This window comes from Gouania willdenowi, chromosome 17, assembly GCF_900634775.1.
Source record: "Gouania willdenowi chromosome 17, fGouWil2.1, whole genome shotgun sequence".
NCBI lineage: Eukaryota > Metazoa > Chordata > Actinopteri > Blenniiformes > Gobiesocidae > Gouania > Gouania willdenowi.
In genome coordinates, this window is record NC_041060.1 from 4,349,269 (window position 1) to 4,470,886 (window position 121,618).

The window sequence follows — 121,618 nt, forward strand, 5'->3', positions numbered from 1 at the left end:
CTGCAGGAGGAATCCTAGCAAGCAACGTGAGATAACTTAAATTATGGGGGCTTGTAAGGGACCAACAAAATTTGTGAAAAGATATTTTTGCATTGCATTTTGAAAACAAAACCACTTTAATGGAAACATACTGCAAGCTGAGCCCTAGCAAGCAGTGTGAGATAACTTAAAGTACGGGGGCTTGTATGGGACCAACAAAATATGGGAAAAGCACATCTTGCCCAAAAGATGCTGCAACTGTATTCATTTTATAACTCCGTGGAGTCCTTCTACTTTAAATAGCCCTCATATGTCTTTTAATCCAATTTAAATAAAGTAATTAAAAACATACAACAGTTTTCCTTCCTCTTCGTCACTGCTATCGCTGACAGATGGTTGGAGCACAGAGAGAAAAACTACAGCTCTGCTCACTACGACTGTTTGTGCCACATGTGAGTCCTCATTTAGCTTAATTGAAAGCCTGAGAATCTTCCTGTCTGCTCGTGTCAGACCTTAATGATTGTGTGAATCCTGAATATTCATCCACTGACGCTGTGGCTCACACATCGACGACTCCACCGCGCGCATGAGTCTCTACGCTAATTCACTTTCACCTGTCACATTGGCCCCAGTGACTGACAATTACATGCTAACGGATGTGCGTGATGCAACACGCACACAAACACACACACACACACACACACACACACACACACACACACACACACACACACACACACACACACACACACACACACACACACACACACACACACACACACACACACACACACACACACTAAAGCACAGCTTGCAGAGAAGAAAAAAACATGTTCTTGAATCCTACTTCCTTTTCATCACAGGTTGACGTATTTAAAGAGGCTACTTGTCAGCTGCAGGTTTAGAAAGTTAACCATATGAGCCAGATTTTATAAATGTGACATGATAAATAGCTGCTGTCACTTCTTACCATGAGGATGATTAGTTGAAAAAAGTCGAGGCATTGAGAACATTTTCTAACCAACCCCTTGCATGTTATTTACTTCAAATATACAGTATACATATATATTTATATATATATAGTGTGTTTTGTCGTTATACATATTTTTGTCATTTTATATGTATACATTTGTCATTATTTTGCAATTTTTACTGTCATTTTGTGTATTTTTGTTCTATTTCTATAGGCATTTTGAGCATGTTTTTTCTATCATTTTATATTTTTGTTGTCATTTTGAGCATTTTATTTTTTGTTTTTATCATTATTTCATCATTTTATATATTTTTAAATAATTTTTGGGAGCCATTTTGTGTATTTTTATCTTAATTCTTTAAACATATTTTAGGGTCGTATTGTTGTTTTCGGTCATTTTATGCATCTTTCTGTCAATGTGTGTGTGTGTGTGTGTGTGTGTGTGTGTTGAGCTGAATTTCAAACAGCCTTTTTCCCATTTAATTACAACCCCACAGTGACACCTATCACTGACCCCATGCTAACCGCTAACCGCTAACAGCAGCAGACAGTGAAACTCTGCAGCTCATCTTTCACTGAACTGTAACATGTTAGATAGTTCCATCACAACCACACACACACACACACACACACACACACACACACACACACACACACACACACACACACACACACACACACACACACGCACACGCACACGCACACGCACACGCACACACGCACACACACAGATCATTTGCACATTTTCAAAGTTAGAACCAAAGCCTGGGATCAACTTTGGTTTTCTTTTCTTTTCTTTGCCTATTTGGGGACATCTGCTCTAAGACCACTGCATCACACCCCTAGCTCCCCTCCATCCCTCCCTCTACGTTTGCTCAAAGGCCTAAAGTGTTTCTCTTTCTGCTCCATCTCTATGGCAGGGATTTGTGCTTCAAACTACGGTCTGTGGAACCTAAAGCTAAAGCCGTTCATCTCATCAGCAAACAAACCCATAATCTCTCCTTTCTTTGCTTCCTATTCACATGTATGCTAATGATCGCAGCTTATTTTTATTTGCTGTCATTTTTTCAGTTTTTATTTGAGCATGTTTTTGTCATCATATATACGTTTGAGTCATTAGATATATGTTTGAGTCATCATATATACGTTTGAGTCATTTGGTGCGTTTTTAGAAAAAATAATTTTATACATTTTTCTCTCATTATCTATATTTGTTGTTGTTTTGTGTATTTTTGAGGTTTTTCTCACATGTTTTGCAAGTCATTTCTGTGTGTATATATATATATATATATATATTTTTTTTTTTTTTTTTGTGGTTATTATTATTAGTTGTATATATATTTTTTTCTGTCATTTTGTGAATTTTATGTATTATTTTTGTCTTATGCTTTTATATTTTGTTATTTTGTATGTAAATGACATTTTGTTGTCATTTTGAGCATGTTCTTTGCCATTTTATATATTTCACTGTCATTTTATATATTTGTTGCTGTTTTTTGTTTTTTTGTATTTTTTTATTTGTTTTGCAAGTCATTTTGTGTGTTTTGTGAGTCATTTGTGTGTGTTTATGTCATTTTATATAGTTTTGTGTCATATATATTAGCTGTCGTTTTGTGTCATTTTGAGAATTTTATGTATTATTTTTGTCTTACTTTTTAATGTTATTTTGTGTTTTTTATTGTTTAATATAACATTCTGTCATTATATATATAGATTTTCTCATTTTGCATATTTTTTGTTGTCATTGTGAGCATTTTGTTGTTATTTTGTTGTTATTTTGTGTACTTTTAACTTATTTTTATCTGCCAGTGAGATGCTCTCCTTTGTTGGGAATCTTCAGGAAACAAAGCAACGTGTTTTTGTGTTTTTTTTCCCCACTCGTGACACCATGACGGCTCACACACGTCCAAACACACGATGAAATGTCGCCGCGTGTTCCACAACAATAACCGTTAGCGTATAATTAGCAGCGTGACATTTCAGGAAACTTGCCTCTTTGCTCTCTCGCTCCAAATGAGACGAGCAGCTTATTGATAACACACAAACAACACACTCATCAGCAACAGCATTTAAAAGGCATCTAAAAGGCTCCAGTTCACAAGTCATCATCCAGAATTTGCATTTATTAACATCTCTCAACTGTGCACGGAGAAAAACATCATCTATTACCTGCTTAGGCGCTAAAAATGAAGAAAAATACATAATCTTTCATCTTCTATTGAATAAATGTTCCCTCATCTGAGGGCCACATGCGGCCCTTGGTCTAATTTTGTAGTAAATGCACAAAATTACTCAAAAAACACACAAAAGCACAATAAGAATGTACAAAAATAGATTAAGAAATACAAAACCACAACAAACATTTTTACAAAATGACTCCAATAGCACGAAAAAAGAAAACATAAACAAGCAAAACATCAAAATGACCATAAAATACACACAGTGACAAAATACACTATAGAAATGTTTCCAAAAACACACAAAGTTATTTATTTATCATTAATTAGTTTGTCATTTTTATGCTAATTTGATGATTAATGCACAAATAGGAAGGCATTTTAATTTTATTGTTAATTTTTAACAATGACAATAAAGATACGCACAAAACGACAACAAAAATGGCTGTACAATACACAAAACGACTTCTAAAACACACATAAATACGTAAAATTGCCTATAGAAATGCACAAAACGATAAAAAACACACACAAAACAATTGTAAATGTATTGTCAGTAAAGATATTTTTTTTCTACACACAAAACACAACTAAAATACACAAAAATGTCAGAAAAATAAGCAAAAAAAACCTGAAAAATATATAGAATAACAATAAATACACAAAAGTTATTCTAAAACATACATCAAGGCACAAAAATGGCTCCTGAAAGAGACAACGCAACAACAACAACAACACTAAAAAAGAGAGAAAAATACAAAAAAATGCACAAAGTGACAAAAAGACACACAAAAATGACAGTACAATAGACAAAATAACTTCTAAAGCACAAAATATGCACAAAATGACACAAAATATGCACAAAATTACACCAAAACCACACAAAATGACACAAATATGACTCATAACACAGACGAAAATAGCAAAAACACACAGAATGACTCCAATAAGACACACAACGGCAACAATACACATAATAAATCCAAAAAAAGCATACAAAAATACACACAAACCCTTTGTTCTTCCCTGTATTAATGCTCTGATTGATCATTATGTGATCATGTGACCCTCAGATCAGAAATAATTACATTATTTTTGTACCACCTGCTGTGATAAAAGTCATTCCTACACTGAACTATTTCCCCTTGTGTCTAAAAGTCTAAATCCAGGACATAATAATGACCTGCTGCAGAATGTTTGTTTGTGGCTCTAAAAAGGAAACGTGTAAATATTTGTGTGTGTGGAAACGACCAAATGTTATTTTCTTACAGTGGAAATGTGGAGTGGATCTAAAGATGGACTTTCCTTTCATTTCATTCTCCTCTGATCACAGTTTATTCCAGTTTATTTGTTGTGCACTGATTGCCTTCAGGTGCACTTTTTCCCACTGTTCCTACGTGCACTTCCTGCTGTGCACTTCCTGCTGCTTTCTGTTACTTCCTGTAACTTCCTGCTAGTGTGAACGTGTCGCGGACATGAGCGAGTGCCTCAGAGCAGAGGATCACGGCCTCTGAGCTTTAGAGTGAGAGATAATTTAATGGCTGATCAATGTAACTCAACCTCAAACTCAAAAATCCATTAAATCTCACTTTCACATTTAATTATCGTCCATGTTAATCAGCAGAAAAAGTCAATGTGAATGAACAGGTCAGCACTTTTAGGGGCTGGTGCCAGATTACACACACAGGACCTCCTTTAAGCATCTAATATTTGTCATTAAGGAGGAGCATTAGCTTTAGCAGCAACACAGCAGCACATGCGCACGTCTGAAACACAAGTCAATACTGGTAGAGGTGGTGTATTTTTCTATATTGTTTTAGTCATTTTGTGTGTGTTTTTGTTGTCATATACAGTATATATATATATTTCTGTCTTTGATGTTCCATATTTGTTGTTTTGTTGTTTTTGTATATTGTTCTTGAGTCATTTTATGTGTTTTTTTTTGTCATTTTCCATATTCTTCAGTGATTTTCTGCATTTGTTGTTGTTCAGTGTTATTTTTACATGTTACATGTTCATTTTGTGCGTTTTATGTTGTTTTCAAATGTTTTTTGATTCCTCTTGTGTGTGTTTTTGTCATTTTATGTATTTTATTGTCATTTCATTTATTTGTGGTTGTTTTTTGTATTTTTGTGATTTTTTTGTGTGCTTTTGTCGTTTTATATAGTTTGTCATTTTATTTATTTGTTTTCATTTTGTAGATTTTTCTGTCATTTTGTGTTTTTAAATGTTTTTAGAATCATTTTCTGTGTGTGTGTTTTTTTGTGCCTTCTTTAGGTTTTTTTCTCCTTTTGTGCATGTTTTTGTCATTTTATATATTTGTCTGTCATTATATTTATTTATTTTTTGACATTTTGTGTATTTTCTTGTAATTTTATTTATTTTTTGATCATTTTGCATATTTTTGTTGTCATTTTGAGCATTTTGCTGTTATTTTATATTTAACATTGTTATATTTAATGTTATTTTGTTCTATTATTTTTTGTATTTTTGTCATTTTATTTATTTTTCTTTAACTTTATATATTAGTTGCCATGATGTGTATTTTTGTAGAGGTTTTTGGAGTTATTTTGATCATTTAATGAAGCATTAAGACTGTACACAGTAAATGAAACGTGAATATTTACTATATTTTGATGTAAAACTGAAAGATAAAATGCTGCAGACTGTGAATCAAAGCAGACAGAAGAGCAATTTGAGTCTCTGTGAAGCAGATTAAACGTGTTTGTGTCCTGAACGTTTCTAAACTACACATTGTGCTGCTAGAACAGGAATCACTGCTTTTCTCCTCTGACCTCATTCTCCTCTCTGTCCATGTTCATTTTCCTCAAACCATGACAACAACAACAACAAGGTGCACCACATCAAGGTGAGAATTAAGGCTTTGGAACGCAGGTGGACAACTGAAAGAAATGGGATCGTATCTGATCTAAAGGGTCACATGATCAAAATGAATGTCAACATGAGAATAACGACCAATCAGAGGCTGAGCATTAACACAGGGAAACTACAAAGAGTTTTTTTGTTGCTGTTTTGCGTATTATTGTTGCGGTTTCATATATTTTTGGTCATTCTGTGTTAAGTTGTGGTCATTTTGTGTATTGTTCTCATGCAGTTTTTTTGTTGTTTTTTGTGTTTTTGAAGTCCTGTTGTGTATTGTATTGTTGCTTATTTTGTGCTTGATTGTGATTTTTATAGTTTTGCAGTTGTTTTTTGAAATTCCTCTTGTACATTTTGTATATTTTTCTCTCTCATTGTGTATTTTTTTATTTTGTGGGTTTTTTTGTTGTTGTCTTGTGTGGTAAGGAAGTCATTTTGTGTAATGTTGTTGTAATTTTGTGATTTTGGAGTCATATTTATGTTATTGTGCGTATTTATGTTGTCATTTTGTGTATTTGTCACACATTCTTTGCAGATTCTTTGTTGTCTTGTGTATTTTTGTTGTTTTGTGGGGGGTTTTTTGTTGGTGGTTTGTGTGTTTCATTCTGTTTGTTTTTGTTTTCATTTTTTAAATTTTGTTTTTTCATTTAAATTCATTTACAAGTTTTTCCAAAATTCTCTTAGATTTTTGTATATTTTTCTCTCACGATTTTTGATATTTTGTGCATTTTTTTTTTTTTTGTCGTTTTGTGTAATGTTGCAATTTTGTGATTTGTTGTAATTTTGTTTATTTTTCTCACTTTTGGCAGTTTCTATGTTGTCTTGTTTATTTTTTGTTGTTTTGTGGTGTTTTTTTTTTGTTTGTGTGTTAAATTTCTGTCATTTTGTTTGATTGTTATTTTGTGCATTTCTGTTGTCGTGTGTGTTTTGAGTTATTTTTGCTGTCGGTTCATAAAGTTCTCTTTCATTTAGTAAATATTTTTTCTCCCACATTGTGTATTCTGTGATTTTCTAAAGTTAAGGGTTGGTGGATCATTAGCCGAGTGACGCTAAAAGTGCACAGTCATGCTAAATGCTAACGTGAAGACACCCAGATGTTGTTTCTCTAATGAACCACTCGTGTGAAAGGAAAACAGACTCACTCAGTAATTAGACGTCGTCGGTTCCTCGTCGTCGTTGGATGGATTCCGTCGGATGTGAAGCAGCTGCACAGATTACAACTGCAGAATAAGAGACGGATTATCTTTAACAAGATTACACCAATCTGGTTACAAGAAGGACTAATCCTTTCATTTGGATTAAAATAATGTCAAACATCTTTAAACTCAAATAAAGATTTAATTAATTTTATTCTGAAGGGGTTTTTTCTGCTTATAAAATGTGGGATTGTGGTGATTGTATTAATGACTACACACAATATGAAATGGTTTCACAAAACTGTGATAATATCTAATTTGAAGGTCACATGATCAAAGCATTAGAATAATGACCAATCAGAGCATTAACACGGGAAACAACAAAGGCTTTGTGTGTCTTTGTTGAATTTGGACTTTTGTTTTGTGTTTTTTTTTCTTTTATTACTTTAAACTTTAAGTTTGTGAAGTCGATTTGTGTATACTCTATTTTTTTTTTGTATTTTTGTTGTTGTTTTGTGTGTTTTTGTATGATTTTGTGTATTTTTCTCTAATTTTACAACCATTTTTATATTTTTGTTGTTGTTTTTGTATTTTTGGAGCACTTTTGTGTATTTTACTCTTATTTTGTGTATTGTTGTTTTGTGTGTTTTGTTGTCATTTTGTTTATTTTTCCTTCATTTTTTTGTGTATTTTTGGAGTAATTTTGTGAATATTTCTCTCGTTTTATTGTTTTGTGCAACATGAGTTGCTTTGTGTATTTTTGATTTCATTTTGTATTTTTGGAGTCATTTTGTGTATTCTTGTGTATTTTGATTGTTTTGTGTGTTTTTGTTGCTGTTTTTGGAGTAATGTTGTCTATGTTTTATGTATTCTTGTGTATTTTTTTCACTGTGTTTGGTCATTTTGTGTATGTTTACTGTTATTCTGTGTATTTTTCTGTAATTTAATGTGTTTTTGGAGTCATTTTGTGCATTTACTTAAGGGGCCACACAAAACTGGTGAGGTCTCCCATCCTATTACTAACAAGAAGACATTGTCATGAACATCCCCAACCAGATTGGTTGTCATTATAACTCACAACCTTTTCCTAAATGTCCTAAATCTAAGAACTTAGATGTATACATACGAAAATATTATCACATTAAAATATAAAAATTACTAACTATCTTAAGCAGTTTCTAAGAGAAGATACCTCAAACACAGTAAAAAAATGGAAAAAGGGCAATAATTCTGGAAAAAATAATTGCGCGCTTCTCATTTTCGAACTCCATCAAGGTATTGATACCCCGAAGCCACCAACAAATTTGGTTATCGTATCTTAAACAGTTTCAGGGAAAAGCTGTCCCCTTTAACTCAGACGGACGGATGGATGGAGCTCAAACCTATATCCCTCTTCACACCAGGGCGGGGGATAGTAAGACAAAAACTGTTATACACACTAAGAATCAGGCAATGAGTTAAAGCTAAATCAGAGCTGAATCAAAGCTGAGAGATAAATGCAAACTTTAGTTCCAGATGTCATTAATAATGAACACAACTTTTCTGTTTCTGAAGTGCTCGGACTTTCTCTTCAGTTCTGCTCGGTTTCCCTCGTGTTGCTCCCTTCACGCCCTGCTCACACACCATCACAGAACCTTCAAATAAAGAAATACGCTCCATTTTTATGTGAGGATTATTGCTGAGAGGCTGCAGAGATGCAAAGATTCCTCAGAGGCAGCAGCAGCAATATAAGCTTTCTTTTCCCTTTCTCTCTCTCTCTCTCTCTGCGTGTGCTTCACCATAAAGACGGTGGTTTTCCATTGATGAGCCATCACCGGGGGCTCTAGCACCAGCGGCTGTAGATCATCAGTGTGTTAAAAGGCCCTGATGCGTAGCAAACTATATCTGCTACAGGCTGACCTGCTGCTGCTGCACAGCTTCAGTGATTGGACGCATTAAACCTGCTCTAGACTGGAGGGAAAATGGCTGCTTTCAGCTTAAACAGGAAGTGACTGGTGCAAAGAGAAGGAGAACATGGTTAGATCTGTGTGTGTGTGTGTGTGTTCATCCTTCCTGTGGGCTCTTTTCTGGCCTATATTTGCATGTGTGTGTGTGTGTGTGTGATTATGCAGATCCTACATATGAGCCGAGCTGCTGATAATCTCCCACTAATCGCAGCAGCGTCGATGTCAGGATTTAAAGCTAAAATGTGGACTAAATGTCACCACGACCTCCTCCAACCTCTGTGAGGATGACCCAACAACGATTTACCATCACATTAATATAAAGGTTACCTGGAGGCTCGAGGGCCACATGTGGCCCTGGGTCTAATTATGTGCAGCACCCAAAGTAAACGTTACAAAAAAAAGAAGAAAAAAAACAGCAAAATATGTAAAATTAACTATAATACACAGATGTGCAAAAAAAAAAAAAAATATACAAAACAACAACATAAATACACAAAATTATTCTTAACACACAAAACAACACTAAAAATACGAAAAAATACTAACAATAAACACAAAAATAACAGTATGATATACAAAATGTCGACAGAAATATATTAAAAAAAAAAATATTACAAAAACACAATATGACAACAAAATACACAAAATGGCCAACAACAATACACAAAAGTAACAGAGAAATATACGAAACGACAACGGAAACACACAAATATGTATCAACACGCAAAACAACTATAAAAATACAAAAAATGCCAAGAAAAATACACAAAAATTATTACAAAAACACAAAATACACACACAATGGTGAACAACAATACACAAAAATATGTGAAACTAAATAAATGCTGTAGGTCGTGAGATCATAAGCATAGTCTGTAAGTGAGTCGTTAGCGTTAGCTTTAGACTGCAGAGCTAAAAGCAGCCAATGTTTCACTCCTCTGACTTTGTGTCTGCTCCCAGAGGTAAAGTCACATCAGAAGAACGCATGAAGGAACAATCGGCCTGAGGCCAAACTATTAAAAAATATATAATGCTGATTATCAGAGAATGAATTCACCTCTGCTAGGTCACACAGAAGAAGAAGAGGTAGTAGTAGAAAAAGTAGAAGAAGAAGAAGAAGATGTACTAGTAGTAGGAAAAGCTGTTAAAGTAGAAGTATTAGAAGAAGAATAGTAGAAGAACAAGAAATAAACGTAGAAGTATCAGAAGAAGAAGTAGTAGTAATGGAAGAAATAGAAGTAGAAGTAATAAGTAATAGTAGTAGTAGAAGAAGTATCAGAACAAGAATAGTAGAAGAAAAGAAGCAATAGTAGTGGAAGAAATAGAAGTAGTAGAAGAAGAAAAAGAAATCAAACAGAACAGCAGAGTTTCTCGGTTTAATAATTTATTTGCATATGGTTATTGTAAAAATACTGAAAGAGAAATGCGTATTTTTGTTCTAGTTTTCTCACATTGTTTTCTTTTAATTTTTTTTTTTACAATCTAACACCTTTAATTGCACAGGAAAAGTCTGTCCTATACAGACACATCATGTTCTTGTTTCTTTGTGACATATTATAGCTTCATATATGCAATGACCCTCCCTCATGTGTTAGCTCCGCCCACAATAAAGAAAGGAGCATGTGACCAGAGTCATGGTCAGATAGCAAAGACAGTTTATATATACAGGCAGTCGGTTTAAATACGGTAGGAACTGCTCTGAACGCCGGCGTGCTGGAGAAATGAAGCTGATTGGCTATACGTTAGCTCAACGCTAACGTTAGCGCTGCTGGAGACCATCACTTTATAATCACATAAAGCAATAGATCAATTGATTAATCAAAGATCATTAGCTCAGAAAAAATGTAAAAGATTTTTGAAAGTTTGATCTCCACTGTAATCACTCGCAAAAAACTTTCCTGCATTGCATTGTGGGATGTGGAGTCCCGCAGATCAGTGGTTCTTATTTCTCAGTCCACCCTTGTTGTCTGACTACAACATTTCGCTTACAAAACTATTTAAAAACAACTACAGAAAAAAATCTCATTTTGTAAATATGACTTCATTTTGTTTCATCAAGAATTTCTGGACATTTTTTTTTCTAGAATTAGTTTTTGATCATTTTTGAGCTCATATATTTATTAAAAACTATTATTTACTGCATTTTAGTTTAACTGAATTGATTTATATTTCAGAAAGTTAAAGAATAGAAATATGAGATTGTGTGTTTTATTTTTATCAATAATAAAAGAATAATAAATAAAACATCTATATACATTTTTCAGAAATTTCAGGTGACCCCACATGGGGTCCCCACCCCAAGGTTGAAAAACCCTGATTTAATGGTGCCTGAAAAGATTTTTTTCTATAGTTTTTATCACTTATTTGTTAATTTTCCTCTCTCTCTCTCTTTAGTGCCATTGTGTACCCCCAGGAGTACACGTACCCCCATTTGAAAAACCCTGCTGTAGACGGACCTTATTGGGATTTCTTGTGTTTCTTCTCCAGAAAAGGAGGACAGTGATTGGTTGACTCCATTTTAGTTTTAGTTTGTTCCCAGTAGAGCCTAGTAATGCACGATATTATCGGCCCATTATTGGTAATGGCCGATATCGGCCTTAAAATTACGTATCAATATCGGCTTCTTTCCTTGATCATCCCATAGATGCTCATGTATGTACAGTAAATGCCTCATCGCCCGTTTAGAGGCGGGACTAAGCGTGGCCTTCTTGAGTTTGTAAATAAACAGAGTTATGAGCCAATCAACAATCACAGAAGAGAGTTATTCCGTGAATTTACCCATTTCCAAAAGATTTCCCCTTGACAAATATCAAAGATATTTATACACAATAAAGAGCCTGAAGAATAATTCTGGACGCTAATTCCACGACGGAAACTAGATAATCTCTGCAATTATGTGTGAGGGAAAAAATATAGTTTTTTGGCCAAATGAGCTGTAAAATATCAGTATCAGATTATGGCCAAAATTCCAAATGTCCAGAAAAACATGAAAAATTGTAAAAAAAAAAAAACATGAAAAAGTACCTCCAGCAACAAGTTCAAGCAAAGAACCACTGATCTACTGGACTCCACATCCCACAATGCAGTGCGCTAAACTTCTCCAACAATTTCAAAAGGAAAATCAAAGTTTACGTTTACCATCTTTTCATTTTTTGAACAAATGATCTTTGATTCATTGATTGACGAAGCCTCACTGTGTCTTTATCTGATAAAAATGATCGTATTGAGCAGCTTTAAGGTTGCAATGCCATCATCATCATCATCATCGAGACAATGACCTTTTAAACTCCCACTGATCTCCAACACGTTTGTAAGATACACAACACTGCACAACCACGAGAGCCTTCTGTTACAAATCTAACGTCAAATTAAGAAAGAAAGAAAGAAAAAAAAAGCGCTATCTCTGCGTCTCTAAAGGTCACACTCATTCACATCCGTCTGTAATAAAAACATTAATAAAAAAAACAGTGGAAACACTCCTTTTTGCCGCGTCGGATAATAACTTAGCATTCAAAACAATGCATATCAGAATCAAAGAACGTTAAGAAAAGGACGGACGTTAAAGTCCACACAGCAAAAAAAGCAACAGTTAATCCTTTTTTCTCATCAAAGCTTCAGCTTTGGCATGCAGCCAGCGTGTTGACGCGGCGCGACGTGTCCCGCACAGTGTCGACGACGGTGTGAAGACTCGGATGCTTTGTACACATTTATCAACACAGATTTCTCCCAGTACGAGTGGAAGACCAGCATTCAAGAGGAAGAGGAAGGTGTGCGTTTGTTCGTTTCCCAAAAAAGTGAATCAAAACAGAAGTGTTTTGGTTGGGTACAGGGGTGGACTGGCCATCTGGCATACCAGGCATCATCCCGGTGGGGCGTCGACCCGAAGGGGGCTAGTCCGGTCCGCTACGGTTTATTTTATTCTTTTATGAGCGAGTGGAGGCAGACGTGGTAACAAGTGGCCAAAAATAGTCCAAAAGTGGCAAAAACGTGGCAAGAAAAGAGTGAAAAGTGAGTAAAGTGGACAAAAAGCAGTGAAGAGTGGCCAAAAAATGGGCAAATAAAGAGGAACCAGGTGGTATGTCGCGGCAAAGGGTAGCTTAAATGAGCAAAATGTGGCAAATAATAGTGAAAAAGACAAAAATGTGGAACAAAAACAGGCAAAATGTAGGGAAAAAAAAGGAAAGAAGTGGCATTTATTAAGCAAAAGTTAAGTTATTTGGGTTAAAAAGTGGCCTAATTAAGAAAAGACAAAAATTTGATAACATTGTCAAAAAGACAAAAAATGGACAAAAAATTGAAAAAAAGCAATATTTATTAGCAAAAAGAGCTAAAGTCTGAAAAAGGTGTCAAAACTTACAAAGTTTCCCCTTTTTAAGGTTTTCTGGGGAAATAATCATTAAAATGAAGACAAAGAGCCACAGGTTGAGAATCACTGGCTTAATAATGGTTTCTACATGGTGTCTGATGATAATGTAAATAACAAGATGGTCTAGACAGAAAATGCCAGGGCACACATTTTGTCCCAGTCCACCCCTGGTTGGGTTTTAAAATAAAAAAGAAAAGAGGAAATCAATCATTGGATGGATAGATGGATGGATGGAATGATGGATGGATGGCGTGTGGAGGTCAAGCTCCTCCCTCTGAGTCGGTTGCTTGGTCTCAGACTTGATCTCCAACCAGCAGAAAAACATGCAGACATGCAAACACAACCTGAGAGGGCGCGATAAGAAAGTTTGGCTTTATGTCATTAGTCACGAATTATCCACGAGTAATGGACACACACGCACACACACGCACGCACACACACACACACACACACACACACTGTGAACGGGAAGTTCTCTGTGAGCGCCTCAAACAACGTCTCCTTTTTCCTCCGCCGAGGTTCCGGAGCTTCCCTCGTTTCTTTTCTTTGTGATATTTTACATCAGGTTCTTTCTCTGTGTCAGAGTTTAAAGGTAGGTTCTAAAGCTCTGGTTCGTAGCCCTTCACACTCTGATGGGGAGGGTTTGGCTCATCTGTTGGCGGATGATTTCCTGACTGTCGTCCGGACTTTTCCTGTTGTGTCCCGGCAGAGTCGCACCCAGCCTCAGAAGGTCCCTGAAACGAAACAAAAAAAACACACATAAGGGTCAGTGGAGGAGGACTAGATCTGAGGCCGAGACCTGAACGCACCGGGAACAGAACGCACCGAGACCTGAAACGCACCGAGATCTGAACGCACCGAGACCTGAACGCACCGGGAACAGAACGCACCGAAACCTGAACGCACCGGGAACAGAACGCACCGAGACCTGAACGCACCGAGACATGAAACGCACCGAGACCTGAACGCACCGAGACATGAAACGCACCGAGACCTGAACGCACCGAGACATGAAACGCACCAAGACTAAGACCATAAAAATCCATGTTGGTCATTCCATGTCATTTCAACAAATTCTCAGGACAACCCATGTACTTTACTCTAAAAAAATTCAGAATTTTCTTTTTACCAATTGTTATTTACTAATTCAATAGTACATTTTCAGCTTGATTGGATGAATACTTTTTGAGATTTGGACTATTTAGTGAGTGGGTTTGTGTTGATTTTCTGAAAGTAAAAAACTAATAAAACACAGATGATTATAAGACACAGAGCCAAGCTACTGTACAATGGCCTCATGTAAAGGATTATCAGTATTTGCGAGTGGTGAAATAACCCAAAGTTGGGGTCCAAAATGTAAATGAAGAAGTCTCATGAAGAAAAATCTGAAAAAAGATCAGATTTTTTTTCTTACATTCCCTCATGCAGTTATTGGCCAATGAAAATAGTAAAAAAAAAAAAAAAAAAAGTATTTTTGCTGATTTCCAGAGCGTGTCACCCAAGAACCAATGCATATATGTGACTAATCAATAGTGATGTGAACAGTCTATGTTCATAGCTCAAAGCTGATCAGATTACAGGGAGCTGAGGCATATGCTAAGTTGTTTACTGAAGGCCCAAACATGTTCCAGACCCAAACACATACTCACTCTTCCAACTTTGAGGAGCTGGCATGTCCACCAGATAGGATGTACAGCAGATGTTTTGTGTATTCTGAGAGAGTAGGTGGAGCTGTATTACTATACCATATTTCACTTTCCTATGTGATGTACTTCCTGAGATATTGGAAGCTGAAAATGGAAGAAAAATAAGGACACACCCCCCTCACATTAAACTGGCCATATCTCCAAAATTATTCCTCCAATCAAACTACAAATCTGCAGTGTAACAACTGAATAATCACGGAACAATTGATAAACCAACGTGTGTGGGTCATTTTAAAAACCATGACAAGGTGGAACAAAAATGATTGTTTTTAGTTTTATTTTAAACATCTGACCAACAAAAACAAGGAGAACTCCCACAAATCTCAAATTTTAAAAAATGTGTTTAACCAAATTTTTTTGTTTTGCAAAAAAATACATTTATACAACATTCAGTTCTGATCAAATAAGCTAACGCAAAATGTTAATACTAATGGTAAATGCTAATGGTAAATGTTAATGCTAATGCTAAATCTTAATGTTAACGCTAACGCAAAATGTTCATGCTAATGTTAAATGTTAAATGCCAATGCTAAATGCTAATATTAAAGTTAAATGCGAAATCAATTTGTTAATGCTAAATGCTAATGCTAAATGTTAATACAAAATGCTAATGCTAACGCTAATACTAACGCTAAATGCAAATGCTAATGCTAAATGGTAACACTAAATGCTAATGCTAAATTCTTAAATATAAATGATACAAAAACAAGGAGAACTCTTTCAACGCACAACATGCAAATATCTCAAATCTTAAAAAAATATGTTCAACTGTTTATATAACAGTTAGTTTTGATCAAGTAAGTTAACGCTAAATGTTAATGCTAATGGTAAATGCTAATGCTAAATAGTAATGTTAATGCAAAATATTAACGTTAACGCTAAATGTTAATACTAATGTTAAATGTCAATGCAAAATGCTACAGCTAAATGCTAATGTTAAAGCTAAATGCTAATACTAAATGTTAATTCTAATTGTTAAAGCTAAATCCTAATGCTAAATGTTAATACTAAATTCTAATGCTAATACTAGCGCTAAATGATAATGTTAATGCTCCCACTAAATGCTAATGCTAAATGCTTAAATGTAAATGATAAAAAAACAAGGAAAAATCTTCAACATGCATGCTGTGCTTTAATGAGAGATTAATATGGAGATATGAGTTTTGGTTCGTATTGGCCCAGCCCTACTACACAGTGATGTGATACTACGACATCACATCTGCAGCTTTAATGAAGGAGTTCCTATTGTCTCAGTGTCCATCGTCCTTGGTCCACTGTCCTTGTGTTTCAGACCCTGGTAGAAGAAGATGCTCCTCAGATAGAGCTTCATCTCATATCCTCTATCTCTCTTTCTTTCTGCTCTTGTCTGCTCTGACATCTCTGAGCAGCCAATAGCAGACGAGCAGCAGCAGCAGCAGCAGCAGCAGCAGCAGCAGCAGCAAGTGTCGGTGCAACGAGAACATGGAGCTGCTCTAAATTACCCTCTGACAATCCTCTCCCTCTCTCTCTCTCACTGCTGCATACAGATGAGGCCATAAATTCATCATCGCTGTGTCGTCTGCTCACAACAACAACATGGACACTCACACACACACACACACACACACACACACACACACACACACACACACCCACACACACACACAAACATGTATCGCTTTCCCATCCACCCAACGCAGCCCTGCCGATGCATTAAAAAGCTCATTAGCAGCCCTAATTAAACACATTCCTCTCTTTTAGCTTCTCCTCAATCTCCCTTATTATTACTCACACTCCATCACCTCCTGCTTTTCCACATCAGCAGCCCTCAATGCTGCTGCTGCTGCTGCTGTCCGTCCTATCGCAGACACTCCAGCGTACGCCGAGTACAGCGGGAATTAAAGCGAGGTCAGCCATTACATCTCCACACACAATTAGCTTCACTGAGCCTGAATCCTGGCATTGGACTCGCCCTTGGGGCTCAGCGTTAGACTTTAAAGCCAAGGAGCAGCAGCAGCAGCGGCAGCAGCAGTAAACGTGCACGCGTCGTGCACGAGCAGTTGCCCTGATTCATTATACATCAATAAACAGAGGAGGATCAGCCGTCTGAGCCGCTGCTGCTAATCGTGTCGTCGACTGAACGTCGGGCCAAGAAAACTCAGAAGTCGCGTGTCAGAGAGAAAAGATGAAGCAGATGATGGAGCTTTTGTGTATTTTTGTTGTCCTTTTTGTCCATATTTGTTGTCATATTGTGTGTTTGTGTTGTCGTTTTGTACATTTCTCTGTCATTTTATGATATTTTTCTCTCATTTTGTGTTTGTTGTCGTTGACATTTTGTCTGTTTTTGTATTTTTGTTCTCAAATTAGTCATTTTGTGTTGTTTTATTAAGTTCTCTGTCAATTTGTATATTTTTCTCTCATTGTGATTTTTTTGCTCATCATTTTGTGTATTTTACTGTCATTTTGTTTATTTACAGACGTTTATAGAAAAATAAAATGATGAAAGCCTGAAGTTAAACTGCAAACATGGAACAAATTCTCAGACTTAAGTCCTTTTTTTGTGTTCTTCTCAAAGTAAATTTAGGAACTTCCTCTGTGTATTTTTGTGGTCATTTTGTGGCTTTTTGTTGTTGTTCCATGTTTTCAGTGTAATTTTGTATATTGTTCTCTTATTTCAAGCATTTTTGTTGTTTTATCGTACCAGTTATTTGTTTTGTGTGTTTTTGTTGCCATGTCCATATTTGTTGTCATTTTGTGTCGTTTTGTACATTTCTCTGTCATTTAAGGATATTTTTCTCTCATTTTGTGTATTTTACTGTCATTTTGCTTATTTGCAGACATTGACAGAAAAATAAAATGATGAAAGCCTGAAGTGAAACTGCAAACGTGGACAAATTCTCCAACTAAAGTCCTTTTTTTTTTTTAACGGAGCCCATTTGTGTTCTTCTTACTGCAGCTTTTCATAAAGTAAATTCAGCAACTTCCTCTGAAACATGCTGAGCTACATCCACTTTGTTTTCCACCTTCTCTGAATTCACTTCAAGAAAACTTCAGTAAAAAAACAAAATAAAACTAAGACACATTTTGTGACATTGTTCCCCCCCCCCCCCCGCTGAAAATAAAAGGTGCGTTCTTGGATTAAACTGTCAATATGTTTCAAATAAAGTGCTCGTCACTTGGTTTCAGAGCCTTTAAAACAACGTCAATGGAATTCATTATTTTTGGTGAGTTTTTAAAAGCCTGCAGCGCGGCACACGCTCACGGTTCCCAAAGCTGCTGATGCTGCTGCTGATGCTAATGCTGCGAGTGACACATGGATTCTAACACGTGGTGAGAAGGAGGCGGAGCTCTGAGCCCTATAATTACTCACCCTGAGTAGCTGCTGGTCACCACCTTGAGGCTGGCGGCATTACGCAGCAGTTTGTCCAGGGTACTGACGATGCGGCAGAACTTGGGCCTCAGGTTCCTCTCCTTCATCCAACACTCCAGCATCAGCTGGTGCAGAACCATGGGACAGTCCATGGGGGGGGGCAGACGGTAGTCCTGCTCCACTGCAGTCATCACCTGAGATCATTAGGAAACAGTCACATCAGCACGAAGAGAAAGAAACAAACGCCATTCAGTGCCACCATTTTTCTTGTTGTTTTGTGTGTTTTTGTGGTCATTTTGAGTCTTTGGCATGTTTTCAGTGTCATTTTATGATCATTTTGTGAGATGTTCCCTTATTTTGTGCATTTTTGTTGTTTTTTTAATTGTTTTTGTGTAATTTTGAGTCTTTTTGTTGTCGTTTCATGTGTTTTCAGTGTCATTTTGTAATAATTTTGTGAATTGTTTCCTTCATTTGTGCATTTTTGTTGTTGTTTTGTGTGTTTTTGTGGTCATTTTTAATCTTTTTGTTGTCGTTCCATGTGTTTTCAGTGGTATTTTGTGTATTGTTCTCTTATTGTGTGCATTTTTATGGTTGTCTTTTGTGTCTTGTTGTTTTGTGTGTTTTTGTGGGAATTTTGTATATTTTTGTTTTCCTTTTGTGTGTTTGTATCGTAGTTTTGTAAATTTCTCTGTCATTTAGTGCCTGTACTATGAAGCCAGATAAGCAAAGCCTGGATTTGTCTCCGTTATTGGGCTTCACCCAACCAAACACTCTCCGTCAGAGAGATGCTGTACTACGAATCAGGATATGAACATGTTCACTTAAAGCAAGTTGATTTCAGCCTGACTAAATGAAGGCGCTTGTTGAGATTGCAGCGTCAGACCAATCACGATCACGTATAGACTGTAAAGCGACTTACATCACTATTGAGGAATAATTCTTTAAAAATATGAATAATTAAAATCCATAAATCAGCACAAAAAAGCAGGAAGAAAAGAACACAAGTAGGAAGCTGCCGACACCGTTAAAAACTCAAAATAACTCCAAAAACACATGAAAAATACAAAGAGAGAAACTTAGAAAACAACAAAAACACACCAAACAACAACGAATATACACAAAAATGACAAAAAAACAACAGAAATGCCCATAATTACACAATGTATTCACAAAAATACACAAAAATGATCCCAAAGACACACAAAGTGTGAACAAATGTACAAAAAAATCACTCTAAAATCACATAAAGCTGTGTTATGAGCTTATTCTGAGATGCATTTGGTGAGATTTTCTGTATGAGTGGACTTTGCTTCAGTTGGAGTCTTGTTTTTCTCGTCCATAGATCAAACTGGGAATGAGATGTAAAACATTTATGGAATCTTAACAGGAATCAGATGGAATTTGACCAACAAAGTCCCACAAGAACAACACAAACATCTGCCAAGCTCTCAAACTCCAATATTTACTGAACATCAGCAAAGAAACACGATCTTGACTCCTTTTCTACACCAGACGTAGGAAACTGGAGGCCCGGGGACCACACGCGGCCTTTGCTCTAATTTTGTGAGGCCCCCAAAAGTAAACGATCAAAATGACTTAAAATAGAACTTAAAAAAAATACACTAGACAATAAAATGACTTAAACAATACATTGAGTCATTTTGTGTATTTTAATGTAATCATTTTGTGTTTTTGTGTGTTATGAGTTTGTTTGTGTGTTGTTGTTCTCTACATTTCTCTATTATTTTGTGTTTCATGTTGTCATTTTTTGTGTTTAGTTTGGGCGCCGCACAAAATGAGACTTGAGCGTGTCCACATTGTGCAGCGCTTCTATTTGTTATTTATTCAGTACATTTCGTCCTTGGCAAAGTCAAAAAAGCCTCTGGGGTTCAGAATGAAACATTACATCTAATGTTTACTAAATCCTGAATCTGTTACAATTCAGCTCTGGGTCTTTGGTGTAGAGTTTAATCTGTCAGGGCTGCAGGAATAATCCACCCTTTGAGTTGTTGGAGTCATTTTTGTGTATGTTTTCTGTCATTTTGTTGATTTTTGTAGTTGTTATTGAAGTCATTTTGTGATTTTGGGGTAATTTCTGTCCATATTTGATGCCGGTTTCTAAATTTTTGTCTTATTTTGCATATTTGTTGCCTTTCAGAGTTTTTGGAGTCATTTTGGTGAATGTTTTATCTCATTTCGTGCATTTCTGTTGTGTGTCTTGTGATTGCGTTTTGTGTGTTCTTAAAGTATTCTACTTTAATTTTTTTTGTTCTGTGTATTATGAGTCACTTTGTGTGTGGTCGTTTTCAAAATTTCTCTCTTATTTTTGCATTTTATGTTGTCATTTTGCGTGTTTTTTGAGTCATTTTTGTGAATTTTTCAGGTCATTTTGTGTATTTCTGCTGTTATTTTGTGTGTTGTTTTTGCAATTTGTGGTGTGGGTTTCTAAATTTCTCTATTATTTTGCGTTTCAGCTCGTCATTTTGTATGTTTTTGGAGTCTTTTTTTGTGTATTTAGTTTGGGGGCTGCATGCACAAAATTAGTGTCCACATTGTGCAGCGCTTGTATTTGTTATTTATTCAGTACATTTTGTCCTTGGCAAAGTCAAAAAAGCCTCTGGGGTTCAGAATAAAACATTACATCTAATGTTTACTAAATCCTGAGTGTTGAGCCAAGGATTTACCCGCGTTTACGTTTAGAATCTGCTCCATTTCAGCTCTGAGTCTTTGGTGTTGTGTCATAATAATCCACCCTGGTTGTATTATGTCTACCTGTCTGTGTGAAAAAGCTGAGAAACACAATCACCCTGCGTTTCCACAAAGTGATGAAAAGTGTTGTGACCGACGGCGGAAAACAAAAAGGAGTGAAGGAGGAAGAAGAAGTCACAGGCTCAATGATTCGATACAGGTTTTTAAAACGTAAACAGACGGCGTTTGGGAACAATAAGGCGTTTTTCCTCCTCCTGCTGCTGCTGCTCGTTGTTCTTTGATTTTTCTGCCGTGCTTGAAGCCGTGAGTGCGAGTACCTTTTGTTTAGATGTGTGTTTGTTGACTCCACTGCTTATTGAGCTGAGACGGAGGCTCAAAGGCTGAGGGAAACAATCCACGGCTTCTGACTTTGATGCTTTTATTACCGAGCATGTGTGTGTGTGTGTGAAGTTCTACATACATTATATACAGTATACACTACATTGTTTTTCAAGCTACACCGTTTTCTCTCTCTCTCCTTTAGAACAGCTCGTCTTTAGAGAATAATAGTGCCGCGTACACAGGGCTTTGTGATTTTTCTTGTACAATTATGTATTCTTGAAGTCTTTTTAGAGTCATTTTTGTGTATTCGTTGTCCATTTCTGTATTTTTGTTGTCATTTTGGAGTAATTTTGTGTATTTGTGGAGTTTTTAGTCATTTTTGGGTATATTTGTTGTCAATTTCTGTATTTTTTGTTGACGTTTTGGATTTTTTGAGTCATTTTTGTATAAAATTTTATGTCATTTTGTGTATTTTTGATGTAATTTTAGTGTTTATTTGTTGTCCTTTTGTGTATTTTTGTTGTCATTTGAGTTTTTTGGAGTTATTTTTGTGTTTATTCGTTGTCGTTTTCAAAATTTCTCTCTTACCGTATTTTTCGGACTATAAGACGCACTTAAAATCCTTTATTTTTCTCAAAAATCGACAGTGCGCCTTATAATCAGGTGCGCCTTATGTATGAAATTAATATGTCAAAATGTTTTAGTACAACTTTGGTAAACTATGAAGCTGCACCTCTTGATGGATTTTTGGCGCTTCAGGGCTACCGTAGTCAGACACCTCGTGGAGTGATGTGTACCAGTACTGTGCTTCAACATACTGAACTGATAAAGTGAGTGTAATGTTCTATATTTTATGTGTTAAACCTGAACAATGTTGAGAATTATTGCTAATGAGTTGAATAAAGTTTGACTTATCAGACTATTTTGTTTCGCTTAATAATAATAATAATAATAATAATAATAACAACAACAAACCGGTGCGCCTTATGTATGAAAATAGACCCGGTCAGGCCCATTCATTGATAGTGCGCCTTATAATCAGGTGCGCCTTATAGTCCGAAAAATACGGTATTTTGTATTTTTTTGTTGTAATCTTGTGTGTTTTTGGAGTCATTTTTGTGTATATTTTATGAAATTTTGGGCATTTCTGTTGTTATCTTGTGATTTCTTGTGTCACTTTGTGTGTGTTTTTTTTGTCATTTTCTAAATTTCTCTCTTATTTTGAATTTTTGTTGTCTTGTGATTTTATTATTTCATTTAGTGTGTGGTTTTTGCAGGTTGTATGTTGTCGTTTTCTAAACCTTTACATTTTTTGTATTTCATGTTGTCATTTCCTGTGTTTCTACGACACATGGCTTTGGCTCTTTGCTGTGTGTGTGCGTGCGTGCGTGCGTGCGTGCGTGTGTGTGTGCGTGTGTGTGTGCGTGTGTGTGTGTGTGTGTGTGTGTAGCCCAGGTAACAATAATAAAAAAAGAAAGAAATGCTGCGATGTGTCTGTGCTGTTTGGATTTGTATGAAAAAGTGCAGCAGAGAATGTAAATAAGTCGTTTAAACTGCATCACGGTTACACACACACACACGCACACACGCACACACTGCTGCTGCAGCAGATAACCACAGCTGAGGAAATAAAAAAAGCTCTTTAGAGAACGTTTAGTTTCTGTCACTCACGTCCTGGTTGCTCATGTCCCAGTACGGCCGTTCTCCGTATGAAACCACCTCCCACATGACGATGCCGTAGCTCCACACGTCGCTGGCTGACGTGAACTTCCTGAACGCGATGGCCTCCGGCGCCGTCCACCGAATGGGAATCTTCCCTCCCTGTTTACACACGCACTAATTAACACACAGCTGAGGAATGTTACACACACACACACACACACACACACACGTGCAAAGGGAAAATATTGTCTTAAAGAAAAACTGAAAAGGATGACGTGATATAAACGTGCCACTGGTACTTTAGCGTAGGATCAGTGTTACTTTAGTCAGCAAATTTTCATTTAATTTAATTCAATTTAACTTTATTCCTATATCTCTAATTACAACAATAGTCATCTTGTCACGCCCCAACACAAAATATAAAATTGTTAAGAAAAGAAACAACAATTCAACAAGTAACAAGCATTTCGTTTTAGTCTAGTTTAAATTTAGTCATCAGAACTCAGTTATAGTCTAGTTTTACTCAATGAAATGACATTAAGATATTAGTCGACTAAAATCTATGGGAGAAGAGTGTTCAAGTCATTTTGTGTATTTTTTATTTTTGCTTGTGCTCGTTGTCATTTTGTGTGTTTTTGTTGTTGTTTTCTAAATTTATCTCTTTTTTTAATATTTTTTTGTTGTGATTTTGTGTTTTTGGACTCGTTTTTTGTACATTTGTTGTAGTTTTGTGTGTTTCTATGCATTTTTCTTTCTTTCATGACGAGTTCTGATTGGATTCCGCCACCATGTGATGAAATGATAGTTTAGACTTTATTAGTCGACAAAAATATCAAAATATTTTAATATAGGTTTTGTTAACGTGCTTTTTTTTTTTTTTTTTTTAAATGAGTCATAGTCTAGTTTTTGTAACTCCCGTGGGGAGTGGGGGTGGGGCATACAAATATTATTACTATAATATAATATATACACATATATAATGTAATATATATTATAAAATATATGATTATAATTATTTTATAAAATTAACACATTAGCCATAAAATGTGATATCGGTCATCGGTTTAATACAACATATTAAAAATAAAAACATGACATTTTTTCCGTTTCTACGTTGAATAAGTTTTCTTACGATGTTTTTTTGTGGAATAAATCACATTAAAAGTAGGCGTAACTTGTTATATCCATGCAGAGATATGTCATGTGACTTAAAATTAGGTTAAGGAGAAGCGGTCTGTGTATATAAGCTAACATCGCTAACTGTAATAGCAACGTTTCCACCCATAGAGGGCAGTCACTCGTACTTTATCTTGAAAAAATACTAAAACAAATCAATTAACACTTCTTCAAGCAGAATAAAGTGTTTTTGTGTCCAGTTACTGTACTTTCAAAATAAGAGCGTCCACGTACCAGAGAGCTGGTGTAGGTGGGGTCAGCTGACGTGTCGTCCAGAAAGCGCGACAGCCCGAAATCAGAAACCTTGCACACCAAGTTGCTGTTGACCAGAATGTTCCTGGCAGCGAGGTCTCGGTGTACGTAGTTCATGTCTGAGAGATACTTCATCCCCGCCGCGATGCCTCGGAGCATCCCCACCAGCTGGGTCATGGTGAAACGCCCGTCGTTCAGCTGGAGGGAAAAGCACAAAGGACAAACAGGAGGCGTCAATAACAAGCAACGGATGCAGTAAATAAAGACAAGGAGAAAAAGTGTAGGAGGCGTTTGTAAAATGTGAACAAACAGGGAACGTCAGAGAGGCTGAGAGATAAAGAGGAGGAAGAGGAGGAGGAGGAAGAGCATCACTCATCATCACTGCCACGTAAACACGACACCTGTCAGAACGCTGCAGACAGACGACCTTTTCATGCATGATGTCCAATTAGCTGATTAATGAGAGTCTTTATATCACTGTCTCACTAAAGCCAATACAGCTCCCCATTGACTCCATTTAATAACAACAACAAAAGGAACAAAACATTTTTAAAAATCATTCCACATCCAAACCAGCTTGGTCGTCTCTAACTGAGCAGTAATATAATGTCAAACACTAAACTCTGGGCTTCATTTAAAGGTCCCACATAATACAAATGTCACTTTTCAATGGGAACAGTAATATGTCTCCATAGCCTCATTATGAGGCTCAAAGGTCCAGTACTACATAGCTGGATTTCCTCTTATCGCGCTAACTTTTTCTATCCAGCACTTTACCCAGAATGAGACACGCTGATCATGCATTCATTCATACATACATCAATTGAGGAGGTCTTCTTAAATAGAAACACGTGTGTGCTGTAATAAAGTGAAATGATCAGAGCGATGTTCGTTCATCATCCCATGGATTTTTACGCATAAACAGTGTCAGCAGTTTCCTGCCTGTGTTCCTTCCTTCCTGCTTTTACTGTAGCTACAGTGTTGTTTTTGGTCTGAATTATGGATTCAAATTCTTCATATTATTAAAGAATTATTCCTCATTTGTGACGTAAGCTGCTCTAAACAGTTCCTCTGTGATTGTGATTGGTCTGACGCTGTAATCACCACCTCTGTCACTAGAGTACGTAGCCAGGCTTAACTTAGCATGAAGCTAACGTAGATAAATCCAGGATATACTGATCCAGCTTCGTAGTGCAGGCCCAGAAAGTGAAAATGTAGGATTCCTCCATGCCTCGTTTGCTCCACATTTTGTTAAAAGCAGAGGTGAAAGTAATGGATTACAAATACTCACGTTACTGTGTGGCGTTTATGGGTACTTGTACTTTTGAGTATATTTCTAAATCAGTAATTTTACTTGCACTCAGGTATGTTTTAAAAGAAGTAATTTGCTACATTACATTACACTACACCCAACCGTTACGGAGTAAATCATTATTTTTTGTTTTAAAATGATCAACAAACATTGTGAAACTAGAAAAAATGAAGGGCTCTATTTTCCCATGCGCGTAAGTCCAAAAAGCAGCACAGCAGCGCTATTTTTGGCTGCACGCTATTCTCCCCCGTACTTAAATCAGTTACTGCACGCCTTCATCCCAGTGACGCAGTGTGGGTGGAGCAGCATTGAAATGTGGGTGTTCCCATTCAAATCTGGCTTTACGCGTATTCTCCGGTGTGCGTTTTACGCGCTACCAACCCTGCAATAAGTGCAGCGCCCCGATAAGGTGAAACACTATATTAGAAGTCTGAACTTAGTTACATTTGAAGCCATACGGACTCATAATATTGCAGAAGAAAAGAATCGATCCAAAGCAAAGCGACACTGACGCTGTCACAGGGGTGGGAGGAGTCACACAAGCACGCCAAAGGATTGACCATCAGCGTTTTTTAATATGTTCACATTTACAAGTTCTAGACGGCACAAAATGTTACATTTCATTTTATTTTACCCGTGCGTTGAGGAGCCTATCAGCTGTGTGTGTGTGCGTGTGTGTGCGTGTGTGTGTGTGTGTGTGTTGCTGCTGCAGCTCGTTACAAACTCTGACAGATGTCAGGCTGATTAAACTATTTTAACACTGTGTACCATGTACAACATAAAGCCACAGTTTGCTCACACTACAAGAGTAAAAAACTAGTGAAACATTATTGACAGATGGTGGTGATGATGTAATGTGCATGGACGCTGATGATGATGATGATGATGATGAAGCGCTGATCAAAAAGAGAGATTTTAACTTTGACTCAGACAGAATGCCGCCGATCCTCACAGTGCAATAATCTGATCAATGATCTGATCAAATCAACTTGTTACATTGTTTATCAACGAAGGCGTTTCAAATTAAAAGTGAACTTTGTCATTTTCACGGTTTTCAATGACATTTACAAGCGTTGGCAAAATTCCATGTTCCGTGATTTCTAGACTGGCAAAAAAAAAAAGGACATCAGCGCCTCCTTTCCATCAACTCGCCTTCATTCACAGACAACGCGCTTTTTGGCTCCTTACGCGCAGTGAGCGTGTCAGGAACCTGGACCGGAGAATACGCGAAGGAAAGAAGCACTTACTTCCGGACGGGAGAATGGATCCCTAAATGACTAGACAACACTCAAATGCATCACATCAAAGACGATCAATCAGAATAAATGTAATGCACCACACCAAAACAACTTTCTTTGGTTCAGGTTCAGGTTTCTACTAGGGCTGGGATAAATGATTATTTTTCAAACGATTAGTCGAGCGATTTTTCCTTTGATTCATCAATTAATCTAATGATTCATTTTTTCAGTTCGATTCTCTTCGATTCGATTATCAATTATCTCCACATTACTTGACTAAAAGTAATTTATACATGTTGATTTACATATATATATATATCTAAAATGGAAAAAAAAACATGAATTCCTCAACATTGCAATATACTCTGTTTAATGCTCTTCAACTCAATCACAGTGATATGTAAATGTGTGCGGCTGCTGTTGCTGCTGCCGCTGATGTCACGGCGGGTGTTTCCTCCTTGTCCCGTTGACGCGCTGCCGTCCGGTCACACCCGTGAAAAAGGACGAGGGTTACGGGGCACAGATACCTTCAACAAAAGAGTGCGTGTCCTGCACTTTTGAAACTCGGAGGAGCCACTGGCGTTAGTTATTCTCCAGCACTGCCGTCGTTGTTTTGGTCAGACGACGCATCGGCGCGCACATTTTGCGTCGACATCATCGATTACGTCAAAGAATTGTCCCAGCCCTAGTTTCCACCTATTATGTTGTTACCCACATGGCACATTTGGCATGGCACTGTTCAGCACCTGAGATTTTTATTTTATTTCGAATTTAATTTTACATTTTGACAAATATTTTACTTTACAAAGATACCTTTGAGGAAAATAAATTAAATTCCAAATGTGCAAGATGTGGTCTCTTCCTTTTTAAGTTTCTACATGAGATGTTTACTGTATGCAAGGGAACCGCGGCAAAATTTATTACCAAAAATAAACGTGGGGGGTGAAAGTAACTAATAACTTTTGCTTTGAGTACTATTTCATTGAGCTACATTTTACTTGTACTTGAGTATTTTATGTATGACTTACTTGTACTTGAGCACAATATCAATCAAAGTAACAGTACTTCTACTGTGGTTAAATGTGTGCTCAGATGGGATAATTTGAATTTGCTGTGTTTGTGACATCATAAGAGGAATAACTCCTCCCCCTGCCTCTCCACAGGGAGGTGAGCTCCACCCTCACTAACACGTGGTTTGGTAAAGCTCAGTATTTTTTCACTTCCAAGGTCAGATTAAATGTTTTGATTAATGAAAGCACTGCTTTAAAACTTTTACTATGAAGGTTTTCAACATTACTTCAAATTAAACTTGAACCTTTAGAGAGAAAAAGGGAATCCTTTTTTAACCATGTCATGTAAGAGCATGTTCAGAGTTTACTAACAAGGTAAATGTCAATAGGCAATTTTAAAAATCAATATAAACTCCTGCAGGATTAAATGAAACTGTATGTGGGTGATGTATGTCACACTTTTTTCCATCTACAGCAGCGGAAAAATGGAACATTTCTCAAACATAATCAATTCCTTCTTTCACTCTGCGATGAGGAAGCAGAGAACACGAGACGGGACATAAACACGCACACGAATCAGTCGAGACGGATGGAAGCATAAACACGCAGCAGGCCTTCAAAGCTACAGTGTGTGTGTGTGTGTGTGTGTGTGCGTCTGGTTCCCATGTGGGTGACACACACACTTAGACAGTTTGTGCTAGCGTTGCGTGTAATGTTAGCTCCACAGCCTCCTCCGTGTGAGTTCCTCTGACTCACCCGCTGGGTGACACTGGTGGGTGAAGTCCAGGCTTCTTTCTGTTTGTTTGCAGGAAAGCTATTTTTAAAAATAATGTAAGATAGGAGGAAGAAATGCAGACCTATTATGTATGAGGTACATCACTTTCTCTTCCTGTTGCAGTGTTTGATTTTATTCCACAGCTTTCTTCGTATGAGAGAATGGTTCGGTTTAATTTGAATTACTTCCTTTTGTGAAATGTAAACCACTGATAATACTCCTTCTAATGTCCCACCCTAACTCTCTCTCCCTTGTTTCTTCCCCCTCACCATGGGGTAACGCTGCCCTCTCTTTTTATATCTTTCCTCTAATAACATTTTTCTTTACCCTTCCTTCGGGAGGGCTGGTGATGGTAAAACAATAAATAATACTAATTGTAATTTTGCAAAATGACAGAAATGCAGAAAGAAATACAAAGATGACTCCAAAAATACACGAAAGGACAACGAAAACACACCAATATGATAGAGAAAATACAAAACGGTAACCAAACACACAAAAAATAAACAAAAATATTACAGAATAACAAAAATGCCCCAAAATATAAAAAAAATGAAAACACCCAAAAATATACAAAATAACAAAAACATCATCAAAAACACAATAAAATATAAAATAAAATAAAATATACAAATTGACTCCAAAAACATACAAAATTACTGAGAAAATACACAAAAACATAGAAAATAACAAAACCACACAAAATAGCTCTTAAAAACTTACAAAATTGAAGAAAAATACACAAAAAGACTGCCACGTTAAGTAAAAATAACAGAATAATTTACAAAACATTAGCAAAAACCCGTAAAGTAAGAGAAAAACATACAAAATGACACACAATTACTCTCAAAAAAACATGAAAGGACGACAAAAACACAGAAAATAAAGGAGAAAAATACAAAACAATAACCAAAATGAACAAACATTACTCCGAAAACACCTCTAAAAAATTTACAAATGGAAAGAAAAATACACAGAAAGACTACCCAATTAAATGAAAATAACAATTTACAAAACATCATTAAAAACACATAAAATAAGAAAAAATATCCAAATTGACTCTATAAAAAACACATAAAACTACAGAAATGTGAACAAAGCTTTCTGTTCTTTTCTTTGTTAGTACTCAGATTAGTGATTATTACCTTCACCTTTATCTGATAAAAATGTTTAATCTCCTGCAGCTTTAAATAAAAATTGGTCTCAAAATCAAAGGAAATTGAAGTGAAGATCCTGCAGGGAAATATATCTGTCACTTAGTGTTTGAATATTACATCCTTTAAAGGTTTAAGTGCAAACAAAGGCACATTAATGATGAAATTGCTAAAGAGCAGCTCATTGTTAGCACTGAACGGTTGATGCTAGCAGCTCAGCATTGGTCGTTAGCGACCGGTTCACCAGGTAGACTCCTTCCCCGTGTAGCCATGTTATTAAATGTAAATATAAAAGCCCCCACACAGCTGGAAACGTAACCAGCGACCTCTCACTCCTCATCCAGCCTTTGTTCAGCACTGTGTGTGTGTGTGTGTGTGTGTGTGTGTGTGTGTGTGTGTGTGTGTGTGTGTGTGTGTGTGTAGGCGGTTAGAACTGAACCCAAAAGTCTGATCTTTGATGGATTCTTTGCCCCCATGAGGAGAGCGTAACATGATGGCCAAAGGTGTGTGTGTGACAGCTTTCAGCAGGAGTTTGTACATTGGAAATGTGTCAGCGTCAGTGTGTCAGCGTCAGTCAGTCAGTCAGTCAGTCACACAGACACCGCTCCTGTCTCTAGGCTGAATATTACACATTTAATCTCCATCGCTCAGCAAACAGAGCCTCAGGGTGTTTTACATAAGAGTCAAACGTTCTGATAACCAAGAGATGTGTGTGTGTGTGTGTGTGTGTGTGTGTGTGTGTGTGTGTGTGTGTGTGTGTGTGTGTGTGTGTGTGTGTGTGTGTGTGTGTGTGTGTGTGTGTGCGTGTGTGCGTGTGTGTGTGTGTGTGTGATACACAAGCTGACATACAGACTGACTTAAAAAAAAAAAGACGTACAAATACTCCAACAACACAAAAAAAATAACGAAAATACACCAATTGACAGCAAAAACACACAAAGCGACTCCAAAAACAGACAAAATGACTCCCAAAAAATAACGAAAATACACAACATGACTGTAAAAACACACATAAAAAAATGAAAATACACAAAAAGACTCCAATAACACACAAAATGACAGCAATTTACAAAATGAATCCAAAAAATACACAACATGGTAAAAAATGAAATAAAATGACTCCAAAAACACAGAGGAAACACCAAAACACACAAAATTATTCCATAAACACACAAAATGGCAAAAAAGAAAAGACAGAAAACAACAAAATACACAAAAGAACAAAAATACACCAAAAGAAAACAACAAAATACACCAACTGACACCAGAAATATGCAAAATGACAAGAAAAATACACAATATCACTGTAAAAACACAAAACAAAAATTAAAAGACACAAAATGATTCCAAAAACACAAAATAGCAAAAAAGATGTAAAAAAGCAGCTGCTGTCAATCTTCCCTTCACTCACCCTCAGAAATGAGTCCAAGGCTCCGTTCTCCATGAACTCAGTGATGATGAGGACGGGGCAGCTCCGGGTCAGAACCCCCTCCAGGCGGATCACGTTGGGGTGGTCAAACTGACCCATGATGGAGGCCTCGGCCAGGAAGTCCCGCCTCTGGCGCTCTGTGTAGCCGGCCTTCAGCGTCTTTATGGCCACCACCATCTCACGGCGGCCGGCCTGCTTCAGACGGCCACGGCACACCTCGCCAAATTCTCCTGGGGGAGGGGTGGGGGAGGGGGGGTGATTGGAGTGAGGGAAGGAGGGAAAGAGGAGGGAGGGAGGTCACGGGGGGGAGAGGGGGGGGGGTGTTACTGGTTGGTGAAGGAACTGATTTAAAAGAGTCGTGGGTTTGGCTTCAATAGGAGTGAACTACTGAGGTAGAGGAGGGAGGGGGCGGGGGGGGAGGGGTCAGGGGTCAAAGATGTCGGGCAGAGAGTGAATGGATCTACAGTGAAATCTGGGGATGGTGTGGGTGTGGGGCGACAGGAACTTAGGGTTGAATCTGGTGTCTGAGCACCGACGTTTGTAAAGAAAAACACAGAAAACCAGGACGGTTACACCTCATGCACAGGAAGTAGCACTGATGGACGTTTCTGCAGCATTGCATGTAATAGATGTTACAAAAAAGTAAATGTTATGGTTTTTCTGAAGCTGCATTACACTGGACTAACAGTTATTTAAGTGTTAGGAGGCAAGTTGTGTATTTAATGGGAGTTTTTCCAGATGTAAAGCTTGTGAAATACACAGATTAACTAAAAAAACTTGATTTGATTTGAAAAAAGACATAAAATGACTCCAAAAACACAGAAAACAAAAAAAATACACAGAATGACTCCAAAAAGCCACAAAATGGCAAAAAAAAAACAACACTAAAATGACTCCAACGACACAAAAAATGACAGAAATACACTAATTGACACCAAAATCACACAAAATGGCAAAAAAAAACCAAAAAAAGATTCCAAAAACACACAGAAAACCACAAAATCACACCAATTGACACCACAAACATGCAAAATGTCAAGAAAAACACACAACATAAGTGTAAAAATAGACATAACAAGAATGAAAATACATAAAATGACTCCAAAAAACACATATGATGGCATAAAAGACAACAATAACACACAAAATAGGAACAGAAATGCACAAAATGATTCCAAAAACACACGTTGGGGTGATTGCATTGACCCATGATGGAGGCAATATAAATGTTATTGTCACTGTGTAATTTGTGGAGCCCAGGAACAATAACTGATAAACAAACAAATAAACACTGACTCCTCCCACCGAGGGCACGCTACACATGCAACCACTTCTGATCTAATAAATCATTCATCACCATCACATATTCCTCTGTCCTCTCACACAAACAACAGCAGCGTTATTGTTGTTTACCTGCTCCGATTACTTCCTCTATCTTCACACAGGAAATGTCGATTTCCTTCGCAAACTCGTGGATGGCGTCGTTTGGATCCTCGTAGGTAAACGGGTCGATGTAAACTTTGACTCCTGGAGAAACTGAGAAAGAATGTTTAAAGAATGAGCATTAATAATGAATCACGTCCAAAGGTTAAATATAGGATGGAAGTTAATGTACTTTTTACATCTACAGCTAAAAATGTTGGCATTTAACCACTTGCTGTAAAAAACAAAACAAAAAAAAAAAAACGTAAATATTTAATTGCAAATATAAAGCAGTTGAAGTGGATGATGTTAATTTTCGATGCCTTTTGGCAAATGACTCAAAAAAAAAACCACCCAAAATTAGAAAAAAAACACTCAAATAATTCTAGTAACACACAAATATACATTAAAAACAAAGACAAAATGAAAGAAAACACACACAATGACCACATAACCACAATAAAAATACTCAGAATAAGTCCAATGCCACACACAAAAAAACTAAAAAAATACACAAAATGACTCTAAAACCACAAAAAAGAAAGAAAATACACCAAATGACCCCAATAACAAGAAAAAAGAAATAAAAACACATAAAATGATTCCAAAAACACACAACACAACAATAAAAATGCACAAAACAACTCCAGTAAGGCAAAAAAAAACTACATTAAAAAGTAGGCAAAATGACAGAAAACACACGACCAAAAAACACAAAACTACAGTGGAAATACACAAAATGAGTCCAATAACAGAAAAAAATTACAAAAATACACTGACACCAAAAATGCACAAGTTGACACCAAAAAAATGCGAAATGGCAAGAAAATCCCACAAAATGAATCCAAAATAACACAAAATACCAATAAAAATACAAAAAATGACAACTAAAAACACAAAATGACTCCAAAAGAACACAAAATGGCAAAAATATACATGAAATGATTCCAATTACACAAACAAAATAGCAACAAAAAACCCACTAAAATCACACACCAAAATTAACAAAACAAACAAACAAACCAAATGAAGCCAAAAATAAGCAAAATGGCAACAAAAACACTCCAAAGATATTAAATGACTCCACTAACGCAACAAAAATACAAAAAATGACTTTTAATGGCAAAAAACCCTAAATAACAACACTAAAATGACACACAAAACCAGAACAAGAACGTAGAAAAATGAAAGTAGAAAAAACTAAACAGAATCACACGTTTGTGTTCCCATCTGTGATAACGGCTCTAATATTGATTCACGTTGTTTGTGCTGCACATGTATCCACTTTATATTTTTCAGCTCTAAATTAGATTTCCTCTGAGCAAACGAGGAAATGTTTTTATTAGATGATTGATGGTATGAGTGACCTTAACTATGTTTAACTATGGAGGCATGACTTACTGTACTGCTGCAGCTTCTCTGTGTACTCCAGCTCTGAGCCGCTGCGCTGCTTCCTGTAAACAACAACCACAACGACGACAACAACAAAGTCACATTCCCAGCTCTAATAAACCAAACCATTAAAGCATCATCTATCCCACACAATCCAACCCTTACTTGAGGCAGACCACAGCCATAACCACCAGGGCCACGATGACCAGCAGACCTGCAGACGCTGAGCCGATGATCAGAGGAAGTTGGTCCTGGACCGACTTCTGAGGGTCACCTGGTACCAATCAATACCAGCAGATTATAGATTAAAGACAAGAAACGGCTCCCAGTTTAAAACCATTCAAGCTCAACCATCATTAGAAGAAGTGCAGCAGCACGGCATCAGTAACAGAGAGACACAAAAGAACTAGAAAAAGACACAATGACTCTGGAAACACACAAAACACAACAAATGAATCCCAAACACACAAAATGACAAAAAGATGCATCAAAAACACTCAAAATGACAAAAGAAAGGTTAAAATGGCTCCAAAAACACACAAAATTACAACAAAACAAACAAATGAATCCCAAACACACAAAACAACCACACACAAATATCACAAAAATGTGAGAAATAAGCACAAAATGACAAAAATAACACACACACAATGACGAGAAAAACATTCTAATAACTCGAAAAAAGCACAAAACACAAAAATGACAAAATGACAAGAAAAACATTCAAATAACTTAACAAAAAAAACATAAAATGGCAACAAAACCCAAAAATCACAAAAGAAAAATCATAAAAAACACAAAAAAAAAACACAAAATGGCTCCAATAACAAACAAAACCACAACAAATTAAAAAAACACAAAATGACAAAATAAAAACATTAAAATACTTCAATAACACAAAACAACAGCAAAAACACACAAAAAGAAAAGCACTAAAATCACTGATACCACACAGAACTACAATAGTCTGGTCGTACTGTGGAGGCTGGTGCTGAACTCCATGGGGTTGCTATAGCGACCGTATCCAGCGACGGTCCGAGCTCTGACCTGGACCACGTAGGGCGTGGCCCCCCGGAGCCCCTCCACCTTAGCTGAGCTGTGCTGGGAGGTGACGGTGTGGGACATGGGCTGGCCCTGTGCACACACACACACACACACAATAACAGCTCTAGTTAAACACACATAGTTTTGGAGTTTAACTTGTAAAAATGTATTTGGACTAAATGGTATGAAACATTGGTGACCATCTGTCTAACTTCATACAGGTCTATCCCAGTCACTGAGCTCACTGTTGGCTCAGAATCAACCACAACAACACACAGTCTGCCCTCTTCCCATCATGCATCTTGATGCCATGTGTTACCCAGGAAACCATGCCGACACCCAAGCTTCTTCCCGATTGGTCAATGTTCCTGTTTGGCTCAGTGCCAGATGATTGCTTTTTAAATCAGATTCACTTCAACTTTCATTAAAATTCTCCAGAAATGAGAATGTTTTTATCACAGCAGAGACACAAACATCTGATTTTATCGGAAGATCACGTTAATCAACATTTATGTCAGCATTTCACTAGGAAAGCAAGGAATCTCTGTTTGTGTTTGTGTGTGTGTTTGTGTGTGTGTGTGTGTGTGTGTGTGTGCGTGTGTGTGTGTGAGTGTGTGTGTGTGTGTGTGTGTCAGCTATGTCGGATTTGTTTGGACGCCCCGCCCCCACCTCCTGAGTCGATGATGTCATCAGTCCTACCTCTACAGTGATGATGTCATTAGTCCTACCTCTGCATTGATGATGTCATCAGTCCTACCTCTGCATTGATGATGTCATCAGTCCTACCTCTACAGTGATGATGTCATTAGTCCTACCTCTGCATTGATGATGTCATCAGTCCTACCTCTGCATTGATGATGTCATCAGTCCTACCTCTACAGTGATGATGTCATTAGTCCTACCTCTACAGTGATGATGTCATCAGTCCTACCTCTGCATTGATGATGTAATCAGTCCTACCTCTGCATTGATGATGTCATCAGTCCTACCTCTGCATTGATGATGTCATCAGTCCTACCTCTACAGTGATGACGTCCCACCTTCAGACACAACCTCATCTGGCCATCAATGAAAAAGCTACTGACCCTCCCACTTTTCTATAGTAATAAATACTTCCTACTAACACTGCACTAGTATAAATAATGACTAATCAGAGCATTAATACAAAGAGCTGTTGTTGTTTTGTTTGTTTTTGGAATCATTTTGTGTATGTTGATTGTTGTATTGTGTGTTTTGTGTATGTTGATTGTTGTATTGTGTGTTTTGTGTATGTTGATTGTTGTATTGTGTGTTTTGTATATGTTGATTGTTGTATTGTGTGTTTTGTGTATGTTGATTGTTGTATTGTGTGTTTTGTGTATGTTGATTGTTGTATTGTGTGTTTTGGAGTCATTTTGTATTTCGTCTTTTTTTATTTTGTGGGTTCATGTCATTGTTTCATGTGTTTTTGGAATAATTTTGTAAAATTCTTTCTAGTCATTTTGATGTGACTTTTCAAACTTGGTGTGTTTATGTCGTTTTGTGTGTTTTTTAGAGGAAGTTTGTAAAAAATAAATTCTAATTTTGTGTAGTTTTTGGAATCATTTTGTTATAATGTTTCCAATTTTGTGGGTTCATGTTGTTTTTTGTGTTTTTGAAGTCATTCAATTTTGTTGTCTTTATTTTGTGAATTCTTGGAATAATTCAGTTTATTTCACTAAAAAATTGTTTATGTTGTTGTTTTGTATAGGTTTCAGTTTTTTATATTTCTAGTCATCTTGTGTGTTTTTAGATTTTTGATTTGTTTATTTTTCTGTCATTCTGTGTATTTTTGGTGTCTTGTATTTTTTTTTGGAGTAATTTTGTAATATTTTGTTGCGCTCTTGTTTTTTCATTGTTATAATTTCATGGGTTTTTTGGGGTCGTTTTGTGTTTTTGGAGTTATTTATGTGTATTTTTGGTGTCACTTTGTGCATTTTTCTAACCAGCTTGTGTGTTTTTGGAGTAAATTTGGGTATTTTTCTGTCATTTTATGTGTTTTTAGAGTCATTTTACGTGTTTACTTTGGCAGCCACTCTAAACTAGACGTGGGACCTCATGTGGCCCCTGAGCCGCCTGTTGCCTATGTCTGCTCTGCTTGTATTTAGTTATTCATGTTCCCTGGCCCAGTCCATCCAAAGCCAGCAGAGCTTTTGTCTTTAGTCCAGCTGTGAGCTTCGTTCTGACCTTTTACTGCTTTTGTTTTGTTTTGTTTTTCAGAATAAAATCCCTCCAGAGCTGCGTCATTATTAAACCACTGGCACCAACAGGCTGCTACTTTATGAGCTGCTCATGTCCAATCAATATGCACCATTAACCTGAAGATATTTTCATTTAAAATTCCATCAGGTTTGGATGAAGAATAAATAAGTCCTCAATGCTCCTGCTGAACTTCTATTCATAATTTAATTATTATTAATCAGAGCAGTGACCGAGCGCACACACACACACACGACCTCAAAACACACAAAAGAACAACAAAAATGCACAAAAATATTGAAAGATACACACAATTAGAAGATTATACCAAAGAACAACATAAAAACACAAAATGACTCCAAAAAACACACAAAACAACAACAAAAAAACACACAAAACAACAATACTACACATAAGTGAGAAAAATGGGCAGAATGTTGACAAAAATACAAAAAAAAAAACGGGTCTAAAAAGAAATTGTATAAATGTACAGCTAAAAACATATAAAATGTCTCCAAAAAAACTAAAGAAAAAAATGAAAGACGTAACTACACAAAATAAATCTAAACGACAAACAGCAAAAAACACATTGTATATTTCTAGTCACCTCGTGTCTTTTGGAATTTTCAAATGACTGAAAAATATACAAAATGACACCAAAAGTTTACATATTTTACTAACAAAAACACACAAGATGGCAACAAAAATGTAAAAACAATAATTCAAAAAACAGACAAAATGACAAGACAATAAACAAATTAATAGAAACACAAAATTACATAATAATAAAAAACAACAAAAACACATAAAATTAGAAAATAAATACACAAAATGACTCCAAAAATACACAAAATTGGAATAAAATTAGCAAAAATCACTCCAAAAACACACATAACAACATAAACGCACAAAATGAAAATAAAAATAAGAAAAAGACTCATCATGGTCATTATTCTAAATGCTAACATGAAAACATTAATGTTGATCATGTGACCCTCAGATCAAATACTTCTTTATGGTTGTGATAAAATGATGGGTTTCCCTTATTTATATTGTTTTTAAATGTAGGTTGTGTTGTTGTGTTGATGCAGAGCGGGTCAGTCACACACACACACACACACACACACACACACACACACACACACACACACACACACACACACACACACACACACACACACACACACACACACACACACACACACACACACACACACACACACACACACACACACACACACACACACACACACACACACACACACACACACACACACACACTCACCCTCTCATGGTATTTGATCTCATAGTCCAGGATGACTCCGTTGGGTTTCTCTGGGGGAAGCCACGACAGGCTGAGGGTGTCAGAGGTGGAGCGCATCAGATGGACGGTGGGCACGGCCGACGGAGCTGCACCAACACACACACACACACACACACACACACACACACACACACACACACACTGCTACATCACTGATGTTCTGCTTTCAAACATCTCAAAGGTTTCAGACAAGCAGCAGCAGCAGCAGCAGCACATGGTTCACCTTCACTGTCGAGCACTTTATTGATCGCTGGGACTCAATTGAAAGTCAATGTCGTGGCTCCATAAACGCCATGGTGATGGATTAAGTGCAGGTTAAGTGTTAGAGTGATTACTAAGTACAATCTGCTGCTTGGTAAATACATAAATAAACAACAAAGGGATGCGTAGGTGATGTCACTAATTACTACTTCCTGTTAATGAGCTCATTTAGTTACATTTATCATGGTCGGATGTAAATAGTCATTAGGACTTTTATCGACCTGTTCTCAATGGTTCTCAACATTGGGGAGGGGGTCCCCAGATGCCTTCAAAATACTAGGAATATTTTCTGAAAAATTTGAGCCAATTTTTGCTTATTTTTACCCTTTTTCTGCAACTACACCAAACTCAACATCTCTTAACATATTTTCATCACTTTTTCTTGCCATATTTTTGGTCTTTATTATTGTTTTGCTACATTAGTCCCATTTCTGCCACTTCTTCATCACATGTCAATCCCTTTTCTGCACAATCTTTTCCATTTCAACACATTTTCAGCACTTATAAACCCTTTCCACCACTTTTCCACCTAATGTCGCATATATTGACCCATTATTGTCACTTTTAACCACTTCTCACAATATTTCATGCTTATTTTTGACAATTGAAGCACATTCACCATTTGTCATGACATGTCAGTTTAAAATAATTGTTCCAATATTGACACTTTGAGCCCTTTTTACCACTTTTTCTGTCCGTTTTTTGGAACCTTTAACACAGGGGTCCAAATACATACCAGTTTGGTTTCAAGTGGGCTGCAGATTTTAGGCAGAAAATGAGCAATTTCAACATTATTCAGCGCTATAAATGTGTGATGGAAGTTTCACACAAAATCAAATCTTTTCTTTTTCATTGAGTTTGTAACCATTTTTTTTTTCAATTTGGGAAAATTTTGTGAAATAACTGTATTCAAATTTCAATATTTTGAAAAAGAAAGATTTCTTTCAACAATTTGCAAATAAAAATGACTGCCCTCATGTGATAAAAGCGTGGGAAAGCTGTGAGCCCCGCATTTGTGTATTTGGAAGGTCTGCAATATCTACAACTAAATTACTTGGTATTTTCACACAATGATTTATGTTTTCTGTAATTTGGACTTTATCCTGTAGTCCAAATTTAATGCTCTAAAGGGCCGGATTTGGCCCCCAGACCTTAAGTTTGACTCTTATGCTTGAACCATTTTGTGTGGTTTTTAAAATCCCATTTAACCTCCTTTTCCATCACATTTAATTTATTTTCATTACTTTTTCTTGCCATATTTTTGCTCATTTTAATGCATTTTTGCTACATTGCTCCCATTTCTGCCACAATTTCAATGCATTTTCTGCACATTTTTCTACTTTCAAGACATTTTTGGCATTTATGAACCCTTTCCACCACTTTTACATTTACATTCACCACCTTTTCCACCATTTTTCATCTCTTTTAACCATTTCATTTCTGCTTATGCACAACATTAAACTTCCTGGATAACAGTAGATATTATTCAGATGAATAAATACATGTGGTTATCACATAATTTTGCTGACATTATAGATAGTCCCCTTTATTCCCCCTTATATATGGCCCTGTCTCTACCTGATCACACTCACCTGCTTGGTTGGTGGTGATGTTGACGGTGGAGTATCGGGGTGACATCAGGTTCTTCCCTGAGACCCCGTTGACCGCCTGCACCTCAAAGCTGTATCGCGTGTGAGCCTGGAGGTTCCTCACCACCACCTTCCTCTGCCTCAGGCCCAGCCGACGAGGGCCCACGTCCACGTTGTCGTCGCAGCGCGTGCACGGGCTCCGGTCCCTCAGGCACTTCTTACACACCACGTTGTAGACCAGGTCGCTGCGCCCACCCGTGTCCTCAGGCTCCTCCCACTCTAGGGCCAGAGAGGTCTCGTTCACGCTGGAGATGACGTTGCGTGGCGCCGAGGGAATGGCTGCACAGATACAGACAGGGAGAGGAAAGTCACGCTTTAGGATTCCTTCTAAACGGTGGAATAAATGCTGTTACATCCCACAGAAATAGGCCGTTTGTCTAATTCTGGTTTTTCACACCAAGAACTTACATTTCCTCACATTTTCTAGCAGACAGAAACAACTCTGCTGTGTAGAAAAGGCTCTACACAATCAGAGACAATGAATTGAATCCAAAGACATTAACGGATCATTCCAACACATTTTCAGGACTCAAATATTCGGTCTATAAAAAATCTGATTTTTTTTTTTTTTTTTTACCATTTGTTTCATGATTATTCGATGTACATTTTTAGTTTGATCAGATACATACGTTTTGAGATAAGGACAATTTAGTAGAGTTTTGTGTCAATTTTTACTCGTCCTTATTTTTCTTCCATTTTCAGCTTCCAATATCTCAGGGATTACACGACATATGAAACTGAAATGTGGCTCTCAGAATATACAAAATGATCTGCTATACATCCTATCTGGTGGACATGTCAGACCCTCAAAATGGGAAAAAAGTGAAATAAACAACTTAGCATTAGCCTCAGCTCAGTGTAATTTGATCAGCTTTGTACATAGACTGTTCACATCACTAATGATTAGTCACATATGAGCATTGGTTCATTTGTAACAGTCTCTTGAACGCCAAAAAAATACTTTTTTTTACTGTGTTCATTAGCCCATAACTGCATAGTGGGAATGTAAGAAAAAATCTGGTCTCTGTTTTAATTTACAGTATAAAGGTTACTACCACTCGCCCTTATCTTCTCGCTCTCAACGAAGGCGGACGCTTTTTTTCTCTGCTCCCTCCCTCCCTTATCTCTCCTTGCTTGCTGCTCCTTCTTGTGCTGTTTTTTTGTCAGAATCCAATAGAAGCCTCTCTCTACTTCACTATCAAAAAACCAAAATTATGGAATTGATCAGCTGGTCTCTCAAAAACAATCAACCACATTTTTTTCGACAGAAAGAACGGGCAGTGGTGAGCCCACCTGTCCCGCTGGAACGTTTCCAGCTGGATACACGATAGACTCCTGGGAGAAGTGGAAGGTCGTGTGTCTGTCTATCCTTTCCGTTCAGGACATGGAACACGTCTACATAATTAGGATTATGACTGCAGGTATGCTGCTGATTGGAGCTGGCAGTTTTCTGATCTATCGCAAAGTCTGGATTACGTTGGCAGCTGCTTTGGGAAGTCATTTCCGATGGATGGTCCAGGGCTCTCTTCCCCTCTCCTTTCCTCACGTTTTCCCACTTTTCATCTAAACATGACGGCGCCGCAGATGGCTGCCTCGGTGTGTTGGTGGTTCTTCGCACCAACTGCCAAGTTAAATTCCTTGTGCTGTGTTAAACTGTACTTGGAGAATAAAATCCTTTGTGATTCTGATTCTGCTGAGGCCATTGTAACTTGCCTCTGTGTCTTAGAATAATTTAATAATAATAATTTATTGTTTATTTTTCACTAGTAACATAAAAAACATAAGAGCAATTGTATCTTTTGTATTTTTTAAAACATAATATTCATTATGAACACATTTTCTACAATTTATACTTTTTTATGTTTGTTGTGAAAAACTGAACAACACCGAAGTGTTGAAATAGTTGAAATGACAGATTAATGACACTAACGCAATTTAACATCATCTATAATCTCAGTGCTGCTGCTAAAGAAAAGTCACTGCATTCAGCAACGACACCATCATCTTCTATAATAAAAAAAAAAACCCTGCTGATATCTAGTAATAAAAATGCCAAACGATGCTCGGTTTGTCTGTAATCTTAAAATGAAGATCCGGTTTTGAGTTTGCTTTAATCTCAGTGACGTAAACTCTCATGCAGAAATCACATGAAAATTTGATTTATGGAAAAATGCATTTTAAAAAGAATGACTTTTCATGCTTCTATAAATCTGAGCACGAGATGTAGATAAACATTGTGTTTGAAGGATTCATTCAGCCTTATTATAACGGAGCGATGAGGAAGTCGTGAGTCAGTCTGTGCTCAGGCTGTAGGAGAAGGAAAATAAACAGCGAAGAGTAGAATTATCATTAAAGCCTCTGGCTCTGTTGTAGAGAGGTGTCAACTGGAGAAAGAAAACGGAAGACGTGGAATTTGAGCAGCACAAGTTTTTCTTCACTGAAAATAGATTGCTGGAATTTTAAAGTATTAAATGATAGTTATAGTTATGTTTATTAACATATTTACTCATAGACCTTATTCTTTTTAAGGCTTTAAGTTGAGACTTTTCATTTCTGCTGTCTCATGTTTTCTGCTCTCTTCTCGAGGTCAGCTTCCCAAAACACATCTTATCTCTCAGACACGGAGGCATCACACAGTCACATGCCTACACACACTCACATAGTCACACATACACACCCCATACACATCCATTCATACACACAAACACATAAACGCACACACCTCCACTCCCATGACAATCAGCAGACACCAGAGGACTGGCTGTTTTGACCCAAGAAGAAACTCTCTTTTCACCCTCTCCTATCACCTCCACCCTGTCCTCTTTATCTCCTGGGGGGAGGAGGGAAGGGGGACTGAGGGGGAATATACGTGATGAGTTAGAACTGGGTGCCACTCGATCATCGGACGTCCGCCCGGGCGGTCACTAATTTTGTCCATCTTTGTACTCCTTTTTATTTAGTTTTATAATAAACCTTTTTTATAAAATCATCAATGCCTCGCCTGGACTCCATCACTCAACCAGAGCAATAAATCATGTCTCCAAATGAGGTCAACCGCAAATTTGCCGTGACACTTTCAATATCCAGTATTTATGAATAATAACTCAGTTAATTTTGGAAAGGAGGAGCTAGCAATTGCATTATTACTACAATCATTGCAAACATTTCTGGTACATTTCCATAGGAACTTAATCTCTGGAATTTTGGGAATATTGAAAAATATACACTTTTCATGGGAATTTTCTATTGGAATTAATGGACAATTTGGAGTAACTTTGAAATTACTGATGCAAATTTATTTATAGATGACAACATTTTCCCAAATATATTTAACATCCCTGTGTGCCTCTTAATTTCCATGAAAAATGTTATATTTTGATTGTATTATTATTGCATGGAAGCAAATACTTATGTTACAATACAATATATCAAGTTGTTTTTTAAAATGACTCCCAATTTCGTGTTGGTTCCATTCATATTTCCCATGAAAAGTTTATATTTTTGAATGTTCCCAAAATTCGTGAGCATATGCTCCCGTGTGGAAATTTGCCAGGAATCCCCCCCCCCCCCCCCCCCCGCCCCGTTAATTACTAAAGCCTGTTCCTAAACATTCAAAGTGTTTTTATTTCGCAAATAAATGGATTAAATGGATAAATAAAAAGGGGAGGGGAAAAGAGAGAGGGACGTGGGTCCTATTTATTCAGTCTATACATTCAAAATGTTAACACAAATATGGATCTTTTCCACCAATCTTCTGTATCAGACGGTGCATAAATATCTCTGATCTAAAGGTTGAAGCTAAGATACAATATTCCATCACTTTCTGATGAAAACAATAAATGTTTTCTTCTCATTTTAACTCTCTGTTGTAATAAATATGTGGAGGTAACGTGTGTTGGATGGAGCGAGGCAGAGTTGGACCATCAGCTGTGAGGGCAGACCCTCATCCTGCTCCCAGCACACGTCTCCTCCCATGAGGCCATCACGGTTCAGATCAGAACTCCTTCTAATTGGACTCTGGTCCTAAACTCACGCTGATCCCGAGCCTCCTGCAACAGACTGTGACGGACCCTCCGACTCAGAGCTGTCAGTACGCTGCGTTTAGTTACACGTTTAGTGTGAGGTGCTGCTTGTGTCCCTGCTCAGTGTCACAGTCCACTGTGTTCCTGTGACTAGGATCTGTGTGTGTGTGCGTGTGTGTGTGTGTGTGTGTGTGTGTGTGTGTGTGTTAGTTAATGTGATGAAAAGCCCGTGGGGCGTGACTTTAGCCATTGAACGCAGCACATGTCGCTCTCACTCAGCAGAGGAACTGACACTTACTGTAGCTTCATCCATTTAAAGTTAGAAAACAATACTTTTTATCACTCTGTAATAAGTTAACACTTTATATTAGGGAACGCCTATTGACCATTAATTAGCTGCTTATTAGCATGCAAATTAGTAATTTAATTAGTCATTATTCAGTACTTTTTAATGCCTTATTCTGCATGGCCTTATTATACAACCAGTATGTCATTAACTAAGAGTTTTCTCTCAATAACCATAATTATTACTTATTATTAGTACGTAAGGAAGTTGTTGTATATGAATTACGATCTCAATATGCTTGGGTTAGAGTTAAGTTTAGAGTTAGGGTTAACATTAACACTAACTCTGTTTGAACTGCGAGACTAAGGTATTACTAAGTGCTTAATAAGTGCTTAACAAGTGCTTAACAAGTGCTTAATAAGTGCTTAACAAGTGCTTAATAAGTGCTTAACAAGTGCTTAACAAGTGCTTAACAAGTGCTTAACAAGTGCTTAATAAGTGCTTAACAAGTGCTTAATAAGTGCTTAACAAGTGCTTAACAAGTGCTTAACAAGTGCTTAATAAGTGCTTAACAAGTGCTTAACAAGTGCTTAATAAGTGCTTAACAAGTGCTTAATAAGTGCTTAACAAGTGCTTAATAAGTGCTTAATAAGTGCTTAACAAGTGCTTAATAAGTGCTTAACAAGTGCTTAATAAGTGCTTAACAAGTGCTTAACAAGTGCTTAACAAGTGCTTAACAAGTGCTTAATAAGTGCTTAACAAGTGCTTAATAAGTGCTTAACAAGTGCTTAATAAGTGCTTAACAAGTGCTTAATAAGTGCTTAATAAGTGCTTAATAAGTTACTAATGGTTTCCTAATATAAAGTGTGACCAAATAAAGGTATCTTTAACTGAATAAAGACAGAAAGACAATTCTGGGTTAAACTTGCTGATGCAAAATGCCAAATGTCAACATTTATTAACAAACAGTTGCACAATATGTGCAACTTTTGGCTTTTTCTCCTATAAAGGACAGCACGTGTGAGTGAGTTCTGTAGTGTAGATTGTTTAGGGGAAGGGCTGTAATTTCCCTGCTGTTCTGAGAAATAGCAAAAGCAGTGACTCGTGAAATGAGTATTTGAATCCAAAATAAGCTATAAAATAAAAATACGTTGTTATAGGCTATGTTTTAATATTCTATAAAGCCAAAATAGACATTTATAGATAAATCATGAATAAATATTGCCCAGGTTTAATAGTAACGATTATTGTGATGAAGCAGTTCAAAGTTTGGTGTTAATCTGTATGTAAATGAATGGATTAAGAAATCTGTTAAAGCTGCTGAGTCACTTCCATCATGACAGTGTCTGAAACCACAGCCTGTGCCCTGCAGCTCAGATTATTGATTATTATATTATCTCATATATATTTACAAACAGGCCTGGGCTCAATTATAATTGCAATCGTGTATTTGACAATTGATTACAATTATGACGTAATCATTTTAATTGAAAAATATCATTTAAAATATTTGTTGCTGTTTGAAATTGAATTGTAATTGAATTCAGATATTTGACTTTGTAATTGCAATTGGCATGGAAATTCCATAAAAACTGTAATTTACAATGTAATTAAACACAAAACTGGAGAAGCAAGTTACAGTTCTATGGCTTACATGCTAGGCTAATGCTAATGCTAATTCTAGGCTAATGCTATGCTAGGCTGACACTAACACAGCTAATGTAAAATACTAGGTTAATGCTAGGGTAATGCTAAGTTAATGCTATTGCTAGCTAATGCTATCCTATTTTTAATGCTAGTTAATGATAATGCTAGGTCAATGCTAGGCTAATGTTAAGCTAATGCAAAGCTAACACTAAGCTAATGCTATGCTGATACTAATGCTAGCTAATGCTAAGTTGATGCTAATGCTAGCTAATATTAAATGATAGGCTAATGTAAACTAACACTAGCTAATGCTATCCTATTTTGAATGATAATTAATGCTAATGCTCTGTTAATGACACTGCTAATTAATGCCATTGCTAGGCTAACGCTAAGCTGTTGGGCTAATGTTAATATTAATGCTATTGCTAATGCTAATGCTCTGTTAATGACACTGCTAACTAATGCCAATGCTAGGCTAACACTAAGGTGTTGGGCTAATGTTAATATTAATGCTATTGCTAATGCTAAGCTAATGCTAATGTTAAGCTAATGCCATTGTAATTGGAAAATGTAATCGCGATCAATCAGTTGATCACTATTTCAGAGAGCTGTCCAACAGGATGAAGACTCAAAGCTTTACGTTACCATAGAAATGGTGTCAGTAAAGGTGAGCGAGGACCTACTGGTGCAGGCGGAGTCGGGGGCGTCGCTGTCAGCGCGATAGAATCCGCTCAGACACGGACAGATGTTGGATCCACGTGAGCCGGTGCGACTGTTGGACGGACACGGGGCGCAAGATCCCTCCCCGAACTTGGACTTGAATGTTCCCGGGAAGCAGGCTGGAAGGAAAGAGGAAATAAGAGGAAGAGGAAATAAGTTTAAAAACAAGTACGGATGCACGTACCATGTTCCCGAGAATTCAGTCAAATGACTCGATTCCAGCAAGTAAAAAAATGAGGCCCCTGGGGGCCCCCTGGCACATATGGAGTAATGGGCTCCATTTATATATTGGTATGTGCCAATGACTGGGGACCACCAACTGTCGTAATATTTGACTGGCAAATAAATGAGAAATCGACTTTCTTTTCTTTTTTTTCTTTTAGGGCCCCAAATCAAAAACCGGGCTCCAAACATAGATACGTACACATCCATAGATTATAACTACCATATTTCAGCCCGATCCAGTCACTAATAACAGAGGAGTAGAGATTTTAACTAGTGTACACAAGAAGAAGAAGAAGAAGAAGAAGAACAAAGTGAGTGGTGTTTAGAGTCCGGTAGCCCAGCCTAATAAAAACAAGTCAAACATACAGCGCTGACACTTCTGTCAGAGAACAGAACAGAACGCTGGCTCCTCAGTATTCATGAAGAACACCACGATACGCCATGTGAAGAATAGAGAACACTTAAGGCTTATCGCTACTTCTGCATCTGTTCCTTCAGTTCGACTCCCTCTACCCAGTGACATTAATCTGCCTGAAAAGAGAAGAAGACTGACGCAGAAGTTTCCCGTTGAAGACGAGCAGGATGAGGATGATGAGGATGAATCGGGTGCTGACAGGAGATTGTCTGTGTCAGACGAACAGAGGATGGAGAGAGAACGGATCCACACCTAAAACCATCAATCAATGCTCCCAATCACAGCGCTGAATACAAACCAGGCCTCTACACGTGCCCCGCACACACACACACACACACACACACACCAGCTTTGTAATAAGACAATCAATCACCTCTGACGACGGCCAATCGGAGCACATGTAAATTAGCCGAGTAGAATTACTGTATTAGGAAAGTGAACAACAAAGTCGTACGGTGATCGCAGACAACGTCAACAACTATTCTCTCATTTTTAGTACTTCTGTCGTTTTGTGTTTTATTGGAGACGTTTTGTGTGTTTTTGCTTTTTGTGTGTTTTTGTAGTCGTTTTATGCGTTTTTAGAATCATTTTGTGTATTTTCTTCTGTCATTCTTGGTACTTTTGTCGTTTTGTGTGTTTTTGTTGTCATTTTATGTTTTATTGGAGGAATGTTGTGTATTCATGTTGTTTTCTGTGTGTTTTTGTTGTTTTGTATATTTCCCTGTCAATGTAAGGCATTTTTGAATGTTGTTTTCTGTGTTTTTGAGGTGGTTTTTAGTGATACAAGAATCATTTTGTGTATTTTCTTCTGTCATTTTTGTGTATTCTCATTGTTTTGTGTGTTTTCCTTTCATTTTAGGCTATTATTGTTGTTGTTTGGTTCACTTTTATGTAATTTTGTGTATTTATGTTGCTTTGTGTGTTCTTGTTGTCGTTCTGTATATTTCCCTGTCAAATTAAGGTATTTTTGTTGTGGTTTTGTCTGGTTTTGTTGTCGCATTGTGTGTTATTAGAATCATTTTGTGTATATTCTTCTGTCATTTTTGGTACTTCTGTCATTTTGTGTGTTTTTGTTGTTGTTTTATGTTTCATTGGAGACATTTTGTGTATTTCTGTATTTGTTTGGATTGCTCTTATGTCATTTAGTTTATGTTGTTACAGTATGTGTGTTTTAGTAGTCGTCTTGTACATTTCTCTGTCAGTTTAAGGTGATTTTGAATGTTTTATTGTCACTTTGTGCGTTATTAGAAACAATTTGTGTATTTTCTTTTGTCATTTTTTGTACTTTTGTCGGTTTGTGTGTTTTTGCTGTTGTTTTATGTTTTAATGGAGACATTTTGTGTTTGTTAGTGTATTTTTGTTGTTTTGTGTGTTTTCCTGTCATTTTAGGGTTTTATTGTTAATGTTTTGTTTGTTCAGAATCATTTTGTGTATTTCTGTTGTTTTTTTTTTGCTTCACTTTTATGTCATTTGGTGTATTTATGTTGTTTTGTGTGCTCTTGTTGTCGTTGTGTATATTTCCCTGTCGTCCGAGCTCCATAATAAGCCAATAAATCACCTCCGACGACGGCCAATCGCGGCACGTGTAAATTAGCCGAGTGGATTTATTAGGAAAGTGAACAACAAAGTCGTACGGCGATCGCAGACGGCGACTAATCTGAATTCTAGAGCGTTACGCTGAAGGTTGGCTGATATAGACTTTTAAGGATAAACCGTCATAAGCCCGAAGCTAAAGAAAGATTCAGATAAAATAAAAGAGATTAGCAGAAAAAAGGTCTGGATCCACAGCTTTGCCAAATTCCAAAGGAAAAAAAAGGTCTCTGGCAAACATGTGTCCTACCAGCGTGATTCTCATAAAATAAAATACAGTCGGGAAGAGGAAGAGAACGCAGGAGTGTGTGCGATTAGCCCGTTAAGCTAAGTGCTCTTTAGCTCTAACTCGACGACGAATTCTCACGAACGAGCCGAGCTTTACGAGGACAAATCAGCAACAAAACTAATCAGTTCCATAAGAAACACTTTTTATTTTTTCCTTCATAAACAAACTGAATCATCCCTGAATCTTTAATCTGAAGTAAATCTTTAATTAGTTTGGTCTGAGGTCGACTCGGACCATTTTTTAATTAAACATAATAATAGACAAACGCTCCAGTTAGACACATCCTGAGTTCATAGGAGACGATCGAGCACTGGCCACATGCGGGGGCCACATGCTGCCTTTGGTCTGATAATATGTGGCCCCAAAAAGAGAAAAAGAGGTGAAAAAAGTGACAAAAAGGAAAGACAAAAAGGAACACACATAAGAAAAGAAAATTATACAAAAGGACAGAAAAATACATATAAAGACATTCAAAATACATATAAAGACATTCAAAATACACAAAGCTGATTCCAAAAATCCAAAAAGAAAACAAAAAAGTACAAAAAGACAACAAAATTACACAAAAATGACTCCATAAACTAAAGAACAACAAGCCTCCAACAAATTAAAGAAAAATACACAAAAGGACAACAAAATAAATACACAAAATTGAGTCCAAGACCACACAAAATGACAGATACACAAAACAAAAATATACTACAACAAAAGAACACAATAGGATTGTTTTTTGTTTTTTTAACTTATTAAAACTTATTTTTGTTTGATAATGTTTTTTATGACATTTTGTATGTTGACCTGTCATTTTTAAGCATTTTGTTTCTATTTTTTTTTAAATTTTTGTTGTCCTTTTGTGTTTTTTGGAATCATTTTGTGTATTTTTGGTTGAAAATGTGTATATTTTCCTGTTTTTGTTGTTACTCTGTATATGTTTTCATTCATTTTGAGTATTTATGCTGTTTTTTTGTTTTTGTGTGCTTTTGGAGGCTTTTTGTGTAATTGTGTGTGTTTAAGTACCGGTAGTCATTTTGTGTATTTTTCTGTCATTTCTGTTTATCTATTTTAGCTTATATTTGTGTATATTTTCCTGAAATTTTGTGTATTTCTATGCATATTTGTGGGTTTGTCAATTTTTTGAGTCATTTTGCAGATATTTTAGGTTGTAATTTTTTATATTTTTCTGTATTTCTGTGCATTTTTATGTACATTTGTTGTTTTGTGTATTTTTGGAGTACGTTTGTTTATTTTTAGTTGTAATTTTGTATAGTTTTCTGTGTTTTTCTGCATTTGTGTTTTTTGAGTGATTTATTTTGAGGGCCACATAAAATCAGACCCAGGGGCCTGTTGTCCACGCCTGCTCCCTCTCTCTCCTCCTTCTCTGCGCCTCACGCAGCGTTTGGCTGCTAGCGTGAGGCGAGGCGAGACGGAGGAAAGGAATGAAACGTGTGTGTGATTAATGCTAGTGTGGCTCACGCTGCTGTGAATGGTGTTAATGAGCTTGGCCACCTGTAGATTAACTCATCACAGTTCCATCACAGGCGCTGGACGTGGGCCTTTATCATGTGCTTTTAACCTTGAGCGGTAACAGGATGGCCAATGAGCTGCAGGTGATTGTTGGACATGTCTCTCACGTCCAGGTGAGACATACTTTATCGTCCCCTGAAGAGATGTTTATTAAGCTCCCAAACATCTATAATATATTATTATATATAATATATCTATAATTTACCCTTTATCCCCCTCCCTGCTCTCCTCTCCTCTTATCTGTGGCTGCTCGCCTCAAACAATGGTTGTTGTTTGTGTGTTATTGGAGACATTTTATGTAATTCAATTTTTGTTTGTTATATCTTTGTGTCATTTTGTGTACTTATGTTGTTTTGTGTGTTTCAGTCATCGTTTTGTATATTTCCCCTGTCAATTTAAAGTCTTTTTTGTTGTTGTTTTGTGTGGTATTAGAATCATTTTGTGTATCTTTTTTCAGTCTTTTTTGGTAGTTTTGTCATTTTGTGTGATTTTGTTGTCATTTTGTGTGTTTTTGGAGTCATTTTGTATATTTTAGGTTATAATTGCATATATTTTTGTGTATTTTCATGTATATTTGTTGCTTAGTGTGTTTTTGGAGTACATTTGTGTATTTTTGGTTGTAAATTTGTATGTTTTTCTCAGTTTTTCTGCATTTTTGTTGCCTTTTTAGGTGTTATTGAAGTCATTTTGCGTATTTCTGTTTTTGTTTGATTCACTTTTATGTCAATTTGTGTATTTATGTTGTTTTGTGTATTCTTGTTGTCGTTTTGTATATTTCCCCCTTCAATTTAAGGTATTTTTGTTGTTTTGTTTGTTTTATTTGTCGCTTTGTGTGTTAGAATCATTTTGTGTATTTTCTTCTGTCATTTTTGGTAGTTTTGTCATTTTGTTGTCATTTTGTGTGTCATTTTGTGTGTCATTAGAATAATTTTGTGTATTTTTGTTGTGTTTTAGGGTTTTATTGTCACCATTTTGTGTATTTTTGTTGTTGTTATGTGTGTTCATAGAATACATTTGTGTATTTCATTCTGTCATTTTGTGTAGTTATTTTTTGTGTGTTCTCGTTTTGTGTATTTTCATTTTTGGTAGCTTTGTATGTTTTTGTTGTCATTTTGTGTGTTAATAAAATAATTTTGTGTATTTTTGTTGTTTTGCATTTTTTGCTGTTGTCGTTTTGTGTGTTTTCCTGTCATTTTAGGGTATTTCTGTTTTTGTGTTATTGGAGACATTTTGTGTATTTATCTTGTTTTGTGTGTTTTTGTTGTCATTTTGTGCGTTTTTTGTGTGGTATAGGAGGTATTTTGTGTATTTTTCTTGTGTGGAATATTTTTTCCTGCCATTTTCGGGTATTAACGTTGTTGTTTTGCGTGTTCTTTCTCTCTTCCTAAAGCTAATCTCTCTTTTATTCCTCTACTCTGCTTTCTATTATTCTCCTTTTCCTCGTCCAATTCCTCCCTGCTCTTCTTTCTCCCTCCCTCTATGTGCACAGTATTTGTATGCTGCTCTCGCTGCATCACCTCATTAATTCAGCCTCTCCCCCCCCTCCTCCTCACAGGAGCCACACAATAAATGCAGAGCTGAGGGTGCAGGGCTGAGCGTTAAGCGTTAAATATTAAATACACCTACCCTGGCACTGGGTGCTGTCAGCCGACGGCTCGTAGCCAGCGATGCACGTGCACGAGCCCACGGGAACCATCCACTCTCCGTCTCCGTTGCAGTAGAGCTTTAAAGGGACGGACACCTCCATGGCGTTGGTCACACACGCCCCCGGGGCGATCACTAAGGAGGTGGCCTCGGCTCCCGTGGCCGTCTCTGGGAAGACGGCGTAGTTGGCGATGGTGGTGGAGCACTTCTTATAGAAAACCCTGACGGAAATGAGGGACATGCAGGCCCCCAGGTCCTGGAAGGCCAGGTAGAACCCAGCCCTGGAGAGGGGCCCGAAGCTGCGCACTTTGGTGTTGATCCGTCCGGCCTCCAGCAGAGAGAAGCTCTCGTCGGGGGCAATGGTGTCCACCTTGACGTAGGGGTTCTCCCTCCACAGGGGGGAGGTGTCCGTGGCCGTGTCCCCGTCAGACTCGTAGTAGAACAGGTTGAAGGTCTCCTTACAGGACCCGGGGATGTTGGGGATGCTGGCGCAGTCGCGCACCGAGAACTTAAGCTCCACGTAGACACGCAGCACGCCTTTACGGGGGATGAAGTCGGTTCTCAGCCAGTTGTTCTGGTTGGGCTGTCGCACGTTGCACACCTGGTAGGTTCTGATGGGGCTCATGGAGTCGTCGTAGCCGCTCACTTCCTCCCACTGTGGGAAGAGCAGAGACAGCATTTTAAAGGAAAGAAACAACAAAAGGACTTCTTCATGAGAGAAATGTATTAATGAAAGCTGCAGCATCTGCTAGCAACAGATAATAGAAACGCAACGGCACATACTGAGTAACGTACACCAGTGGTTCTTAATCTTTTCAGCCCACGGACCCCAAAATAAAGGTGCCAGAGACCGGGGACCCCCACTGTACATGAATGTGGTTTTAATCAGAAAAAAAATGAGCAAAAACTGACCAAAAATGGGAGGAAAAGCAGTGAAATAGGATTTTAAAAACCACAGAAATTGGTTAGAAAAAAATCAAGAATGTGGTTAAATTGTCAAAAATAAGTATGAAATACGGTGAAAAGAGGTGAAAAGAGACTATAATGGGTCAACATATGTGGCATTAGGTGAGAAATGTGGTGGAAAGGGTTTAAAAGAGCTGGTTTAAAAGTGAAAATGGGAGTAACGTTTGAAAAATGCATTAAAAGAAGCAAAAATATGGCAGGAAAAAGTAATGAAAATAGTTTGGTGTAGTTGCATTAAAGGGGTAAAAAGAAGCACAAATGGGCTCAAATTGTTCAAAAAATATTCCTAGTGTCTTAAAGGTGACCCCTTCCCAGTGTCTCGCGATCCCAAATTCGGGTCCTGACCCCAATGTTGAGAACCCCTGACGTACACGAGGCCTGAGAGGAATCCTCATGTGTGCGTAAATCGTTTAGAGAAGTCCGATCATTATGGAGGATTAATAGAGGACGTGTTCCCATTAAAAGCCGTTCAATAGATGATTGTGACATTCAGAGACGCTGACGTTCCACCACTGGAACAAACACACAGATCAGGAAGTTTAATCAAAGTTTACCCTCAGCACATAGAGAATTAAATGTAGATACGTTCACAGCGTGCACGTCTCACTGCAATAAAAACACAATCAGCTACGTTTGATTACAATAACACAAGCATTTAGTTCCACCAGTGGTTCAGTCATAATTATAGCACAGTAAGAACAGCTAACTTCCAGGATTTAATCAGTGTGTGCTGGACTACAAAGCTGGCTACGGAGCTAAATCACCATGGAAACTTAGGCTGAATGAATAACCTGGTCAGGACCAGGACTTTAGTACTCTGAGCGAGTACTAAAGTCCCACCTCCTGACCAATCAGTTCTCTTAGAAAAGGACCTGTCCAATAAAAGGAGGATCATTGTGTGACCACGCCTCTGTGTAGATCTGATGTGACGCTGACAGAGTGAGAATATTTGACATCCTATAGGAAACAGAGATTTATATCTGATGGACTGATAAAATAATATAAATTGCTTTCTCCAGTTCCTCTGTGATTGTGATTGGTCTGACGCTGTAATCTCCACCTCTGTCACAAGAGCGCCGCACGTAGCCAGGCTGAAATCACCTCGCTTCACTTAGAGAGTTGATATCTAGATTCGAAGGACAGCTTCTGTCTGACTGACAATGTTTGGTTAGGTGAAGCTGCAAACGGAGATAAATCCAGGATATAATCATCTAACTTCGTTGTATTAATGCTGTTTAGTGTGTTATTGTTGTTTTGTGTAATTCTGTTGATATTTGGCTTACTTTCATGTCATTTTGTGGATCTTTTGTGTCAATTTAAGGTATTTTTGTAATAGTTTGTGTGTTATTAGAATCATTTTATGTATTTTCTTCTGCCATTTTTGGTCATTTTGTCATTTTGTGTGTTTCTGTTGTCGTTTTGCGTGTCCGATAAATTTTTGCTGCTGTATATGTTTTCCTGTCATTTTAGGGTTTTATTGTTGTTGTTTTGTGTGTTATTAGAATCATTTTGTGTATTTTTCTTGTTGTTTGGAACATTTTCTATCACTATTGTGTATGTATGTTGTTCTGTGTGTTCTTGTTGTCAATACGTACATTTTCCTGTCAATTTAAAGTATTTTCGTTGTCGTTTTGTGTGTTACTCGAATAATTTTGTATATTTTTGTTGCTGTTTGGAACATTTTTGTATCATTTTTAATCATGTTGTTGATGGTCGATGATAATCATGATTTTCCTTCCTTTATTTCCAATTAGTCCCATGTTCATGTCATTTCAGTGAACGCTGTCCACCAACACAATACAGAAAACGACCAGTCGACAATAATCTTTGCATTAAAGATTTATCGAAGAACGAAGCTTTACTTTCAGCGTTAAATCACGTGCAATCATCAGGTGTTTGTAATAAAAGCTGCAGCAGTCAATAAACGCGCTCCATTAGGAGATACGTAACCTTGTAAGAAGTCACTCTTTATTCCTCCCATAATTCCCAGTAGGACTGAGCGCCTAATTTCCATAACAAATGAGCGTTCCACAAATTGATTATTTCAACTGGAGCAAAAATAATGCATTACTCATATCACGTCCACTCCTGTGCAATTTATTCCTAAACGATGAGTCCAGGAGTCGACGTTAGACGTCATAAATCAGAGCAGGCACTTCCTGACATATATGATAATAGCTCGGCCCCGGGAACGTATGAGCTTGTCAAGGCGGGAGGAGCGGAGGAGCGACCTCGTAACATATAGAGTCCTCCTAGAGGTGTGTGTTCCAGGTGTGTGTTTCTGGAGTCATTTTTGTGTTTTCTTTGTATTTTCAAATATTTTTTCTGCGTATTTCTGTTGTTTTGTGAGTTCTTGTTGTGGTTTTGTGTATTTACCTGTAGATTTAAGGTATTATTGTTGTCGTTTTGTGTGTTATTAAAATCATTTTGTGTATTCCTGTTGATATATGGTTTACTTTCATGTCATTTTGTGTATTTTGTTGTTTTGTGTGCTCTTGTTTTCATTTTGTATATTTCTCTGTCAATTTAAGTTGTTTTGTCTCTTTTTGTTGTCATTTTGTGTATTTTTTTTTCTGTTACTTTTGTGATTTTGGAGTAATTTTTGTGTATAATTGTTGGGATGTTGTGTGTTTTTTTGTCATCTTGTGTATTTATGTTGTTATTTGGTTTATATTCATGTCATTTTGTGTAATAATGTTGATATTTGGTTTACTTTTACTTTTATGCTTTGTCATTTTGCATATTTTTGTTGTTTTGTGTGTTTTGTTGTCATTCTGTGTGTAAGAATCATTTTGTGTATTTTTGTTATTTTGTGTGTTTCGTATATTTCCCTGTCAATTTAAGGTGTTTTTTTGTTGTCTTTTTGTGTGTTATTGGATTCATTTTGTGTATTCCTGTTGATATGTGGTTTACTTTCATGTCATATTGTGTATTCATGTTGTTTTGTGTGCTCTTGTTTTTATTTTGTATATTTCTCTGTCAATTTAGTATAATTTTGTTGTTCCGTCTCTTTTTCTTGTCAGTTTGTGTATTTTGTGTTTTTTTTTCTGTTACTTTAGTCATTTTTGTGTATAATTGTTGGGGTGTTGTGTGTTTTGTTTTTTTTGTCATCTTGTGTATTCATGTATTTATATCATTATTTGGTTCACATTCATGTCATTTGGTGTATTAACATTGATATTTGGTTTACTTGGATGTCATTTTGCATATTTTTGTTGTAATTTTGTGTGTAGTTACTGTATGTTGTTTTGTGTGTTTTAGTTGTCGTTTTCTATATTTCCCTGTCAATTTTTGTTGTTGTTGTTTTGTTGTCACTTTGTGTGTTAATATTACAATCATTTTGCATATTTTTGTTGTTTTGTGTGTTTTTGTCGTAAATTTGTGTATTAAAATCATTTTGTAAATTTCTTTTGTTGTCTTTTTGTGTGTTATTAGAATCAATTTGTGTACTTCCTGACAAATATGCTAATTTCTCGGCCCGGGGAACGTATGAGCTTGTCAAGGCGAGAGGAAAGGAGGAAAGGAGCGACCTTGTGACATATGACTCCTCTTCGAGCTTCCAGGGCGACCAGGAAGCAGCCCGGGATGGTTTCCATGGAAACCCAGCATTTCCACTCACTGACTGACTCTGCTACGCTCACCGAGCCAAAGACAAATTACACGAGCGGTGTGCGGGGCGGATGGGGGGGGGGGATGAGGGTCTGTGGGGCTGTTAGCCCTGGGGTCAAATTCATGTTGTCTTATTTCCTCTCAGTTCCTCCATAGGGGGGGTTTGGGGGTGTGTGGGGGGCATCAACCCCAGAGCTTGATTTGCCCCCCCCCCAATGTGCTCGAGGCGCTGGTTCATAAAAGACACTCACACATGTTTTCAATTATCAGCCTCTCAATGGTCGTCTGGGACGTGGAGGGCAGCGTTTACCTCACAGTGATTGCACGCACGCACGCGCACGCGCACACGCACACGCACACACACACACGCACACCGTGAGGACCAATGACAGAATGGTGTCTTATGGGATCCATATGGGATCCACATATTTTTCAATCTGTTTCGATTTTTCTATTCTCTATTACGTTTTTTGAACTATTACATCACAGTATTTGCAGCAGAACTGCCAAATTAGTACATCAACTCCAGGTCCAACACTTCGAGCAATCCGCCATTTTTATTTCTCGTTTTTATTTTGTAGTCCAAGCTCAAGGATGCTGAAGTTACGAGAGGTTAAGTCAAAATGTTGGGTTGTTGGATGTAGTAACCCACACGCTTACACATAACAACGTCTCCCAGCATCAGAACCTTTTCAAAGTGTCTGGTTGAGTTTTATTTTTTAATGGAAATTTTTGTGTGCGCGAAGCACTTCAAGAATGACTGCTTCAGCAACCTCTGCCAGTATAAAGAAGGATTTGCCGAAAGACTTTGTCTGATTGAGGGTTCAATTCCTTCTATCTTTGGAGATGACGAACAGAGCACTTCAGTAAGCTGTAAATAACGCTAAAAAGTGTGATGATAAGACGTCCCTGTCATTGTTTTGTTAGCATTAGCAGTTGCACCGTCTTCATATGTTAGCGCTGTGTGCTCGTTTTAGATCCTTGATGATATGGCCTACGTGATTTAATTTAAGTCTAAAGTTTTCATTAGTCATTTCATTTTACCGTTTTTGTCTTTGAAAAGACTGTATTAAAATGCATTTCGTGACGTTAGCTTGGCGCTAGCGTTAGCTCGGTGCTTGTGTTAGCTCACTTGTTAGGGTTCTGCAGGTTCATCATCTTCATTTTCATCTCACTCCACCAGGTCAGACTCTGGCTGTAACATGTAAGGCTGGATGGACAAGTCTAACGTTGTTGACATTTTGTAAATAACCTCTGAATAAAAAGTTTCTGCGCCGCTACATAGCCGTATCTCTTCTATCAAACTACAAAAATGGCCGAGCAGGGTGGAGTTGAACCGAGTGTCGCCTGAAGAGGGGGCGGGGTATGGAGTGTCTCATTTGCATTTAAAGAGACAGCACCAAAACAAGTTGCTCTCAGAAGCACATCAGAAAAGGGGTAGAAAAGGGGTGGAGCTATAATAATGAGTTATTCAGACCCAAGCATTGCAGTTCTGCTTTATATAGACCACAACTGTATGATTTATACGTAAAAAGGAAGGATTTAAAACCATGATATGTCCCCTTTAAGAGTCATTTCAGTAGTTTTTGTGTATAATTGTTGGGGTTTTCTTTACATTTTAGTCGACTATATCTGTAACATATTTAGTCAACTAAAATCTTAATGTCAATAATATCAAACTTTCTGGCCAATATTTCATTCATTTATTGATCCATGAGGCCAAAACTGATCAAAATTATCGTCACCAGCAGCTTTAAAATCTCCCACAATGTGGTTCTTGTTTGCTTTATGGTAACCAAAAAGGCAAACATGGAGTGCAAAAACAAAGATATAAAACAGTAGGAGGTGTCCCGCTGGAGGCAAGCTGGGCTCAATTAAACAAGCAAATGGAAGAAATGCAGTAAAAAGACTCAGAGGAACACATTTACTCACCCCGCTCTCTGGGAACGTGGTCCACGCCAGCTCTGTGGTCGCCCACCGGCTGTCCATCAGGGTTTCTGCACATGACGAGGAAGACAGAGAACATTCTTAAGACCACACAGGGGATGTGGAGAGAACATGAACCCATATATGAACACCTTTATGAACCGGTGCAGTTACATGCTCTCACTTCATTTCTGTCAAATTACATTTCCTTCAATATTGGATAAAAAGTAATAAATATTCCTCAGAAGAAGCTTCATAAAGCACAGGAGGAACGTTTACACTCTAGAGCAGGTTTCCACCATTGGTTCTACTGATACATTCACTATATACACAATAAAACCCAAAACAGAACCACACAACGTGTTTCACGTTAAGGTAGAGACTTTTATCATGATAAACATTCACGTCAGCATTAGAGTAAAGACCAATCAGAGCATTAACACAGGAAACAACAAAGGGTTGTGTGTCTTTTAAATCATTTTGTGTTGTTTGGAAGTTTTTTTCTCCCATTTGAGTGTTTTTGCTGTTATCTTTGTGTGTGTGTGTGTGTGTGTGTTTTAAATCATTTTTGCCTGTTTATGTAATTTTGGTTGTATTGGTAGTTTTTTGTGATAAGATTCCTTTTGTGTATTTATTGAAATTTTTGGAACTCATTTGTTGTAATTTTGTGACTTTTGTGTACAGTTGTTTTTCATTTTGTGTTTTAGTGGCTTTGTAAATTTTCTGTCATTTTGTGTTTATTTGTTGTCTTTTTTGTGTGATTTTGAATTCCTTTGTGTATTCTTGTTTGCTATTTTTGTGACTTATAATTGTTATGAATTTGATTTTTGAGTCATTTTTGTGTATAATGGTTTAATTTTGTTTCTTTTTGCGTGTTACAAGCAATTTTATTTCTAGAACTAATTTTTTGTGTATATTTGTTGTAATTTTGTGATTTAAATGGGTTTTTTGCATTTTACATTTTGTTTATGTGGTTTTGTGTGTTAGGAATCATCTTGTGTATTTATGTTGTACTTTGGTCATTTTTAAGTCACTTGTGTATAATCTCTTTCTCATTTTGTATATTTTTCTCTGATTTTGTGTTTTTGTTTTCGTGTTTTTTCAAGTGTTTCGTGTATTTTTCTTTAATTTACGAGTCATTTTGTGCATTTTTGTCACAGCTACATTTTCTGTTTTTGAAGTCATTTTGTTTTTTTTTCTCGTTTTAGTACATTTTTCTCTGTCTTTGTGGGGTTTTGTATGTTTTTGTAGTCATTTGGCGTTTTTATGTTGTTACCTGGTGTAATTGTCTATGTTTTTTGACGTCATATTGTGCGTTAACCCTGTGGTTCTTTAAACTAAATGAGAGTGAGGTCTGCCTTAGAGGAGGTTCCTTTAAGTTGTCAGCCAGCTCTTTCTCTCCGTGTGTTCGCCCATCGTTTCCATGTAATTACAGCAACGGTTCCACACTTTCCTTCCTGAGCCTGAGACATGGCGACACCACGCCTGCTGTGCACCATTTGCTCACGCGTTTCTGATAAAGCGCGCTAAAGGAGGGTGTGAGGGAGCCTAAAACAAACTGTGGCTTTGTTCTGGCTGCAGACTGAAGATACAGTACAATGCGTCCTTGGCTTTTGTGTCAATAACATAAGTGGTCTGATGGAGACGATAGATCACTCATCCATCTGTGGCTGCTGAGATACCAACCAAAGCAGTGTTTACAGAGATCTGAAGAGCTACGACTATAATAGATCGTCTACTTTTAAAGACTTGGAGATAAGAAGCAGCAGCAGCAGCAGAGATAGGAACAAACCACAGGACAGATTAGTGGATAACTGAAGGACGAGTTCTGCAACAATGCATCAATCAATCAATCAATCAATCAATCTTTATTTGTATAGCGCCAAATCATAACCAATGGTATCTCAAGGCACTTTACAGTAGAGCAGTCTTAAGGACGGACTCTTCATTTTATGGATACACACATATGCATATATACGTATATACACATACATATGTATCCCACACCCAACATGAATTCATCATGGCGGCAAGGAAAACCTTCTGTTAAGCAGCAGGAACCTTGTGTGGATCCCATTCCTATGATGAACAGCCATCCACGTTATGCTGTGTTGGGTGTGTGCAGAGAAAAGGGTGGAGACAGAGCCGCTGAGACTCTGTAACTCCACACTGAGGATCCCACGGACCTGCAAGACAAAAGCCAGAAGGAGTACAGGAGCAAACACACAAGGGAGTAAGCAGACATAGAGGGAGTGTTTGAAAGAGGAATGGGACCCTCTCCGGTCCCTCTCTAACCTAAATGACCTCTCTCTTAACGCCCTCTCCAACCTCTCTCCAACCGAGCATGCCAGCCCCCCCCCCCCCGGCAGTCTATGCCTATTGCATCTTAATTATGAGCTATGAGCTGGTTCCTAACTAAAAGCTTTATCAAAGAGGAATGTTTTGAGCCTAACCTTAAAGGTAGAGAGGGTGTCTGCCCCCCGAACCGTGGTTGGTAGATGGTTCCAGAGAAGTGGGGCCTGATAACTGAAAGCTCTTCCTCCTATACTACTTTTAGAGATGAATGGAACAACGAGTAGTCCAGCATTTTGAGAGCGTAGTGTTCTGGGGGGATTGTATGGCACTACAAGCTCCTTGAGATAGACTGGTGCCTGTCCATTTAGGGCTTTATAAGTGAGAAGAAGAATCTTGAATTCTATTCTATATTTTATGGGAAGCCAATGCAGAGAGGCTAATACAGGAGTAATGTGATCTCTTCTCCTAGTTTTAGTCAGTACACGTGCTGCAGCATTTTGAACCAGCTGAAGTGTCTTAAGCGACTTGCTCGGGCAGCCTGCTAAAAGAGAATTACAATAATCCAGTCTAGAGGTAACAAAAGCATGGACTAGTTTTTCGGCGTCGCCCTGAGACAGGATAGATCTGATTTTAGCAATGTTACGGAGATGAAAGAAGGCAGTTCTTGAAGTTTGTTTTATGTGAGAGTTGAAGGATAAATCCTGATCAAATAGAACCCCAAGGTTTCTAACAGTTGTGCTTTGTGCCAGAGTAATGCCATCTAGGGCAGTTAGGCTAGCATAGGTTTCTCTAAGGTGTCGCGGGCCCAGTACAATGACCTCAGTCTTGTCTGAGTTGAGAAGAAGAAAATTTTGGTCCATCCAGGCCCTAATGTCCTTTAGACAGGCCTCAAGTTTAGATAGCTGATTTGTCTCACCTGACTTCATTGATACATACAGTTGGGTATCATCAGCATAGCAGTGAAAGTTAACAGAGTATTTTCTCATAACATTACCAAGGGGGATCATATAGATACAGAAGAGGATTGGACCTAGCACAGAGCCCTGAGGAACCCCGTAGCTTACTTTAGTGTACACAGAAGACTTATTATTCACGTGTACAAACTGGTACCTATCAGATAGGTAGGACTTAAACCAGTTTAGGGCAGTCCCTGTGATTCCAAGTAATTTCTCTAATCTCTCTAGTAGAATATAGTGATCTATAGTGTCAAAAGCTGCACTAAGATCTAATAAAACCAGCACTGAGAGTCGTCCTTCATCTGAAGCCCAGAGTAGATCATTAGTTACTTTAACTAAAGCAGTCTCTGTGCTGTGTTGAGCTCTAAAGCCTGACTGGAAGTCCTCGAACAGGCTGTTGTTTTGAAGAAATTCACAGAGCTGAGCTGCCACAACTTTCTCAAGAATCTTTGAAATAAAAGGAAGATTAGATATAGGCCTGTAGTTTGCTAAAGTGCTGGAATCAAGAGTAGGTTTTTTGAGAAGGGGTTTGATTACAGCTACTTTAAAGGACTGTGGCACGTAGCCTATTGATAGGGATATATTTATTGTCTCCAACAAAGATGGGCAGACTAGGGGAACAACTTCTTTAAACAGCTTAGTTGGGATCGGATCTGAAAGGCAGGTCGATGGTTTGGAGGATGAAATAATAGAGTTAAGTTCCTGAAGTCCTATATGTGTGAAACAGTTTAGGTTAGGCCTATTTACATTTAATGGTACAGCAGGCCCAGGTGAAGGCAGGGAGTGGCTAATTTTATCTCTAATCTTGTGAATTTTATCGTTAAAAAATGTCATAAAGTCCTCACAGCTGAGGGCTAGAGGAATCATGGGCTCAATAGAGCTCTGACTTTGTGTTAGCCTGGCTACAGTGCTGAAAAGGTACCTCGGATTATTTTTATTTTCTTCAATTAGTGAGGAGTAGTATGTAGATCGACTATGTCGTAAGGCTGTCATGTATTTACTATGGCTTTCTTGCCAAAGTATTCGTGACTCCTCTGTTTTATTGGAGCGCCACATTCTCTCTAATTTACGGGTTGTTTGTTTGAGTGTGTGAGTTTCAGAGCTAAACCACGGAGCTTTCCTCTGACGTTTAATAGTTTTTTCCCTCAATGGGGCAATTGAGTCCAAGGTGGATTTTAGTAGACTAGCAGAGCTATCGACAAGCAGATCCAGTTGAGAGGGGTTATAATTAATATCATAGTTATTTATTGGATGGTGCACTGAGTTTAAGGCAGCAGGAATGGCCTCTTTAAATTTAGCCACAGCACTGTTGGATAGATTTCTACTTGTAACTATTTTATTGCACAGTGCGAGATCCTCTAGGATAATGTTAAAAGATATTAAAAAGTGATCTGATAGCAGAGGATTTTCAGGGTAGACTTTTAGTTCATTAATATCAAGGCCATATGTTAGAACAAGATCAAGAGTATGATTTAAACGATGAGTAGCTTCATTAATAGTTTGAAAAAAGCCAACTGAGTCTATTAGGGACATAAAGGCTGAGCTCAGGCTATCACTATCTTTGTCCACATGGATATTAAAATCTCCTACTATCAGTATTTTATCAGAACTGAGGACTAAGTTTGATATAAACTCAGAGAATTCTGATAGAAATTCAGAATAAGGGCCTGGAGGACGGTAAATTATCGCAAATAAGACTGGCTGGCAGGTTTTTGATTCGATATGAGATAAATTTAGAACCAGGCTTTCAAAGGAAGTGTAACTGGCCTTTGGTTTAGGATAGATTAGGAGAGAGGAATGATAAATAGCTGCTACACCACCTCCACGGCCTATGTCTCGTGGCATATGAGTATTTAAATGACTGGGAGGAGTGGCTTCATTTAAACTAACATATTCATCTTGATACAGCCATGTTTCAGTTAAACAGAATAAATCAAAGTTATTTTCTGAGATAAGGTCATTTACTAGTAGAGATTTGGATCTCAGTGATCTAATATTTAATAGAGCACATCTAATGGTTTTATGTTTTGGTGTTTCTAGATTTGAGATTTTAATTTTTTTCAGATTTTTATAATTGATAGCTCTTTTATTTGATTTTATGTTAAAATCATTGTGAAATATGGGTCGGGGGACTGACACCGTCTCCATAAAATAATATTCATCACCATCACAACAGTTGTCATGGCGATGAACACAGCTATCCTGATAGCAATGGGAGGGAAACTGTCCTAAGGCAAGCGCAGAGGGGCGTGGAGGACTCCCCCTCTGTAACATGGTCTCATTCATGAGATGTCATAAATGTGCCATGTTTTCTGATAGTAGAGATGCTCCCTCCAAAGTAGGATGGATTCCATCTCTTCCTATCAGGTTCGGTTTTCCCCAGAAGGATCTCCAATTATCAATGAAGCCCACCTCGTTTTCTGGACACCACCTCGATAGCCAGCGGTTAAATGATGACATGCGGCTATACATGTCATCACTGGTCAGATTTGGTAAGGGACCAGAGAAAATTACGGAGTCCGACATTGTTTTAGCATAAGCACAAACTGATTCAATGTTCACTTTGGTTGCTTCCGACTGGCGACGTCGGGAGTCATTAGTGCCGACATGGAGGACTATCCTATCAAACTTACGATTACTCTTTGCCAGCAACTTTAGATTTGATTCTATGTCGCCCGCTCTGGCCCCTGGGATGCACCTCACAATGCCCGCTGACTTCGCTAGCTTCACGTTTCTCACTATGGAGTCGCCAATTATCAGAGTTTGTTCCCCGGTGAGTGTGTTGTCCTCACAGAGGGGGGAGAACCTGTTTGAGACGTGAACATGGTGGTGTCCCGAGCGGCTTTTTGACCTTCGACTATGCTTACCACGGACAGTAACCCACTCATTGCTGGCCGGGGGGAGGCTAAGCTAGAGCTAGCACGGTCCGCACCGGCTAGGTCCTGCTTGCTAGCTTCTGTTTTGGTATCAGGGGTGCGGAACCGCTTCTCCAGATTGTTGATCCTCGCCTCCATATCTAACAGTACGCTACACTTTATGCAACTACCATTGTCCCTAAAGGAGGACGAGGAGTAACTAAACATCTGACACACCGGGCAGGAGAGCGGAGGGGAGGAGAGAGAAGCCATAGGTGCTAAATTTAAGCTAAGCTAAGCTAAGCTAAGGACAAAAGGAAGTTTAAAGGAGATTGTACTGCCTATAAGAGGCGAGATTGCTTTTTACTTAACCTTCGTACGTTTAACTGTACGGTAAAAAATTAAAACAAGTGTTTTCAAGGCTAAAATATCAATGACAACAAGTTTGATTAGAGTTAGCAGAACACAGTAGTAGAGCGCTGCAAACAGCGGTAGAGTGTAAACAGGAAATGATCGATACGTCACCACGTCAGCACAGGAATCCAAAGAGTTGGACGAAAGGTTTAAAAAAGAAATGGTTTTAAATCCCTGATCAATCACATTATTCTCACAGCACAAGAACCAGAAGCGTATTAATCTGATTTATGGCTCATCAGTAACCATTCAAACTAATGTGACTATGGAATGAAAGACACAAATCAACTCTTTGGACTTTTTATAATAAAACATATGCATGAAATCTATTTCTTCTTCTTCTACAGACCATGAAAAAACATGACAGTGTAGGGGGATCGCTTGACGCGTGAAATGTTGTGCGTAGGGGATCAAAATCACAGCGGAGGGGATTAAAATCACAGCGTAGGGGATCAAAATCACAGCGTAGGGGATCAGAATCACAGCGTAGAGGATCAAAATCATAGCGTAGGGGAATAAAATCATAGCAAAGGAGATTACATCATAGCATAGGGGATCAAAATCACAGCGTAGGGGATCAAAATCACAGCGTAGGGGAATAAAATCACAGCGTAGGGGAATAAAATCATAGCAAAGGAGATTACATCATAGCATAGGGGATCAGAATCACAGCGTAGTGGATCAGAATCATAGCGTAGGAGATGACATCATAGCGTATCTAAAGACAAAAGTTTCTTCGTTGCAAATTTAATGTGTGCTTTAGTTTTACATATTCTACATAACATATTTAATATCAAAGCAGGGTTAAGAATACTGTCAAATGTTTTTCAGTTAACAAAAAAAAGGAAAAGGAATATTTAGAGCCTCAGATTTCCCAAATTCCGTTTCAGAGTTTACACATTTCCATTTCCTCGTCTTTCCCCTAATCAGACTCATTACAGGCTGTTAAACTTCTTGAAATTGTGCCAAACGTCTTTAATTTACAGCTAATGGAGGGAACTATCATCATTAATTTCATATTTCTACACAGCAGAAATGCACTGAAACAATCACAAGCTGAGATCAGGTGATATTTACCATCCAGCTGTTAGCTACACGTGATAAAGAGTCATTTTGTGTTTCTACAGCAAGTTTATCTCTCTGTTGATCTTCATTGTAGAGCCATGTTCATTTTATTGGTTAAACGCTGCTGGATGTAACTTTTCCCTGTCGTCGTCACAATTGGTATTGCTAAGTAAGTTGACCAGAAAATAAAAAGATGTGGCAAATGTCTTGATGACTATAAATTTTCCCGTATAACGGGTCACCTTAGTCATCATCCCCCCACCCCCCAGAGTACATTTTGAACAAGTTTATCATGATTTTTACGGTGGCTCAGAAGGGCCAACAACACGACACACCAACAAAAGTCACAACACAATGGAAAAGGGGGGGATTATTTTCAAAATAAAATACTCTATGTTCACGGTGGATTGACAGAGGAGCCTCCAGCGGACCCATTCCAGACCCAAAAACCAAGCGCATCTCCAGACACGGGAGGACGAGACCTTTCTGTTGATATCACGCTTGGCCCAATCCGAGCACTTTTAGTCCGATTTTAAGAGTGCACGCATTCAACAGTGAACAAATATAATATCTGGCCAATTCAAGTAGCGCGGCCCAGCGCTGATGACGCTTGGCCCAATCCGAGCACTTTTAGTCCAATTTTAAAAGTACTTGGAGTGTGGTATCAACGGAGAGGTCTGGTCTTCCCGGGTCTGAATATGTGCTTGGTTTTCGGATCGAGTCGGAATTGTTCCCCCGCTAGAGCCGAATTGCACAATTTTCGGCCTGAAAAAAAAAGTATTAATTTTGTGTAAAATGTGGTATCAGTGGACAGGTTTTATTCCCCTGAGTCCGAATATGTGCTTGGTTTTCAGGTAGAGTCTGAAATGGGCCCGCTGGAGGCTCCAGAAGGTCCGTGTTTTCCACCTTGAACACGGAGTATTTTATTTTGAAAATAATCCCCCCCCTTTCCGTTGTGTTGTCACTTTTGCTGTTGTGTTGTGACTTTTGTTGGTGTGTTGTGTGTGCGTATACTGTATTTTTCCCCAGAAGAAGAAGAAGGAGATCGATGGATGGATGAGGAAAACCAATTTCATGCTGCTGCAGACGTACGTAGCTTACCTCCGTCTTATATTTATTCATTTATATAAATCTATTAAAGTCCCCACAAGGTTTGCAGCCGGACAAACTTCATTCTAGCTAAATATGAATATTTCTAGGACAGAGACAATGATTCTCAGGTATGACCTTGAGTATTTCTACGTCCCTGTTGTCGTTTCCACATGTCGGAGGGTAAAATGGAACCGACAGAGTTTAATAATCAGGAAAAATCAAAGTGCAGGAGACGGGAAAGCATTTTGCATGTGAATGAGGAAAAAGTGTCTCCAGCCAATCTGTTGACAATGAAAACCTATTTACCTTCTGACAATATTTAATAAGCCAAGCACAAAACACACACACACACATTTCCATTTGGGAGCTTTGTTTGGAAAAGTCCTGCTCCTGGTTCCTAAAAGTGCGTTCATTGTTGTGTTCATTGTTGTGTGTACGTAACGTGCACGGCGGCGTGCACGTAGACGGCCCTGAGGGAGTGACAGCGTTTAATAACTTCTGCTGTCAAACCCAAACACGCGTTTGTGAACAAGGTTGTTTTACTGATTAGAACGACTTGAAGCACAGAGAAGGAACTAATCAGAGAAATCAGAGGCTGTTGTCTCCGCTTGGCTACACACACACACACACACACACACACACACACACACACACACACACACACACACACACACACACACACACACAACACACAGCCAGCCGCACACAACACACAGCTGAGTGAGTGACAGTGCTCCGTCTGCATGTTGCTCATTCACATTTTACATTTCCAAAGTGTCTACAGCGGACATAGGCAACAGGCGGCGCGGGGGCCCACATGTGGCCCTTAGTCTAATTCTGTGTGGCACCCAAAGTAAATGCACAAACTGACTCCAAAAATGCAAAAAATGACAAAAAAAATACACTAAAATTACAGGAAAATATACACAATAGCATAAAAATATATAGAATGAATGGCAACAAAAACACACAAAATGACAGAAGCACACAAAATTTACAGAAATATATGACAATGACAGGAAAAAACATAAAATAGCGGCAAAAACTACATAAAATGACAACTGACATGCACATAATTAGAGGAAAATGCATAGAATGACATCAAAAACACATTAAAAAAAACTTTCGAAACACACAAATAACAAAAAAGCTTGAAAAAACATGCAAAACAAAAACAAACTTAACAAAATAAATACACAAAAAACTACACACTGAACAACAACATAAATGCACAAAATTAACCCTAAAAACACGGGAAAATAGACAAAATGACAGAGAAATACATGAAATGACAAAAAAAACTCACAACAAAAAAACACACAAAAATGACCTACCAATACATTGAATAAAAACAAAAAACACTAAAATTACTTCTAAAACACACACAAATTCAGAAAATGCACAAAACTACAACAAAAAACATAAAACAATGTAAATGCATGACAATACAGAAAAATATATCAAACAAAATGTACAAAATGACTTTAGGAACACAGAACAACAAAAATGCAGGAAAATAACCAAATATCAGAATCAAATCAGAATCAGAATTCCTTTATTAATCCAAGGGGGAAATTGCTTATATATATGACTCCAAAAAATACACAAAACAACCAAAACACACAAGATGACAGAAAAATACAAAGCATATACAAAATAACTCACATTACCACATGCAGTTATAGGCCAATTAAAGTAAGAAAAAAGGGAAAAAATTCATATTTCCAGAGCGTCTCACCCAAGAACCAATGCATATATGTGACTAATCATTAGTGATGTGACCAGTCTATGTTCATAGCTCTAAGCTGATTAAATTACAGGGAGCTGAGGCATATGCTAAGTTGTTTACTGAACATGTTCCAGACTCAAACACACACTCACTGTTTAGATGAGCTGGCATATCCACCAGATAGAATGTATAGCAGATATTTTTCTATATTCTGAGAGAGTGGGTGGAGCTGTATTAATAAACCACATTTACCAAAGTGTGCCATGGACCATTTGTTGAAATGACCCAAATGCACGAAAAACTATTTCTTCTTCTTTCCGCAAATAAGGAAAAAAAATCTAAGAACACGTGTTTTTTTCTTTAAAGCAAATATAATGTGAGCTTTAGTTTTATTAACATAATAAATATCACAGCAGGATTAACAATACAAATACATTTCTTTCAGTTAACAAAAAAAGGGACAAAAAGGAATAATTAGAACATCTGATTCCCCTAATTCCGTGTCCAAGTTTACACATTTCCATTTCCTTTCTCTAATCAGACTAATTACAGGCTATTCAACTTCTTGAAATCGTGCCAAACATGCTTAATATATGGCAAATAGAGTTCTCGTTAATTTCATATTTCTACACAGTAAAAATGCACTGAAACAGGCATTCGTGTATTTATGTTGTACTTTTGCAGTCATTTTTGTGTATAATTGTTGGGGTTTTGTGTGTTTTTGTTGTCACTTTGTTCATCTCGTTCCTATTTTGTACAGATATTTTTCTCTTACTTTGTGTTCTTTGTTGTGTTTCCTGTATTTTCCTTTACTTTTGTCTGTTGTCCAGTGGTTTTGTGTATTTGTAATCATTTTTGTGTATATTTCGAACAACACTTGAACACAGAAAACGGCAAAAAAAAAAAGCACAAAACAGCAACAAAAACACACAAAACAACATAAATATACAAATAGACTCCAAAAACAAACAGAACAACAACAAAAATCACACTAAAATTCTTTGTAGTTTCCTGTAATAATGCTCAGATTGCTCGTCATTCTAAATGCTGGCATTAATGTTGATCACGTGACCCTCAGATCAGACACGACCACATGTTTGTGGCCCCTGCACCTGTAAAGCGTGCGTTCCTCCCTCCTGTGTGAGACCATTTGGCCCCTCATTGTAAGTGAAGCGCTACAGCTGTAGAGGCGTGACCTTTGACCCCCTGAGGAGCCAGATAAAGAGATTTGTCTACGGGGAGTTTTTTAAAGAAGAATCAGACGAGAGGATTAACATCTGAGCTCGACTTAAGTGTTTCTTTGAGAAAAAGCAGCGTGAGGAGGGTTCGCACCAGTCAACACAACAGTTGCCACGGTTACATGATGTTTTTTTCATTCGGAATTAGTTATTCTGAATTAAATCCTTCGGAATTAAAGTGTTCTGCTTCACATTTACATGGAAATAGTAATTCCCGAATTGAGGTTTACATGGAAAACCGGTTTATTTGGCTTTATTTAATTCTGCTTTAGGTCTGGGGGTTGGGAAAGGCTCTGATTGGACAGGGGGAGAATGGGAAGTATCACGTATATCGGGAAAAAACACACAGACCTTTTATTGTGGGTTGTAACACAGACGACCACACATGAGAACTGTTTACACCTTTATTTTGATTGTAGTTTTAAAGCAAAAGCTCAACAATAACACACGGAAGGAGATGTGAACTAATCACCTGTAAATAAAGCTCAGTAAAACTCTGGAAAACAATCACCAGGAATAAATAGTTGCTCCCTGGTAAAGATAGTAGCTCTAACAACTGGTAAAATGATCATTTTGGTGATATTACAGCTAGGGATGACCCGATCCGATATTGATATCAGATATCAGCCAGAAAACAAATATCAGATTTTATTGGACTGCATCTAAAATCTCCTAGGGGTGGGAACCTCTGGGTACCTCACGATATGATACGGGATACAAAGCTCACGATAACGATTATCTCACGATACGACGATACTGCAATTATTGATATATTGGTCATAAATCAATCTACGATAATCTATGACATAACAAGAAGAAGAAGAAAAAAAAAGTGAAAAAATTGACCGAAAGAACAAGATCACGGGTACAAGCGATGAGTTTCCTCCGTAGGGTGGCTGGGCTCTCCCTTAGAGATAGGGTGAGAAGCTCAGTCATTTGGGAGGGGCTCAAAGTAGAGTCGCTGCTCCTCCGCATCGAGAAGAGCCAGATGAGGTGGCTCGGGCACCTAATTAGGATGCCCCCTGGACGCCTCCCTAGTGAGGCGTTCAGGGCACGTCCCTCTGGAAGGAGGCCCCGGGGAAGACCCAGGACACGCTGGAGAGACTATGTCTCTCGGCTGGCCTGGGAACGTCTCGGGGTCCCCCCGGAAGAGCTGGAGGAAGTGGCCGGGGAGAGGGACGTCTGGGCCTCCCTACTGAGGATGCTTCCCCCGCGACCCGGAAACGGCTAAGCAGGAGAAGATGGATGGATGGATGGACCAGTGACACCATTATAGTGCAATATTCCAGTAAACAATATATTGGTTCCTTCAACAAACAGTGACAACATTTCTGTGAAGATGTACCAGCACATTTTAGTGAAAAAGCAGAAAAAGTTTTGGGGAAAAAAAATCGCGATATATTGCCGTATCGAGATATTGTCACACTCCTAAAATCTCCAATATATAATATATATTGTTTTTTTTAAATTTACTTTTTCAATATCTTCTATTTTATTTTATTCAATCATAGATTATTATTATTCTAAAAGGTTAATTATATGTAATCCGTTGGTTTATGATAAATGGGTCTGTTTGTTTTACTGATCAAGCCTTTTCTAACATTCCACACGACAAAGTAAGTAATAAGTATGTATGAATCGTGCTGATATCATATCACATTTATATCGGTATCGGCCAATACTCGAGGCTGCAATATCGGTATCGCATCGGAAGTGAAAAAGTTGCATCGCGACATCCCTAATTATAGCCTGTGAATGCAGTATGCGGCCGCATTTACTCCGCCTCCAGGTCCTAGTGCCAGTCGTCTGGTGAAGCCTGTTCCGTGTGTGTGTCTGTGTAAAGTCTGCATGTACAGTATATGCTTCCATCCATCCACTCTATTCATTATATCCATGTATTCTCTTATTAAATAGTATCGGCTGGAGTCCGGGCGGCCATCTTAGATTATGTCGTCATCGTGGTAAATCGTGCATGTGCAGAACGACCGAAATTAAATAAACCAGCCACCTAATTCAGATTTAAGTTTAATTCAGAATTAAACGAGCATTAGGAATGAAGTGTTTACATGGTCAGTTTAAAGATGAATTAACTTGAATTCTGCTTTAAACACACACACACACACACACACACACACAACAGCAGTGGAGCGTGAATACGATCCCATTTGTTCCACAGCTCTGCTTCACTCCTGTTAAATTTACAACACCTCAGAGATGGTCTGATGGTCCTCCTCCTCCTCTTCCTCCTCCTCTTCCTCCTCTCCTATAAAACTCCAGCAGCTCTTACAGTCCCTCAGGTGAAAAAACAATGCAGTGCTTCATTCTACACTTTAACTCTTTTAGGGTTTACCCATTACAGCGACATGGGAAACTTTTCCATTTTGTTCCCGTTTCATCATCTTTCCCTGTTTAAATGAGTTTAGCAACTATTAAACTTCCTTCCTTTAAATCACAGAAAACATGGTAAACAAAGTTAATAAAGTCAACTGTTATTTAGTTTTACATGTATATGATTAGATGTTACGCTGAAATCAAGACGTTAGCCACAATGCTAGCCCCTTAGCCACTGATTTAACATGAAAAAATATGAGCCCTAAACATTATTTGTAAAACCTTTATCAGAAAAAAGTTTCATTACCAAATAGAGTTTTTATTAAAACACCCCTGCTTTACAGTATCCAGTTTGGCCCGTAGGAGAAAAGTAAAAAAATACGCAGAAAACATGAAAAATTCAATGTGTAAATTACGAACTAATCCAGTCGTAGATATAGTGCAGTGCCTCCAAATACACAAATTCAAAGAAAATGCACAATATTTGCGAGCGCTCACAGTTTTCCCACGTTTACATTACATGATGACAGTCATCTTTGAAAGTGAATTGTTGAAAGAACTCTAAAAAATTCCAAAATCCTACAATTTTTCCTCAAATTATTGCAACAAAAATAAAAAAAATTAAAAATCAATCACAAAATCATGTAAATTTAGGTAAAATGGGTCAACATATGTGGCATTTAGTGGAAAAGTGATGGAAAGGGTTTAAAAGTGCTGAAAATGTCTTGAAAGAGGAAAAAATGTGCTGAAAAGGCATTGAAATTTGATAGAGAAGTGTCAGAAATGAAAGAAATGTAGCAAAAATGCATTAAAAGGAGCAAAAATATGGCAAGAAAAAGTGATAAAAAATAGGTTTAAAAGTGACCAAAAAATGGTAGAAAAGGTGGTGAAATGAGATTTTAAAAACCACACATTTTAATTAAAATTTTTTTTAAATTATTATAATTATTCTAATTGAACAAAAATTGGTCACAAACAAAGAAATTCAAAAATTCCATTACTTTACATATACTGTATTTATAGGTCAGAATATTGTATTAAAATCTGTGGCCCACTCGAGATCAAAATGGTCCGTATTTGGCCCCTGAACCAGCATGAGTTTTTAACTCCTGGTCTAGACATTCAATCACCTGTGAAAAATAGTGTGAATGTGTGATATTGACCCAAAACATTCATTGGAGGAATTTAGGAGTCGATTTGAAGCCTGATTAAAAAAAAAAGGGTGAAATTTTTATTTTGCTTAATTTAAAACTGTGTCGGTTTGATTTTTCCGTTTCAGAATGTTGAATTTAGTTTATTCCAGTGGGAACTTTTTACATGGTATTTAACGCCTTTTCTTTTTTTCCGTTTTTTTGTTTGTTTGATCACCCGCTGAAGCCAAAATGCCACTTCTAACACACACACACACACACACACACACACTGATGTTTTATTCACTTTGTAAGTGATGAAAGGAAGGCCTCGCCTCGTCTCGTACGACACTGACACTCACTACCAACAAACATATGAAATATTAACAAACCAGGGCCGCTCACCATCAGCAATCACAGGATCAGAAGAACATCACATGGATAAAAATAGATGTTCAAACACAGCTCTTTTTATTTAGATTTCACTTGGGGGGGGGGGGGGGGGGGGGGGGGGGGCTTCTGTTTGACGCTTGATGAGCATTTTTTTTCTTCTTGGAGCTGTTTGAGCTGACCTAATTCAATTTCTCTGCAGGGCTGCTTGCATCTGGTTTCACAGGTCAGCACATCATCATTCTGGGTGGTTTTTTGATCCGGAAAAGCTGTGAAACTGATGAAGCTCCTGTCGAGTGGAAAAAACACCCGTGAAAAGTTGCAGCTTGAGGCAATTTTGGTGAAAGTTTGTTCATCAAACGTTAGTGAAAGCTCGTTTGTTTCCTTTAAGATGTACAGTAAACGCTGACAGGACAGCGTCCCAGTTACTGATTGGTTGCTGTTATCCATGAAGTTTAGTATTACTTATGTATATTAGTATATAGTCATCTTAAAGATGGAAATCCTTGTTTTAATCAGAAATAAAATGGGTTTAAAAATCACCAAAAAATGGTGGAAAAGGTGGTGAAATGGGATTTAAAAACCACAGAAATTGGTTACATTTTTTCATGATTTATTCCTTTTTTTCCTGATGCTGTGCGTAAAATGTGTGTTGAAAATTAGAATGGGATAAAAAGGGGTTCACACGTGTCAGTATTGGAACAATTTGTTTAAACTGACAAATAATGGCCTTAATAAATCGTAAATGTGGTTAATTTGGCAAAAAGAAACATGAAATATGGTGAAAAGAGGTTAAAAGTGACAAAAATGGGTCAACATATGTGCATTAAGTGGAAAAGTGGTGGAAAGGTTTTATACGTGCTGAAATGTCTCGAAAGTTGACAAAATGTGCAGAAAATGCATTGAAAATGGCAGAAATGAGAGTAATGTGGGCAAAAATGCATTAAAAGGAGAAAAATTATGGCAAGAAAAAGTGATGAAAATAAGTTAAAATATGGTAAGTTTTGTGTTGCTGCAGAAAAAGGGTAAAATAATCAAAAAAGAGCTGAAGTTGTTTCAAAAAATATTCTTAGTTTCTTGAAAGCATCTGGGACCCCCTTCCAGCGTCTTGTGACCCCAAATGGGGTCCTGACCCCAAGGTTGAAAACACTTGGTCTAGAGGAGATACAGTTAGTCGTCACTGTAGATCTTTGTAAACCCTGACATGAAAGCATCTCAGTTGCTGATTGGTTGACAGCAGTTTGAAGGAGATACAGTATTCTACACATAGTCAACTGGTGGCCCGGGGGCCACATGCGGCCCTCGGTCTAATCTTGTGCGGCCCCCTAAAACAAAACTGTATTTCATGAAGTTGAAAGTTATATGAAGCCCTTCAAAGATGCACATAAACATGCAAATAAGCTCCAAAACAACAACTAAAAACAACTAAATACACAAAATGATTCCCAAAAACACAGAAAAGGAAAACAATGCACAAAAAAAAAAAAAATCAAGAAAATATTCAAAATTACAATAACTATTCAAAAAAACTTTAAAATTGCAAAATACACACTCTAGGAACACACAAATAAACAGAAAGGTAACTGATTATTATACAAAATGACATCGAAATGACTCGGAATCAACAAAACAACAATAAAACACACCAACTATTTGTTGTTTCCTGTGTTAATGCTCTGATTGGTCATTTTAAATGCTAATAAATGTTGATAATGTGGCCCTTGTGTCAGACGGTCATAATGTTGTGGCCCCCGCTGTGGTAGAACTTGCCCGTTTATCTCTGCAGTAAGTCGTCACAGTGGATTTTTGTTGAATAAGCACAGTAGCACATATTATTTTAAGTCTCGTTCCAGTTTGCATCAATCCTGCTCTATAACTGGTGCCAGAGTGAAACTAATCAACAAATACATGATCGGAGCCCAAATCCACAGAGTTGGAGAAAATAAAGGCGTTGTCCCCCCTTTTTTCTCTCTTTCTGTTTCTTGTTTATCCCAGAGGACAAACATTAGTGCTTAGACTAACAGTCAGTGCTGGTATACGTTGTATACGGGGGGCATGGTGGGGTGGGGGTCTGATGATCTGTTGGCTACAGCCCGTGGGGACTGGGACCACTGCATTGATTTACTCACTGACACCACAATTGATGAGGGATCACGGCTGGCCACGGTCCAGGAGAGGCAGATTGGACTCGGGTGGGGGGGGGGTGACTGGGTGGGGGGGGGGGGAGTAGCCACAGCTCAGATAGGAAGAAGAGGGAAGGGTGGGCTTCTTCTTCTCCCCCGGTGATGAAGAGCTCCGCGAGCTGCAGCAGCACTTGTTAACCATGACCTTTAATTCACACTTGTCATCTAATATGTTTCACATGTGGGTCCCTGTGGAGCACACGTGTGTGTTTGTTGTTGTTTTTTTGTCATTTAGGAGTCATTTTTGTGTATAGTTGTTGTCATTTTGTCTGTGTTTGTTGTTGTTTTCTAATTTTCTCTCTTATTTAGTATTTTTTATGTTGTAATTTGTTTGTTTTTGGATTCATTTTGTGCATTTTTTGCTGTCTTTTTGCCATTTTGGTGTCGTTTTCTGTACATTCCTTGTCGATTTGTGCGTTTTTGTGTCGTTTTCTAAATTTCTCTCGTATTTGGATTACTGTGTTGTAAGTTGTGTGTTTTTGGAGTCATTTTGTGTATATTTGTTTTCTTTGGACTCATTTTGTGAATAATCCTTGTCATTTTGTGTGTGTGTGTGTGTGGTGTGTGTGTGTGTGTGTGTGTGTGTGTGTGTGTGTGTGTGTGTGTGTGTGTGTGTGTGTGTGTGTGTGTGTCACAGTGGCTGCAGAGGTGGGGCAGGTGGGCATCCTCTCACTCAGCTGTGTGTGTGGGTGTGACAAGGACAATAGCACTAAACACACACACACGCACGCACAGTGCATGTGTTTAAGACTACAGACAGTTTAACAAAGCACGTTCATTAATGACTGGATGTAAAGGATCTGATCGTGTGCGTAAAAACGCATTTTTACGCACGGGATTTTCATTTTTTCATGATTTATTCATTTTTTTTCTGATGCTGTGCGCAAAATGTGTGCGTGTGACGGCTCATACAGTGCATGCGTGTGTTTTACAGTCTATTGTTCATGGAAATAAAGGCAGAAAAAAAGGAAAGCATGGAAGCCGTACCTTCTACAGCCCGGACCCGGACCAGGAGCAGCGGGACCAGGAGGACCAGGGGCACCAGGAGGCTACACAGCCGCAGCCACAGCGGGGAATCCATCGTCACAAAACGGGCTTCTGCAACATGAAGAACGGCTGGAGTGATGGACACTCACTCACGGAGCTCACTCATGCACGGAGCTCCCCGCTCCTCTCCTGATCCTCATGCCTGTAGACGAGCTTCGGGCTTCGGCCCAAAAAATCCAAATCCTTCCCGATGGTCCCTCCTGTTGTTCGTGCGTTTAACACCCGGTCCGCGCACCGCTGCGTCCTCGCTTTAGTCCCATTCTTCTCCGTCTCAGCTTGCCAAAAAGCAGCGGTAGCAGCCCCCCCACCTCCAGGAGCTCAGCAGCAGCCCCCCCTCCAGGAGTACAGACACAGCCCGGGGATGGAGCGCCTTGTCCGGCAGAGGAATCCGTCTGTGGAGGCTCCGGAGGATCCACGAAGCTGTTGCGCGTCTCACAGGAACGAGTGTCGGAATGAAACGCACGGACTGAGAGCGAGGGAGAGAGAGAGGGGGGGGGGGGGGGGGTGTCAAGTTAAACACCACCACGGAACGGATTATTCAAAATAAAAGCACAAGGATATGTGTGTGTGTGTGTGTGTGTGTGTGTGTGTGTGTGTGTGTGTGTGTGTGTGATGTGTGTGTGTGTGTGTGTGTGTGTGTGTTGTTGTTATTTTGTTTACTTAGAGTCATTTAGTGTGTATTTAGTGTGTATTTAGTGTGTATTTATGTTGTTTGGTGCATTATTTTGAGCCATTTTCTGTGTTCAAGTGTGTTTTGGAGGTCATTTTGTGTATGTTTTTGCTGCCATTTTGTGTGTTTTTGTTGTTTTGTGTATTTTTTTGGAATAGTTTTGTACACATTTGGAGTCATTTTGTCTATTTTATCTGTACTTTTGTAAGTGTTGGGGATTTTTTCAAGTTCTTTTTGGCATTTTTGTTGCAATTCTGTATTTTGTGTTGTTGTCATTTGTGTATTGTTCTGTGTTTTCGTATTTTTTTGTTATGTTTTATGTCTTTTTGTTAATGTTTTGTATAGTTTATGTGTATTTGTGTCTTTGGAGTAATTTTGTGTAATATTGTTGTCAATTTGTGTATTTTTACTGTTGCTTCTGATATCATCTTTTAAAATAATAAATATGAGTTATGTCTGTCCTGGACTTCTGCAGTGGTTTATGTCATGAAGATGATTTCAGTCAGTGTAATCAGAGGTGAAAATAACGGATTACAAAGTATATTTTTAAATCAGTCATTTTACTTCTACTTAAGAACTATTTAAAATAAGTAAAGTAATTAGTTTTCATTTATACACCATTTTATTCCGTTCTATGGGAATAATCAATATGTTCTTAGTCATGCCATTTCTGTTCGTCTGATTTTTATTATTAATTTGAATTAAATGTATTGGTGTTATTTTATTCAAAAAAGAAATGTGCATTTGACAACCTTTTTGTATATATATACAGATGCCTTTGTGGAAAATTAATGAAATTCCAAATTGTGAGGGATTTGGTCTCTTCTTTTTTTTAAGTTTATAAATTAAATTAAATTAAATTAAATTAAATTAAATTAAATTAAATAAATTAAAATAATTAAATTAAATTAAATTAAATTAAATTAAATTAAAATAAATTAAAATAAATTAAAATAAATTTAATTAAATTAAATTAAATGTACTTGTACTTCAATACAATTTCAATCAAGAAAAACAGTACTTATACTCTACTTAGTCTTTTTGGTGCCCAAGGCAAAATTACTTAATGTCCCCCTCCCTGGAAATCCATGGCTGCGTTAAAAAAACACAACAGTTTAATACGTACTAAAATAAACATTCACGTAAAAACAATGAAATATCAAATCAGGAACATCAAAGCTGTGTAATAAGAATAATATTCAAATTAAAACAATTAAAATTTCAAGTAATAAATGCTTTTCTGGAACATAAAAAAAACTGTTGTAGTAAGAAGAATATTTAAAGTAAAAAAAAAAAAAGGGTTTTCAAGTTATAAATACTTATCTTACATCAAAACTGTGTAATATAAAGATATTCAAAGTTAAAAAAATGTTTTGTAGTCATAAATACTTATCTGGAACATCAAAACAGTATAATACAAAAATAATAATAATTTAAAAAAAAAAAGGTTTTCAAGTAATAAATGCTTAACTGGAACATCTCAACAACAGGGGCGCTTTAGGTAATTTATTGCCCCCCACAGTGTGTACACATTATCTATTTTAAATATCAAGACAAAACAATGCAATTCTGCAACACAACAACCTATTTTAAAATTTTGAATAATACACTCTGATACAGTACAACACTGTCAATGCAATGTCAAAAGTTAAAATAAGGTATAAAAGTTTCAGTACAAGGAAATTTCTACTTTACTATTATGTTTTACTTGTCAGTAACACAAATCTTAAAACCAAAGAACACAATGTGTAAACAACACCATAGAATTATATAGAATAGAACAATAATTAAAATAAATGTAAATATGGGAAAAAGATTAGCAGTATAATTACAGATTTTTAATAATAATATTCAATTTAGAGAAAACATGTACAGTGATTGTAAAGGGTGTGTTTCACATTTATTTTACCTTTTTAAATTAACATTTAAAAAATACAAATGGGGGGTGCAATTTAGTGCCCCTCCAGCAGATGGCGCCCTAGGCGGCCGCCAGTGTTGCCTTTCGGGAAGGCCGGCCCTGCTTCTACTTGAATAGAATGTATCAGTAATCTTTACACTTCTGAGTGTAATGATCACAGAAGAGCAGCTGGGACTCATTATGTGACGTCACGCCCTTTTATTTTGAAGTCTGTGTGTGTGTTGGTCTACAGCTTGATGTGAGGATGGTGGATGGAGGGTGGGGTGATGCTGTGCCTCCAGGCAGGGGTGACCCGGTCTGGGCTCCGCTCAGTGCTGTTTACCACCGATCAATGGTGCTGTTAAACGGCCTGGAGTCGGCTCAGTAGACGCTCAATATAAGCTTTGATTATAGTTTGATAGAAGAGAGCAGATATTATAGTTTGATTAGAAGGAGCAGACACAGAGCCCCCCGTGGGTTATTGAGCTGCCTGAGAGGCTGAGACTGTTGTGTAAAGCTTTAACCCACACAGACAGACTGATGGTTAACTAATGGGAGGGATTTACAACCATACGCAGAGTTTGCGTATGGTTATGAGGGAGAGCATTTGCACTTACACTAACATCCATCGTGTCACTATGAAGTCTGATTTCTTGATCCTGCCCTATGCTCCTTCAAATGATTGAAATCATAAAAACAGGATTTTAAAAAGTCAAATTTGGATCGACTCAACTTTTTCTAGAGTTGTCCCAATCTGGTATTGATATTGGATATCGGTCCGATATCAGCCAGAAAACGAATATCGGATTTTATCAGACTGTATCTAAAATCACCGAAATAAGCGCTACGATAAAAGTTTCCGCTGCAGCACTTCTATCCATAGGTGACTGTGGTTCACACTTCAACAAAGTAACCTACTGTTGACTATTGTTCTCTGTTTGAGTAACATCACTTGATCAAGCCTTTTCTAACATTCCACACTACAAAATAAGTCATAAAAGTATGTATGATTCATGCTGATATCGTATCGGATCAATACCGGTATCGGCCGATACACAAGGCTGCAATATCGGTATCATATCGAATGTGAAAAAGTTGTATCGGGACATCCCTAACTTTTTCTTTAACAATTCCAGCAAGTTAATTTTGTCTTAATCAGCGGACACCTCTGAAGAAGACTGACAGTTGAGATCAAAGGTAATTTCCTGAAAAAAGTTGTCTGAATAAATGAAACCTTACATACTTTTTCTTTTACATTCATTAAAACATGATTTTTGTTCTTTTACATTTCATCATGTGTTTGTTTTTTGCCTACATTGCAACTATTGTGATACCATCTATTATTCATCCCTTTTATCCAATTATTATCCCAGGGGGCGGGGCCACAAAAAACTGTGATAGTATCTGATCTGAGGGTCACATGATCAACATTCATTTCAGCATTTATAATAATGGGCAATCAGAGCATTAACACAGTACACAACAAAGGCTTTGTGTTATTGTTGTTAACACACATTGTTCATTGTTTAGTTTTCTGTAATTCTAAATGCAATTTGGGGTATTTTCTGTCATTTTAATTCATTTTCAGTTACTCTTGTTTATATTTGTAGTCGTCTTGTGTGTTCTTTGAGTAATATTGTGTGTTTTGCTGTCATTTCCTAGGTTTTTTGGACTTATTTTTGCCGTTTTGTGTATATACTTCTATAATTTTGTGTGTTTTTTGGAGTTGTTACTCTGGGGGTAGCACATTACTAGACCCTGATGTTGCTAATGTGGCTAATGTTGCTATGTTGCTAATGATTAAACTAATATAAATTATATGTATCTAATAATTGTTGTAGCAGTAGTTTCTATTATATTTTAATAATTAATCTGACTTGTATTTAAAAGCAGAAATGATAGAGAAGCATGTGTTTTTTCCTGGTTGGGGGTAATGGGGTGTGTGGGGGGGTTATAATTGAGGGTACAGTTATAAACTGATCAAAGTGATCTCCTCAGAATCATCCCTGTCACACTTTGACCTTTTGCCGTCTGTGTCTCTCTGGGCCATTTGTGCTCTGACGGGCTCCAGCAGGGACACTTTTCTCCATCAGCTTTCTCTGGCCCCTCCACCCCACCCCCCACTGAGGAACACACACAGAGTTTACACCCTGAAGATCCTCTCCTCCTCAGACTTTAAACACCCACCCGTCCCCCCTCCATCACCTTCTTTGTCCCCCAGGCTTTGTGTCCTAATTAAGTCCAGTTGAGTTCCCAGCAGGCCTGGGTCAGCCTCCTCAGTCAGGGACTTTTCTTCTTTAATGGGGCTCCGTCAGACCTCAGAGCAACTGACTGATGGAAATGAGCCTCAAGACACAGAGCAGGAATCGACCAATCAGAGACGTCCAAGGTCACACCAACCAAAACATGTGCACGAAAAGTGGTCGAAACGAGAGAAAAACACTGGACAGTGAAGCAGTTACAAGATTTTTGACACTTTTGTGCATAGGAGGAGTTTGAGATTCTTGCCAGGGGGGGGCAAAAGAAAAAATATAATTGAATATATAAACCATCTCCTGATTCGTGCCAAATACAATGTGTGTAATAGAGCTGGTATTGCCAGGTACCCTGCAATACAATACTGCTACGATATTTTGCCCGCAATAACGATTGTCACGATACGGCGATTTTTTTTTTTGTGATAATCGATGTATTGCAAGAAATTTCAATCCATGATACATTACGATATCTGTGTCACTGAAGAAATTCAGAATTTATTGACTGCACTGAATCCATTTCACAGGAATGACAAAACATTGTCAATCATTTTCACATGAATAACAGCCAAGCAAAAACAAAGTGTATACTGCACAGTGACTGTTCATAACACACACACACACGCACACAAATTGACAACAATATTACACAAAATTATTCCAAAGACATACAAATACAACACAAAATCTATATAACATAACAAAAAATACAAAAACACAGAGCAATACACAAAATGACAACAAAAAATACAAAATTGCAACAAAAATGCAAAAAAGAACAGTAAAAAATGCCAAAAACTTACAGAAGTACAGATGAAATAGGCAAAATGACTGCAAATATATACTAAACTATTGCAAAAAAAGTACACAAAACAACAAAAACACACAAAATGACAGTAAAAATATACAAAATGACCTCCAAAACACAGTTGAACACAGAAATGGGCTCAAATTAATGAACCAAACAACATACACACACACACACCACGCAAAAAATACTCTTAATAAACAAAAGAACAACAGAACAAATGACAGGAAAATATACAAAAATGCGAGAATCAATGCATTGTTTAATGTTGTAAATTCATGATAAAATCTTTCTGCTTCATTTTTGCTGCAGTACCTTACATGACCTGCTGGATGCAGTGTCACTTCACCATTTACATGTGAAAAAGAATTGTGCAGCAGATGAAGAACCAACCTAAAGTCTCAAAAGTTTGGGACCATTTTACTGAAAGCTTACTGCTACACACCTGAGGTAGACTAACAGTAAACTAGAAACATATTTTAAGTCTACTAGTAACTGAGGGTGTTAAGGAAATAGTCCAACTCATGATACATTATGACATATGATATATGGCTCACAATATGAAATACACACCAGACGATGTAAAAAATTGTGGGAGCTCTAACTGTTCTGTATCTTTGAGTAGCACGTGAAAGTGAACATTGCACTGTTTTCACTCCATGATCCTTCTCAATCTCTGCTTATAAGAGGCTTTAGTGCTCAGATGTGTTGAAATACGACCTCTCCACATACATGTTGGCTCGTACTGAAACAAGCGCACTCTGACCAATGAGTAAGCTTGCTTGCTGTTTAAGCCAGGTTGTTTTTTCGGTGCATCATTGCACACAGTCGACTTAGGAGTCGATGGAGCATCCACGTTGTGCAGCATCGGAGGCTGCTACGAGAAGTAGGAGGGTCAAATGTCCCACGCCCCTGCGCTTTGTTGAAACTTTTTTAATTGTACCTTTGGATTTTATATTGCTGTTTTTTTTATTTCGCAAAATTTCGTCACATTCTTACTAGTAACTCCAAAGTATCTAGAAGTAGATGATTTTGCTTTACTATGGTAGTGAGGTCTACTCACGCATTAGTGCGCCAAAAAACAGTACAACAAAATATTTGTTTACTAGTACTGCATTGCCATAAATCAGATGATATGATATGATTCACAATTTCCATGTCACTATATGATACATCTCGATACTAAACAATACGATATACATTGCGATATCAATTATTAGTACAAAAGTACAAAATGGGATGAAATACAATTTTTTTTCTTTTTTCTTTACTTGTAAGAACAAGTACAGTAAATGGTAACTAACTGTAATTCAACTATAAAAAAAGTGGTATGTTTCTCATTTTTCACACTGTCAAATTAAATTTAAGTTTAACTTTTGCTTTTACAAAAGATTCTGATTCTGTTAAGTTCTTAAATTCTTTTTTGAAAAGAAACAACTTAAATCTATGAAAGTGTCCAGTATGTTTTATTAAAATAAAGTGCAATCAACTTCCAGCTAAAATGCATTGAGGAGTGATGTAGTTTAACAAGGTCTGATGGTGCATTCACTGACACCTAGTGACTCTGCGTTTACGTGCTATGCATATGTTAGCGCAATTAAATCTTTTTTTTTTTTCGTTGAAAAACATGATTAAAAAAAATCGATTTGCACGTTTCTTGGATCGATACGATCATTGCCCGGTGAAATATCGTGACATATTGTTGATCGTTTTTTTCTTACACCCTTAGTACGAGTACACCCAAAACCACACTAGTAGCACTAATAGAGATTTATTTAGTCGACTAGTAGTACTAGTAGAACTATATGTAAATGAAGTTGGAGGGATTAGAACCAAATCCAGCTCCCTGATTGGTTGGAATACTTTCAAAAGCAAATGGCAAGCCTGGATTAGCTTTTCCCCATCTCCTAATTAGCATATTGCGCTTATTTGTACAATTAGTGACAGTTTTTTCTTCACTAGTAAAGTCTACTCATGCACAGGTAAACCTGCTGCTCCACTAATCTTCTTTTCTCTCTCCTGCTGACAGAATGTTTGTTCATTTAGTTTTATAAGACGCTCTAAAATCAAGGTTTATTCTTCTTAATCTTGCTGCATTCCCTGACTCCATCGACTCCATCATTCTTTATCTCCAAACATCAGGAGCAGCTGAGGCTGAGCAGCTTGTTCCAGGCCTATTAAAATCAATGTGCTGTGATGCAGCAGTAACTATAATACACCAGTGTTGTGTCTGTTTGACGGATGGAGGCTTTTTAACCCCCTCCTCAGGCATGATGAACTGGACGTAAAATCCTGTCTTTTCTACATGTCTCGGCTGCTTTGGGGAGTGTGTGTGTGTGCATGTGTGTGTGTGTGTGTTGCATTGGTTGTTGCTGTGACAGGTCGGATAAAGAATTGCTGCTCTAGAGAGACTTCACATCCCATCCTAATTCTGCTGCAGATGAGAAATCAGTTCTTCTCACCGTGGGGGGGGGGATCCATATTTTACAGCAGACAAAGTGAAGACGTGTGGAGTCAAGGATGAGGTGGAAGAATGGAAAAGTGTCTCGGTGGGACGGTGATGTTAAGCTGACAAGAAGAGATGACACAACATCTCCACAAAACCTCACTTGTGTCTCTGCTTTCTGAGTGTGAGCCTGTCCAAGGATGAGCTGTGTGTGTGTGTGTGTGTGTGTGTGTGTGTGTGTGTGTGTGTGTGTGTGTGTGTGTGTGTGTGTGTGTAGGCTGGCCTGTAGTGTCCATATATTCTTTACTTTGGCCTTCATGTTACACCATACATTCACAGAGTAGCTCAAAGTGAGCATACAGCATTGAAAAGAATAAACAGATCACACGAGGCAAAAGGCCCTGGGTCTAAGATCGGTTCGGTTTCGAAAGGCGAAGGCGGGAACAGCACAATATGGATTCTGGTGTTTGTGAACACCAGGAGAATCCATCTTGCAGGCAAGGTTACCCATTATCAACATTTCCTGAAAATGTCATCGAATTCTGTTAATAACTTTTCAAGTTATCTTGTTAACAGACAAACAGACAGACAGACAGACAGATAGATGAAAGCGCTCGTTCAGCGCAGACTTTCGAAAACGCCCAATTCCGCATGTGTCAAAAGCTGCAGATGGCATGACAAACACTGTCGGAGCTCTTCTCAAACCAGATTTGACAGCCATTAATCCACAAACGACAGTAGAAAATGACTTTCAAGATGGTGGACATTCAACATGGTTTATAAACTCTCAAACCTGGATCAGGTTCCACATCTTGACCAAACTGTATCTTGTGATAGACTTCAGTGGAATGAAGATACCCTGGCTATATTTACAAACTTCAACCTGCTGCCAAATCCACATTCTGGATCGGATCCGTACGAAACTCGACATTTTGATAGAGGTCACATCAATTCACCAAATTTGAATGAAATGCAAACTTATTTAAACAGTTTAGGAATTTTTGAAAGTAATAAATGGGCTTTCCAATGTTAGTTTAAAAAAAATGCTGAGTCAGCAATGTGAATCGGATCCGGATCATGTTTGGTCAGATGTTGCATGTCATAGCCTTACATCATCCTGCGAAATCTTGAATGAATCGATGAAGACCTGACGGAGATATGAATTTTAGAAATGTTGCCCCAAGCTAAAGTTAGGGAATTTTGCAATTTTTGATATTTTTGGTGACCTTGATCTTGAACCTACCTTCACTAAAATTTAATGGTCTGATCTGTGCCCAAAAAAGCAATTCACAGAAGAAAATTGAAGTGGATTCATTATAAATTTGGGGACACTATTGTGTACACAAATAGACACACATACAAACATGGCAACCAATATACTTTCAAAAACCGTTTTCGAAAATAACAAACGCAGGGTAAAACACAACCTTCTGCTCTGCACTTCGCACTTGGCCAAGATAAATATAAAAAGCTGCATCATAAATATGCAAAATTAGCCAAAATACAAAGCAGACAAAATGACAAAAAATACACAAAAATAACAGATACATTATTTTTAAATTTCAACAAAAATACAAAAAAATGGCTAAAAAAAAAACAAACATAAAAACTTACAAAAATATAGATAAAAGGACAACAAAAACCTCAAAAATTAAAGAAAAAACAACGACAAAACAAATGCACAAAATTAACCAAAAAACAGACAAGATACTAAAAATGCACAAAAATAACAGACATTTACAAAATACACAACATGGCTCAAAAAAACATACAAAATTACAAAAATATACACAAAAGGACAACAAACACATCAGAAACATAAAAAAAAAAAAAAAAAAACCACAACATAAGTATGCCAAATGAGCTCAAAAATAAAAAAGACAACTAATATACACAAAAATTACAGAGAAATTTACAAAATGAAAACAAAAAATTCACAAAATGGCAAAAAAAAAACAAACAAAAAACACATATTTCAGTTCCCTATGTGTTTAGTTCCTGAGATATTGGAAGCTGAAAATGGAAGAAAAAATAAAAATTGACACATACGCCCCTCACTAAATTGTCAATATCTCAAAAAGTCTTCATCCAATCAAACTAAATCATTACAGTGTGTCTATTGAATAATCATGAAACAAATTTCATACCGAAGTGCTTGGAATGTCCTGAAAATAAGTTGAAATGACATGGAATGACCCTCAGGTTTGTAGCTTGTCATATTCCACTGACAGAATAAAGCCTCTGTGCAGGTGAAGGAAAGAAAAGCAAACAAGGAGCAGCAGTGATCAGCAAACATCCAGGAGGCTTCAGGGGAATCACGGTGGATTAACTCTGAAAACACTGAGTGATCCAGTTGATCCTGATATAAGATCTGTTATCACACTGTGCTTTGTCTGTGTTTAGCTGTTTAGCTACTGCAGCAGCCAAGTAATAGTCAGGTTGTTTCAGGCCAACCATAAAACAACACATTTTCATTTTTACACTATGCTCAGTGCTGTTCTTTGTTTGGCTACAGTTTTATCGTCTGCAGAGTCGTATCAATCTCTCTGTGTTGTTATGTGACATCACACGGCTGCTCAGGCAATCCCCGAAATGTCAAAGAACTCGACTTATTGGGAATAACTGATGGTGAAATATTAAAACTAATCCGTGTTGTATGTCTACGGACAAACTGGAAAATAATCCGTCAACAAACACTGAGATACGGAGCTAATGGGAGTCGATGCTGACAGATAATGAGGCGAAACAATCAGGGAACGACACCCCCCAATGAGTCGTCACACAACCCTGCCTGTGTGTGTGTGTGTGTGTGTGTGCGTGTGTGTGTGTGTGTGTGTGTGTGTGTGTGTGTGTGTGTGTGTGTGTGTGTGTGTGGGGCATGTTTCTTTCTCTGCTCCTTGTTTGCTAACAAGACTAAAACAAAGTGGCTGAGCCCCTTGTGAGCTGCACAGAAACGTGTCAGGAATGAGTTCATCCACTGTGGAAGTAATGATGCATTGTTTTGATGCTCTGACGAGGGGGGGTTAGCAGTTAGCAGCTACTAATGGGGAAGCTATCGGTTAGTGGCTATTGGTGGGAGGCTAGCAGTTAGCGGCTACTGATGGGGAGGTTAGCAATTAACGGCTACTGATGGGGAGCTATCAGTTGGTAGCTACTGGTGGGAGGCTAGCAGTTAGCGGCTAGTGATGGGGAGCTAGCAGTTAGGAGCTACTGGTGGGAGACTAGCCGTTAGCAACTACTGATGGGGAGCTAGCAGTTAGCGGCTATTGATGGGGAGCTAGCAGTTAGGAGCTACTGGTGGGAGGCTAGCAGTTAGCGACTACTGATGGGGAGCTAGCAGTTGGTAGCTACTGGTGGGAGGCTAGCAGTTAGCGGCTACTGGTGGGAGGCTAGCAGTTAGCAGCTACTGATAGCGGGCTAGCAGTTAGTGGCTGATGATGGGGAGCTAGCAGTTAGCAGGTACTGGTGGGAGGCTAGCAGTTAGCTGCTACTGATAGCGGGTTAGCAGTTAGTGGCTGCTGATGGGGAGCTAGCAGTTAGCAGCTACTGGTGGGAGGCTAGCAGTTAGCGGCTACTGATAGCGGGCTAGCAGTTAGTGGCTGCTGATGGGGAGCTAGCAGTTAGCAGCTACTTGTGGGAGGCTAGCAGTTAGCGGCTACTGATAGCGGGCTAGCAGTTAGTGGCTGCTGATGGGGAGCTAGCAGTTAGCAGCTACTGGTGGGAAGCAGCAAACTTGTCATTGCACTAACAAATGGAAATACATGGTATTGACCATAATTAAAGTTTGGTAAAGTAATTTTGTTTCACTTTACTAGTGAAACAAAATTATTGTTTACTAGTTCTACAAGTACAATTCTAATATTACTAGTAGTACTACTAAACTGTTTCTCATCTACTAATAGTACTAGTAAAGCTTTTAAGATTTTACAAGTAATCTATATTAATTCTACTAGTTCTAGTTGTAAAGTAATTTGTTTTACTACTAAGTTAAACTAGTGCAGTAAAAACCTTTACTACTAATACCAATGTTTGTTTAGTAGTACCACAAGTACACTTATAATCTTACTTAGTACTAGTGAACTGTTTCTAGTGTACTAAGTACTATAGTACTAGTAAAGCCTTTGAGTTTATACTAGTATACTATACTACACTCATTAGAACCAAATCCAGCTCCCTGATTGGTTGGAATGTTTTAGAAAGCCAATGGCAAGCCTGAATTTTCTTTTCCCCGCCTTCTTAATAGCATATAATGCTAGTAGTACTCTGTGACACCTTTGGCTTCACTAGTAAAGTATACTCGTGCACTAATTAACCAAAACTGAGTACATGTAATCCACATGTACTCAGGTAGTAGTACCAGTACAGCCAAACGATTAGCTAGTATTACTAGTAGAGTTAATGCAAATAAAGTAGGAGGGATTATAACCAAATCCAGCTCCCTGATTGATGGAATAAAGCCAATGGCAAACCTGAATTTGATGTTCCTCACATCGTTGTTAGCATTATAAAGCTCATTAGTAGTGCTAGGGAGACTTCTCTAGTAAAGTGTACTTTCTAAAATGTGCACTAATAACCCAACGTTCAGTACTAGTAGAGTTGAACTATATCACTGATGTATTAGTAATAGATGGACTGGTGCTGGTGAAGACGCAGAGCTCCAACAATTCCCAAACTTCTCAACACTAATGAGCAGAATGCTGTCACTTATTATCTGGGACTTTAAAACTCAGGACGGATAACAGGGTTGCACATAATCAGGAGCTCCAACGCTATAGTGGAGTAAAAAAAAACAGAAAAGTGTGATTCTAACCAGGGGGAGAGAGAAGAAACTAATTAAGAGCAATTTCATTTTAGTGGGCACAGACAGTTTTTTAGTACAACTCTTTTTTTTACCTTCAGAATAATTCACAGGAGGCGATATTGATGATTCGCCACATTTGGCAATTTTCCCACCATTCTCCTCCTCCATTATTCATCCACCTCTACTTTTTAATCTTCTGTGAGCTGACTCAGAACTCCCTTCCATTTGCAGACGGTTCCTCTTCTGTGCTCATGTCTGTAGCGTTGATTAAATGGACCCGGGTGGCTTGGGGGATTACACCGGGCTCCGTTTGAAATGCCATTTCCACTGTTTCCATTGGAATGCACATCAACGGTGACTTCTTCTCAGTTTATTCGCCTGCTCCAACACGGGCTCCGTTTGTTACGGTTCAGCCATTAGTGTCTGTTTTCTCATTTTCCTGCACTGGCATCTCTCAGCAGCCTCCAGTGCAGCCAGCTCGGCCCCCACAGCACACCACAGCACAGCACAGCAGAGCAGAGGAGGGGAATGAATGCACACCATGGCATTTTTCACTGTGTGAGATTCAATTGAACAGGACTGAGACACGTTAGCTAACAGAGGACGGATGCTCTAGCTTCTGGTAATGAACCAAAGATTGGTCCCTTTGTAGCTTCAGGACGTGTTCACACACGTAAAATAATCCTGGAGGGATTTAACGAGTCTAGGATTCATCAGGGTCAGTGTGAACACGCCAGGGTTGGGGTCAGTTCTAATTGTAATTGTGTATTTGGTAATTAATTACAGTTATGACATAATTAGTGAGGATGCAGGAGGCATTGTTAGCGCTTTTTTCATTCGTCTGCGTTAACTCCGCCAACACAGTTTGTCCGATTTTGACAAATAAGATATCAAACAATTCAGAATGTTGCTGATATTTATGCTATCGCTTTTATAATTTGTAACTTTTAAACTTTTAGACATTACATTTTTTTCCTTCCCATTCATTCCAATTGGAATTCTCAGCTTTTTAACCTTTTAACCCCTTCATTCCCAGCCATTCTTCAACTTATTTTAACCTTTAACATGTTCAGCTGCTACCTTCAACACATTTCAACCTTTTTCAACCTTATTGCTAATGCTAGACTAATGCTAATGCAATTGCTAGGTTAATGCCAACGCTAGGCTAATGCAAATGCTAGGTTAGTGTTAATGTTAGGTTAATGCTTTTGCGAGGTTAGTGCTAATGCTAGGTCAATGCTATTGTTAGGTTAATGGTAATGCTAGGGCTAATGTCATTGCTAGGCTAATGCTAGGTTAGTTTTAATGCTAGGTTGATGCTATAGCTAGGTTAATGTAAATGTTAGACTAATGCTAATGCTAGCTAATGCAAATGCTAGGTTAATGCTAATGCTAGGTTAATGCTAATGCTAGGTTAATGTTAACGCTAGGTTAATGCAAATGCTAGGTTAATACGTCATATGTTAGCGCTGTGTGCTCGTTTTAGATCCTTGATGATATGGCCTACGTGATTTAATTTAAGTCTAAAGTTTTCATTAGTCATTTCATTTAGCCGTTTTTGTCTCCGAAAAGACTGTATTAAAATGCAATTCGTGACGTTAGCTTGGCGCTAGCGTTAGCTTGGCGCTAGCGTTAGCTTGGCGCTAGCGTTAGCTCGGCGCTTGTGTTAGCTCACTTGTTAACATCCATATGAAGACGTGTTCTGCAGGTTCATCATCTTCATTTCATCTCGCTCCGCCGGGTCCGACTCTGGCTCGAACATGTAAGGCTGGATGGACAAGTCTTCTGTTGTTGACATTTTGTAAATAACGTGTGAAGAAAAAGTTTCTGCGCCGCTACGTAATCGTATCTCTTCTATCAAACTACAAAAATGGCCGAACAGGGTGGAGTTGAACCGAGTGTCACCTCTGCAAACTGGAGAGGGGGCGGGGTATGAAGTGTCTCATTTGCATTTAAAGAGACCACACCAAAACAAGTTGCTCTCAGACGCACATCAGAAAAGTTGTAGAAAAAGGGGGTGGAGCTATAATAATAAGGAATTCAGACCCAAGCATTGCAGTTCTGCTTTATATAGACCACAGCTGTATGATTTATGTGTAAAAAGGCATGATATGTCTCCTTTAATGCTAGCTAATGCTAGCGCTAGTGCGCTAGCTAGTGCTAATGCTAGCTAATGCTAATGCTAGCGCTAGTATGCTAGCTAATGCTAATGCTAAAGTTAATGCTAATGCTAGCTCATGCTAATGTTAATGCTAAGCTAATGCAGTGCGATGAGGGCCAGCACCTGCAGCCTCACTTGCATTTTCTTCAGGAAATGCAAATATTCTAGTTGTAATTGTGATTGAATACCGTTTTTGCTGTTGTAATCCTAATTTAATTGTACTTGAGTTCAGATAATTGACTTTGTAATTGTAATTGTCGTGAACATTCTATAAAAACTGTCATTTACAATTTCATTAAACGCAAATCTGGGGAATCATGTTACAGTTCTGTCTTACACATCGGCCTACATAGTAAACAATTATTAGAACTTAATTGTAATTGACTTTCAGGGCAAATACAATAATTGTAATTTTAGTTGTTATTGGAAAAAATCTTGGCCAACATAATCATAATTGAGCTGTCATTGAACATGGATAATTAAATACATAATTGTCATTGAAAAATGGAATTGACCTCAATTACATTTTGTATCCCAATGCTCTAAAGGGCTGGTTTTGGGCTGCAGACCTTGAGTTTGACACCCCTGGTCTACAGCGCTAGTTTTGAGTCCACTCTGAGAGTTTTCCAATCAAAGCCTAGAGCGATTCATGCAGGGTTTGAACACAACCGTTCTCAGCTCGCACCAAACACAGGAAGCGTGGAAGACAACGTAGAACGCACGGCATTGTGGGTCGTCAACCAAACCACCAAAAGGCGTGATTGTTGAACGCTGTGATGCAAACGCTGCCTAAAGCCTGAATCATGCTACTGTGTCACGATGCTATGCTAAGATGCTAATGTGCCAATGCAGACTCTTCTTCTCTGAATTTAACTTTCCAGTCATGTCTTTTCTCCATTTATCATCAACACTTCTCTGCGTTCTACACTCAGAGGACCCGAGGGCTCTGGGCCTCTTCATCATCCATCCTTTCTTTCCTCCACGTGTCACAGGAAGTGAAGTGTTCTCTGTGATACTCGCCCTCCTGCTTCAATCAAGGTGGAGTCATTGGTGTCAGACAGTTTTGATTCCAACTCCTCGTTGGAGATAATAATAATAAAAAATAATAATGATAAAAATAAGTGTCGGTGCCTCTCGCTTCAACAGAACATTTCAACGCCTCAGAGCCAGGCTACAGAACCAACAGCAGCAGCGTTCTCGTTAGCGAACATTTAGAAATGTTACTCAGTGATGTTTGGAGCAGTGGACACAACCTGTTTAATGCCACACATGCTGCACACACAGTCCCATGTGAACATCACATATTTCCCTCAGGGCTTCCTTTCAAAAGAAGACAAAGAAACTTTCATATTCCATTCATGAGATGATTTCCCATTAATGACAGAAACTGTGTGTGATTGTATCTGCTGATGAAGGTCAGAGGTGATGTTTGGTTGATACGAACAATCAAAACTGGCTGAACAAATGAGCCCTTTTGAATTTATAATTAAATACAGAAACACCACACAGATGCATCAGACGTGGGAAACTGTGAATGCACAAAATGGCACCAAAACCACATGTAAGGACAACAAACATACACAAAAAAACCAAAAGTGCACTGAAATACAGGAAAGAATATGATAATATATAAAAGAACGACAAAAATGTACAAAAATCACTAAAATATACCAAATTCTGACCAAAAATGCATAAAATGACAACAAAAACATGCAAAACAACAAAAATACACAACAGCTACTTCCTTAACACATATAAATAAACAAAATGGCCTCGAAAACACACAAAACAACAACAATAATACACAAAACAACAAAAATGCACAAAATTAAGGAAAACATACAAAAGATACATACAACCAAAAAAAGACAAAATGATGCCCAAAACACACAAAAGGACAACAAAATTGAATTTTTAAAAATCACAGAAAACATACAACATTCTGACCAAAAATGCATAATGACTCCCAAAACACAAAACAAAATCATGCAAGAAAGATGTAGAAAATTACAGAAAAACACATGGAATAACAACAGAATTAACAAAATTACTTCCAAAACACATAAATGAACAAAATGGCCACAAAAACTCACAAAAATACAGGAAAATGTGCAAAATTACAACCTAAAATATACAAAAAACAAAAAACTATACAAAAAATATACAAAATTACAGATAAATACACAGAATGAAAACAAGAACACACAGAATGGCTCCAAATACGACAACAAAATAAAATGATAAAATGATTCAAAAAATAAATATATTTATATATTTGGTTTGGCCCATGCATCTGAAATAAATATAAACAGCAAAAGCACAGAAAAGAAATGATGGAATATATACAAAATTTTAACAAAAAAGACATAAAATGGCTCCAAAAACACACAAAATTACAATAAAAACATGCAAATTAACAAAAATATATTACAAACTGATACAAAAAATTACAGAACAATACATGGATAACAAATACAACAAAATATATAAAATGACTTCCAAAACACATATAAACAAACAAAATGGCCTCAAAATCACACAAAAGAACAATGAAAATACACAAAAGTGCATAAAAATAAAGGAACACATACAAAATTAGAACCAAAAATGCACAAAACTACTTCCAAAACACACAAAATGACTTCCATAACACATGAATGAACGAAAACTTCAAAAACTTACAAAACGACAACAAAAATACAGGGAAATGTGAAAAATGACAACAATAAATACACAAAAATACACAAAAAAAACAAAGCTGTACAAAAAAGACAGAAAAATACATAGAATGACAACAAGAATACACAAAAAGGATCCAAAAACAACAAAGTACTATTAATATATATTTATATTTGTTACACTTGAAATAAAAATAAACAGCAAAACACACAAATGCACAAAAACACAGGAAAATATTCAAAAATAAAGAAAAATATACAAAATGACACCAAAAATACATTAAAATGACAAGAAAACGTAAAACAAAACTTTTTGTTGTTTCCTGTATTAATCGTCTGATTGGTCATTATTCTGAATGTTGATCATGTGACCCTTAGATCACATGTTATTGGCCCTGCTCTGATGAAAGTGGCCCATCACTAAACACTAACTCATATATTTGTGGTCCAGTGTCTTTTCTTTGGAGAGTTTGAACATGTAGAGAAATCTAATTATCAGTGTCTGCGTCCTTCACTTGTCACTTTGAACTTTGCGACTGTCAATCATTTATTTATTAATGAGGTTGTGCTACATTCACACCATTAGATGGATGGACGTCATTAGCTCGTAGCCAATGCCAAACAGAAAAAAAGAACCAGGGCAGGAATGAATCCAGTAAAGAACTAAATCTATCTCTAAAAGCAGCTTATCCTGGTCACCATCCCACAGCACAGCTTTGCTAATAGCTTATAGCTACAGATATAGCTTGCAGCTATAGCCAGGCTCACAGATACACACACCAGCTAACTTCACTGAGACACTATTTTAGTTGACGCATAATAATAATAATAATCAAGGACGCTATTTTAATATCTTGTCTCCGTAAAAATAACATTTTTTGTTTGGTTTTTCTCTTGTCAGATGCTAACAACCTGCAATATTATGGAAAACACTACAGATTTATGTCATTTTTGTTGTTATTATTATTTCTAGGAAAGATCTGTAAAATCACATCCCATTTTGTGTCAATTTACATCACATTTTGTTTAAAATTATACTGAAAATGAACAAAAATGTTAAAATATCTTTATATATAAAAGTTATAATCATTTTTTAATATATTGCGGTTAATTACTTTAATCTTTAACTTACTGCTAGAATCTGTTATTATAGTTATACTTATGGTAAACAGTAATAAACCAGTAGTAAAGTTATAGATAATATATAATATACTTTCTTTAATGTAAAATTACATTTGAAAATGAAAAATAATTAAATTAGCTTTAAAAAAAACAACTAATAATAATAATAATAATAATAATAATAATAATATATTGAAGATAATTACAAAATGCAAGTACTCACAGTTCACTACATTCACAGTTACTACATTGTCTTATGGAAAACAGTAATAAACCAATAAAAATATTTATGTGAAATTAATTATATCATTTTTTTAATATAAAATTACATTTGATTATTAAATTACAGTTAATGATGTACAAATACAATAAATTGTCAAAAAAATACATTATTGTTGACTGTCATTTTAAACAAAAAAAAAAAAATCTGAATTAGAATCAGAAAATATTTCATTACAAGTAGAGTTTTCACAATACAAGTGATTTGTTTTGGTTGATTGTGCATAATAATAATAATAATAATAATAATAATAATAATAACATGTACTGTATATGGTTATATATTGTTATACTGGCATTTTATTGTTTTTGGGGTTTTTTAAACAAGAAAAATCTGTAAAAAAAAAAAAAAATACTGAACATTTCCTGTAAAAGTACACTTTTACTTTACAAATATTTAAATGTAGCGACTCAAAAATGATTAAGGGAGAACATAGATCTAAAATGTCTGCAGATTATTCTATTATTATACAATGATGGTATTTTATCTACAAAGAAAATAAAGCATCCGTTCCTTTGCTCTTTAAGTGCAGCCAAAGGTAGTTTCAGTATATTTTTTACGCCACAAGTGAGAGTTAATCCTGCTCTTATAGTAAATGAGTTATGGAGCTTCTCTGTGAGCCTCCAGGGTGCACACGGACTGCAGGTAAAACTGTAATTTAAACTGTCATTTCTCCCCACCAAACAGGATTGGAAAGGATTTATACTTTTAAAAATGTGTTGGAGGAAAATCACTGTGTAGCTTCTTTTTTCCCACTTTGAACTCCTGCTGCTTCACTGGTCTCTGCATCGCTCTGTGTCAGCGTGCACCATGGTGCAATCACATCCTGGACATTTAGAGCAGATTTTTCACACATAATCCACCAAATTTAACCCGTTTTACACATGATGTCGTCCTTTGATCTGCACAGCTAATGCAAATATCAGCAGTCAGTCTCTAAAAACACACAAAGGGCCGACAACATTGCAAAAAAAAAGATAAATACATGAAATGAGGAAACAAAATATTCAAAAAAGACTCCATTAATGAGGGCCTAGCCTACAAATCTAGATTGGATGAATCTCAGTTAGCTCGCTCCAACTAACCAAACATTCCCTGTCAGACAGGAGCTGATTACAGACTCGCTACGTGCGCGTGCACATGAAAGGGATGGAGATTGCAGCGTCTGACCAATCAATGGAGATAACTGGCAGACTGAGCGTCTTTACAATGAATGGAGGAACAGCGAATGATCTTAAATATAATGAATATAAATCCATGATGACAGTGAATTAGTGCAGGAGGCGGAGCTATTATACTCGCTCAGATCTGATCCGCATCATAACTTGGTACCGACCAGGTTGCTGAAGTTTAAAATGATGAAGAATTAAGATCCATAATTCAGACCAAAGACAACCCTGTTGTTACAGAAAAGACAGGAATGAGAGAACTCAGGCACAAAGCTGTTGACACTGTTAATGCGCAAAAGTGCAAGATTCCTTGGAAGGGAGACCCTGCAACACTGCCGGACAACAGACGTGCAGTGGAAGCAACCTTTCGAAACACGGAAATATGTGTCGAGAAAGAGTCGGAGTGGAAGGCTGCGTACAGAGAGCAAAACCATGAGATGGTCTCGAGAGGAGCTGCCTTAAAATTAACATAGGAGGAAATCAATGGTTGGAAGGAACCGAAGTGGTACATCAGTCACCTAGTCGCCCCAAATCCTCACTCAACCACAACCCCTGTAAGGATCGTTTGGAACAGTAGCCAAGAATTCAGAGGAATAAGTTTGGCCGACTTGTTGCACAAGGGTCCAGACGTCTTGAATCAGACAGGAGGAGTACTTCTAGGATTCAAATCTGGGTTGTACGCTGCCTTCAGGGACAAAAAAAGGATGTACAACTCTGTCTGGCTACAAGACCAAGAAGTCCATCTCCATCGGTTCTTCTGGAGGGACAACCCAGAAGATGCATATGAAGTCTATGCTATTGTCAGGGACAACATCAGCAATACACCGGCTGGTTCCATCGCTCAGATCACCATGGGGGAAACAGCCAAACTGCCCCTAGTTTTCAGCCATGGTTGAAGAGCGCCGGGTTTTGGTAGAAGACAGCTGTGTGGAAAACCTCTCGAAGGCGGGAGGCTTCTCCCTTAAACTGTGGGTCCTATCAGACCAAAGTGGGAGGCCTGGAGCTACAGCTGAAGCTACAACCAGCTTCAAAACTGCGTCTGTTCTCAAGACCCTGGTGTTACCCAACCAGATGCAAGACGAGGAAAGTAAAGCTCTAGGAGTTGGTTAGGAGTTTGTGCGAAGAGGAAGTCAAGGGTAACACCCTAAACTCTTTGACCCGTCAAATACCACCAAGCCAGATTGCTGGATTCTATGGCCCCATTGGTCTTTCTACACCTGCAAGACAGAAGGAAGCAATCCACGAGGGCAGTTATGGCTACCAGACCTTCCTTACCGGCCGCATTGGCGAGATCCGGAAGGCTGGACCAGTAGAAGACTGGAGGTAGGTTGAGGGCAGTCTCGACATAGCACGCATCATTACAAGAGGAGCAACTCCTGGAGAGCTTAATGAAGGGTCAGAGTGGCAACAAAACCCAGAGTTTCACAGATGGCCTAAAGTGGCCTGTACCACATCTATTGCGATTGCGAAGTCTATAGGAAAGAGAGACATGCTCGGGATTGACATCGAGGGCCACTCTTGGCGCCCGCCGGCTGCCCGTTCTGCGCGGCTCTGGCCGTCTGCTTGGCGGGGGCCTTGGCTCCTCTGCTGGGGTCTCGGGCGGGGGGCTCTCTGGGCCCTTCCCTCGGGGGGTTGGGTGCTTGGGTGTGGGTGGGTGGGGGGGCTAGATGCTGGCGGGGGGCCTTGGGGTTGGGGGTTGGGGTCGGTGGGGGGATGCGCTGGGTGCTCGGCTGCTTGGGGCTTCCTCGGATGTGTGTGTGGGGGGCGGTGGCTGCCTCTCGGCCTGGGATCTTGGGGGCATCTGGGGGGTTGCTCGGCCGCGGGGGGGTTGCCTGGGGCTCCCTGGCCTCCGCTCTTTCTGCTGGCCTGGCTGCATCTGCGGGCCCAGGGCAGTTCCTGGGCTTGCAGTAGCGTTTTTTTTTTTGCACATATACTGGTATACGATGCACTGGCACGCCTTGGGATGTGGGATAAAACTTATACTGGGCTTAACCTTAGACACGTTAATCCCAAATACCTGCTTTAGGTACTACCATTCACTCATTCCCCCTGTTCACAGCCACCACCATTAAAGAAAACATAAAACAGACAAAATGTAACAGAAACAGAGAAAATACACAAAAATATACCAAACAACTAAAATACACAAAACGACTCCAATAACACACAAACAACAAAAACACACAAAAAAACCTAACAAAAATACATTAAAATGACAGGAAAACACAAAAATACATGAAAATCAATGACTGTGATTGAATGTTTCTGAGACACATTTTACGTTCGAGCGTTTGTTGTTCTTTCAGTTTCACACAGACATCTATATAAATGTGAGTTATCTTTGGCTCAGCCTCAACATAATGAGTGGTGGCGTTGTGCATCAAAGTGAGGTTAGTGGCCCTCAGAGACCCGCATGGTTGACCTCAGGAGGTCGGGAAGTCAATATGAGGAAACCTTTTCATAACGAGGTCAGTGTGACTAAAACATTAAACACTGATGATGATGATGATGATGATGATGATGATGATGATGATGATGATGATGATGATGATGATGATGATGATGATGATGATGATGATGATGATGATGATGATGATGATGATGATGATGATGATGATGATCATCTTCTTCCTCCTCACTGCTGTAAGGTAATGCTTTGTCATTGTGATGAAGATCTGCTGCTTCAGGTCATTCACCCCCTCATCTATTCATGGAACCACAGCGCCTCCTCGTGGTCAAATGTAACTGAACAAAAACCTTTACAGATAAATTAATACTGAACTGGTTTTCACTATAAAGTAGGGATGCACGATTGTTTCTTATAAACCTAACCTGCCAGCACCGTTTTTTTTTTAAATGATTATTATTTTTACAACTGACATCAACACCTTGATAGTTCCAATGTTATTTTATTGTAAACATTGAACAACGTACGTATGAATATACACCAACAACAACAAAAGTAATAATAATAATAGCATGTGCATGGGAGCGATAGAAGCCAATAGGCTTACAAATAAAAAGCCGATCTAATAGGATAAGGTTATAATATAATAGTGCCTGATTAAATATCCTTATCCTGTTATATCCTCAATAGGATAAGGATAATAGTGCCTAAAGTTCCATTTTTAGTACCCGTTATATCACCTCGTATCGCCTTTGACTTGATCTGACATGTTTGTGACACAATGCGACGCAGCGGTTGGACTAAACAAATTATTATCAACTTAAATGATCTATTCCTGTAGCTAGTAGAAATGAGGAGTCAGCGTCTACAGACACACCCACTCATGTATATGCTTGAAGGCCCCAAAACTGCCAGTTTTTAGAAGAGGACTAAAACTCTGGAAAACAGGCGAGTTTAGTAAAATAAAGCTCAAATAATATGTTGTTGGAGTTCTTAGAACAGATGGAGATGGGTGAAAAATAGCAGAATACTGGACCTTATCTGTTTTCTCGTCTTTTTGTGTGTATTTGGGATCAATTAGTGCATTTTTGGAGTCATTTTAATGAGTTTTTGCTATTGTGCCTGTTTTATTGTGATTTTGTGTGGATATGGGGTCATTTTGTGCTTTTTCATGTTTTGCTGTTGTGTGCTTTTTTTGTCATTTTGCATGTATTTTGGGTCATTTTGCATGTATTTTGGGTCATTTTGTGTGTTTCTGTTTTGTTGCCACCTAACATATTTTTGCTGTTTAATGAATTTTTCTTGTCATTTTGTGTGTGATTAGGGTAATTTGTGGGGTTTTGTTGCTGTTTGTGTGTTAATTTTGTGTTTTTGTTGCCATTTAACAGTTTTTTGCCTGTTTTGAGCGTTTTACATGTCATTTTGTGTGTTTTAGAATCATTTTGTGCATTTTTGGGGTCATTTTGTGTGCTTAGTTGTCGTTTCGTGCTTTTATCTTGCCATTTGTGTGTGTTTGAAGTATTTGGTATGTTTTTATTGCTATTTAAGTGTTTTTGTTGCTTTTTCGTGTGATTTTAGAGTGGAGGGCAGCTAATATCAAACCATCATGCAGTCATGAAACTCTACACAGTAATAGACATACTGTATAATCATTGTTTTGAGATCTGAGTTGGTTTGTGTGAGGGAACAAAGCACTGGACTCCTCAGTTTATCGCTGGGTTCCCATAATTACTGTCGTCTACGGCTGCTGTCTAATAATACGAAGTGCTGCCAAAATAATTACTTTAGTGAGCTGCTCCTTCACAGCTTCTCTTAAGTCATTATTATGATAGGAGTTAAAAAGTCTCAAACCACAGAAGAAGAAAAAAAACCTCACAGTGTACCCAAATAAAAATCACCTGCTTTAAACTGTTTAAACAAACATATTTTATATGAGCAAACCCATGCAACAAGACTAACAATTATCATAAAAAATAATACCTTTTGTGTATTTGGGATCATCTTTAGCACTTTGAGATGACTTTGTTGTATTTAGCACTATATAAATAAAGTTGAATTGAATCTTAATGGGTCTAAAAGTGTTTCTTACCCTTCCTTAGGGAGGGCTAGTGATGGTCACAATTATGCAAAAGAATAAGTTCATTTATTGATTTGCAATAATAAAACATGAATTGCACTACTACTGCAGACAAGGTGAAAAAATTTAAAAAATAATATAAAATAATAATAAAACAATAACAATGTTAAAGTATTTGTTTTCATGTATTCACTTATTGTTTTAGTGTGACCTTATTACAGTCGTCCATATAACAGAAATCTCCACTAACGTAAATATTGCATTTATAAGCATGTTCCTCCTGTCATAGATTAATATATTACATTTATTATTTTAGTGTTCCGTTTACCCAAGAGCAAAATCCACAATAATGAAGTCACAAATTAATCTTCTATACATTTATCTATATACATAACACACTGCACATTAATTAACTAAAATCAACAGCTACAGAGCTACGTTTGAGATTTAAGTTTGCAAAACTGGCATACAATGCATCGATACTTTTCATTTCCCCTGATAAGAAGACACCAAAATAGAACGAAACCATGGAAAACTCACCGTTCCCAGAGCGACACCAGTTTCTCATGCCTGATGTAAAAACTAACAGACAGTGGACGTGTATTCGTGGAATTTCATGATTTTTTTTATCCTATGTCACTTCCTGAACTGTGACGTGATGAACCTGAACTTTTGATGTTGTCATTTGGTTCCCATTCATTCCTAAAAGAAGAGGTTTTACCTGCAGCAGATGCTCTTTTCTCGCTCAGTAATTACATCAACTGTGAAAAACAAAAGCTACAAAACATTCTCTGAGAAACACCTGTGTGTAATTACAGTAGCAGGTTGTGTTGTGTCGACCACCATTACTGAGAGAACGAAACCAAGAGCTGATGAGGTCAGTGTTCTGGTAAAAGGAAGAAATTATCATATAAATGATACAACACTAATGTTAGGCCGTGGGAAATGTTAGCATCAGCATTAATGCAGGGGAGTTTACAGCCACAGAATCAGGATTAAGAGAGATTAAAGAGAGAGAACCGACGATTAGATCTTAGTTTTCATTTATTGATAATGCTTCAAGCATTGATATGTTTATTTATCATGTTAGAAATGATATTGACCCGTGTTTGTGGAACTGTTACAAAGAAACCAGTGCCCGTGTTCACTCAGAGAGCTCCTAACTTAGCTTCAAAATTCCTAGCAAGGAATCTTCGCTTAAAAGTGATTCAGGAAGTTTCTGAGAGCAAATCTGAGCAAGTTCACAGAATTTTTGATCTTAGTGAGGAAGTGTGGTTGACCCTGTTGCTGGGAATGATCCAGTCTGATAAGAGCTGTAATTGGTTGATAGAGAAAGGGGAAAAATAGAAAAGGAAATAAAAGCGCTCTGTGCTCTTAGTAATGAATGGAGAATAAAATCAACGGATCATACTTGGACTGCATTAAATCTCATTCATTGCCAGCCATTTTCAGAATTTCTACCCCCTCAGTGCCAGCCGTTTTTGAGCATTTTGACTGATTTTTAAAGACCCACAGAATATTTTGTACTATGACACCAGATTCTGAAAGATTAAAGTCTCAAATTTCATCAGAAAAAAATTATTTTGTTTCTAGCTTGTTTCGTCCTTCTGTAATCCGCAGTTGAATAGAGGCAATTTTCACACAAATCGCCAGTTTGACAAAAAGCTGAGATTTTTTTTTTTTTTTTTGCTTCAGTGACACCTCAGCATTGGTTTCCTTCTATAAAACTACAAAAACAACACTGAGACCAGGCTTTTTGATTCTGTATTTTGGCGTTCCTTCCAAGTCTCTCCCCCGTCAGTCTCCACACACGCAACTTCCTCCTCATCCCAGACATGCCGAGTCTCACCACTTGCATCATCGCGACACTCTCAATAATCCACTTAGTTCCACAAATGCTTTGGTCGAGTGTGAGCTGGTGGGAACTTCAACATCAACTCTCGTAGCACCATTTTCATAAACTCCTTTCCTCTCCCTCTGAGCTCTGCACATCACGGGTGATATCTCATCCAAAGGTGCTCTGCTGCCACCTACATGTCACCTATTATTTTGCTATCTGGCTCACAGTTGAATGTTTTGCTTACTCTATTTTGTATCCCCCCCTCCGTCAATCACACAGACGTAACTTCCTTTTCCTCCTGACACGCAGAGATGACCCGTTTAGCTCCCATTAGTTGGTTTTATCTCACGATCGCAACATTCTCAATAATCCACTCAGGTCCACACATGTTCTGTGTTAGTATGTGGAGCTGTGAGCTGCTGGATACTTCACAATATTACTTCATAGCGCCATAATCTCCCTCATCCCTGCTTCTCCCTCTTTAGCTAATGTAGCATCAGTGGCTAATCTCTCATCCAAAGGTGCACTGCTGCCGCCTTCAGGGCACAGTTGGTCACTACATTAACAGAGAATCCTTATATTCACAGTAGAACTCCGTCACAGTGTATCCTAACAACTTCCGTGAAAAAAACGTAATTGGCGTAATATTACGTCAATGGGACTGAATTAGTTAATAAATGTGTCATCGTGAAATTAATTTAATTAATTTGTACACAGCTTAAAATGTTTGAACCTCATTCACGCGCCGATTATCATATTGATTTACTTACTGTTGGTAACTGTCCACGCTTTATGTATTTGATATTAATGGTGGAGCAGACACAGCTGTCAGTAATTACTGTGATTGCTAGCCCTGCTAATCAATACATCATTTATCTGTAAAGCTATTGAGTGTGATAATTGTTGTTTTGGTTCTTGTTTTTAATTTTTTTGTACTTATTTACTATTATTGTAAATTTATTTTATTTCTTTACTTTTTGCATGTGTGTGTATGCAGCGATGTCTGCTTGCATCTCATTGTGCAACTAGTGTGGTATGTGTCAATGTGTTTTTTATGTCATTGAAAACCAGTAAAAAAAAAACATTAAAATTACAGAAAATAACTCCAAAAACAACCATAAATACACAAAAATAACAGAAAAACAATTAAAACGACATAAGAAATGACTCAAAAACAAAAATACAGAGACAACAAAATTACAAAACCCGACTCCAAAAACATATAAAACAAAAACACACTAAACAACAGAAATACACACAAAATGACAAAACAAATATACTAAATGGCAACAAAAACACACAATGATGATATTGGTCGTTTTTCTAATGCTGACATGAATGTTGAGCAGTAACATTTGTGGCCGTTTGCCTCTTCCTTACTCATGCTTTTATTCTTTAATTTAATCTAATTAAACCCAAAGTGAGGTTTGAAACGCAAAATAAACGGAAAAGGAAGAACACTTTGAACCCTGTTTTGGCCCACCATTTTTGGTAACTTTTAACCCATTTTATTTCTGATTAAAACAAGGATTCACATCTTTAGGATGACTATATACTATGAAGCCAATAATAATAAACTTTCAAGACACTTTCAGCACTTATAAACCCTTTCCATCCCTTTTTCAGCCTAATATCACATATGTTGCCCCATTATTGTCACTTTTAACCATATTTCATGCTGTTTTTTATAATTTAACCACATTTACAATTTGTTACCAGTTTAAACTACCTAGTACAGTGCCCGTCGGACGTTATGTATTCATATTGACATTAACAGGAGTTCCACAGTGTGGATGGGAAAAGAACGAGTTTATATATATATATATATATATATTTTTTTTTTGGTAGCTAGAACATCACCAAAATGTAATCAGCTGTTCATTGACCCATTATTAACATTTCCTCAAAAATTCATCAAAATCCCTTCATAACTTTTCAAGTTATCGTGTACAGACTGACAGCATCGCACTGCATTAGCATAGAATAGAACACTGATGATAACATCACTGTTGATGACATCAGTCAGAACATTCTTGGAACACCGACTCAACACTGTTGATGACATCATCAGTTAGAACATTCTTGGAACACCGACTCAACACTGTTGATGACATCATCAGTTTTCTAAAACAATGTTTAGCAGGAGTTCCACAGTGTGGATTGGTCATTTCAAATTTGTTTTAAATTGGTTTTGGAACGTCCAAATTACTCCAAAATGATAAATGCACACACTCAGGGTATTTGGAAGCCGATGACAAAGTTTCAGGTCCATCAGACACTGCGGCGAGGAGATATTCGCTCCACAGACACACAGACCTTTATTGCATTATATATAGATAGTTTCTACTTTTTAAAATACAGGTTGAGAACCACTGCTACAAATGACCATAAGTTACTGTGAATAATGCCCAGTCACATAATGGAAAGCTATTAGCAGTGAGTGAGTTTATTTTGTGTTATAGGAGCACATTATTGTTATATTATTATTAAAGTCTTTTATAAAGAGAGAAATATTATTATTGTGCATCCAGAGCCAAATAAAACCCACACCGACCTTCTTTACAATAATCAGTGACACATTTACTGCTTCTTTGTCACATATTGAAAAGGAAAACATTAAATACGGCAGAGAAAATGAGTATTTTATGAGCGGAGGAGCATAAAAATAAAAATAACGACTCAAGTCGCAGCAACAATGCCCCATCTCCATTAATTAGCTCTACGAGGGAGATTTATTTCCTCCTGCTGCAGCGCTGAGGATTTCCATTATTAGAGTTTATAAATCAGTGCTGACTGAGGCGTGACTACCTGTAGAAATAGCTTTTATTCATTAAAGCTGGTGAAAACAGGCTTTAGTTGCTCTTTAATTACATTCCACATCCAGAAAAAAAATAAAAACACAATCCGTGACAAACGGGAGTTTTGGTAAAACATACAAACGCAACAGTTTTTATTTTTCAAACACTTTTCCATCAGGAACGTTTAGTTTCCTTAATCTTAGCTCAACAGAACCAATAAGAAAAGCTTTTCCTTTCAAAAAAAGTAAAATAAAATGAATGCATAAAACAAAAATGTAAATGTAGTAAAAAACACTTACGCATGCTTAAAAAAACCCATACCTTATCTTTGAAACCCTTTACAGTTTTTTAGGGCTGTACTTTTTCTCAAAACTGGCAACGTCAAACTTGCGCAGGCAGCCTTTGTAGTTCATGTAGCGGATTTTACCAAAGATCGGCCTCTCAGCCCAGCCCTGGTCATGGATCCCACATATGGACCACATGCAACCTACACACACACACACACACACACACACGAGTGTGAAACACAAAGAACAAGCACATAATCGTTAGATTTTCCATGTTTTCTTTTTATTTTAATTTAAAAAAACAAAAAAATGAAATTCAAAGCATTTCACATTTTCATTTTTTGTTTCTAAAAACTAAAAATAAATGACGATAGAAACTACGTTTTCAAAGTAAGAGCGCGTATGAGTTTGCTTCCTTCCTCACTTTGGTGGGATCAACGTGCAGATCAGTCAAAAATCTCGTCAAAATAAAGTTCCTAAGACATTTTATCCTGGGTGAGAGAAAGCAGAGGTAGAAACACAGGACAGTCCTCAAACGCGCTCTTATTACCAAGACTGAATCATAACAGAACCTATAACCGCTAGAACGGACACGGGCTCGTCTGTGAACGGTCGCATTTACTGGTTCAATAAACAGGAAGAGATTCAAATTCTGATGTAGCTGGTTATGATTTACAGTCCACATAAACAGGACTGAATCATAACATAACCTATAACCGCTAGAGCGGACATGGGCTCATCTGTGAACGGTCACATTTACAGACCTTGGAGTCGCTGTTAGCTTAGCAATAAACAGGAAGTGAGGCCCAAGGCCAAGACAGGCTGACTTGATAATAATATATCATGTTTTTCTGCAGTCAGTGCCTTCTCCTCGTCCTTCTCTCTCTGCTCTGTTTCAGGTGTCGTGAAGCTGATGATGTCAGTTCCTAATCTGTGGTTCACGGCTCAACTAGTCTGAGACACTCTGATGTTCTATGTCTCCATCCTGTTCTGTTGGTCCTTCTGTCCACTAACCCCAACCAGTCGACGCAGATGGCTGCCACCCCTGAACCTGGTTCTAACGGAGATTTCTTCCTGTTAAAGGGAGTTGTTTCTTCCCACTTTTGCTAAATGCTTGTTCATAGTGAATCTTGTTGGGTTTTTTTTTTCTTTCTTATTAAAAATTTTATATTTTGATAAGCGCATTGAGATGACTTTGTTGTAACTTACGCTACACAAATAAAGTTGAGTTATTTTGAAAACTGCAATTTCCACATTAAAAATTTGGGGCTTTTTTTTCAACGTCTAAAGCTTTTGTTTGTAAAAACAGGGGAAAAAAATGTAAAATCAACCCAAAAGAAACCATTTTTTATAAAACAAAAAAAATATTTTAATTAATTAATTTTTTTCATTTAATAATAAAATTGAAAATTGAAATTCAAGGCATTTTACTTGATTATTTTGTTTTTTAGTGGATTTTATTTTGCTGTTTTTTTTTTTTTTTTTTTTTTTTTTTTTTCTTGTCTGCACATGCTTTCGAAGGTTAACACTACAAGAAGTGCAATCTTTTGACAGCAATGCATATTTTATTATTGCAATTAAATAAATTTATTTATTTCATTGCATAATTGTGACCGTCACCAGCCCTCCCTAGGGAAGGGTAAGAAATACTTTATTAAAGGGAGGATGTAAAAAGAGAGGGCAGTGTTACACCAAGGTGAGGGGTTGGAGGGGGGTGGGGAAGTTAGCAGGGAAGAGGGATACAAGATAGGATATGGAATGGGTGAGGAATAGTTTTAAGTGATGCGATGTGAAATTGTGGTTGTGTATATTGTGTTTTATTGTTGTGTTGTCAAGCCAGTTTGGTGACCAGTGTGTGGTTTAGGAATAATGGTGGTGGCTGTGAACAGAGGAAGAGGTGAGTGGAAATTCCATAAAACAGGTATTTGGGAACAACGTGTCTAAGGTTGAGCCCAGTATGAGTGTTATCCCACAGCCCAAGGCCAGTGCATCCATGACAAATGTATTTCCAAGTACCGCCACTGCAAAACCCAAGAGCCGCCCCCGGGCCCGAAGAAGCAGTCAGGCCAGCAGCAAGAGCAGGCAGCCTAAGGGCCCCCGGCGACCACCCCACGGCCAAGCAGTCCCCCGAACGCCCCCAAGATCCCAAGCCGAGAGGCAGCCATCGCCCCCCCCATACACACCCGAGAAAGCCCCAAGGAGCCAAGGACCCAGCGCACCACGCCACCGATCCCACCCCCAACCCCCAGACCCCCCACCCCATCGACCCCCCCACCCCCCCCACCCCACCCCCGCGCCCAACCCCCCGAGGGGAGGGCGCGGGGGTTTTCTAAAAACTAAAAATTGAACGTTAGGAGACAGAAACCAGAATTCCCCCCAAATTTTTTTATATTTTGGCGAGTGGAAGTTGCTGTTTTCAAAATAAGAGCACGTTTGAGGACAATGCCGTTTCCCTCGCTCAGACTAAAATGTATTTGGAACTTTGACTCTAGTGTGACTTTTGACTGCAGAAATCTGAGGGAGGAAGAGTTTTTTCTTCAACGTGCTCTTACTTTGAAAACCACAACTTTTGCTCGCACAATATGAAAAACATGTATTTTAAAGTAAATTCAGAAGAATAAGAAAACCAACCTGTGTTTACAGTTGTCTAGTCGACCCCGATAAATTAAAATCCCATGAATTTGAATCTTAACTTTTGAATTCTAAACTGAAAATGGAATATTTGTTAATTGGTTTTCTCACCAACGAATCCGTTGGGGTCCTGGCCGTCCAGCTCGTAGCGGTCGTTGAGGTACAGAGCAAAGGACAGCGCCTCCTCTGGTGAGGATGTCCACTCCAGGATTTTTTTGGCCCAGTACATCCTCAGGAACCCGTGCATCTTCCCCTCACTCACCATCTGGTACTGGAGGAACCACACCATAAAAACATTTTTAAAAAGGTACGGACTGGAAATTACAGCTGGAAACTTTCAATGGGAAATAACAAAATAAACCTCGAATTAAAACAATTTAACAGGAAAATCAAATAGAGCTGGGAAAATATATTTCAGCATCATCGCGCTAACCTATAGCTGCTGGAGACTATTATTGTTTTAAGTCGTACGCATTGCATTGTGGGATGTGGAGTCCTGTAGACAAATGCATAGAAGTGTTTTCTTTCATTCTTACTGTGATTTCTTTGTTTTTTTCTCTAAATAAGGAGGAAAATGATTGGTTCGACTCCATCTTTGTTCTACTTTGCTCGCAGTACATCGCGATCTTTCCGTGTAAACACCAAAATAAACATCCATCATTGTTTTGCTACAACTTTCAATGAAAACAGCATAAATGTGTGTTGTTACAAAAACATGAATAATTGTAAAGTTCTTCTTACAAATAAATGTTTTCCATTGTAATGGTTTTTAATTGTATTATTTTGCATATTTATCAAACTTTATTTATATTGCACCTTTTGTAGTCCAAAGGGCTTTACAGAATTATACTAAAGTGATTGACAAATTTTAAAATCATTCATTTGATTTAATAAAATAATTAAAAAGATGGCAAATAAGTCAGAGATAAAAACAAAGCAGAGAAAGAAGGAATTTGTAAAATATAAAACATAAAAATCAGCCTAAAAACTGTAAAAATTAGAAACGACAATAACTAGAATATTTGCATTTCCTGAAGAAAATGCACCTAAGGATGCAGATCAAGCGCTATATTAGCATTAGCCTAGAGTTCGCTTAACATTAGCATTAACTTAATATTAGCTAGTATTAAAATTTGCCTAACATTAACATTAAGCTTAGCTAGCATTAACATTAACCTAACATTAACATTAACTCGCATTAGCAATAGCTTAATATTAGAATTAGCCTAGCATTAGCATTAACTGGCAATAACTATCTTTAGCATTAACATAGAATTCACATTAGCATTAGCCTACCACTACACTTTAACTAGCATTAACCTAACTTTAGCATTAGAATTAGCATTAACTAAGGATTAACCTTGCAGTTGCTTAGCATTAGCATCAGCCTAACATTAGTAGCCAATGAACTCTCTGTGAATTAATGCACAAAATATGATGAAACTTGTTGAAATAGGTTGAAGGATCTAATAAATTATTTAACATATCAATAATTCAAATAACATAATAAGCATAAAATATTCAACATTGCTGGTTATTTCCAATAAACAATTCCCATCAAACATTTAGATTTTTGAATATTCCCTGGAAATTTTATGCAATTTTTCCATCCCGACACAGACGGATCATTATAGAACGAATCATTGTAGAACGGATCATTATAGAACAGATCATTATAGAACGGATCATTATAGAACAGATCATTATAGAACGGATCATTATAGAACGGATCATTATAGAACGAATCATTATAGAACAGATCATTATAGAACGAATCATTATAGAACAGATCATTATAGAACAGATCATTATAGAACAGATCATTCCATGTAGTACCTGAGCAGCGTTCCACAGTTTGTCGTGTGTCTCTGCGTTCTCCAGCTGCTGCAGTGTATAAATGTACGGCCTCTTGTCCTTGGCGTGTTCTCGTAGCGTTTTCTGAGCCCATTCGTACGCACCTGACACACACACACACACACACACACACACACAGCACGGTCACACCTCCTCCTCCAGGACCCGACCAATGAGAACAGACGGGTCAGGACGGGACACCCACCCTCCACTTTATCATATTTGTCGTTGTAGAAGCAGAAGTTGTCTGTGAGCTCACGTCGAACCACCAGTTCCTCCAGGAACGGAGCCACTGACGATCCAAACTTCTTCCCGTTACGCTGGACCTGCAGAGCCACGTGCTGAGCAGAAAGATGCCCTGATGGGAGGAAGTAGAAAATAAATTTTACAAAATAAGAGACGTGTGCAGTGATGGGAGGAACCGATGTGTTCCTGTACTTCAAAGAAATAATAGTTAATTCCATTTCAGGAAGTGAATTCAGTATTTTCTGTCCTTTTTCTTTGTGTAACTCATTATTTTTAACTAAATCAAACCAAACCCTCAATCACATGTTTATGTTTTGGGACAATATCACACATTTCCTCCATATTTTTCATAGCAAAAAAAATGTAATCTTTAAAAATAAACTAATCAATTTAATGAATCAAACAAATTTTCAAATCAAATTTAGATTTTCATTTTAAAATCATTATATTAATATAATGAATGTTTTTAATACATAATCACAAATATTATTTATATATTAAAAATATTTAACATATTATAATGTTAAAATATATAACAACAGTTAGATTCAGTAAATCTAATAAACAATTAAAGGAAATAAACAATAATTCAAAAATACATCAAATTAACTAAACACATAAAAATAAATATTATTCACAATATTACATTTTACTTTTTTTAAAAATGACATAATATTCATTAAATAATATTCATAGCTAAAAAAATAATTTACAATATTAAAATCATTAATATAATGAAAGTTAACATATAATCACATAAATATAATTTATACTGTATATAAACAAACAAATAGCTTATATCTATTAGTTATATATATATATATATATATATATATGTAGTATTTGCCATTACAAATATTTAATTATAATGTTAAAATGTATAAAAACAGACTTAACCGTATTTCGCATGCTTGACACCATAAGTTTATTAGCCTGTTTGACATCTGACAGACCATAATTTAATTGATTTCTTTAAAAAAAAAAAAAAAAAAGAAAAGCTTGTTTTTTTGTTTTTAATAATGTGACTGACCAAAGCGGATCCAGGGGGAGAGTTGACTCAGGGAGGGAGAGTTAGGGTCGTTTCTCAGAGTGCCAAACGTCTTTAGACGCACATCGATGAAGGACTTCAGCATTAGGAGGCCGGCCTTAGTGCCAGGCTCCGCCCACTTCGACTCTGCTACAGTCCTGTCAACGTTCAGTGAGTTCAGGGTTTCCTCCCAGTCCACAGGCTGTAGGGGGATATGAACTCATATTCATACGTTTGGAAGGTTCTAATGTATTTTTGTACATTTGTGGAGTAACGTCGTGTATTTTTGTTGTCATTCTATGTATTTTGCTGTCATTTTGTAATTTGTGTGTTTTTGAAGTAGATTTGCATTGTTTTAGTTGTAATTTTGTGTTTTTTGTCATTTTGTGTATTTCTGTTTTTTGTAATTTTGTGTATTTATGTGTTTTAATTCTTTTTTTGCCTCTTTCTTTCATTTCTGTGTAATTTGTGTTCATAGTCACTGTATTTTTGTTGTTGTTTGATATAATTTTGTGTTTCTGAATTCATTTTGTTCCTTTTTCTGTCATTTCTGTGTTTTTAGATTCATTTTGCATATTTTGTTGTAATTTTGTGCATTTTTGTAGTCCTTTTGTGTGTCGATATATTATGTATTTTATGTGTGTTTTTGAATTCATTTCATGTATTTTGTTGTCATATTGTCATTTTGTGTAATTTGCTTGTTTTTTAGGTGTTTTGTGTATTTTTGGTGGCAATTTTTTTTGCATTTTAAGTAATTTTGTATATTTTTCTCTCATTTTTTGTGTATTTTTGTTGTCATTTTATGTATTTTCTGTTATTTCTGTGTAATTTGTGTGTTTTTGGAGTCACTTTGCATATTTTTGGTTGTAATTTTTCAGTTTACAGTGAGTGAGTGAGTGAGTGAGTGAACGTACTTTAGCCGTCCGTGCAGCAGTGTAGGAATGTTTCTCAACCAAAGGGAAACCAGTGAGAAACTCTGGTAATAGTTTGGTGATTTTGCCTCTGATGGTCCGAGCAGCATATTCCTGTTTCGGGGATGCGACCCAGCAGGGGACCACGTTATGGGCGTCGACCTGTGGGAAGGAAACAGAAAGTTAAAAAGCCTGTAAGGTTGTTTACATAAACTGTGAGTGTCTGACCTGTATGAGGGGAATGTCCTGGGGGAGGGCCTTATTAACCATCTCCAGCCACCTGATTGGTTCTCTGAGGGGGGAGAAGTCCGTCACCACGGCCCCAAAACGCTGCTCTGACACAAACCCAGGGAGGACTTCATCTGGAGCTCCATGGAGCAGGTGGAACTGGATATTCAGCTGCTTACATTCCTGTAAAAAAGTAAATACAGACACATTCTGACTTTATAAACTTCATATAGAACATCATAAATGTGTATAGATATAAATGTGCTAAACTATACACTTTTACAATAATGTTTTGTTTTTGTAATAGCTGCACTGTGTGAGTCCAAAAACAAAAAGCATGAAATGTCAACGAAAGTGAAAAAAGTGACAACAAAAACATACAATAAGAATCTAAAAAGAGATAAAATGACTCAATCAAACAAAACAACAACATGTATACATATTGACTCCAAAGACACACGAAAAGCCAAACAATTGACACAAAACCACAACAGAAATTCAGAAAATGAAAGAAAAATGCAAAAAACTACAAAAAAATAGAGAAAATGACTACAAAAATGCACAAATTGACAAGACAAGTTAGAAAAATGACAGAAAAATACACAAAACCACCAAAAAACAACAGAAAATGACTCAAAAAAATGCACAAATTGACTACAAAATGACAGAAAAATACACAAATTGACTACAAAATGACAGAAAAATACACAAAACCACAACAAAAATACAGAATATTACTTCAAAAATGCAAACGAAAATGAAAGAAAAACACACATAAGCACAAAAGAAAAACATAAAATGAATCCAAAAACACACATAATGGCTAAAAACTCACAAAACAACCAAATACTCTAGGCGCTTTCCTCAATAGTTTTGACTTCTGTCGACTTTCTTTCTTTAAAAAGTTAAAATCACTTTTTTTTTAAGTTTCTTTAGAATCTGCATCGTCACTGTAGCTGAATGTGATTGGATGGATATAAAACGATGATAATTGTACCTTTGAAACTTCCTGTAGTCCCTTCAGCATGAAGCTGTAATGTCTGAGAGTGGAGGTCTTTGATTTAGGAACCACCAAACAGAAGCACACGTGTAGAGGAAGTTCCTCCTCCAAAGCCAGCTGCTGAGCATGGATCAACGCCCAGTTATCTGACCATGACACAAGCATGACTCGTTAGTTATCACATGGCTGCGTGTGTGTGTGTGTGTGTTCTACCTTGGACTCTGTGGTCTCTCAGCATCCAGTACAAAACGGCCTCTGAGCCCTGTTTTATCTTCTCCGTGTCTGATATTAAACGTATTCGCCGTTTGTTGAACTCTGTCGGAGGTTTTTCTGATATTTCAGGTGCTGAGTCGACACTTTTCTCCTCCTCCTCTTTCTTCTTCTTCTCTGTTTTCTGCTGTTTGGAGGCCGGCTTTGCGGCAGGAGCAGACGGCGCCTTGCGTTTTCGCCCCGACATGCTGCTCGTTACGATGAAAGAAAGGCGGGATTTTGGATTTTTAATAGTTTGCTTTAAGAGCGTCACAGATGCAAAGTATGACCTGCAAGAAAAACAAAAGGTTGTTTTTTTTCGACGATCACATGATTAAAAATGAAAGAGTTTGAGGATGGTGCTTACACTTATTTTTTTGTTCATTTTGTTTGTTTTAGGAAACAAAACATGAAAATTAACATGTTTTTACAGCTTTGTTTATCCTTTCTCTCCCCTTACGAAGAAAATAAACTTTTTTTTACAATTTGAGCACATTTTTGTTTATTGTATTTGATAATTAAAAATTATAATACATACCTATACATATATATATATATATATATATATATATATATATACAGTATATATGTGTAACTGAAAATTGCCAAATACAATGTTATCGTAGGAGTTCTGATTATTTTTCCAGGAACTCCTCCTAAGCTATTAATGCAGCACTAATGACACATTTGTCATCTCATAGGGACAATGTCAAGGATGTGCAGTTGACCTTTTTTGGAGCCAAAATGTCAAGGTCAAGGTCAAGGTCACGTCAAGTGTGAAAAAACCAAAATTTTCCTATCTCTACAAACATTTATAGTAGAAGTTTGATGCTTATATTTATGAAAAGCTCATCTCAAGTGGAGTAATTCATTTCCATGAACCAAAGCTGTACGACCAGTAAAAAGATTGGTAGAGGTCAAAGGTCATGACCTCACAAAAAAAAATACTTTTTCTTCCCTATAACTTGGCCACAAACACAAATTGAGATACAGTGCTCAGACTGGTACCATTGAACAACATTTCAATGTGTGACATTGACCTTCGCTCAAGGTCACATTTAATGTCAAGGTCAGTCTTCCTTTTTTTCCTGCATTATTACTTTCAATTTAATTAGTAAAAAGAACAACATAAATGGTCATTACTCAACATCTAAATACACACAATAAGATGTCTTTCACATGAACAATTCTATTTGACAATTTTCAATTTTTTTCAATTGCCAAATACATATTCACCTTGCGAATACGGGTGTTGCCTAGTTTTTACCCTTTTTCTACAACTTCACCAAATTTGCCATATTTTAACCAATTTCCATCACTTTTTCTGGCAATATTTTTGCTCCTTTTCATGCATTTTTGCTACATTATTCCCATTTCTGACAATTTTTAATCAAATTTCAATGCCTTTTCTGCAATTTTTTTTCCACTTTCAACACATTTTCAACAGTTATAAACCCTTTCCACCACTTTTTCACCTAATGTCACGTATGTTGACCCATTATTGTCACTTTTAACCATATTTCATGATTCTTTTTTGCCAATTCCAAGGAACTAAGAATATTTTTTAACAATTTCAGCCCATTTTGCTTATTTTTAACCTTTTTATGCAACTACACCAAACTTGCCATATTGTAACCTCTTTTCACCATATTCAATGATTATTTTTTTTTGCCAGTTTAACCACATTCATGATTTTTTATGCCCATTATTTGCCTGTTTAAACTAATTATTCCAATATTGACACTTTGAACCCTTTTTACCGCTTTTTCTGTCCATTTTTGGAGACTCTAATTTGCAACCTTTTAATCCATGGGTGTCACACATAATTGGGTTCAAGGGCCAAATACGGACCACTTTGATCTCAAGTGGGGCACAGATTTTAGGTGGGAAAATTAGCAATTTCAACATTATTTGTGTTTGTAATAAGTTTATTAAAATTGCAGGATTTTGGAAAGCAGAAAGATTTCTTCCAACAATTTGCGATTAAAGGTGTGGGAAAAACTGTGGAAGGGCTGAGATATCTATAACTGAATTACTTGGTATTTTTACACGATTCATGTTTTCTGTAATTTCAACTTTATCCTGAGGGGCCGTATTTCATGCTCTGAAGGACCGTATTTGGCCCCCCTGACCTTGAGTTTCACAGTCTTTAAAATCCCAACCCAATCCCAATCACTTTTAACCTATTTTATTTCTGATTAAAACAAGGATTTCCATCTTTAAGATGACGATACTATGGCCCAAATAATAGTAAACTTACTGTATAACAGTGGATATTATTCAGATGAATAAATACATGTGGTCATTACAGAAATAAAATATAAAGCCTGTGTGTGTGTGTGTGTGTGTGTGTGTGTGTAGTGAAAGAAAACGATTAAAAGGATGCAACATTTTAAGACCGGCTGGTGTTATAGATTAACTGGTAACTGTCATTAATTGGCGACCCACTTCCTTGGGGTGGCTAGTAGTTGATGCTAATCATGCTAACGGCTACACCCGTTGGTCACAGACTTCCGTTAGTCACCAGTTGTTCCACAACACCGGCCCTTTTCTTCAACGAAAACATATTCCTCATCAGTGTACATTACCTGCTCCTGATAATGTGCAGCATACGAGGAGAAGAACTTTAAATAAAACACACTCCGTCAGCCACGAACCGAAGAAGAATATCCGTGGAAATCATTAACGCACTGCACACCGTGTTTTCTCTTTCTTCCCTTTACACAACTTGTCATATGCGCCTGCGGGTGTGCGGGTTTTGTAACAATTTTTCTTTCAAATACAACTCGATTTCCCACAATGCACCGCCGAAATTTCTAAAGAGCATGCGCAGCGCAACTTACTTTCCTCTGTTCAGGTGCGTGTTGCGTTCGCTGACAAAAGAATAAACGTTTTTCTCATATTTGTCTTTGCTTCATTTAAAATACGTTTTTTTTTTTTTTTTTTTTTAAATGTATAAAATCTTTTAAATAAAGATGTTTTTATTTGAATGAATATTTGTACGATACTGTTGTCCCCGTGTTTGCACGTGTTTTTGTAATTTATTGTATCTTTAGTTTCACAAGGTTTCCCCAGTTTGTGTGTGTTTTTGTTTTATGATTTCGTGTTATTTAATGTATTCATGTTGTCTAGTTTTGTTGCTGTTTAGTATATTATGTCAGCGTATTTGTGTGTGTGTGTGTAATATATTGTATACATTTCCGGTCAATTTGATGTATTTTTGCTGATACTTTGTGAGGTTATTTAAATGATTTTTTTGTGTTTTTGTTGTTCTTTAGCACATTTTTTCTCTCATATCACTTAACACAGAGCCCCAGAAATTACATGGTGGGAAAAAAAATGTTTTATTTGTGGCCACAAATTAGTATTATTATTATTTTTTACTATGTCATGTCTGGATCTCATCGTGTATTTATGTCTTTTTGTGTGTTTTTGGCATCGTTGTGTGCATTTTTGGAGTCATTTTGTGTATTGAAATAGGACGAAGCAGGTCTGAAAATGGATGGATAGTTGGATATGTGTTTTGGAATTAATTTTGTGTATTTAAAAATGATATATATTTTTTTCATTTTGCTTTTTTTTTTTTTTTTTTTAAAAAAACATTCATTGCACAATAACAAAGAACCATTAAAGGACACTGGAGTGTCTAAGAAAACCAGTCAAGGACAGTAATACGCTTTGTAGCGTCTACACTTCCGGAAATAAAAAGAGAAGAAGATGAAGCTCCTCGACGTCATATGCATAGATATATAAAAGCTAGATGTCTCGTCCGCGCTGGCGGCCATCTTGTCCCGGTCAGCTCGCTCACCCATAATATTGTGCAGTCGTGGTGCATGTACTTTTTAAATAACAATAACTTGCTCAATTTTCTACCGATTTTCAAACGGTTTAGTTTGTTATGAAGGTCAGAGGTGTCGTTATAACACTGCACTGATGGATAACTATATTACACTTCCTGTCAATAGTTTTGGATGACCTACTTATTTCCCCATTGGACTTTAAAGAAGTGCAATGACACACACACACACACACACACACACACACACACACACACACACACACACACACACACACACACACACAATGATAAAATATATTTTTTATTATCACATGTTTAGTTTAAACAAGTAATAATTAAAATTTTTGTATCATAGTGATATTTTAAGAATGTGGCATTTATTTGCAATAAAAAAATACGTACAAGATTTCCCTTTACAAATACACATTAAGAAATACTGCATGTTGAAATCCCAGAACTAGACTACTGTGGAGGTATACACATGGAGGACAGAGATAAGAAATGACCCCAAAAAACATAATGGAATCAATAAATAATGTTTACTACGTAAGGATACGTCACATGATACTTTAAGAATAACCACATTAAAATAGCTGTAAAAAGATGTCCAAAAGAAACATTCAGTGATTGCTTAAACAAGAAAGTGTCTAGAGACATGTTGAACGTACGTTTCCAAACCTTGGTGTAAGGCGCCTCATTCAAGGATTCTTTGTTCTGCTAACGTGGGTTTGAATCCCACATTTCACAAATAATTTGCCTTTTAACCCAGGGTGTTAAACTTTTTAGTTCAAGGGCCAAAGACAAACCACTTTGATCTCAAGTGGGGCGCAGATTTTAGGTGGGAAAATGAGCAATTTCAACATTATTTGGCCCTATAAATATATGTAAAGTAATGGAAGTTACAGACAATATCCAATATTTTAATTTACTTGAGTTTGTGACCAATTTTTATTAAAATTTGGGAGAATTTTGTGAAATAGTATTATTAAAAGTGCAGGATTTTCGCAATTTTTTTTTCTTCATTTTAACATATTTAACACAGAAAATTCCACCTTTAAAAATACATATCCGACAAAAACATTTTCGGGTATTTCCTAGTGTACGGTTAGGGTTTGGTTTAGGGTTAGGGCTAAAATAAAAGGTTAGCGGGGTAGCTAAAAATAAATATAAATGAGCTAAAATACAACTGACAGAACTTTAAGTTGCGTGGCGCACTTATGACGTGACCTAAACTGGCTAATGAGGGGCGCTGCGTATGCATAGAGTGGCCGTGGCTATGGATATGTTTAACGTATCCATAGCCACGGCCATTAAACAAACAGCCTTGTGTCAACAACAATCTTGCAATTCTATTATGTCAGCCCCGCTATTCTTTTGTAACAGGACCTGTATTGTAAATATTTCCACTAAGTAACTAACAGTTATCCTAAATATAGTCATAGTATTGTAATATATTACATGGGAAAGGTGATCCCACGTGCTCTGGTTACAACAGAATGGCGATTAGAGCATCCGTAGGCTCCACAAAAG

General features: G+C 37.4%; 2 protein-coding genes across 2 annotated transcripts; both read right to left on the reverse strand.

Annotated features, from left to right (window-relative positions):
- Window positions 1-11,410: 11,410 nt before the first annotated feature.
- On the reverse strand, window positions 11,411-78,892 carry ephb3a (eph receptor B3a). Its single transcript, XM_028472465.1, has 15 exons — window positions 78,388-78,892; window positions 59,729-59,793; window positions 53,204-53,876; window positions 47,498-47,653; window positions 40,803-41,138; window positions 38,911-39,035; window positions 35,342-35,498; window positions 34,530-34,638; window positions 34,374-34,426; window positions 32,964-33,086; window positions 31,533-31,780; window positions 24,615-24,830; window positions 23,214-23,363; window positions 18,513-18,706; window positions 11,411-14,191 (listed from the first exon to the last, which is right to left on the reverse strand). Exons 1-15 carry the CDS (start codon window positions 78,479-78,481, stop codon window positions 14,080-14,082), a joined length of 2,811 nt encoding a protein of 936 aa, XP_028328266.1. The 5' UTR covers window positions 78,482-78,892; the 3' UTR covers window positions 11,411-14,079.
- A 29,033-nt stretch (window positions 78,893-107,925) lies between these two features.
- cpdp (CPD photolyase) lies at window positions 107,926-119,080 on the reverse strand. The gene is made up of 10 exons (XM_028472930.1): window positions 118,878-119,080; window positions 116,254-116,579; window positions 116,038-116,186; window positions 115,041-115,223; window positions 114,816-114,974; window positions 113,905-114,103; window positions 112,834-112,986; window positions 112,611-112,732; window positions 110,886-111,045; window positions 107,926-108,343 (listed from the first exon to the last, which is right to left on the reverse strand). The coding sequence occupies exons 1-10, from the start codon at window positions 118,898-118,900 to the stop codon at window positions 108,195-108,197; spliced, it is 1,623 nt and encodes a 540-aa protein (XP_028328731.1). The 5' UTR covers window positions 118,901-119,080; the 3' UTR covers window positions 107,926-108,194.
- Between the last annotated feature and the right edge of the window lie 2,538 nt (window positions 119,081-121,618).

What these genes read in the sequence shown, in the direction of transcription:
- ephb3a (XM_028472465.1), bottom strand. Translation starts at nt 78,481, where the DNA reads ATGGATTCCCCGCTGTGGCTGCGGCTGTGTAGCCTCCTGGTGCCCCTG. An exon ending in CCACCTACACCAGCTCTCTG is followed by an intron (nt 23,364 to 24,614) that starts GTACGTGGACGC and finishes GTGTGTAAACAG; the next exon opens with GGAGGGAAGATTCCCATTCG. An exon ending in GGGACATGAGCAACCAGGAC is followed by an intron (nt 18,707 to 23,213) that starts GTGAGTGACAGA and finishes TAATGATCTCAG; the next exon opens with GTGATGACTGCAGTGGAGCA.
- cpdp (XM_028472930.1), bottom strand. Translation starts at nt 118,900, where the DNA reads ATGCTGCACATTATCAGGAGCAG. An exon ending in GACTACAGGAAGTTTCAAAG is followed by an intron (nt 115,224 to 116,037) that starts GTACAATTATCA and finishes ACTTTTTTACAG; the next exon opens with GAATGTAAGCAGCTGAATAT. An exon ending in AACTGTGGAACGCTGCTCAG is followed by an intron (nt 111,046 to 112,610) that starts GTACTACATGGA and finishes TGGTTCCTCCAG; the next exon opens with TACCAGATGGTGAGTGAGGG.